General features: G+C 39.2%; 1 protein-coding gene across 3 annotated transcripts; it reads left to right on the top strand.

Annotated features, from left to right (window-relative positions):
- Window positions 1-33,861: 33,861 nt before the first annotated feature.
- Window positions 33,862-133,444, top strand: snap25a (synaptosome associated protein 25a). 3 transcript variants are annotated; one of them, XM_057822311.1, is made up of 9 exons: window positions 33,865-34,061; window positions 35,670-35,748; window positions 86,109-86,252; window positions 95,078-95,119; window positions 104,586-104,634; window positions 114,474-114,591; window positions 124,165-124,284; window positions 125,473-125,617; window positions 131,848-133,444. In XM_057822311.1, the coding sequence occupies exons 3-9, from the start codon at window positions 86,181-86,183 to the stop codon at window positions 131,914-131,916; spliced, it is 615 nt and encodes a 204-aa protein (XP_057678294.1). In that variant the 5' UTR covers window positions 33,865-34,061; window positions 35,670-35,748; window positions 86,109-86,180; the 3' UTR covers window positions 131,917-133,444. The 3 variants fall into 3 exon arrangements, with proteins under 3 accessions (XP_057678295.1, XP_057678294.1, XP_057678293.1); XM_057822312.1 differs by lacking the exons at window positions 35,670-35,748; window positions 114,474-114,591 and adding an exon at window positions 114,091-114,208 and having other exon boundaries at window positions 33,862-34,061; XM_057822310.1 differs by lacking the exon at window positions 35,670-35,748.
- Window positions 133,445-144,179: the final 10,735 nt, after the last annotated feature.

The following is a 144,179-nucleotide window of genomic DNA, read 5'->3' as shown; positions in this document are numbered from 1 at the left end:
ATTTCCACCTTGACCACTCTTCACTCGGGAGCTCAGCAGTATGCAAACACGCGTTCCCTGACGAACTCTCAACATTGTTGTAAGGTCCACGTCAGAGTCACTGTCGTCACTGTAGCGTGCCATAGTGCTTTAATTATTTAGTATGATTTGGGGAAAACTCCCACTAAGAATAGTCAACAAAAAAGAGCAATAGTAATCCAAATCCGCGTTTTTTACTCACTCGAAGATCCAGGAATTAGACCGATACCATGGGAATGTCGCAGCTGCGATGAGGCCGTCGATTCCACAAAATAGACTGATCCGAAAAGCCGCTGTGGGACCGACGAATCATAACAATGGACAGATCCGAAACCAATATTGCAGACGCGGTGGGACCGTCGGATCCAGAAAATAGACGGATCCCTTACTTGACTGAGGATCCAGGAAAAATGTTTGGGCGCTAGTTGTAACACGTGGTGGGTAGGATACGTGCATACAGGGACCAAAAAGGGGGAGAAGCTTCCACTTATGCACATTTATTCACTAAAAATAATAATTCCACCTTGACCACTCACTTCACTCCCCTTGTTTCCATTTGACTGGAAATTGCATCCAAAAGCAGCACATCGTGGCATTTTACTTCGCGAGTTTAGGCAGCAAAAAGCAATTTTTGAACACGAAAGATACCAATGACGTCATCACTGCGAGCCCGCAAACCATGGCGCCAACTAACGGTCAAAATATGGACTAAATATTATAAAATATTGCCAATTGATTTAACATTTTATGTGTTTCTAACAACTTATTTTAGTACAAGAGAACAATTGTGGTTTATTAGAGCCAACATGTATTTAGGTTAGAGGATCACTTTAACAAATACAATATGTTGTTACAGTCTAAATATGGGTCATCTTTATGTGAAGTTGCTTGTTCCAATTAAAATATTTTGTGAAAAAACAATGTTGTATTGTTATGTTGTTGTATGTTGCATTAATATGTTGGCATTAATAAATGGTGGGAAAAAGAAGTGTTGTCATGATTGCTTTTAATAGACAAATATAATTTGCAATATAAACACATTACAGTTTGATACATTGAACAAAATGCTGAAATACTGAATACGGTTTTGATACAAATCTGGCCCCTTATTGGGTAACATGGGTGCCATATCGGGTCTATACATCAATGCCGTATCTACTGCTTTGGACCAGTTCTGGCCCAAAACTGGCTGCTGATCCAATAAGTGACTCTTACTGAGTTTGGGCCATTGTTCAAAAAGACACTGGGGCAGATCCACATTACGAAGTTGGGCCGAAATTTGCAGTACATCTGGCCTATGCCCACTCTGTTATATTTTGCTATCTAGGGAGTGTTGTTTTTTCCTCGCACTTGAATACATCACTCTGTATGCACAGGTAATTTTTTTCCCTTTTTTTTTTTTTTTTTACAGACTGAAGGCCTGTCAAGTTGCCGCTCATGTTGTTGCTTAACGAACCAATCAGTATGTGCGCACTGTGCCTTAATGGCTTCCATCTTTCTTTCTTTTCATCTACAAAGGTGGTTAGCAACAAGAATAATGACACCTTCTTAATCACCTAAAACATTTTTGGGTTTGTTTTTTTTAGACTTTTCACTGGACAATTGAACCCTTTGATGAGTTTATTATGTGTATGAAAACTTTTTTTAAAAAATGACTTGGGGAAATTATTTTAATAGTATTACAATTTACGTTTCCAAGGCACAATAACTGAAGGGGAAATGTTAGTTGTACTCATGCATATTTAAGAACAGCAGATGTTTTCGCACTCTGAATGAAATGACCGACGTAGCGACTTAATATGGGTGTGAGTCCACAAAATACTGTCTAATAATTAAGTATTGACCAAGGAAGTCATGTACACACATAAAAGCAATATAATTTATTCGGAAAAAGGTCAGCCTGGTGATTAATGTTCACGTTTATGCTATGTGTGTGCGTAGAACATCAGTACTGCTGTTTAGTGTTCACGTTGAAAGATGCTCATTAATTCGTGACGCAGTCAGGAGGAGATATTAGCGACAATGTTTGCCTGGAGCAGGGAGCAAGCGTGAGTGTGAGGCTGATAGACGGGAGCCGGAAAACAGACCAAACATGGGCACAGGTGACGCACAGAGGATCCCCAGTTTCCATAGCAACAGGCAGGTGCAAGACTAGGAGCCAGCCTCGCTTTCGATCTGCGGAGGTGAAACATTTATATGCACTGCAACACACACAGAAACACACAATGGCAGGGAGTACAGTGTGACATAAAATCTGATGAAATAAATATCATGGCAAAAGAATGCTTGGTGATGGAGAGTCCTGGAAAAAAGGAGGATGACAATTATTAAAAATGGGGAGCAGGGGAAATACGAGATTAGATAATGGGAGCAGAGAGTAAGGGTAGCTTAAGGACAGGAGTGTTCATCCATAACCTGGGGTGTGATCCATCATGGCGGAGATGAAAGAGACCAGGGTCCGCAAGGAGAGATGTGCAAGGGTTCGGGATAATTCAACAAAAACGACAGGGACAAACATTTGTTTAGGTTTATGAAGCTTGAATGTAAAACAAATGCTCTCAACCATTGGAAACATCTTGGTATTTTTAATTATACAAAACTGAAGTCAAATCAGATTAAACCTTCCCTGTTTCAGGTCAGTCAGTATTACCGAAATTATTTGATTTTGTTAAATGCCACAACAACAAGAAAAATAAATTCTTAGAGAATTTAAGATTATTTTCTTTGAGGTCAAAAATTTACATAGGTGAAAAGTACTATTTCTTTAAAGAACTTAGGGAAGTCCAGATGATGATTTCTTGGCTTTGGAAGCTCCTGATAGGTTAATTGCCGGCACAGCTGGAGACGTACTTAAGGCCATACCCAGGGGTTAATTTGTGCCAGATCCCGCCGAAACAAGATCCGGCACCTTTCGATTTTGGCCTCCCTGTGTTCCGGGACTTATTTGGGCAGATCCGGCACCTCTCGTGTATAGACAATAATAATAAAATTACAATGTTTTTTTTTAAAAAATGTAGAAAATGAAACAATGGTGAGCATAAATTCATTTTAAGAACAAATCCCAAGAATTGCATGTTGTTTATAAAAATTTAACGTCATTTGAAAGAGTCGGAGATTTGTTGATGCACTGAAAAGCTGGACCAACAAATCACTCCCCTGACATTAAAAAAAATAATAATAATCTGGCATCTGGGGATCAAGCAGCCAGGCTCAAATGATATTTCAACATGCCAAAAAGACAGTTGCATTTACTGTCTTTTCTCAAAAAGAAGGAAGACGGTTCCAAACTAGCCAGAAAAGCTACAATTGGCGATGAGGGTAGCTGCAGCGATCATGCTAACGGTCAGGACCTGGTGCAGCAGGAGGCTAGCACGGCAGCAGCTAGCCATGTTCATGGACAGCCAGCCAAGCCGGGGCAGGAGGCTGCTACCGTGGCAGCAGCTGGTCAGGTTCAGCGCCAGCAGTCAGCCAGGCGGACCACCAACAGCCGGAGCAAAAAAATGTTTTACAAGTCCCACCTGTGGTTATGTGGGCAATTGTCCGTGCTGTGCAGAGTATAGACTAAATAATTATACATTGTTGTCATAACATTTATACCATGGATATTATCTGAAATTGAGGCTTATAAGTCCCACAGCATGGCAAGTGGGCATTTGCGTGTTGTTTTCAGCACCATTTTCTGCGTATGTTCCTGGACCTATGCCCGTCTCGTCATCCCTGCTCTTTCATATGTACTTTGCGTTCCAGCACCTTTTGATTTACAAATTAAGCACTGGCCACACCTCAAACACTCTGCTTCCTTGTTTGAAATCAAGAGAAAATATAAAAGAAATGGTCCAGAAAATCTGAGAGAGAATCCTGGAGCCCCACTGGTCTGGGTCATCCTTGGGTGCAATTTCCAGATGCTTGAAAGTGCCAAATTTATCTGTTCAAAAGATTCTTTGCCGCTATTAACATCAAAGAAATGTCCAGCTATCACAGCATTCTGGCACTGTGTCCCAGCGATGAATGTGTTTTTGTCCGAAACATGCGAATCAACCCCAGAACTAAAACTGAAGAAGTTGTGAAGATGCTGGATGACGCTGGTAAGTAGGTGTCATTATCTATAGCAGTGTTGTTTTCATCAACGGTGACGATAACAAAAATATTTCGTCAACAAACACTTTTTTCATGACGTTAACGAGACAATAATGAGCTATAAATGTGTTTTGGGAGACTAAACACATCATGAGACGAATGACAGTTTTCCTCTGACAAGACGAGAGAGAGACGAAAATGCGTTATAGTTTCCGTTTCGTGTTCACAATGTGTGACATTTTATGTGCATCATATCAGTGTCTGGTGGTGTGCTCATGACGTGCTGCTCCCCGCTCTCACTCTCCAGTCACTCCAGCTTACACACACGGTAAGATTTGTTGTCTTATCTTTGTTTTTATAGCCTTTAAAGATCTGTGCTGAGTGATCATCACACATTAAATGGAACTCAAAGCATTAGCAAAGCATTCGCGTTAGCATTAGGCTAATGCTAACAGCAAGCGTCCCCTTAAACTCTTTTTAAATACAGATCATGGCGTGCAGGTAAGTTGTTTTATTCAAAATAACTTATTGTTTTCCTGCTGATTGTGTATTATCATCAAATTGACATCGTCTTTGTAGACACAACAATATGTTTTCGTCTGTCAATGTTAATTCGAAACAGTTGGAAACCTTTATTTACAGTGGGGCAAATAAGTAGTCAACCACTAATTGTGCAAGTTCTCCCACTCGAAAATATTAGAGAGGCCTGTAATTGTCAACATGGGTAAACCTCAACCATGAGAGACAGAATGTGAAAAAAAAAAAAACGGAAAATCACATTGTTTGATTTTTAAAGAATTTATTTGCAAATCATGGTGGAAAATAAGTATTTCGTCAATACCAAAAGTTCATCTCAATACTTTGCTATGTACCCTTTGTTGGCAATAACGGAGGCCTAACATTTTCTGTAACTCTTCACAAGCTTTTCACACACTGTTGCTGGTATTTTGCCCCATTCCTCCATGCAGATCTCCTCTAGAGCACTGATGTTTTGGGGCTGTCGTTGGGAAACACGGACTTTCAACTCCCTCCACAGATTTTCTGGGATGAGATCTGGAGACTGGCTAGGCCACTCCAGGACCTTGAAATGCTTCTTACGAAGCCACTCCTTTGTTGCCCTGGCTGTGTGTTTGGGATCATTGTCATGCTGAAAGACCCAGCCACGTCTCATCTTCAATGCCCTTACTGATGGAAGGAGATTTTCACTCAAAATCTGTCGTTACATGGCCCGATTCATTCTTTCCTTTACACAGATCACTCGTCCAGGTCCCTTTGCAGAAAAAAAGCCCCAAAGCATGATGTTTCCATCCCCATGCTTCACAGTGAATATGGTGCTCTTCGGATGCAATTCAGTTTTCTTTCTCCTCCAAACACGAGAACCTGTGTTTCTACCAAAAATTTGTATTTTGGTTTCATCTGACCATAACACATTCTCCCAGTCCTCTTCTGGATCATCCAAATGCTCTCTAGCGAACCGCAGATGGGCCTGGACGTGTACCGGCTTCAGCAGGGGGACATGTCTGGCAGTGTAGGATTTGAGTCCCTGGGGGCGCATTGCGTTACTGATAGTAGCCTTTGTTACTGTGGTCCCAGCTCTCTGTTGGTCATTCACTAGGTCCCCCCATGCGGCTCTGGGATTTTTGCTCAGGGTTCTTGTTATCATTTTGACGCCACGGGGTGAGATCTTGCATGGAGCCCCAGATCGAGGGTGATTATCAGTGGTCTTGTATGTCTTCCAGTTTCTAATAATTGCTCCCACAGTTGATTTCTTTACACCAAGCGAAGAGTGAAGAGTTACAAAAAATGTTTGGCCTCCGTTACTGCCAACAAAGGGTACATAACAAAGTATTGAGATGAACTTTTGGTACTGACCAAATACTTATTTTCCACTATGATTTGCAAATAAATTCTTTAAAAATCAAACAATGTGATTTTCTATTTTTTTTCTTCCACATTCTGTCTCTCGTGGTTGAGGTTTACCCATGTTGATAAATTACAGGCCTCTCGAATATTTTCAAGTGGGAGAACTTGCACAATTAGTGGTTGACTAAATACTTATTTGCCCCACTGTATTTATTTATGTAGTATTTGCTTTGCTCATTTTACAGAAAAAAACATTTTTCGTAAACGTCGACTAAAACTAGACACAATTAGTCTTGTGTTTTCGTCAACAAAAACGCGACGAAGACAAACACATTTTGAAATGACTAAGGTATGACTAAGTCTAATAAGTATTATTGTCCAAAAGACTAAGACGAAAATTAAAAGGGGTACCGAAAACAACACTGATTTATAGTGAAACGAGTCTTGCACCAACATGGGGTGAGAGCTTGCTTCTATAGAAACACACACACACACACACACACACACACACACACACACACACACACACACACACACACACACACACACACACACAAATCCAGATTACAGTCTTCAAGATGACACCAAGACTTCTGGTGACATGTCCTGTGGTCTAATTAAACTAAAGTAGAGCTGTTTGGCCACAATGACAAATATTACACCTGGAGGAAAAACAAGGAACCTTGTAGACCTGACAACACCATACACACTTTGAAGCATTAAGCATCATCATTTTGTGGGGCTGTTTTGCTCCATCAGAAACTGGAGCGCTTCATAAAATAGATGGCAATTTTTTTCCAAATTGACAATGACCCTAAGCATACTGCCAAAATGGTTTAAAAAATGCCAAAATGGTTAAAAAATATGCTTCAGGATAACAGTCATTGTCTTCGAGTGGTCATCACAAAGCCCTAAACTGAATCCCATGTGTTTGTTAACTTCCAGTTTCAGCTGTACGTGTTTATCAATATAAAAGATAGATTACAAATGCAGTAAAATTATATATACATATCCAGTGAAAAAAATTATTGAAAAATGTGTTAGTTAAAAAAAAAAATCGTGTGTACAGTATTGTTTTCTCCAAGCTCCTCCATAGTGGGTGATGTTGTAGCCTTGCTGCAGTCACATTAACCTCCATTCATTATTAATGCAATGTTAGTGTAGCGAATCGTAAGTCACTCTTGTCCCGCAAAACTCAGGAGCTATCTAGGAATGCATGTATGATGCTCAACCTTATGTTACCGCCATCCATCAATAGAGATTTGAGTACACTAACCAACAGGACAGATATTCTACTTAAAGGCTTTTGAGGTGTGAACTTGCACATACAGTACTAGAAGATTTTGTACCAATCAAATTTATCTCTTATCTCTCAATTTAACTAAGAATATTTTTTGCTTTTGTGAAAGTGCGAACATCTGAACAGTGGTTTCATTCTCCTCTTACTATGGACCTATCGCTAAGCCACGCCCCCTTGGAAAACTCAGACAACCCAAGGCCCTGTCAAATTCTCTCTGTGACAGTGACTGAGTGAACAAACATTTTCAAGTTCAATTATCTGATGTACCGTCCCATTTTCAGAATCTTAGTATCGAATTAGTACCAGAGTATCGGTTTTCGTTACAACCGTAGCTGTAAGTAGTTACTACCCTTAAAGTGCCTGTGACAGCATAAAAATTCTTAAATAACATTATCATGTGAATTAGAATCCTATTTTGAGACGATTCGACTATATGCAACATTTTGGCAAAGCGCAGATGACGAGAAATTAGTCTTTTAATCTGCCGTTTAGCCCCGCCTATCATCATAGCGCTCTAGCGTCCCCATCTGGAGGATGACGTCGGCAGGGTCACGATCTCAGCAGATTTAGGATTCAACCCATTGAGGGGGACGATTCAGAACGAGGAAAATTGTGACACAGAGCAGCAAAATGTCATTGTTTCAATCTCTCTACTCCAATATTTTTACAGGATATTCTTTTTATCTATGTATTTTTCCCCAATTGCTAAATAAATTGTATGATCATGACAAATAACAGTCTTGTGCTCAATGGAATATGAAAAATTAAAATTGTATTCATTCAGTACGACAGGGCAAAATTACTGCATAATGGTCAAAAGTGTCTACTTATTGCACCTCCCGAATGGTATTTTATGCCACCGGAGTTAGTCCGGCTTTTGTCATTTCCCTGCCCCAGCTTCGGAGACGGAGGAAAGAGCGTAAACAAAACTAGCCTGGAACTCCTGGCGACCTTCCCGCAGATCAAATTCCCAGGGCGGAGAAAACCACAGCAAACAGACATCTGAGTGGACCAATCAGCGACGGGCAGATGCGACGTTGGTAAAGCGACAACTCTAGTGCGGCGCAAGCGGAGAAGGGAGAAGTTTATTTAAAACGGCTAGCGCAAGACAGACTTGTGTCAATGTGTTTTTGATCATTCAAAACTGATTTTACCTCGGATTGGAACATATTCTCGGCTCTCCTGTTCACCTTCTTTGTTGTTGTGGAGACGACGCGCAAGAGTGACGCTGCTCATTAAGAACATGTCACGCAAATAATCAAATCTGATTGCATGGATGGTTTCGTTCGGCTTGAGAGGCCATTAAGCAGGTGGGTCCCAGAGTATTCTCACAGTGTTTGAAAAATACAGGGAGAACAGTCTGGCCGTGCCAGGCAAAAACAAAAAGGGAGGCGTGACAGCTAGCCGACATGCTAACCCAAACCGAGCAAAGTTTTTTTCTCGCCCTTCAAAAATGACTAATCACACAAAACTACCTCAACTCTGTTAGACACGGCAGCAGGGTTGATTGTCTTCACTGATTGGCCAGCCTATGGCGGCGGGCATGCAGTGTTCGTCGCCGGGGAGAGAATGGGGAACGCTGAAAATGACAAATCACACAAACTACACTAACTAATGTCACACACGGCGGCAGGGTTAATTGTCTGATCGGCCAGCCCACGGCGGCGGGCAGGCAGTGCTCATCGCCAGGAAGAGAAAGGGAAATGCCGAAAATGTAAACAAAACAGGACTAGCATTATCACCCACAAAATGCAAGCCACCTCCTTATTAAAACGTTTGCCATGATCAGAGTATTTGTCATAATATAAAAGTAAGGCTGTCAAAATTATCGCGTTAACAGGCGGTATTTTTTTTAATTAATCACAGTAAAATATTTGACGCAGTTAATGCACATGCCCCGCTCAAACAGACTAAAATGGCAGTACAGTGTAATGTCCGCTTGTTACTTGTTTTTTGGTGTTTGCCGCCTTCTGCTGGAGTTTGGGTCCAACTGATTTTAAGTGTTAGTACCATGAGTGAGCATGGTGTAATTATTGACATCAACAATGGCGAGCTCCTAGTTTAATTTTTGATTGAAAATTTTACAAATTTTAATAAAACGAAAACATTAAGAGGGGTTTTAATATAACATTTCTATAACTTGTACTAACATTTATCTTTTAAGAACTACAAATCTTTTTATCCATGGATCGCTTTAACAGAATGTTAATAATGTTAATGCCAGCTTGTTGATTTATTGTTATAATAAACAAATACAGTACTTATGTACCGTATGTTGAATGTATATATCCGTCGTGTGTCTTATTTCCATTCCAAAAATAATTTACAGAAAAATATGACATATTTTATAGATGGTTTGAATTGCGATGAATTACGATTAATTAATTTTTAAGCTGTAATTAACGCGATTAAAAATTTTAATCGTTTGACAGCCCTATTTAAAACACAAAGCTTACTCATTTACTTGTCCGTCCAATGGTTCCTCAGTTTGCAGACTTGTTTTTCCCATCAAGAACAAGAATCTTTTGGAAATCCAAAAAGGCTCACACGCCTCTCCCTGGTGCAGCAACAAAAGCCTGCAGCACATTAGGCTGGCGCGATGTAAAAAATAAACAAATTAATCCCCAAAATCAGCTGAATCCATCTGCATGCTATAAAGCAATGGCTGTGTTGTGAGATGCTGACCTGGGTGATGTCACATTCGCATTCTTCCTTAACCCGAGACTGGACTTGGAAGTCACTCATTTTCATGGCGCAGGATTCAAGAAATTGAATAAATAAATCGATCGCTTCCACACACATCCAAGCGGTCCATTTCCTTCAGGGGCATAAAAATACCGCGTGAAATACTGTCTGAAATAAACATGCCTTTAGCTGTGATAGGCACTTTAATAATCTAGTAACCAATAGGATAGTAAGTGGAAAGTTAGGTCAGATTAGGATGTGGCAGGACAGGGCAGGGTGGGTTTACACCAGGATAACAATTAATAATGCATCTGATGCATCTGATACAGTATACACTATCATTACCCTGGATCCGACTGTGTGAATTTAAGGATTCACTGTAGTCCTCCAGGACGAAAATAAACTCCACGCCATTTCGTTTTGTTTAGAAATCATGAGGAGACTTTATTCTAATCATGCGGCAGGCAAATCTCAGCTGTTCCAACATTCAAACAGACACATGTTTATGAACAATTTTATGCACGCGTGTGTGCGCATATGGGAGTTGGAGAGTATGCACATTTTGAGTTCAGTCAGCAGTAATGTGCGTTGGCCAGGAGGGATGTTAGATTCTGGGCCAGTGCTCTGCCACAACTTCTCTACAGATAGGCCTGGCCTTCTCGCCGTTACATGTGTAACTACATTAAGTGTTACCTGCATGTTACCAGAGTTACATTGCTCACAGCTGGTCATCGCTCAATAAGTTCCCCACCATGATAGTTTACGTAAGACAATCTAGCCTCATGTGGTGCTGTTTTTCACTGTACTGAGCTCAGATGTTTACACACTGTCTCTGTCCTTTCTGTCCCATTTATAAAAGCTCTGGTCAAGGTTGCAAGGTTTATGTTCTCCAATTGCTATCGAGTCGCTCATGTGCACTGTGAACCAAAGGGGATGAGAGCAAACCTGTGTGCAAATGAGTAGAGAGAGGGAAAGTAGAAAAGACAAGGACGGATAGGAGAGACAAAAGGGGGAATTTGAGATGTTGCGCTGCAGGTCAATGAGGATCAATGTTCCCCTCTAACAAACCAGCACCATCTTGCCAAAGCTTCATTCGCACACTTATCAATGTCACAACTTGACCTCAATCGATCAACACATTAATTCTTGGATTGAATATCTGTAGTGGGCTGCGTGCTATTTTTCATGCATGTCTTTGCTCAGGTTCGTTGGCTTACATGTCAGTGGGACTGAGAAGACTGAACAAGACAATTGGCCTGCAGGTGAATAGACAGTGATGCACACAATTGTGACAGGAGGATGGAGAGATGCTGTGTTTGTGCTTAATTCCTTACTCAGGCTTTGTCCACACAAACAGGTATATTTCAATATTTTCTTGCTCAAATTCAATTGTTTGTGTATGTGCATGTGAGGAAAATGGCTTTTTTTGGCTTGTTCATTGGAAATGATTCTACATTTGAACTCATCTTGCAAATTATCCTCAAAAGTACATTTATGAGACAGTAAGACATGAAACTACTAATTTGTGCAATGACAGACAAACATTATTTTGAAAATGGAGACATTTTTTCTGTTTTGTTTTAGTAAAAAACGGTACAATACTTACAAAATTAATTGGTTCTGAAAGTAGTCTCGTAAACTGAACACGCCGTAAGTACAGACTAGGGATGTCCCGATCGCATATTTTTGCACCGGAGTCCGAGTCACCTGATTTTGAGAATCTGCCGATACAGAGTCCAGATCCGATACCAGAAAAAAAACAACTTTTTTTTTGTTTGTTTGTTTGTTTGTTTGTTTTTATTTGAACAAAAGCTCCAAATATGTTAGAATACTATACCTTTTACAGTACTTCCTATTCCTATTATGTCAAGGAATGTTGCTGAGTATATAATGTATATATTTTTGTATCTTTTGGCAATGCAATTGTATTTCTGGATTTTGTTACATTTTAGCCCTTAAAAAATAACAAAAAAATATAGATTAGGCCTGAATGGTATTGGAAAAAATTAACATTGCGATATATGTTGCCAAGGCTCCTCACTTACTTTTTGCATTTGTTGCACAGCAACTGTTTTTCTTAAGGTGAACCAGCACAAAATGTAGGCGCACCCACATTTTTCATTGTAGCACCTTTAACACCACACTTTTAATCACTCTCCACTCATATACAGTGGTATGGAAAAGTATTTGAACCTTTTGGAATTTGTCACACTTCTGCATAACATCACCATCAATTGTGATCTGATCTTTGTCAAAATCACACAGCTGAAAAAACAGTGTCTGCTTTAACTAAAACCACCCAGACATTTATAGGTTTTCATTATTTAATGAGGATAGCATGCGAACAATGACAGAAGGAGGGAAATAAGTAAGTGAACCCTCTGCCTAAGGAGACTTAAAGAGCAATTGAAACCGATTTTTACAAAACATTTTAAGTCAGGTGTGTGCTCAATCACTGATGAGTGGTTTAAAGCTGCCCTGTCGACTATAAAACACACACCTGGTAAGAAATGTCTTGATGAGAAGCATTTTCTGATGTACATCATGGCTCGGTCAAAAGAGCTGTCTGAAGACCTGCGATCAAGGATTGTTGATTTGTATAAAGCTGGGAAAGGATTCAAAACCATCTCTAAAAGTCTTGATGTTCATCAATCGACAGTCAGAGAAGTTGTCTACAAATTGAGAGAGCGTATGGCACTGTTGCTTCTCTCCCAAGGAGTGGCCGTCCACCAAAGATGACGCCAAGTGTTCAGCGCAGAATACTCAGAGAGGTAAAAAAGAACCCTAGAGTGTCTGCTAAAGACTTACATAAATCGCTGGCACGGTCCAATATCTCTGTGCACACATCAACTGTATGTAAAAGTATGGCCAAGAATGGTGTTCATGGAAGGACTCCACAGAGGAAGCCACAGCTGTCTAAAAATACATTGTCACTCCTTTATGTTCGCAAAAAGGCACTTGGACAATCCACAGAAGTTTTAAAAAATATTTTGTGGACTGATGAAACCAAAGTTGAATTGTTTGGGAGTAACACACAACGTTATGTGTGGAGGAAAAATGGAACAGCTCACCAACATCAACACCTCATCCCCTCCGTGAAGCATGGTGGAGGGAGCATCATGATTTGGGGCTGTTTTGCTGCCTCAGTGCCTGGACAACATACAATCATCAATCATGTATGAATTAAAAGTTTATCAGGATGTTTTGCAGGAAAACCTGAGGCTGTCTGTCAGACAGTTGAAGCTAAAAATAGGATGGATGCAACAAGACAATGATCCAAAAGACAGAAGTAAATCAACCTCAGAATGGTTTCAGAAGAAAAAAATACACATTCTTGAGTCGCCAAGTCAGAGTCCAGACTTGAACCCCATTGAGATGCTGTGGCATGACCTAAATACAGCGATTCATGGCAGACATCCCAGGAATCTGACTGACCTACAGCAGTTTTGTAGAGAAGAATGGGCCAGGATTAGTCCTGATCGATGTGCCAGACTGATCTGCAGCTACAGGAAGCGTCTGGTTAAAGTTACTGCTGTCAAAAAAAAAAAAAAAAAAGGGGGGGGGGGCACAAAATTTTAAATATGATTGTTCACTTACCTATTTTTCCCCCTTCTGTCATTTTTTGCATACTATCCTCATTAAAATACGAAAACTTATACATTTTGGGAGGTTTTAGTTAACGCAGACAGTTTTTTCCTCAGTGAGATTTTGACAAAGATCAGATTACATTTGTTGGTGATTTTATGCAGAAATGTGAGAAATTCCAAAAGGTTTAGATATTTTTCCATACCACTGTATACTACACATTTCATTTAGTATATTTAAAATCTAGAGGTACATATACAGTATACGGTAACACAACCAGGTTTGGTTTTCGCCTTACCTGTTTCCATTCATCCACTATAGTATTTATTTCCATTATATTTAATTGATAATTTTGTCTTTACTGTGTCTTCACTCTTACATGTGGACGTTACAATACGAACAATAAATGACCAAATGCTGGACAATAAATGTAATTTGTACTCTGATAAATTCCTTGTGAATATACATGGTCGTGACAAGCACTAAAGAGCGATGAAAAAAAAGGGTTAATGGGTTTGGAATGACTGATAATTTAAGAGAGAGAAAGAGGCAGATTTTAGTGCTGAGTCACTGCAAGGCTGTTCCTTGTGCGGCACCCTCCCCCACATGAACTCGTGCAGCTTGGCTCCATCTCTCTATTCTCTTTTCTATTTCCATCCATGTGTTCATCCTTAAGCAAAAATGTGTTGTTGTTTTTATTTATTTTACATTTTATAGGGGGTAGCGGGGTGTTGGTGTTAAGAATTGATTAAATAATTAATTATTCAATACTCTATACCAACATTATGAAACATTAATAAACTGTTGACATTTTTAGCGCGTCGACCATACTATTTGCTGAATTATGAGCCTTTATGACTACTGGTTTGAGTTTTAAACAGTAAAAGCTTGTTTAAAGAATCATGTGCAATTTGTAGTGCGGTTCATCTCTAATTGCTCTGATTTTGAAATGATTGACTTTTTTTTTTCCAATGGGATTTTTTACAGTACATAGATTTTAGAGTTGCACAGTTTCATTACACTTTTACAACCGTAAGTCATGCAGCATAGTTAAAAGAAAGAAGAGGCTGAGTAAAGCCACATCTAAGATACAGTAAATGTCTTTGCTCCTTCTGTTTTGGTGCAGTGGTACCTCTTCTTGTGAAATGAATTGGATCTGGAAGTAGTTTCTTAGCTTGAAAATTCTGTAAGTAGAGTCGCGTTTTCCGTGTAAATGCCATAATGCCAAGGGGGTGTCAAACCAGTTCTACAAAGGGCTGCAGTGGGTCCTGGTCTTTGTTCCAACAGATCCAGCACAGACAGTTAAACCAATGAGGTTTCTACTAAAACGAGCAGCACCTGACATGAATCAATTGTAAGACACCAGATTGGCAAAAGGCTGTTCTCCTGAAGGGTTTGAACAAAAACCCACACCCACTGGCGTACTTTAAGGACCAGTTTGACACATCCTAATCTGTTTCAAGCCCCCCAATATTCAGACACAAATCTTTTATAATGCATAAAAATTCATCAAAACATGTAACAAATGCATGTTACAATTCGATTATTGCACAATTAACAAAAAATCAGAGTTATGCATGATGTACAAAACCAAGGATAGAGTAAAGATTAAAGTTAATACAATCATGTTTTGGAATACGAGGGGCAAATGAAGAGGACGATGGGATACGGACATACGGTAGCGGTCCCTCTTAGCCAATTGGATGCTAGGAATGCTAAGCAATAGCCAATAGCAGAGCAGCCATAAGTATGTTACGTTCATTAAACCCTGGGAGCTGCGAGTACCAGCCATACTGTATTTTTTTGCCTTTTATATGCTGTAATTTCTTTCTTAACAAGAGGCATATTTTCCTGTTGAAGCGTGTTCTAACCTGAAAATTCTGTATGTAGAGACGTTCGTATGTAGAGGTACCACTGTATATTTAAAGTGCCTGTGACACGAAAAAGCATGTTTATTTCATAATACACACGGTTTTTTATGCCCCTGAATGATATGGACCGCTTGGATGTGTGTGGAAGCGATCGCTATATTTATTTAGTTTTTTCAATCCCGCGCCATGAAAATGAGTGACTTCCGGCTTCGGTCTTGCATTGAGGAGGAGGGCGCTGTGACGTGTACGGTAGAAGACGTCCTCTTCACTCTACAGTGTACTGTTGTGTATGAGGACGAAGGATTCAGCTGATTTTGCGGATGAATACGTTTATTTTTTGCATCACGCCAGCCAAACGGCTGCAGAAAAATCATTCTGTGTGCGGGAGAGGCGTATGCGCCTTTTTGGAGTTTCAAAAGGTTCCCATTCACCGTGGATATTTACTGTGGGACCATTGGACTTACGAGGAAGTGAGTAAACATCTTGTTTTGTATTATGTCAAATACGAATACAGTGATCACAAAGTAAACACTACAAAATTCCTTTAAATAAAGGACTACTTACATTTGATCATTGATAGGCATGTAAAAAGCTCTCCTCATGCTCATTAGCAGTTAGCTGTTAGCACGTTAGCTGCACAACAACTCCAGCCACCCTCCTCCCGGGAACGAACTGTAAATTGCTCTCCGCCGGGCGGTTTGCCGTTCCGCAATCACAGTCGACAACCGGGTCGTCATGTCAAATAATCCAGGCTAGTTACGTGTGATTTTCCACTTCGAAGACTTTGAAACATCCCTCGGTTCGGGTTAGCATGTCGGCTAGCTGTCACTCCTTCTGGTTTGTTTACATTCTCCGAAGCCGGGGAAGGGAAATGACATATGTCCGATTTAGGTGTCATAAAATATCGTTCGGGAGGTGCGACAGTAAAGGTGAAGTTGACAGTTTTGACCATTATGGAGTAATTTTGCCATGTCGTCTTGAATAAATGGATTTTTATTATTTCATATTCCATTTAGCACAAGATTGTTATTTGTCATGAGCATGCCATTTATTTAGCAATTGGGGAAAATACTTGGATAAAAAGAATATCCTGTAAAAATATGAAAGTAAAGAGACAGAAACAATGACATTTTGCCGCTCTCTTCGTCCCGTTTTCCTCGTTGTGAATGGTTCCCCCTCGACGGGCTGACTGGTCCTTCTCAAGCCATTTATGTAACTATTGGGGAAAAATACTTGGATAAAAAGAATATCCTGTAAAAATATTGGAGTAGAGAGACTGAAACAATGACATTTTGCGGCTCTCTTCGTCGCGTTTTCCGCGTTCTGAACAATTCCCCCTCAATGGGCTGAATAGTAAAACCGATGAGCCCAGTCTACCGCTGACGTCATCCACCTGTTGGGGACGCTAAAGCCCTGTAATGGTAGGCGTGGCTAACCGGCAGATTAAAAGACTAATTTCTCGTCATCTGCGCTTTGCTAAATTGTTGTATATAGTCGAATCGTCTCAAAATATGATTCTAATTCACATAATAATGCCATTTAAGACTTTTTTTCTGGTGTCATATGCTCTTTAAATGTACGCTCACTGGCTTCTTTATTCGGGCATACTTGATGATAAACCAACAGTAACTCAAATAACCAACAAGGCATTTTTGCCTACAGAACTGCCGCTCACTACATGTTTTCTCTTTTTCCGGACTATTCTCGCTAAACCCTAGAGATGGTTGTGCGTGAGAATCCCAGTAGACCTGCAGTTTCTGAAATAGTCAGACCAGCCCGTCTGGTAGCAACAGCCATGTCACATTTAAAGTCACTTAAATCACCTCTCTTCCTCATTCTGATACTCGCTTTGAACGGCAGCAGACCTTCTCGACCAATGTACATGCCTAAATTCCAGGAATTTTGTTGAATTCAAGGGAAGCGATTGGAAGGGGGGTAGATTTTTATGTCATATGTGTCGATGTGTGAGTTAAGTCTGCAACTGGCTGGCTACTAGTTCAGAGTGTACCCTGCCTCCTGCCCGTTGTTGGGCAGGAGGCAGGGTACACTTTGGGATAGGCTCCAGCACCCCTGCGACCGTTTTACTGGATTTTGACTGATTTTGCAAGGGCCACAGAAAAAATTGTTGTATTGCTATTAGGCTTGCCATCCGTCCCTTGAAATACGGAATCGTTCCGTAATTGGGAATTAAAAGTTGCGTTCCGTATTGAACCAATACCGCTTTGCGCGTTTTCAAAACAAAAATGTCTTGTTCAGCAGCAGAAGCTTGGGACACCCCACCTCATCCTTAAAAGGGGAAACGTCTCCAAAAAATAGTGGAGTGGGAAGAGGGGAACCAGTGGCTTGATCGAGTCACTGATAATGATGATTATAAAGCGAACTGCAAGGCAGGCAGGAAAGTTTTTGCAGTGTCTCACGGAAGTGTAAAACAGCATGCTGCAGGGGACCGGCCTCAACAAGGCCTATGATGACTTATTACAGATGAAGAAAGATCTAGCGGCATCAAATGCTGCCACAACCAAAACGGAAATGAAAATTTACTACAGAGCTGCGAAACCATGAGATGAATGTTCATCAGAATGCAGCAAGGAATGAAAACCGCGCCGAGGATTAAATCAACGTAATGGGGTGGTGGACACGGCCTGCCATCAGTCCTCAGCTATTCCCTATCTTCTGGATCGAATCAACTGAATGAACTAACCTCTGAATTATGAACTTATCTACTGGATTTAATCAACATAACGAGCTCATCGCCGCGATCGACAAGGACTATTGGGAAAATGAACAATCAAGGGGAGGGAAAAAAAAAAAAAAAACTTGTAATCACTACACAATCTGAAATGTCAAATATTGTTACTCGATAATTTCTGCGTCCTATGGTACACTGGGGGCGGGATTCAATAAGCTTCTTCCCGTCTGCCCTTTTCTTTTCGGGTTGAATTAAATGCAACACATATGAATGCTGTATGTTTGTTTGGATTTGTCATGCCTGAAAGAAAATAAAGTAAGAAAGAAAATAAGCCCATATTGTGCTTATTCTTCCCCTACCCTATTGATAGTTTTTGCCCTCAGTATACCTACCAAGAATATGGTAAAGAGGGTTTACATTTATATAGCGATTACTACCTTCAAAGTACTAAAGCGCTTCAACACTATTTCCTCATTCACCTACTGATGGCACAGCATCAGGAGCTATGGGGTTTAGTATCTTGCTCACCAGGGAGGGAGAATCAAACCCATAACCTTCACCACTGAGCCATGCTGTTCCAATATGATAGTGTTATTAAGAAGCCTTGAAAAGTGTTGTGTATCTGACAGCATCTGGCCAGCTGTCGCCCTGCCATCTGTCCTACCCCGCTATAACTGAGGTGCACGAGGCTCCCAGGGGTCCTCCAAGCACGAAAAGTGAGAGGATGTGTAGTCGATCACAGGTGCAAACAGTGACTTAATTTGGTACCCACTTATAAGCAGAAAATGGTCTAAACCATTGAGAAAATATGCATGAACTGCATAAAATGTGGTTTTATTTTGAGCAGGTGATCGTATCAACTCAGGTAAAGATTCGTTGTGTAAAGGGTATTAAAACACTAAGGGGCTGTGAGATATCAATAGAACCGTTATGTGGCAAGATAACAAATATTAATAAAGTTAACAAAAAAATAAATCGCATTCATGAGCAATTATCGAAAATAGATCGAAAATTACGAACATTTCCGAAAGTATTCCGGAAACAGCCGAATGGGGCGCAGACATCATAACAAGGACACAAAAGATCGAGGCAGGTGCCATCGTTGTTTATCGACGAGAGAGTTGCGTTCGTCTTTTATCAAAAAATCGCTAAAATGGTTCAAACCTGTCATGCTATTTGGTTTACAAATAGCCATTTGTCGCAATATAGTACCCATGAGTTCCCGAACATGAGAAAAAGAGCTGGACTACGCAGACAATGAGTAAAGTTCGTCAGTGCTAAGAGGGCTAATTTTGCAGACCCAGCCTCCGGCATGGTTTTGTGTGGTGCGCATTTTGTACCTGAAAGCTATACGAACCTTGGACAAATGAAATCAGGTTTTGCTAAGAAAATTGCTAAGAAATTGCTGCTGAAAGCAGATGCGGTACCCACTTGATATCCCGAGATATCAAGAAAGAGGACGATGACTGGCTCTGATGAGACCACCCCATCACCCCAGGCAAAGCAAAGGAGGGAAATGGCCAGAGTGAGTACTCTTTTATAATTAAAAAAAAACATATCACACATTGGATATAGGACTGGACACATGTATAAATTATCGCTCGTAAAATATATAGAACAAATCCTTTAATCCCATTCATTCATCCCATTCCGTTGGCAGAGCGATAACCGATGATAGCAAAATAAATGACAATTATTCTATACATTACTTTATTTTGCGATCACGGTGTATCAGCTTCGCAAAAAGAAATGCAAAACAAACCATTCGGTGTTTCTGTTGCCGCCGATGTTTCATCAGTGTGATTGTTCCCCTCAATGATCCTTTCATTAGGCTGCATTGGCTTTCGTTTGGGCTCAAATTGATAACCCAAAACACCAAAAAAAAGGTTCATAACTCTCCTCGTCACCATTAGAAGAATGTTCGTTACGTCGGATTCGTCGCTGCAACTAGAAACAAAATTGCCCGCCATCATCGCCGCCATTCAGTACTAAGCACTGAGCCGGTTGTTTCCTTATAGTGACGTCACGCACACAATATGCTAGATTTCCGGCATCTCAGGGGCGGGTCGTTTTAGCTTGACAATCGACCTAATTTCTATCATTTTCTTGGTGTTGCGATGTGTGTAATTACACGAAGTGGCATGATATGAATTCAAAAGGCATGCGTTTATGGATAAATGATGGAATATTAGTATTTCCCCAGGTGTTGTCATACCCTTTAAATTTGAGGTAGAGAGACAAGTAATTTTATACGTTGCACATGCCATAAAAAGTTACAGAACCACTGCATTAGACCATAAAAGAGTGGCCATACTGAAGAACCATTACTTTCTCATAGTTGCTTAGTCACTCGCATTTCCCCTCCATCCTGCTCTCCTGCAGTATCCCACCTTCCCTGTGAAGTCTAATTGAGAATGAAATACAGTAAGTCAGCAAGAGGAGAAAGAGACAAAGAAGTCTGCTGCAAGCTTGATAATCATGCAGCTAAGTCTCTCCTCAGCTTGCTTATGTTTTGCCCTTTGACCATAAATCGAAGTACCGCTAAAGCCGCACTCTTCTTCATCCTCTCGCATTCCCCTTGCATTTGTTTCAAACACACTCGCCTCTTGGTACAAAGGCCTACTTTAAAAGTTTAGACAAAAATGCAGTCATTAGTTGAATGGCTGCAAATTGAAGGTGTATGTGAAGAGGTTATAGTTTAGACAAAAATGCAGCCAGTAGTTTGAATGTCTGCAAATTGAATGTGTATGTGAAGAGGTTATAAACATAACTGAGTTGCTTGAATGAACACATTGCTTCGGCATGTTGGTGCTCACTGGAGACCTGGGCTAAAATATACTGTATTTTCCACACTATAAGGCGCACCTAAAAGCCTTAAATTTTCTCAAAAGTCTCAGCGCCCCTTATAATCCGTTGCGCCTTATACTAGTATATGAATCAATATTGAGCCGCAATAGGTCTCACAGCAACTCGGAGGCATCTCCATCTAATGGATGCATAACATAACCCCAGCCTCTACTGTAGCGTCTATTCTATGCGCATTATAACGCGGTGTATTTCATTGTGTGGAAAATACGGTGTTTGCCTTCCAAAATAGTAAAAATTTAACCGGAACAGACATGGGCCAGATGTACTGCAAATTTCGGTCCAATTTCATAAAACGGAGCCACCCCAATGTCTTTTTGAACAATGGGCCAAACTCATTATGGATTCATCCACCATCAAACAGCAAACAGATATGGGCCAGAACTGGTCCAAAGTAGCAGAAACCACATCAATGTATGGCCCAGATATGGCACATGTTACCAAATCTGGGCCAGATTTGTATCAAATCTGTTTTCAGTATTAAATTTGGGGTCCATTTTGTTCCATGTATTATACTGTAATGTGTTTATATTAGGGCTGTCAAAATTATCGCGTTAACGGGCGTTATTTTTTAAAATTAATCATGTTAAAATATTTGACGCATTTAACGCACATGCCCCGCTCAAACAGATTAAAATGACAGCAAAGTGTCATTTCCACTTGTTACTTTTGTTTTTTGGTGTTTTGCTGCCCTCTGCTGGTGCTTGGGTGCGACTGATTTTATGGGTTTCAGCACCATAATTATTATTAACATCAACAATGGTAAGCTACTAGTTTATTTTTTGATTGAAAATTTTACAAATTTTATTAAAACGAAAACATTAAAAGGGGTTTAAATATAAAATTTCTATAACCTGTACTTACATTTATCTTTTAAGAACTACAAGTCTTTCTATCCATGGATCGCTTTAACAGAATGTTAATAATGTTAATGCCATCTTGTTGATTTATTGTTATAATAAACAAATGCAGTACTTATGTACAGTATGTTGAATGTATATATCCGTCGTGTTTATTATCTTTCCATTCCAACAATAATTTACAGAAAAATATGGCATATTTTATAGATGGTTTGAATTGCGATTAATTACGATTAATTAATTTTTAAGCTGTGATTAACTCGATTAAAAATTTTAATCGTTTGACAGCCCTAGTTTATATTACAAATTAAATTTGACTCATTATATAAGCAATAATGACAACACTTCTTTTCATGCCATTTATTAATGCTAACATATGGGTCATAACATTACAAGATTGTTTTTTCACAAAAGATTTTAATTGAAACAAGCAACCCAACATTAAAGATGACTGATTTTTAGACTGGAAACAACATAATGTATTTAAAGTGCCTGTGACAGCATAAAAAAATCTGAAATAGCATTATTATGTGAATTAGAATCATATTTTGAGACAATTCAACTATATACAGCAATTTGGCAAAGCGCAGAGGACGAGAAATTAGTTTTAGACCCGCCTGTCATAGCGCTCTAGCGTCCCCAGCTGGATGATGATGATTTCATCTGATTTAGAATTCAGCCCATTGAGGGGGAAGATTCAGAATGATGAAAATACGACAGAGAGCAGCAAAATGACATGATTGTTTCTTTGTTGCTTTTTAGCCAAGCATTTTTCCCAATTGCTAAATAAATGGTATAGTCATGACAAATAAAAATAACAGTCTTGTGCTAAATGGAATATGAAATATTAATAATGCATTTGTTCAGTACGACAGGGCAAAATTACTGCATAATGGTCAAAACTGCCGACTTCTTTCTCTCCTGGACGGTATTTTAAGCCACCGGAGATAGTCTTAGGCTTTGTCATTTCCCTGCCCCAGCTTCGGAGACGGAGGAAAGAGCGAAAACAAAACAGGAGGGATGACAGCTACCCGACATGCTAACCCTAACCGAGCAGCTTTTCCAAGTCCTATTCTGGCCTTTAAAAAATGAAAAATCACACAAAACTACCTCGACTCATGTCACACACAGCGGCGGGGTTGATTGTCTTTACCGATCGGCCAGCCCCCGGCAATGAGCAAGTTACAGCTCGCCGTACCTCTGCGCCAATGGCAGGCTGGCAGTGCTTGTCGCCGGGAATGAACGCCGAAAATAGCCCATTTTAGGTGGACAAACCGGCCGACATCGGAGCTGGGGGCTGCTCATGGCCAAGCCGAGGAAAGCGCATTCTGAGCGGGCACGCGAATAGGAGTGAGCGGGCTGGATCGGTGAACAAACCAGCCGATGTCGGAGCGGGGGGCTGCTCGTGGCCAAGCCGAGGATGGTGGTCTACTGGCGGCCACACGAAGAGGACCGAGGAGGTGGAAGTGATTGTGGTGTGCTACAAGCTGCCGGTCGTCGGCCGAGTGGCCTTCTCGGTGGACAAGGAGCAATGTCACCCACAAAATGCGAGCCACTTCCTTATTAAAACGTGTGCCATGATCCCCGTATTTGACATAATATAAAACCCATAGCTTACTCAATTCCTTGTCAGTCCAATTGTCCCACAATTGTCTGACTTGTTTAGGCCATTGTCTGCGGTGAACGGGAAATTTTTGAAACTGAAAAAGGCTCACACGCCTCTCCCTGGTGCAGCTCCAAAAGCCTGCAGCACATTGGGCTGGTGTGATGCAAAAAATAAACGAAAAAGTACGCAAAATCAGATGAATCCGCAGTCGTTCTGCATATTGTGGTTTTGGCTGTATACTGAAGATGATTAGCCCACTGACGTCACTTTCGCATTCTTCGTCAATCCAGGAAGTCACTCATTTTCATGGCGCGGGATTAAAAAAAAAATTGATGAATATATCGATCACTTCCACACACATCCAAGCGGTCCATTTCATTCAGGAGCATAAAATACCGCGTGAAGTATGAAATAAACATGCTTTGTGCTTTCATAAGCACTATAAGGTTCTGGGGTAACGGCCCCGATAGCAGGTGACTTGGCGCGGGCATGAACTCGCCAGATTCACAGAGCAATCACGCCTGCTGAATGTCAGTGCGCCAGATGCTGTCAGGATCTGACAGTCCAGTGCTAATTTAGGCACTTACAGACCGGACGCGCTCAAAATCTGAAATTTAACGGTCAAAGTGTGACATCACAACAGCTGCACCCTGAAGGATGGCATCCACGCTGCGACACCAAGCAGGAAGCAGGAGAAAACGTAGAGTCAGGACACAGCATCTTAGCAGACGGCAAATTTTTATGGTAAGTGCTTTATTCAAAGTCATAATCGTGTTTTGAAGTCACTGCTTGACTGTTAAACAAATTATTCAAACGAGTGATAATAAAATGGCCGATGTATACAAGTGATCTGCCATGTCTGCAAGTTAGGTAATTCGGAATGTGTTGCAGAACAACATATGAAGGTAGAAAGCATTTACTCTGTATTTCTGTAAATGCTTCAGCGTTGGAATACTGTTAGGGCCCCTGCCCCCTGAGCCCCGATCCTTCGCCTTGTGTTTGTGTATGTGTGACACTGTCACAACTCAACTACACGAGTTTGTGACTCCACCTCTCAGCTAACAAAGAATCTTGTAATCTTGATACTGAGCTCATTTTTTTCCACCCTAGATCCTTTATTACTTGTCTGAAAGAACACCTGCTTGTCCGTTCACCTGTTCTATCACCAAACTGCCTACTGGATTCTTTGGACATTATTTGCCACTCCATCCAACCATCAATAAACTCTTGTTACCACTGCCAGTTTGACTCCCGTCTCTGCACTTGAGTCCCCCGTTACCCCAGAAGCATAAGAAATACAGTATTTCGTTTATAGAGTAAAAATGGGCCATTTTCAAGTGAAATTACTTGTTCCGATTAAAATCTTATGTGAAAAACAATGTTATAATGTTATGGTCCATTAATATGTTAGCATTAATAAATGGCATTAAAAAGAAGTGTTGTGTTGCTCAGGGGAATCGCATAATATTGTAATGAATGACAGCACACGTAACACACATGTAGATGGAGCGGTTTTAAGATCAGGCGATTCGCTACATTTACCATAATGCTCCCCAGTATCCCTGAATGACAGTCTGCCCTTGACGAGAGCCATACAGTGTATATATATTACGATTAAAATTTTTAATCGAGTTAATTACAGCTTAAAAATTAATTAATCGTAATTAATCGCAATTAATCGCAATTCAAACCATCTATAAAATATGCCCTATTTTTCTGTGAATTATATATATGTTCTGTAAAATAAATTGTTGGAATGGAAAGATAAGACACAAGATGGATAGATACATTCAACATACAGTACATAAGGACTGTCGTGGGCATTTCACTCTACTGTCATTTAAATCTGTCTATGCTGTCCTCACTCCGAAGCATCTACTTTTTCCAAAGCTAGACAGCTAGTGAACGACGCCTTAATAATCAGACTTCTTCTGATTTATTAATAAAATGGCCTCAAACCATTGTCCTCTTTAGACCGTCCTAAAACTACACAAAAAAAAGTACACAAGCATTGCATTAGCAACAACGTTAGCTTAGCACGCTATACAGGTTAACTAAACATAAACAAAAAGCGTCTCATACAAAAAATATAACATTTCGCTGATTAACATAATATGTAAATTCTTTACAACAACCATACTTACGGACAAATCTTGTCCAAGGATCATATAAGCACAACAGAGACGTCGTGCAGCCATATTGAACTGGCAAGAAAACAAACCATGTCGCAAAGCGACCACAAGAGTTCGCTGTTAGACAGCACAAAAACCCTTCCTGTAAAACTTACCAAAAGGCAGAATACTGTCTGAGCGGGACATGTGCGTTAATTGCGTCAAATATTTTAACGTGATTAATTTAAAAAACTTAATTACCGCGCGTTAACGCGTTAATTTGGACAGCCCTAGTAATATATATATATATATGTATATATATATATATATATATATATATATATATATATATATATATATATGAATTGTGATTCGCTTTGCTTCAGCTTATTGCATAGTTTAAAAGCAACTGCACTGTTAACGTAATACTGTTAGTAAAAAATACTGTAGTTTTTTGGTCTTTTTGTTCCTCCTATTAAGTATAATGTACAATTTGTCAACAATACGGTCCCTACTGTAATAAGGAAAATGAGCAATGGTAAGATCCTGGAGATCCATTCTATGAACACTTACCCAAGCATACCTTAACCAATACGCTCAGACACGCACACACAAAGCCTACCCCTATACTCACATTTTTTTTCTCCTCTGGCTCCCCTCTCAAAATTGATTTTTCATGCTGCGTTATCATAACCATTAATTTAGAAGACAGGCTCACTTCAGAGCAATTGAAGACACATTTGTTATGGTGCCAAGCAACGACAGCCGCTGGAGATGTGCAGAGCAGGACACCACCTCACTGCTGAGTCCACATTCAAAAATCAATATAAGGCTGGTGAACAGAACTAAACACCGTCACTGCAATTCTGAGCGTTTAGAACGACGGTAATTCCAGGACAGTTTTTTTGAACAGGTATGTTTTCTAAAGGTTTTTGTGTTGTCACCTCAACACAAGTCTTTGTGCCTCAGTGGGGTCAACATTTCCTTCCGCACCTGATGTGGTGTGACAAGAGGAAGTTTACTGAGGCAATGTCTGAGTGATACGACAACAAACAACAAAGTAATGTCAAACTGAACTTCTTGGATGTTGTCCTTGTTTCCTTTTTAGATTGAATATCAAACATCCTCAACAAACTAGCAAAGTGAGGTATCAAATAGGACGTCGTACTCACAAGAAAGGGTCAGTGATAAATGAATCTTATTTTAAAGATTATTTAAAATAGATAAATAAAACATGACTGTTTAAAATGGAGGTGAAAGGGCCTAAGTAGACGCGGTTGAGGTCTGGGTCCGGCAAGATTTAGTGCTAGAGCCAATACGCTTCCATTCTATCCTATTGTTCAAAGCATACTGGCCGCGTCAGTGCTCCGGATTGACTGCGGACCATATCCGGGGTGCCAGAGCTTGCTGGATGGTTTAGGCTATTCTCAATTTTTACCGGAGATTCATCCGTCAAAATGGGCGGACCCAGGTCTGGAATCAACAGCCTAGGTGCTTATTCGTGGGTTAAAACACTAGAACTACCAAGGGTGGATCAGTTGATACAAATCGCTTTGGCATCCAGAGAAGGGTCATTTGACCCTAATCAGCATATCTTTTGTGAGCATTGAGGTCCTCATTAGTCATTCCCATTCACACTCGCAAAACCACAGGGTTGGATTGCTCCAATTACATCTTGAGTGTTTGCAGGGCTGCCTTGGCTTTGTCAGACAGTGGACCGCTCAGGCAGGCAATTGGGCGTACAACCTTTTTACATATTCCAAAAGCTGCAGTTTGCCTACATTATAAGGGACGTTGTAATAAAAAACAAAACATTTTTAATGTGGTGACATATGACACTTCGCCCTTTTCCCGGGGTTAGATGTTGGAGTTTGTTGCCTAAGCAATTTTTCTTTCTGCGTCACACGAGAGTGACTCAATTCCTTGCAAAACTCACCAAGAAGTCCACCCGTCTCTCTTGCCTTCTGGTGCATGCCTGACACAACACATATGCATTCAGTGCTGCCATGTCTATCATATTGTAGAACATGGCGACTGGCCATCTCCGAGTTCCTCTGTGTTTGACAAAGCCAAGAGAGCCCTGGATTTGCAAATATCCAAGATGCTAATTGCAGCTATCCAGAGTGAACCTCCATCGCCCCCTTGACACCTAGGCAGCGACTCCACAGAAGTGTGTAGGGGGGTTGTCTGAATTATTGCTTGTTTGAGATGGCTATTGTTTGACAAAACCAAGTAGTCCGTTTGGTATCGGGGTCATTTGACGCCTTTCTGGTCTTTTTTATAGCCAAAAAATACCTGTGACACCAGCGAACATGGACGAAGATTGCTTCATCATGGAGGTGGAAAGTCACAAAGTGATTTATGATGGAGCAGATCATTGTTATAAGGACAACATTAAAAAGGAGTGTGTTTTTCTGGCAAAGATATCAAACACACGATGTGCTGACAACTTTGTTTTTACAAACACACGCCTCTAACAACACTTCCTCCCACAACCTGTGACTCTCGGCAGGATGTGTGTCTCTCTCACTCCCGCGTCATATGAACAAAACAATATCACCGCTGCGTGCACTTCAGGGTGCCTCGGAAAACATTCAATCAGAATATTACACATGGAACGTCATAGCAGAAGCTATGAGGATGGACGGTGAGTTTTTATGTAAGTTACAGTATGTATTTTAAAGCAGTAATTACATAGTAAAGAATGGGTTGTTAGCGTGGTCAGAGTGTCACAAACAAAACACAAACAAAACGTCAGCAGGTGATGGGGTAGGCTCCAGACTAGTGCAGCGTAGCATATTCCACTTGGGAAATTCTCATGCCCGGCGCACACACAATGTTGGTCTATATACAGCGGGTCGCGGAGAAGAGTACAAAAGAGAAAAGAGAGACGGAATGGAGTTGCCGGACCGCAGCTGTGCGCAGACGGTATGTTTTGGCAATTTTTGACGTACTGCAGTGCGCATAGTCAACACGGAGCTGTGTCAGACACGCACTGCAGCCGCGTCGGTATAATTTGGCCTTAAGAAACCAACACTATTAGTATATTGTGTATAAATATAGAGAATAATAACTGGTTATAAAATGCTTTGCATTACCCCATCACCATGTTATGATACACAATATACACAAAACAATAAGAAAACACATAGAATATTTTCTATTCCAGAATGTTTTACACTGCATAATGCTGCAACTCCTTGCTACTTCAGTTGTGATGTATTTTATCTAAGGTTAGGTTGACATGAGTCAACACCGCACGTTCATGTTTTTGTAACCATTATCTGACTCCAAGAACACGAATTTACATATTCTGAAAAAAAGCACTGGCAACGACTTTCCACAAATACCATTTTCATATGAGTCGAGAACAGCAAAAAATGACAAAAAAATGGAAACTGTCAGGCAAACAGAGGGAAAAACTGTAATGACCTTTCACCAAAATGTTTAGTCTTTTTGAATGTTCGAGAGGCGCGGAAACAGATCGGAGGGTGTGGAAGTTCAGAATTCTTGATATTAGGCTTAATCTTCGAGTTAGTGGGGGTTTAATTAGTCGGCGGGGTTGATTTCAACAAATTCCATGGAGTTAGTCAGTTATTTATTAGTTTCATGGCTCTAGAGTGGCTAAGCTAGTGCGAGTCAAATATACCATCTTAGCATGTCAATTAAAAAAAACGATATTAACAGATCCAACATAGTCAAATACATTCAAAATGCTGATCATTGTTTCAAATATTCATTCGGCCAAAACAATGTCACAACAAACTGCCATAAATTATTTCATTCTGCGGGATTTTTTTTTTTTTTTTAGATGCGTAACGCAACCACAATAGAGATGAGTGCGTCGTCCACTCGTGCTCATGCTGCATTGGAGGATGGTAGGAAATCGGACTTTTCCCACTAGGATGGTACCAGTTGCGACCTCAGAGCGTTCCAAGCGAATGTAAACAGCAAGACGGCTGATCGCGACAAGTTGTTTTTATTTTGGCCATCAAAAGACATTTTGACCTCCAGCAAACCTGCCTTCTCGTAAGTGATCAAATAATGGAGGAAAAATGACAGTTAAGGTAAATAGCACACACTACCTTCTTTAGCTTTAATATTGACGGTCTGCTTTTCGACGGGCAGCATTATTTTGTCGAGTGACGTCAGATTGAAGCAACTCGTGAAGTCAGGTACTTTTTTTTTTCTGACTTCGCGACTAGGGCCTCTCAGTTTGAGTGGCGTTCTGATGAGATTTTTCCTGGTCAGAGGTGGGAAAACTCCAACTTCCCACCTTCCTTGAATGCAGCATCAGTCTACTGAGTCTTGACTGAAGGACGGCAACATGGTGAAATTTAGAGGCTGTGGAAACAAACGGAAAAAAATGGGCAAATAAAAGTTTCCACAAATTCCCTATGAAGAACGAGGAACAATATACTGTAAATGTGTGGTTATGTGCTTACTTGCTGCTGGCTATGACATAAACACACTGGTGGAAAAAATATCACTCCGCTCTGCAGCCTGTTGGATGCAGACCTACTGGATTACATAAATGTTGCTGTTCATACTACAATTATTGACATGCAATGGTAAATTTTAATAAATCTATCCTGAAAACATAGCCAACACTATTGATTGGTGATTGTCATGCATCCATATGTTGCTTTTTATCAGCATGCAAAGACTGGACCATTGACTCGTGCTAGTTTAGCCACTCCAGAGCCCTGAAACTAACAAATAACTGACAAACTCCACAGAATTTGTCGAAATGAACTCAAGCGACTAATTAAACTAGAAGATTGAGCCTAATTTCAAAACTTCTGAACTTTCCCTTTCAGTGGTCTGAATCGGCGGACACGCCAGCTTGGAACTATCTGTCTGTCCGTTATCATATGGCGAGGATGCAGGGCCGGCGCTAGCTATTTTGGTGCCCTAGGCATAAATGCTTTTGCTATTGACTTAACATGTAAACCAGGTTTTTCCTGATTATCACATCACTGAAGTGCACGTAAATGCGTCAAATCTCATTATTGTCATTACCTGGTTATTCCCAGTTATCAGATTATTGTAGTCATGTAAACGTAGCTGATAATAAATAAACAATTGTTTAAAAAAAAAAACAACAACATTCTTACCTGCAAGTGATGCGCAGGCATCATCTCGCTCCTTTTTCCTCTTCCTTTTTTCTGCCCCCGTCTCTTGTTGTCTTTTCGATGACATTTCCTTTCAAGAATAAACTTCTGGCAAATTTGCGACTGAAGCATAATGGAGCAAACCACTAGGGAATTGGGGGGTCACCAAAGATAGACTGACGAGAGGACCGTTGCCTGGCACGGCCAGACTGTTCTCCCTGTATTTTTCAAACACTGAGACACGAGTCATTGACAACAGTCTGTCTCGCGCTAGCCATGTTGAATAAACTCCGCTCTCCACGTATGTTTCCTTTAGCGCACATGTCCCTCGTCCTGCCCTCGTCGTTTTACCAACGTCACGTCTGCCCGTCGCTGATTGGTCCACTCCGCTGTCTGTTTGCTGTGGCTTGCTCCGCCCTGGAAATTGTATCCGCTGAATGGTGGCCAGACTCAATAGCTGGAACAGCGGTGAGTCTGGTGTACCAGGCAAAGAGGGCCGCACAGGAGATTCTTTTTGTGTGTAAATAATGAGCCTATGTTACTTATATTTGTATTACTTGCATTTATCAGTTATAAGTTTTATTTTAAATACTATATATTGTTGTTATTATTACAATTACTATTTTTTTAGGATTTACTATTTTTTAGGATTTTTTATGCGTATGCGGAGCGCCGTGTCTGCGAGGATGTGACGTAGATCGTCAACTATGTTCTGTTCTTATCACCTAGTCATTAATTTCCTGCATAAAGGGCCCACACAAACATTCCTTCTCATGCAAACATATTTTAGATGTATTTTATTGTTGGGTAGATTACAGTTTTAATATATTTATTTTATATTGTACTAAAACAATAAAAGCAGGCCTTTCTACGATTATCAATTAGCATGTTAGCATAAATACCATTTCCTTTGGTTTTTAACAAAATGTATTGTTTAATATCACTAGAAAAATGTGACTACACTTGCTCGGTATTAACATTTATTGTTATTTGCACATCAGTTCAGTTCACTTTATTAGATGTCCCTTGCCGAATGATTAGTCTCGCAGTAGGTCACAGACACACCACAGAAGAACAAACATTTGAAAACAAAAATAATGTATAACAGTGTCCTGCATTAGATACGCAAAATACACAAACATATGGTTAAATAAAGTGCATACTATTTTGTAGCAACATAGTATGGCATATATAACATATGTACAGAAGCTGCGAATAAAAAATGAAATTTAAGAGCAGACTACTGGGTCGAAAAAAAGTAAAAAACCTCGGTGCCAGGATTAGCGATGAGACAGCATAGAATAGGATGCAAACATACACTCACAAGGGATTCACACAAATACTGGGTTCTAGACTACATGGCTGATTTGTGTACAACCCACCCCTCCCAATCACTTATCTTTCAAACTCCCCCTCCCCCCTTTTCTTTGTCATCAGGCCCCCCACATGGTGTCAGCCGGGAATACAACTAGCCAACGATAGTAACAACATATTCATAGTTAGAGTAGGCGCTCAATATATTTCTTGTTGTTGTTTATGCTTCTTTGTCTCTCTCTCTCTCTCCTTCTTTTCTTCTGTTCCCCCATAACCCCTTCCTGTTGGTTGCTTTCTCCTAATAAGAAGGTGGTGGTGGTGGGGGGGGGGGGGCAAATAGGAAGAATAATGGAATAAATTAATCTATTTTTCTGTTTCCAATCAAAATCAGCTTGGTTTTGTTCAAATAATAAGACACTTAATGGTAATGGATACATTACATATTTAATTTATGTAAACATTTCCATACTTTTAAGTTTATCTGATTGTGAGAGGTGGGATATACAGTGGACTGATTATTGCTAAAACACTAAATTTAATAATAGAGAATGCTGTGAACTGCTGCATCTGCCTGTCAGCTGCTCCTCTAAGCAGTTGTGAAAATGATTTTTTCATATTTCTCCAAATAAAGGATGAATCAAAAAACGCACGTGATACAGATTGTGATACAGATTCCCCATCCCCGTTGCTCCTAAACGTCAGGTAAACTACCAGGCATCCGCTTTCGACTACTACTCAGGTTATAATATACTATACTGTTATACTTTCACTTAGAATGTGCTGTTCATTTTATCTATTCAAATACAGTGTATCATAAAAGTGAGTACACCCCTCGCATTTCTGCAGATATTTAAGTCAATCTTTTCATGGGACAACACTGACAAAATGACACTTTGACACAATAAAAAGTTGTCTGTGTGCAGCTTGTATAATAGAGTTAATTTATTTTTCCCTCAAAATAACTCAAAATATAGCCATTAATATCTAAACCCCTTGGCTGTCACCCCAGGAGGAAGCCTCTTCTGAAGATGGTCCACAAGAAAGCCCGCCCATCTCATCAGACCATAGGACATGGTTCCAGTAATCCATGTGCTTTGTTGAAATGTCTTCAGCAAACTGTTTGAAGGCTTTCTTGTGTACCATCTTCAGAAGAACCTTCCTCTTGGGGTGACAGCCATGCACACCAATTTGATGTAGAGTGTGGGAAAATGACAAGCAGTACTCAATTTGGACATTTAGAGATGTACGTAGTTTCTAAGCGGTGTACTCACTCTTGTTGCCAGGGGTTTAGATATTAATGACTATATTTGAGTTATTTTGAGGGGAAAATAAATCAACTCTATTATATAAGCTGCACACAGACTGCTTTTCATTGTGTGAAAGTGTCATTTTTCAGTGTTGTCCCATGAAAAGATATACTTAAATATCTTCAGAAATGTGAGGGGTGTACTCACTTTTGTGAAACACTGTAGCTATGAGGTGGTATGGTGTCCAAACTTTTCTTCAGTTATAATATGCATTTTTGTTGATAAATCTGGTTTAATGAGTTAAACAATGTTATTTTTTTGTTGTTTACCCGCTAGTTAATCACATTCTTTTCCAGAGACAAAGAAAAACAAGATCATGTGAACATTTCTTAATAACGAACTGAATATGTAATGGGGTGTCCAAATTTTTTCATATGAATGTAAGTATCGATAGACTGGGAAAGTTGATAAATGACGAAAAACCTGTTATGTTTCTCAAAAACATTTAAAATAATTAGTTCAAGATGATACGTGCACTGACTCATGATAAACAGAAAAAAATATACGTTTAAAAAAAAAAAAAAAAAAACACCGCCTCATTTTTTCCCCCGATCATACGCCTCTGACGTCAGACACTCCGCCATCTTTGACTAGAGCTGCACTGCTTCCCCTCATTGAAGAAGTGAGGAAGACTCAGCGCAGTGCCTTTGCAGCATCGCCGTCACAGCGAGCGCACACACACATACACACACTCACAGACAGGGGGTGGGGGGCTGCTGGTCAAAAAAAAAAAAAGGAAAAAATAGTGAACGCATTTCCTCCAGTGCTGACTGCAGGCCGACGACAACAAGCTCGGGTAAGTCTGCTCCCTTTTTTCACGTTTACGCGCAATTTGCGCATTGAATATTAGATGATTATTATTTGCTTGCGAATGAACGGCGCCGATTGACAGTGGTTCTAAGATGTGCGTGTGGACCATTCGGCTTATTTTTGGCGAAGGTGCGCGTGAGGAATGAACAGTGCGTGACCTCCCGAGCGCAAACGCGCAGTGAGTTGGATGGATGTCGGTGCGCAATAATGCGTCAATGCAATGTGGGCGTTTTCGCTCTTTCAGAACCTCGGATAGCGACGCATCACGACTGACTGTCAAAAGAAGATTGACGAATGTGAGATAATACAGTATATTAGATGTCAGTATGTTGTCAGTGAGGGGCTGTTGTTTGTGAATCCACAGCAGGTAGACCGATGCCGGTGTCGCATCAAGATGGTGAATTGACGTCGTCTAAGAAAAATACGCAAAATAGATAAATAATGCGTGCAAGGTGATTGCGGCGAATGTTCAATAGTAAAGTGCGCCATGCATGCGTGGGGAAGTTGACGGGTGGAGGGTAGCCCTTCTAAACAGAAAAGGGAGGGTGGGGGTCGGGTGGGTGGAGGAGCTCGGAATATATGCGCGCCGTGACACCCCTGACGCTTGTCGCCATCAATGAAGACGACACGCGGGTTCGGTCAATTGCGAGTGGGGGCGATTGTCAATTAACGCGCTGCGGATGAGGCACGAATGAAATAGAATCGCTGCAGTGCACGTCACATTTTTAAAGTTATGGGTCACCGGTGGGCCACTGTTGCATTGGGTGCGCCCCCGCAGAATGGCCATAGATCTAGAGATAGATAGATAGATAGATAGATAGATAGATAGATAGATAGATAGATAGATAGATAGATAGATAGATAGATAGATAGATAGATAGATAGATAGATAGATAGATAGATAGATAGATAGATAGATAGATAGATAGATAGATAGATAGATAGATAGATAGATAGATAGATAGATAGATAGATAGATAGATAGTATATTTTTTTCTATCTATCTATGTCGTGACTCAAGCTCTGATTGAATGATTTACACTGCAGTGAATTATGAGACTTGTGTTTTTATAGCCCTGCATTCACACCAATGGCGAATCAGAAGCTGGATAAAAGGCTGTAACCAAGGGGTGTTAGGATGCTGTGGTTGTCATGACTGCTATGCCAACCATATCATGTTATGCAGCTTGCAGCGTTTGAACGATAGACAGAGGAGGGTGGGAGGTGTGATGGGAGGAGTGTGGGCCTATTGAGAAGGGGCCGCTGCCCGGATGAATGGTGACTCACAGTAGGTTCGTTTCTCAGAAATGCCGTGGTACTGTTACACGCTTTGTATACTGCTGCTGAAATTAAGCCCGTACCTATAAACAATATGACGCATGCTTGTCAATATATGAGATAATGGCGTAGCTCCGTTAACTTTTTGGTGCAGGATGGTGAATATTTCATGACGTGCAATACAATGATGTTTGCTATTCAGAGTGGATGACTCTGATACCAATATGCAACAGTTTTATTTTTATGAAAATGAACACATCAATAACATGCTGACAAATTAAAATGTCCCACTAATGGTGAGCTATTTCTATCACAGGTTCGTGCAGGTGACCCTTTCAGAGCCATAAAGGCATACTGTACGTGCCAACCACTCGTGTACTGTGCTCCCCAAAAAGGTGTGTGTGTGTGTGGGGGGAGCACAAGTTGCTTTTAAACCTTGGCAGAGCCCTGCATTTCACAGGCTGTCATGCAAGTCTATCGCTGTGAAAGCAATTTTCATATTGCATTAGATATGCAATGTAGCTAAATTATTAATATAAATGTTACTTGTCATCGATTCTTTTGCATTCCACTGGCAGGACCCGTATAGGTATTGTTTTTCCTTTTACATAATGGATGGAGTAGCATGAGCATCTTTTTCACTCTTGCTGCGTTGAAAGCAGCATATGGGTGTCTGACGGTACTGATGCTAGAGGTGAAAAGCAAAAAGGGCATTTTAAAGTGCCCTCATGCAAAGAACTCTCCCACTTCTGTTAAGTGTTGCGGTTCAACTCAAAACTGCAGCAATTCAGGTTTTGGATGCGTAACAAACGTGCATGAATTTAATTTGTACAGTTACTTTCATATTATCGACTTCATTTGTTGGAGTGATGCCTGTTTTAGTCTCAAACAACCATTCACCCTCTCATTCATGCCTAAAAATAATTTAGTCTTCAATGTATCTTAGTTCATTGTTTTGAAAAGGCATGGACGGAAACACCGCAAAGCCAAGATTTGGGGGCCATTTACATGGCGACGCTCCGAGAATACGACACAGTTCATGTTTGCATTTACATGGTTCCGTCTCCACGATGTCGAAATTCCGCATGAAAATGATGCTGTATTCATGCCAAGCCCTAGAGGGCAGTGAAGTTTTAAAAGGCGACAGCCAATGACGCACTTCCTTGACAACAACCTCCTCAGCTTGGAAGAAAACATGTTTTCTGTTTTCAATGTTTAGTAGCAGCGACTGCATATACCCAAAGTGACGGGTTATAGTGTGTTCTATTCATATGGTTGTGGAGCAAGCCCCGCAATCGAATCTTTCGGCTTTGAACGCCGTAATCAAAAGTTTGGGGCCGTTTGCATGGTGACTCTCCGAAAATATGAAAAATTAAAAATTTGCATTTGTATGGTTCCGTCTCTATTTGAACAATGTCGCAATTCTGTGTGAAAACGATGTAGTATTCATGTCAGGCCCTAGGGGCAGTGCAGATTTACAAGGCGAAATCCAATGATGCACTTTGACCCCATCAACCTCCTCAACCCAGAAGACAACATATTCGCCCATTCCAAGCAGTGGCATTTTTGTTTTGCTCCAAATGGCACAAAAATTGAAGTGTTTCACCATATTTGCTGTTTTTAATGTTTAGTAGCACCGCTGCACATGCCCAATGTGACGTGTGCAAGTACTGATGTTATCGGTGGGGGAGATTTCCATTGATATGGATGTGGAGCAAGCCCCCTCAAGCGAATCCTTCCACTTTGGAGCCTGGATTCAATGGTTTGCGTCTTCACCTTCCGCTTTTGCCGACACCATAAAAGGTGAGGCCATTCCGCAACACAGTCATTGCATCTTGGTGTCGCAGAGTCGCCATGTAAACTGCCTCTTAGCCTAGATTCATACCGAAGGTCTTAATGCACAAATCCAATTTTCTAGTTTTTTTCCGACTCAAGTGAGGCATTAACTTGATGGTCTGAACGTGGCAAGTCGCATAGAAGTAGACCATTTAAAATCCGATCTGGGTCACTTTCGTATGTGGTTTAAATCAGATCTGGGCCATTTTTCCACAATGTAGCGGCGGTCTGAACTATCAAGTCTCCCAAATCGGAATTAATGCAGCAATTAAGTCAGAAAAGAGCGAGAGAGACAGTGCGCTACGGTAGCGGTGCAGTTGTGCATTATGAGCATTAGCTTCCAGTTTGAACGCGGTTTTTAGGGAAGGAGTGGGCTTGACAACAGCCATAAAAAATAAAATGGGTTGAGGATAAGCCTACTCTCTACTCTAAATGAGCAATATTTCAAGATTGCTTACACGGCAGGATGTCAGGGCAAACTGTCCGCATGTTTGTGTGTGCGTCATGTTCATTTGTTTGCTGCTCCTGCGCATGCGGGTCAGTTGCTCAGCGCGTCTTGGACTGCGAATTAGTGTGCATGCGTGATACTTGAACGGGCTCAATGGACAAAGGCAGTCTGAACGGGCACGGCAAAAAAACTGATATGACAAAAAATCGGAATTGTGCATCAAGACCTGCGGTCTAGCCTTAGTGTCTTTGCATTCCGTTTTCGCTGTCACCGTGTAAAGGCGAGGCGAAGTGTTGTGTCTTGGTGTCGCAGCGTCACCATGTAAACGGTTCCCTTAACTCAGAAGAATACCACTTTCTTTTCTTAGTTTAAAAATAACAGATAACACTTATTATGACCTTCATGTGCAAGACAGTTGTTCAAGTATTTAAGTAAAATGGAGAATCTCTTGAACCTATAATAATGGAGAATAATGTTGTTTAAACAAGAAAATGACACCACTTATGGGAACAGCCATTTTGTGATTTCAGTTATACTAACGCACATGCACACTGATAGACTTGAACAAAGGTGCATATTACAAAGAATATTACGGTAATGACGTCACGAGTAGGCGGCAGGCAATCACATTTGATTGGCTGAAATTGTACCAGCATTGATAAAATGCCTGCCTTTTTGTAAGGTGGTCAGTTAACATTTTTTCACTCATCATTTTATCATTACACATCAGAAAAATAAAACTGTTTCAAAGGTGTCATCTGTCCATTTAATGTCGGCGTGTATCGCCATGCGTGCACTACACTGCCCCTCACTGCCAAGGCACACACAGCGGGTCCATCCAACCATTGTCTCCAGTTTATCCGGGGCAGCAGCTTCAGCAGGGAAGCCCAGACTTCCCTTTCCCCAGCCACTTCATCCAACTCTTCCAGGGAGATCCCAAGCTGTTTCCAGGCAAGCAGGGAGACATACTCTCCTCCCAGTGGGATTTGCCCAGAACACTTCATCAGGGAGGCATCCTAATCAGCCACCTTATCTGGCTCCTCTCAATGCGGAGCCAAATGTTCATGACAGCATTTACTTAGCTTAAATTTTGTGTAAAGTGACAGATGATGGTCACGTAAAAGTGAAATCATGTTAGAAGTGTTGCTTCCCCCTGGCAAATACCCTCCGCAAGCATGTCGGCTTTCCTTCCTCCTCTAAGGCTACGTCTACACTGGGACTGATCATTTTCTCCAGGGTATTTTGACGACTATTTTTATACCTGTCCACGTTTCAGGTGCCTTTAAGCCCCCCCCCCCCGCTTCTGCAACGTACGCCTGCATTTGCGCAAACTACGCATGAATAGAAAGGAGCAGCCTCATATGTAACGTCATCGCCCAGGCTTTACCTTTGAACTGTAAACTCATTACTCGCCGTTGACAATTTTTTTGAATTACTTCACCTTCCAGACTGTCGTTATTTTGTGATTACTGTTTTTTTTTCGTAAACGCAATTAAACGCATCACGCAGGAGAGCACGCCCAGCTTTTACGAGCAGTCGCTGAGTTGTGATTGAAATAAGCCTGACATTGTTTCCTGGGATGTTACAATCGATGCTCAGTTGCGCTCTCACCACTTGGAAAATAACAAATAGAAGCATATGGTGTGGCGCTGCGTATATTGCCTGGAAGCCGCAACCAGGAGTGAGTGCTTGTGCATAACGGTGACGATCCTGAAAGTGGCAACAGTTTTTACAGGCAGAAATGTCCTGGAAAAAACTGATCACATGCCTCTTTGACTGGGGGTACCACGCAGGTCACTTTTTGGGGTTTAATTTTCCTCTAGGCATTTTTATATACTCATGTTCGGTCGGCATTGAGTTGGGAGGGGCCAGCCCCGCAGCTGGCTGATCGGAGACAACGCGAGAGACGAGCTCTGTAAAAAAAAAAAAAACGCTCATCTCCACGTCATCAGCGATGGGAAGACCACAAATGGGCACTGAATTGAAGCATATTATTGAAAGGTAGGTTGATGGTTCAAGAAAAATGTGTGGAAAAGAAAAGAGAAGCAGGAATGCCATGTCGTGTTCGTCCGCCTCCATTGTTTACAATGCCGTCATGCAGCACTAAAAATGGCGACAGCATAACGTCACTTCCTTGTTTCCGATTGTTATACGGAAACAGCAGTCCATCTAAAGCAGTGGGTAATATTACTCGCCTACATTATCCGTCTAACAACTAATCCAGATAATAGGCATACTAGTGTAGCCAACATGGCGTATAGGCTAACTAATTACACGTTTAAGGCCATTATCCGTCCTAGTGTAGACGTAGCCTAAGTCGCGGACGTCAGTTTCTTTTCGGTAGCCAAAGTACTCCCATACTAGTGACCTTGTCTTTTTTGAGGGGGGCTGGGGAGCTCAGGTGTAGTGTCACCGACAGACACGGGACAGAGCAACAACCAGAGGGAGAGGGGTGACCGCTGCCGCTCCAAACCACGGATTTCTCGCTGCATTTTGGGACATAAAAAAATAGCCTATACAGTACTGCGGTATGACGTAAAATTTTAGTGGTTTTGAAACCGTGACGTTTTCAGACTACAGCAAACCTTGAAACCGGTAACTGGCACATGCCTAGTTATATACTGTATATACTTATTAGTATTTTACATGTTTGAAATGTATATAGATGGCACAGTAGAGGAAGAGGGGTTAGCATGTCGGCTTCACAGTTCTGAGATTAAGGGTTCAATCCCAGGCTCTTGCCTTCCTGTGTGGAGTTTGCATGTTCTCTCCCCGTGCTAGTTTCCTTCTACATCCCCAAAACATGCATGGTAGGTTGATTGAACACTCCATATTGTCAGTGTGTGCGTGAATGGTTGTTTTTCCCCTTGTGACATGCAATTGACTGGCTACGAATTCAGTGTGTACCCTGCCTAGAGCCCATAGTTACAGTGGGGCAAATAAGTATTTAGTCAACCACCAATTGTGCAAGTTCTCCTACTTGAAAAAATTAGAGAGGCCTGTAATTGTCAACATGGGTAAACCTCAACCATGAGAGACAGAATGTGGAAAAAAAAAAGAAAATCACATTGTTTGATTTTTAAAGGATTTATTTCCAAATTAGATTGGAAATCAAGTATTTGGTCACCTACAAACAAGCAAGATTTCTGGCTGTCAAAAAGGTCTAACTTCTTCTAACGAGGTCTAACAAGGCTCCACTCATTACCTGTATTAATGGCAACTGTTTTAACTCAATATCGGTATAAAAGACACCTGTCCACAACTTCAGTCAGTCACACTCCAAACTCCACTATGGCCAAGACCAAAGAGCTGTCGAAGGACACCAGAGACAAAATTGTAGACCTGCACTAGGCTGGGAAGACTGAATCTGCAATAGGTAAAATGCTTAGTGTAAAGAAATCAACTGTGGGAGCAATTATTAGAAAAAGGAGACATAAAAGACCACTGATAATCTCCCTCGATCTGGGGCTCCATGCAAGATCTCACCTTGTGGTGTCAAAATGATAACAAGAACGGTGAGCAAAAATCCCAGGACCTCACAGGGGGACCTAGTGAATGACCTACAGAGAGCTGGGACCACAGTAACAAAGGCTACTATCAGTAACACAATGCGCCGCCAGGGACTCAAATCCTGCACTGCCGGACGTGTCCCCCTGCTGAAGAAAGTACACGTCCAGGCCCATCTGCGGTTCGCTAGAGAGCATTTGGATGATCCAGAAGAGGACTGGGAGAATGTGTTATGGTCAGATGAAACCAAAATAAAACTTTTTGGTAGAAACACAGGTTCTCGTGTTTGGAGGAGAAAGAATACTGAATTGCATCCGAAGAACACCATGCCCACTGTGAAGCATGGGGGGTGGAAACATGCTTTGGGGCTGTTTTTCTGCAAAGGGACCAGGACGACTGATCTGTGTAAAGGAAAGAATGAATGGGGCCATGTATCGAGAGATTTTGAGTGAAAATCTCCTTCCATCAGCGAGGGAATTGAAGATGACACATGGCTGGGTCTTTCAGCATGACAATGATCCCAAACACACAGCCAGGGCAACAAAGGAGTGGCTTCGTAAGAAACATTTCAAGGTCCTGGAGTGGCCTAGCCAGTCTCCAGATCTCAACCCCAAAGAAAATCTGTGGAGGGAGTTGAAAGTCCGTGTTGCCCAACGACAGCCCCAAAACATCACCGCTCTAGAGGAGATCTGCATGGAGGAATGGGCCAAAATACCAGCAACAGTGTGAAAAGCTTGTGAAGAGTTACTTAAAACATTTGGCCTCCGTTATTCCCAACAAAGGGTACATAACAAAGTATTGAGATGAACTTTTGGTATTGACCAAATACTTCTTTTCCACCATGATTTGCAAATAATTCTTTAAAAATCAAACAATGGGATTTTCTGTTTTTTTTCCCCACATTTTGTCTCTCATGGTTGAGGTTTACCCATGTTGACAATAACAGGCCTCTCTCATATTTTCAAGTGGGAGAACTTGCACAATTAGTGGTTGATTAAATACTTATTTGCCCCACTGACTGGGATAGGCTCCAGCACCCTCGTGAGGATAAGCGGCTGAAAAGATGAATGAAATACGTATATTCACAGTTTTGTCTATTAACTTTCCTTTTTTTTTTTTTTTTTTAATTAACAATTTTAATAGATGAATAAATACCATTTTTAAAAATCAATAGATAATCTTTATTCATCTTGATTTTAATATCAATCAGATATAATCATAATTTTGATTTCAATGATTATATAATAATAATAAAAATAATATAATAATATAATAATTTGAATAATCGCCCAGCCCTGCTCCCGACCACCACTGCAAACTACTCTTTCGTTGAAAGTCATTTAGGTGGAATGCACCCACCCGCCAACGTTTGATGCATGGGTCTTTAATTCTTTCTGATGTGCGACAGTTCATTTAAAGTGAGTTAAGTGTCGAGTTAATGCCTAGCTTGTTAAAAAAAAAGAAAAAGAAACTCTTTAGCAGCAAATCAGTCGTACATAATGTATACCTATTCAGATGGCGATTACAGATCTATCAAATTCTTGAGAAAATAGTGTTTTTTGTTGTTGTTGCAAAGTGCAAACGCTTGAGAGGTTGCAAAAATGTCAAGTGAAGCTGAAGGGCAGTTTGAGATCCTTTTTTTTGGTGTGCAGTCAGCCCTCTGAGGACTGCCTCTCGCTGGCTATCAAACGCGCTCGGCATCTAAACAAAAACACAGAAACAAAATGGCTGTTCCCGAGGCACCTATACTGCAGACAGGCAGCGCATCGGCGTTTTCCTAGCCACGCCAATCAGACAGTAGTCTACTTGTGTAAAATACTTAGAAAGAAGCCAAAAAACGACAATAATGTGATTAAAATGGAGTTTGTTTTCAGTATTCCCACAAAGTTTTAAAACAGGAACAATGCAGGCTACGCATACTGCATTCATGTGGCAGTTACCTGTGAACGTGGGGGCTTACCAGTGGAAGAGACAAGATATTGTCTGGGGCCTCGAGATTACCCAACTGCGTCATAAGAAGTGATTAATAAAGAATTCTTCAATTCAAGTCAAATCCTAAAAGGACATTCAAAATTCTAAGATACATGTGCAAACCTGATTCAAAAAGAAAAACCTGTTGGTGATTTTTCAATTTTTTTCAAAGCGTGATAGCGAAACCACATCACTGACAGCAGCAAGAGCCAGGCGCTCTTGCCAAAAGCTGTAGCACTTCTGCGACTGTCAGCTGCAGTCCTGATGAATATAGAGTGACAATAGTGACACTATATCAAGAAGATGTGAGCGTTTAAATGACTGCACTGATAAACCATATCAAATGTTAATTTTCTTTTCAAAAGCGTTGATAGGAAATATGAGAATCGCCATCAAAACAAAACGGGTAGTCAACAGTTGTCAGTCGTTGCAGTGGTATGAAAAAGTATCTGAAACTTTTGGAATTTCTCCCATTTCTGCATAAAATCACCAGCAAATGTAATCTGATCCTTGTCAAAATCACACAGATGAAAAAACAGTGTCTACTTTAACTAAAAGCACCCACACATTTATAGGTTTTCATATTTTAATGAGGATAGTATGAAAAAAATGACAGAAGGGGGAAAATAAGTAAGTGAACCATCACATTGGCTGCAATAACTTCAAACAGACACTTCTTGTAGCTGCAGATCAGTCTGGCACATCAATCAGGACTCATCTTGGCTTATTCTTCTCTACAAAACTGCTGTAGTTCAGTCAGATTCCTGGGATGTCTGGCATGAAACACTGTCTTTAGTAGAGGTGTGCATCGGTACTGCCCTCACGATTCGATTCGATTACGATTCGGAGGGCCACGATTCGATTCGATTCGATTCAGAGGGTCACGATTCGATTCGGTTCGATTCGGCAATCCATCGCGATGCCTTAAAGCCTGGGATGCATTAAAATTCTAAAGCAAAGCATATTTTTCGTGAATCAAGAGGCAACACAAGCGGTCAGACATTAAACAACTTTTTATTGGCTCTTGTGCCACTCCTGGTTGAAGTCAAATGAAAATACTTTTAGATATATACTTTAAAAAAAAAAAAAAAAACAGATCACAGCATTTAATTGGTGCTTTGAATGAGACCAGGGCTTTCTCTTTTTTTACACACAGTAGCAGCCTTTCACACAGTGCAACATCTGAACTCCTGTGCAAAATCAGTAATAACAGTCACTGTATTTTAGTCACAACAACTCATCGATAAAAATATTTAAGTAAATATTAAAGAAAGCGACAAAGAAAATATTGTAGTGTAGCAGCATCTTTATCGCAATATCAATCCAGGGATCTGTTCAGTTGCAAACAAAACATCCAACTAAATTGCAGTGTAGAACAAAAGTAAAATGTAGGCCTAGCCCACTATATATGTGCAATCAACTTAGAAATGCAATCAGTAACTACCACATAACAATAAAAAATAATGAATTAAAATGAAGTGCAGCAGCATTTTAGCAGCCATAACAATCTATTTCAACATGAGGAAATATCAGTTTTTTGCAATTGAGAGAGCAGAGAGATAGTAGAGGTTAGATGGGGCCTAAAAAATCCAGCCCGACCCGACACGGCCCGCTGGTATTGAAGCCCGACCCGGCTTGGAGTGACGCGGAAAAAAAAAACGCAGCAGCAGCAATTTATTTTCATTTCTTCGAGATGGCAGAAAAAAACGCATGTTTCTTAATGTTTAAATAGTCGACATATTTTTGTGATCATTATAGAAGCATTTACACAACGAAATAACGCTGGGAAAGTTTAATATTAAAAAAAAAACATGCGATTTTGTAGACACACAGAGGAAAAGATTCAAAAGGATCACATTTGTGTTGCCTTTGTGTGCATAAAAAAGTGTCTTTCGTAACGAATTCTCAGTTGGCAGAAAAAAAACGCAAGTTTTCTTAATGTTTAAATAGTCTACATATTTTTGTGATCATTATAAAATCATTTACACAACGAAATAACGCTGGGAAAGTTTAATTAAAAAAAAAAAAAAGAAAAAGAAATCCGAGTTTGCAGACACACAGAGGAGAAGATTCAAAAGGATCACATTTGTGTTGCCTTTGTGTGTATAAATAAAGGTGTCTTTCGTAACGAATCGCAAGCGCCACAGCAGAGGAGAAGAAGAAAAAGCGGGCGGCGCCACTGCTTCATGTGAGTGCACAAGCAAATGCACAATACAGAGAGCCTGCTCTCGGTTTTATCCCATTTTTTTTTTTATAATTTATTAGACCGGCGCGGGGCGACCCGACCCGACCCGAATGTGAATGCTTAACATTTTGGGCCCGACCCGTTCGGGTTCGGGCACAAGATCTAACCTCTAAGAGATAGGACATAACATAACAATGGCTGAAGCGGAGAAAGAGGGAGCAAGAAAGATTCTTGATGCACCTAAGACATTGAAAGCTGACATCTGGAGACATTTTGGCTTCTATGAGGTTGGTGGGAAACTTGACCAGAGTTATGCAGTGTGTAAAAATATGAAACATGGCAATAATAATACAAATGGGGAAACCAAATCCATTTCATCACCGGAATTGCGCAGGGAAGATTTTTGAACGTACTTATATATATTAAATTGCGCTGAATCGATTCGGCTTGTTGCCCGCATCGAATCGAATCGTCCATGCCCCGTATCGGGATGCATCGCCGCATCGATTATTGTTGACACCACTAGTCTTTAGGTCATGCCGCAGCATCTCAATGGGGTTCAAGTCTGGACTTTGACCTCGCCACTCCAGAACATGTATTTTGTTCTTCTGAAACCATTCTGAAGTTGATTTACTTCTGTGTTTTGGATCATTGTCGTGTTGCAGCATCCATCCTCTTCTTAGCTTCAACTGTCTGACAGACGACCGCAGGTTTTCCTGTAAAACATCCTGATAAATGTTTGAATTCATTCTTCTATTAATGATTGCAACTTGTCCATGCCCTGAGGCAGAAAAACAGCCCCAAATCATGATGCTCCCTCCACCATGGGTCACGTTGAGGATGAGGTGTTGATGTTGGTGAGCTGTTCCATTTTTCCTCCATACATGACGTTGTGTGTTATTCCAAACAATTCAACTCAACTTTGGTTTCATCAGTGCACAAAATATTTTGCCAAAACTTCTGTGGAGTGTCCAAGTGCCCTTTTGCAAACATTAAACGAGCAAAAATTGTTTTTTTTTTAGACAGCAGTGGCTTCCTCCGTGGAGTCCTCCCATGAACACCATTCTTGACCATAGTTCTACATATAGTTCATGTGTGCACAGAGATATTCGACTATGCCAATGATTTCTGTAAGTCTTTAGCAGATACTCTTCTTCAGATACTGTTCTTTTTTACCTCTCTGAGTAATCTGCGCTGAACTCTTGGCGTCACCTTTGGTGGACGGCCACTCCTTGGGAGAGGAGCAACAGTGCCAAACTCTCTCCATTTGTAGACAACTTCTCTGAGTGTCGATTGATGAACATCCAGACTTTTAGAGATTTAGAGTTTTGTATCCTTTCCCAGCTTTATACAAATCAACAATGTATGATCGCAGGTCTTCAGACAGCTCTTTTGACAGTGCCATGATGCACATTAGACAATGCTTCTCATCAAGACAATGCTTCTCATCAAGACAATTCTTACCAGGTGTATGTTTTATCGTGGGCAGGGCAGCTTTAAACCACTCATCAGTGATTGGGCACACACCTCACTCAAATTGTTTGGTAAAAATTGGTTTCAATTTTCTTTGCTCTTTAAGTCTCCTTAGCCAGAGGGTTCACTTATTTATTTTTTCCCCCTTCTGTCATTTTTTTCATGCTATCTTCAATTGAATATGACAACCTATATATGTTTGTGGTTGTATATGTGATTTTAGTTTAGTTTTTTTCATCTGTGTGATTTTGACAAAGATCAGATCATATTTGATTGTGATTTTATGCAGAAATGTGAGAAATTCCAAAAGGTTCCGATTAGTTTTCATCCCAATATACTACTATACACTATACCACTATTCATACTGCCGCAGCGAAATTCCATTATAACCTTTTACCGGAAGTAAATTTTTAAAAAGCATGGTAAACTCACAATTGAAAATTTGAATTTAGCAACCTGTACCCTTGAGTTTATAATAGACAGCAACTGATAATCCACAAAAATAAGTTGAATGATTATTTGTCCAACTTTAGTGAAGCTTAATTTAGACTGGGGACACAAATGGCACCCTGTAAAAAATGGCACTGATATTTCTTGCTAAGAGCACCCTTATATTTTGAATTCATATTACGGTAGTATGTGTTTTAAGTTTTTTGTTTGTTTGTTTGCCATGGTACCGATTTTTGCTATGATATTTTTTTGTTTCGTTTTTTTGTATTGTATGAAGGTTTTGTACTGAAGTCAGAATTTTGGTGTCACGGCAACGCTAGTTTGTTGTTTCTTCCTCATGCCACAAATGAGTCAAGACTAAATCAACAGCGTGCTCAGTTGCACCAAGTAGAATCCACATAATTGTCGAAGTTTTTAAATTTTTGGGCAATGAAACACAAGACTATTCTGTTAATAGAATTTAAATTATCATAACTTAAAGCAGCCAAGGTGTAATTTGATCATTTCGAGTGTGTGTGTTGAGCAAGCCTAATTGTGTTTTGAATGTCTAGGTTTCTGACTTATATGTGAATATGATTAAAATTTTTAATCGAGTTAATTACAGCTTAAAAATTAATTCATTGTAATTAATCACAATTAATCGCAATTCAAACCATCTATAAAATATGCCATATTTTTCTGTGAATTATTGTTGGAATAGAAAGAAAAGACACAATATGGATATATACATTCAACATACGGTACATAAGGACTGTATTTGTTTATTATAACAATAAATCAACAAGATGGCATTAACATTATCGACATTCTGTTAAAGTGATCCATGGATAGAAAGACTTGTAGTTTTTAAAAGATAAATGTTAGTGCAAGTTATAGAAATGTTATATTAAAACCCCTCTTAATGTGTTCGTTTTAATAAAATTTGTAGAAATTTCAATCAAAAAATAAACTAGTAGCCCGCCATTGTTGATGTCAATAATTACTTACACAATGCTCATAGGTGCTGAAGCCTATAAAATCATTCGCACCCAAGCGCCAGCAGAGGGCAGCAAAACTCCATAAAACACAATTAACATTTGGGCATTTCACTTTACTGTCATTTAAATATGTCTGAGCGGGCCATGTGCGTTAATTGCGTCAAATATTTTAACGTAATTAATTAAAAAAATTAATTACCGCCCGTTAGCGCGATAATTTTGACAGCCCTAAATATATATATATTTATTTATATGGCGGAAAACACAGACAAGACTGAAAAAGCAGTTTCTGCTCTTGCACTCCTCTTTAAAAGAAACTGCTGTATTTTAAGCCAAAACAACAGTTGTGTTTGATAGAAACATATGTCTACATGCTGCCATAGCAGATTCATGTCGCATTAAGTCCCCAAACTATTTTCAATTTGTCCGTTTTCCCCTGAAAACCCCCCTTACAGACGTCACGCAACCGCTTTTGTTTCAACCCAGCCATAAAACGAAGGTAATTAATTATATTTAATATTCAAAATGTCTGTCGTTTTTAGCTTAGAATCATTAATTGATGTCTCATATTTCAGGTTAAAAAATTAAAAAAAACACTTAAAAAAAATCATTCACTAACATATTTTAATTAAATGGCATCTGTAAAAAAGTCACAGATATCTACCTCATAACTATAGCTTAATTGTATTTATTTTTTTGTTACTGTCGCATTTTCTCTGATATATTAGATGATAAATGATCGATCCAAACAAAGAAAAATTGAAAAAAAAAACGTTTAAAGGGTAAATATTTGAAAAAGAACATCTCTACCACTCCTTAATGTCTGCGATTTCTGCATCGCGACCCTTGTTATATTACCATGTTTAACCCATAAAATCCCCAAAAAATCCAGCTGTGGCCATTCACAGCTGTGTCTCGACACTCAAAGATACTTGCTACATGGAGTTTTTGGATCGAAACAAGGTAAGTACGTGATAATATCTCGTTGAAGTCATGACGTCTGTAATTCTGCTCTCGCGTGCTCTCACCTCCAGATAGGGTTTTGCTGTTTAAAAAACTTTTTTTTTTAAAATGCCCTCCAGAAAATTGAGATTTTAAGCTTTCCAATTATGTATCACACATGCATATCGTACAATTTTGAAAGATGGCCAAATTGGGGGTCTCAGAGAGGAACTTCAAATCACCTGAGTGTTTTCCGCCATATACTACATTTAACAGGCTTTGAAGTGGCCAGACGTCTTGAAGGTTGGGAATTAAGTAAAAATAAAAAGAATGAGTTGTGATAGAAATCGGCCGACTGACTGAGGATTATTTATTTATTTTGCTCATCATTTATCTTCTCCTCCAGCTGTTCCAGAAGGGTAATGGAAGGCATCAATATTGATTAAGCCATTATGGATTGATTTTTGCTGAAGCTCTGCTAAAACATTAAGAATTTTGCAGAGGCAGTGCTCGAAACTTTGTTCATCTTTTAGATTAATCAAAAGACATATTATGGTGCACGATGTCTTTTTACATATCTCTGACTTTTATGATATCGTAAAAAAATAAGCCTGAACAGTCTGAAGACACAAATTTTGCTCTGTTGATTATTGGTTATATGCTACTCTCAGTCACATTTTTAATAATAGAACAAAAGGCACATGCTAACCTAGTACCAATGCTTACCTCTTTGGGTATTATTATGTTACAGATACCGCTCTCCTCTCAAGAGAAGGGAGCTGGATAAGTGCGAGGCATCTAACTGCCATAATGAGACAGACATCGTCAGAAACACCCTTGAATTCACCTTCCATCTGCCTTTTACTGGCATCCAACAATGACTTTCCCTGTTGTTTCAGCATTTTGAGCTTCCGTAGCATTCTCCTCCCACTGGTTCCACCAACCACAATAACATGGGTACAGGTAGAACGAGAAAAGTTTTGTTGCAAAATAAGAAATTTTATCATCACTGGTTCGGTTTTCGATTACGAACATTTAATGCGTTGCCAAATAAATTGTAGGGGATGTAAAACAAGAAAACACGTTTTTCTGCTTACAAGGTCCTTTATTCGGAATTGCCAAGATGGAACACCCCCCCCCCCAAAAAAAAAAATCCTGAGTGTTTTTTCAAACAGTGCACAATTGCACTTTCATTTCACAAGAGCAATAAATGCATTTAAAACTAATTAAAATACCTTATATTTGCCTCAAACGGTATAAAAATAAATAAATGAGGATCTAAATACAACGAAAGAACAATTGGCTAACTAAGTCTGCTGGCTTAAATGCTACAAAATACAATTTTTTTTTGTAATGTGCTTAACAAATCGTTCAAACACATAGCTGTACATAAAACTGCTATACAGTGCCTTGCAAAAGTATTCGGCCCCCTTGAACCTTGCAACCTTTTGCCACATTTCAGGCTTCAAACATAAAGATATAAAATTTTAATTTTTTGTCAAGAATCAACAACAAGTGGGACACAATCGTGAAGTGGAACAAAATTTATTGGATAATTTAAACTTTTTTAACAAATAAAAAACTGAAAAGTGGGGCGTGCAATATTATTCGGCCCCCTTGCGTTAATACTTTGTAGCGCCACCTTTTGCTCCAATTACAGCTGCAAGTCGCTTGGGGTATGTTTCTATCAGTTTTGCACATCGAGAGACTGACATTCTTGCCCATTCTTCCTTGCAAAACAGCTCGAGCTCAGTGAGATTGGATGGAGAGTGTTTGTGAACAGCAGTCTTCAGCTCTTTCCACAGATTCTCGATTGGATTCAGGTCTGGACTTTGACTTGGCCATTCTAACACCTGGATACGTTTATTTTTGAACCATTCCATTGTAGATTTGGCTTTATGTTTTGGATCATTGTCCTGTTGGAAGATAAATCTCCGTCCCAGTCTCAGGTCTTGTGCAGATACCAACAGGTTTTCTTCCAGAATGTTCCTGTATTTGGCTGCATCCATCTTCCCATCAATTTTAACCATCTTCCCTGTCCCTGCTGAAGAAAAGCAGGCCCAAACCATGATGCTGCTATCACCATGTTTGACAGTGGGGATGGTGTGTTCAGGGTGATGAGCTGTGTTGCTTTTACGCCAAACATATCGTTTTGCATTGTGGCCAAAAAGTTCAATTTTGGTTTCATCTGACCAGAGCACCTTCTTCCACATGTTTGGTGTGTCTCCCAGGTGGCTTGTGGCAAACTTTAAACGAGACTTTTTATGGATATCTTTGAGAAATGGCTTTCTTCTTGCCACTCTTCCATAAAGGCCAGATTTGTGCAGTGTACGACTGATTGTTGTCCTATGGACAGACTCTCCTACCTCAGCTGTAGATCTCTGCAGTTCATCCAGAGTGATCATGGGCCTCTTGGCTGCATCTCTGATCAGTTTTCTCCTTGTTTGAGAAGAAAGTTTGGAAGGACGGCCGGGTCTTGGTAGATTTGCAGTGGTCTGATGCTCCTTCCATTTCAATATGATGGCTTGCACAGTGCTCCTTGAAATGTTTAAAGCTTGGGAAATCTTTTTGTATCCAAATCCGGCTTTAAACTTCTCCACACCAGTATCTCGGACCTGCCTGGTGTGTTCCTTGGTTTTCATAATGCTCTCTGCACTTTAAACAGAACCCTGAGACTATCACAGAGCAGGTGCATTTATACGGAGACTTGATTACACACATTTGGATTCTATTTATCATCATCGGTCATTTAGGACAACATTGGATCATTCAGAGATCCTCACTGAACTTCTGGAGTGAGTTTGCTGCACTGAAAGTAAAGGGGCCGAATAATTTTGCACGCCCCACTTTTCAGTTTTTTATTTGTTAAAAAAGTTTAAATTATCCAATAAATGTTGTTCCACTTCACGATTGTGTCCCACTTGTTGTTGATTCTTGACAAAAAAATTAAATTTCATATCTTTATGTTTGAAGCCTGAAATGTGGCAAAAGGTTGCAAGATTCAAGGGGGCCGAATACTTTTGCAAGGCACTGTATATACATCTAAACTAAATTACAGATTGAAGGAATTCGGCCTCCCAGCCAAGCATACGGAACAGCGACAGCTGAACCAGATGGTGCGCCGCCTGCGCCGCCCCAGCAAGTCGGCCGGCGAGGCCAAACTCCACGCGTCCACTCCGGTGTTAACCCTTTGTACTGACTCCACTTTGCACGGTCTAAAGAAGGCTCACCGAAAACAGGTTAACAATTTATTTGTTGACAATGGTCAAAAAACAAGCCAAAACAGACGACAGAGAGGCAATGCTGTATCCAGGGTTAGCAAAACAACGGATATATCGAAATGTCCCTGAGAAGCGACAGTTGTTCGCTAAATGTTCAGTCTTTTGAAAACTGCGGTGGAGTGGGCCTGGTGGAAAGCGTGCCTGGGTGTTGTCAAGGGATCATCCTTCTGTGGCAGGTTTGGGTGGTCAAGTTCATGTTTCATCTTTTGTGGTTGGGACGTGGTTGCCACGGCAACTGAGGGATGTCTTGACGTCGAAGCCGCCTCGCTATCAATTTGTTGCCTCTGTAGGGCGAGAGTGTCCTGACCCATCGAAGAGCTGTTGACGTCCTTTCCTTCGCTTATCAGGCGAGGGCTGGTAAAGTGATCCACTTTACTGTGTCAAAAGGCTTGGAGTGACGTCCCTCAAACTATGGTTAAATGCTTAACTATAATGAATGTGTTAGACTAATGCAAACAATTATATGATGTCTGCGAGAAAGGTAACTATTCCCTTCAGCATGCATAAACAAACATTTTAGCTCAAACAAAAAGTTACCTTTTGTTGGTCTTAACAGGGAGCAGCTGTTAGATAAAATAGGTCATATCACTGTTGCCACTAAAGGGCAGTGTATCCACTCAAATCAATAAAACTAAATGCAAACACTTTCAAAACAAACCATTATGCCACTGTAATTAATCGAATCCTAGAAGCATTTTTTCTAATCGATTTACTTGAATTAATCAATTTAATCGTTGTAGCTCTATTATCAATGTAATTGACGGAGTTGACTATCTGTTCGTTTACTGAGCTACATTAATGTTTCCAGAATTGTTTTAATCGAGGGCGAAATGATGGTTAGTGTACCGATATTAAAAAAAAAAAAAAAACTCAATTTATTTTCAGTTATCCCGGACTTTTGTACTTGTTTCCTCTTAAAAGTAGGGAGAAGGGGTAAACAAACTGTGAAAAAAATATCATAATTCGATTTTAGATTTTGTTTTCTGGCAATATCGCATAGCCTTACATCAACTCTACAACATTCCCTTTAAGAGGCAATCAATTTGTTGATGAAGCTTTTATCTTGATGGGGCTACATTGCTACCCCGTACAATGTTTCTATCAGTGTGATTTTGTCTTGTGGCATTAAAATGCACATTGTGAAATGCGCTCTTGAAGTATATGATAAATACTTGATTGTGATGCCATACCATAATACACCATCTCAACTCCAATCAATCAATCTAGCCTAGCGGTATATAAAATAATAAATCTGGTTTTCTTGTAAAGAAAAATCTTTTATCTTTCAGGACAAATTCCACAAGCCCACTCAATGCATATATCTCAAAGACATAAAGATCCACCTTAGTACTTCTTATGTAAACTGTCCTTATACTTTTGGTTCACCTGGGAAAGTGAACCACATAAAAAGGATGACAGTGGAATGGATTTATTACTTTTCTGTTTCACAGACTAGGAACTGATTGACGACCAAATATTAGAGTTTAGAGTAAAAGGTTACGAGTCATGTACGGAGTTGTTTAATGCCAAGGGTGATGAAGGTTTTCAAATTACGCGAACCAGGGCCATCATATTGAACACCGCAGCTGTACTGACACAAATCCCACTAGAACGCCGTATCGAGAAAGAGTCCTTTTTGCCTGTCCGTCCTTCCCTGTAAATTTTGCGGAGATGTTTCTGGACTGTCTCATTTGGTGCCATTGACGGTAAGGGTGTCAGTTTGCATAGGGACGGTAGGGACATAACAGTACCAACTTTTCAGGATGCTAAAAGTGTCCCCACCAAATTTTAAGCAAACTTACAGTGCCTTGCAAACGTATTCGGCCCCCTTGAACCTTGCAACCTTTCGCCACATTTCAGGCTTCAAACATAAAGATATAAAATTTTAATTTTTTGTCAAGAATCAACAACAAGTGGGACACAATCGTGAAGTGGAACAAAATTTATTGGAAAATTTCAACTTTTTTAACCAATAAAAAACTGAAAAGTGGGGCGTGCAATATTATTCGGCCCCCTTGCGTTAATACTTTGTAGCGCCACGTTTTTCTCCAATTACAGCTGCAAGTCGCTTGGGGTATGTTTCTATCAGTTTTGCACATCGAGAGACTGACATTCTTGCCCATTCTTCCTTGCAAAACAGCTCGAGCTCAGTGAGGTTGGATGGAGAGTGTTTGTGAACAGCAGTCTTCAGCTCTTTCCACAGATTCTCGATTGGATTCAGGTCTGGACTTTGACTTGGCCATTCTAACACCTGTATACGTTTATTTTTGAACCATTCCATTGTAGATTTGGCTTTATGTTTTGGATCATTGTCCTGTTGGAAGATAAATCTCCGTCCCAGTCTCAGGTCTTGTGCAGATACCAACAGGTTTTCTTCCAGAATGTTCCTGTATTTGGCTGCATCCATCTTCCCGTCAATTTTAACCATCTTCCCTGTCCCTGCTGAAGAAAAGCAGGCCCAAACCATGATGCTGCCACCACCATGTTTGACAGTGGGGATGGTGTGTTCAGGGTGATGAGCGTTGTTGCTTTTACGCCAAACATATGGTTTTGCATTGTGGCCAAAAAGTTCAATTTTGGTTTCATCTGACCAGAGCACCTTCTTCCACATGTTTGGTGTGTCTCCCAGGTGGCTTGTGGCAAACTTTAAACGAGACTTTTTATGGATATCTTTGAGAAATGGCTTTCTTCTTGCCACTCTTCCATAAAAGCCAGATTTGTGCAGTGTACGACTGATTGTTGTCCTATGGACAGACTCTCCCACCTCAGCTGTAGATCTCTGGAGTTCATCCAGAGTGATCGTGGGCCTCTTGGCTGCATCTCTGATCAGTTTTCTCCTTGTTTGAGAAGAAAGTTTGGAAGGACGGCCGGGTCTTGGTAGATTTGCAGTGGTCTGATGCTCCTTCCATTTCAATATGATGGCTTGCACAGTGGGTCCTTGAGATGTTTAAAGCTTGGGAAATCTTTTTGTATCCAAATCCGGCTTTAAACTTCTCCACAACAGTATCTCGGACCTGCCTGGTGTGTTCCTTGATTTTCATAATGCTCTCTGCACTTTAAACAGAACCCTGAGACTATCACAGAGCAGGTGCATTTATACGGAGACTTGATTACACACATTTGGATTCTATTTATCATCATCGGTCATTTAGGACAACATTGGATCATTCAGAGATCCTCACTGAACTTCTGGAGTAAGTTTGCTGCACTGAAAGTAAAGGGGCCGAATAATATGGCACGCCCCACTTTTCAGTTTTTTATTTGTTAAAAAAGTTTAAATTATCCAATAAATGTTGTTCCACTTCACGATTGTGTCCCACTTGTTGTTGATTCTTGACAAAAAAATTAAATTTCATATCTTTATGTTTGAAGCCTGAAATGTGGCGAAAGGTTGCAAGATTCAAGGGGGCCGAATACTTTTGCAAGGCACTGTATTTGCATTATATAATGAATTCAGTTATGGAGGTAATTTAGATTGTCTTCCCATATGTTGTAAGGATAGAATTGATCCTCACATTATTAAGTGCATTGCAGTACTTTCATTATATTCAGACTTACATTGACCCCGTTTTTTACTTGCTGAATGCGCCAGTCCATTTTTGTCCCTCAAATGCACGTTTGATGGGCTGATGACCTGACAACCTCCTCCGCCCCCTTTTGAGACGACGGATATTAGTTTTTTTTTTTTTCACCAGAAGCAGCAGCCACTTTAAGTATTGTAAAAAGACGTCAATGTTGTGGAGGTGGGTAACACCACTAATTTTCCTACTGAAAGTCCGACCTGCATCAGAGTTAACATAAAATTAATCTGATGAATTTCTCGAACGGAGGAAGCGGCTTGAGAGAAATATCCTCCTGTATGTTTTCTACTGTTAACGTTAATTAATCTGTAAGAAATGTAGTGAACCAAGGTTTACCCCATGCTCCCCAGTTTTTATTTTGTTTATGTGGTCTTAAAAGTGCGAGTGACCCCGAAAAGTATGTTTATTTCATATTTCACGCGGTGTTTTATGCTCCTGAATGAAACAGACCGCTTGGATGTGTGTAGAAGCGATCGTTTTATATAATCAAAATTTGAATTCTGCGCCATAAAAATGAGTGACTTCCGGTTTCAGTCTCGGGTTCAGGACGAATGCGAATGTGAACCACTCAGGTCAGCATCTCACAATACAGCCTTGCTTTATAGCATGCAGATGGACTTCAGATTCAGCTGATTTTGCAGATTAATTTGTTTATTTTTTGCATCACACCAGCCAAACGGCTGCAGAAAATTGGTGCTGCACCAGGGAGAGGCGTGTGAGTCTTTTTGGGTTTCAAAAGGTTCCCAATCACAATGGATATTGGTCAAAACAAGCCCTACTACTGTGGGATCATTGGACTTACGAGGAAGTGAGTAAACATCGTATTTTGTATGTCAAATACTGGGATCATGGCACACGTTTTAACACGGAGGTGGCTTGTGTTTTGTGGCTGATTGTCCACCGAGAATATCACTCGGCCGACGACCGGCGGCTTGTTTGCACACACCCCTCTACACTCGGCTTATTGCCCTCTTCGTGTGCCCGGTGGTCTGTGAAATTTTCAACCCCATCAGAAATTGCTACTTTGTGTTAAAAATGGCCGCAAATACAGTGATTACAAAGTAAACAATACAGACTTTCTTTAAATAAAGGACTCTTTACTTATGTTTTATCATGGACCGACATGTAGAAAAGTTCTCCTCAGACACATCCTGCCATGTTAGCTGCACAACAACTGCACGCCGCTCTCTGTTTACGTCTTCACCGTGTAGTAAAGCATTATTTTACACTATATTCGTGTTGACCATGTAGCAGCTATGCACTCCTCTGACGTCGGCCGGTTTGTCTGTCTCTGCAGCTGCTTCCCCGTCAAGCTCTCCTGTCAGTAGCAGGGGAACGAGCTGTAACTTCCCCGCCGCCAGGTGGGTTGCAGATTGGCGAAGACAATCGACAACCCCGCCACCGTGTGATATGATCCGGGGTAGTTATGTGTGATTTTTCGCTTCAAAAAGTGAAAATAAGACTTTGAGACATCACTCGGTTTGGGTTAGCATGTCGGATAGCTGTCACGCCTCTTGGTATATTTGATTGTCCGAAGCCGGGGCAGGGAAATGACAAAAGCCTGACTAACTATGTAGCATAAAATATCATTCGGGAGGTGAGACTGTAAAGGTGAACTCGACAGTTTTGACCATTAAGGAGTAATTTTGCCATGTCGTACTGAACAAATACATTTTTATTATTTTACATTTTATATTTTTATTATTTCATATTCCATGAAATAGGTCAGGGCTAATGTAGCTATATAAGCAGCTACGTACTTTACGTAGTGTGTTGCCACTTCCCTTAAAATCAACAGTATTAAAAGCATCTTTTGTTTTAGAATCGGTTTTACAAATAAGGAAATCCTTATTATTTTGCCTCATCTATGTCAAATTCTAATCAATAGAAGAATTTATACTAATGCCTCGTCATAGCTCCCAGCTAAGGTACATGTATGTAAAGTGCATAGCGGCTCACAGCTACATTCCCGCTACATAATATTTGCAATTTTTGTCGCTTTCTCATATTTATGCATTCAAGCTTCATCTACACCCAGTGAACGTGTGTTCTCCACTGCAGGAGAAACCATCTGTCCAGAACGCTCACGCTTACTGCCTGAGAAGGCAGATATGATCATTTTCCTCAACAAAAGCTGTTTCTGATTTTATACTGTACCCGCTGCTAATCTGGACTGGGTGTTACAAGTTGTTTTTTTGTTTGATATTCTGCACCTGGTTAGCCGATTAGTGCGAGCTCAATAACATGTAAAAATTCCTGCAGCATAAGACACTCTAAAACATAGGCAAAATAATATGTGTAAATGTTTTCTGCATGAGCCTTTGAAAAACAAACATCATTCTGAAAGGTCACTCCTGTGGAAAGAAACTTCATCATATTCAAGTTCAAAGACTGATATTTCTATACATGTAAAAATAGCCATGTGAGAAATTCATAGTGAATTGAAAGTTCATATACCATATTGGCCCGAATATAAGACGGGGTTTTTTGCATTGAATTGACTGGAAAAAGTTGGGGGTCGTTATATTTGCGGTATAGACATTATACCCATTTAGGACGCTAGATGGCGCCAGATATCATTGAAGTGATTTTCTGTCATGACAGATCTCAGCTACTCTGAAGTTTAGCCAGTTTGCATTATTTCATTGCAATATTTTTCCTTATTCAGATTTGTTTCAAGAGTACAGTTACAGTTAGACTTCACTTTGCTGGTTAATGCAGTTATTGCTATTTTGTTGTTTTATCACAATAGATTGGTTTATTTACATTTCAAAAACCAGAAGCCATTCATTTACGAATGTGATTGCACTTTAGTTTACATATTTAAATGTTCAGATATTAAGATTTGAATGAGGCAAAATAACATGCTTTTTCTCTAAAATATAATGTTATAATCATTTGTTTCCGATGTACTGTAATCATTTTCTGTATAAAAATTAATTTGGTGTTCAAAAAGTCTTTTTTCAAACTTGAGTCTTGAAAAAGAGGGGGTCGTCTTATAATCAGGGCCATTTTATATTTGGGCCAATACGGTAATTTTAAAAATAATCGAGAATTAAGAAATGAATATAAACTATGCAATTTTTTTTACCCTGCCTAATAAAAGAATTGGAATCGAGAATCGTTTGGAACCGGAATCGGTATTCAAACGATGTCCAACCCTACTCGTGGTTAGCCATACATTGTTCTTCTGCAATGGCACCAAACATGGGTTGGATACTTCATCAGTGATAAAATACCCATAGTACCCAAGGAACTCTGCTACCAGCATGCTAGCATAGCAGGTTCGTCGTGGCAAACTGGTTAGTCTTAAATCGGTTTTCTGTTGAGCTCATCAAGAATTTTATCCAAGCAACGTAGCTAAATGTGCTTTGACAATGTAACCAGAGCACACACTTCTACACTTGGAAACTCAGAGTATTTTTGAATAATTGAACACTCTCGGTAGTAGTTAGAGACTTTGACAAGTGGTAATGTAACCGTGACTCTCGGCCGTGAAGCAAAATAATTGAAGGAAATATTTGCCTTTTGACAAGTATGCTAATTAGCTAGTAGAAATCCATAAATACTTTAAGCCAATTCATTACTAAAGCATCAGGCTTTAAGACAGAGAAAAAAATACTTGCAGTCCAAAATACAGTGATACCTCGACATACGATAGCTTCGAAACACGATCTTTTTGATATCCGACGTAAAATTTGACTCGCCATTTGTTTTTACATCCGACGACATGCTCGAAATACGACAACATGACAGCACTGCGGACAAACACATGGCGGATTTTCTAGTGAGAGAAATCAACACAGGTTTCAAAAAGGTTGGTATACTGTAGGTGGTGAAACAAGGAAAAAGATGAAGCTTACCACTGAAATGATGATGCAAATTATAGAAAAATTAGAGCGTGGGGTGCGCATCCATGAACTGGCTCAACAATACATTTCCACGGTCCTCCTCCGACCACCGTTCATCAGTCTTTATAAGTTAAGCTGACAATTATATTATTGTGGTAACATCGCCAAATAAATCATCAGCTTCGTCAAGTTTCAAATCATTCATTCCATCAACTTGTGCAATGCCTACTGTCCCCCGCAGTCGACGGTGTTCTCAAGAAAACATTGAAAGTGAAAGTAAGCAGGTAAAGCAAAAAACGTCCGCCACATTAGAACCCGATTCTTTACATTATGACAAGAATTATTATTATTATTAGGGATGTTCCGATCATGTTTTTTTGCTCCCGATCCGATCCCGATCGTTTTAGTTTGAGTAGCTGCCGATCCCGATATTTCCCAATCCGAGTGCTTTTTTTTTTTGCTCCGGATTCAATTCCAATCATTCCCGATAATTTTTCCCATACATTTTGGCAATGCATTAAGAAACAAATGAATAAAACTCGGACGAATATATACATTCAACATACAGTAAATAAGTACTATATTTGTTTATTATGACAATAACTCCTCAAGATGGCATTTACATTATTAACATTCTTTCTGTGAGAGGGATCCACGGATAGAAAGACTTGTAATTCTTAAAGGATAAATGTGACTTTGTATATTGTGACTAAATATTGCCATCTAGTGTATTTTTGTTGTTGTTGAGCTTTCAGTAAATGATACTGTAGCCATTTAACTTCTGCCCAAATGCATGATGGGAAATGCAACCATGACTGTGCGTCGTGGTACCAATTGATATATCTTCTCTGAGTTGGGAAATAACATAGGGTATTAAGAAAAAGATCAACTACTACCTTTATTCCCCACATTGCTACCCACGATTATTCTAATCGTTGGGAGAGGGATGGTAAGGCTTTAGCCATATAAAAAAAGGCTCCAAAGGCTGCCAAAATTCCCTCTACTCATTTTACGCTGCCTTTTAGCTCTATATGCTGTATGGGTAAAACGGCGCCATTATAGATTGAACGCGACAATGCGTGAGTGGGTCGTGCAGCGCATGCGTTAATTGCGTTAAATATTGTAACGCGATAAATTTGATAACCCTACCTTAGGCTTAAACTAAAGACTCTGGAAGAGTGTAACACATTATGTCTGTAACGTTAAAGACAATTAGAAAATGATTTAAATAAAATATATACATATATATATATATATATTAAAAAAAGGCATGTCCGATATTTTTTTGCCGATTCCGATACTTTGAAAATGACGTGATCGGACCCGATCGATCGGGATGCCGATCGATTGGGACATCTCAAATTATTATTATTATGTTATTATTCCGATTTGTATTAATAATTTATTTGTTTTGCTATGCATAACTGCCATTTGTAATGGTACCAACAGTATTTATTAAAATTTTAGTGGAGGTTTTTGGGCTATGGAACAAATTAATGGAATTTAATGTATTCTTATGGGCAAATCCTGCTCGACATACAACCATTTCGACTTACAAACAAGGTCCTGGAACGAAATAAATTCGTATGTAGAGGTACCACTGTATATGGTATTAAGGTATGAATAACTAGTAAAAAGAAATTTCTTGGCAGACAAAGAGCAGCTATATTTTACCTATATTTTAAATAGATATTTGGTTAGAAAAACAACAAAAAGAAACGGGTTCAAATGTCGAAAAATTTATTTCCCTAATCTTGATTTTAACGTCATAAATGACAAAAATGCTGTCTACTTCATATTCATGTGTTATCCTTCATATTTTCGCCATCACCTGTGTGTACACGCGTGGGGGGTGGGTGAGAGATGAATAAGGGATGGGGTTAGAGGGTTCTTGGGTCAATAATGCATGGCAGTCTCTGTCGAGCGGCCCGCTGGGATGTCGCTCAAGCACTTAATTCCAGCCCCTCTCTGGAGAGAGAGTTCCAGTCAGTGACACTGAGGGTGTATTGTGTCATGTTACATCACTATTATTATTCAGCTTTGCAAGTATTGCATTGTATTAATACTATATATTGTTACATTTTGCAGCAAATACATTTACCACAATAAAACACACGTAAGTGAAGGATATTACTCATTATATGCGCAGTATAAGCCAGCAAATACCCATTTGGTGAGAATTTCATTTAAATTCAATGAGCCTGCTATGTACTCCCATAGTTGGAGGTATCGGAAGAAAAAAAAATACTAGTACATTGTATCGGAACTGTGATGGAAAAAGAGGCAGGCAGAATGTAATTGGACAGGCACTGGGTGGAAGTAAGGGCATAGTCGCCGATGAAGTTGTTGCTATGGTGACCCGCATGTTGCTCCGGATGTCGTAAATAGCATGATGGATGAATGGATAAAGACTCACGGATGCTGTTTTGTCATAGTATTTTTATTGGTCGTAGGTAGGATTGCTGAAGTCATTATTTAAAATCCAATGAAAGGATGGCCGATGTACAGCTTTAATCCAATAATTGCCTTAAAGCATCAGATCTCCGCCACACATGCCATTTATCACTTTTACTGGCCCTTTTCGAGTGCCATAAATGAAATCCCCACACTAATCAGCTAACCACACCCCAACATGTGAGTTGAAGCAATGATGTGGACAGAGGCGCGTACATACAAGCACACACACAAGCCTCAAAAGCTTTGGTTTTAGAGTTGTGTATTTGAATAATGTTCATGGTTACCTTGCTGTCACATCTCCATGGAAAGTGTGCGATTTGAATGGGCATACATGCACTTAAAATCAGAGGTGGGTAGTAACGCGTTCCATTGACTTTGTTACATTTACTTGAGTACCTATTTGAGAAAAATGTACTTCTTAGAGTTTTAATAAGCCATAGTGTTTACTTTTACTTGAGTAGATTTGTGAAGAAAAACACTACTCTTACTCTGCTATTTTGGGCTACTTTATTCATTCCTTTTTTTCTTTATGTGCTCTTTGGACGAATGATGCTTCATTTCTTCGTTTTTTTTCTCTCGGTGGAATTCAATATATTTATATTATATTTATATGTATTTTTTTTTTATTTGTTTGGCTTTATGTGGATATGTAGTAGGTCATAGTCTTTTTCTTCTTCAAAGTGTAATAATAGAAGTTCATACACACAACTTTGTGCTGACAAAAAAAAGTACCTTTGTTTGAAAAAAAAAAAAAAAGTCAAACATAATAACCAGTTACTCACAGTGTTACTCGTTACTTGAATATTCTTTTCACCAAATACTTTTTTACTAGTACTCAAGTACATTTTTTGGAAAACTAATTTTAATTTTATTTGAGTAAGATTATTTTAAGGTAACACTACTCTTACTTGAGTAAAATTTCTCTGTTTAAAATGCAGGTTGGTTGGCTGGCATCTCCCATCGTTTGCGACAAACATGGTGCAAAATTTTGGACTTTCCAGTAGGATTAACTCATGTCTGTAATGTTGTAATCCATATTTGTCATATTATTCATAAACTAAAACGTTGTAACCCAAGGTATAATATAGACCTCATTCACGTGACATCACAACATCGCCCCCTGACTTGTCCCGCCATATTGTCCGTCAGCTGATCGTGTTTACACGTTTCACTACATACATTCCCCCTATTACTGCGTGTTTTTCTGCTTGTCTAAGGAATCACTGCCTAGTAAACGAACCCAAAAACCTTCCTGACAATGGTTAACATTGTTTAATCAAAATGGTGAAGGCCTGTGTGGCAGTTGGTTGCAGTAACAGAGAAGATAAACGGAGAGACTTGAAGTTCTATCCTATACCGAGAGACCCGATGAGGAGAGCGAGATGGACTGCTACAATTAAACGACAAAAATGGGCACCAAACGATAACCACAGACTATGTAGTAGTCATTTTATATCTGGTAAGATGCATTTAATATATATTTAGAGGTTTTTGGGCTGACAAATAACTACAATTAGGTTCATTGCGAGACTAATCACAGACAACATACAACATACAAAAGAAGCGGTCATTTTAGTAGTTACTGTGTGCCCATTGTTAAAAAGGCAAATCTCTAAAGCAGCACGGTTTGTTTATCTCGGTCCATGATGCGTTCGTGCCGACAGCCGTCACACAGCGGGGAAAACATCAATAGTCGTGATGCCAACACAATTGCAGACATCATCAGAGAATACGAAGCTTGTCGCCACGGTCGCGCAGCAAGAAGGTGAGCGCAACAACAGGTGTTGTGCCGAAAAATAGCCGCCCCGCGTGAAATGTCCCCCCTGACGGGAGCGCCCACACGGAAACGACTTTCTTGTACCATGAATATGTATTATTTTACTCTGCTTGAACTAATAAATTTGGTACTGTGAATATGTATTATTATACTCTGCTTGAACAAATAAATTTTGTACCGTGAATATGTATTATTTTACTCTGCTTGAACTAATAAATGTCATACCTGTGTGATTGTCACTGGGATATGGTCTAATAGACTAATACATTTCTGTTCAAAGATGGTTATGTGGCCCAGTCCACGATTTGTTACTAGAATACAGTACTACTATTTTGTGTCATTTATTTATTTAAAACTGATTTTACAATCGTAAATCCATTAGTGTAATGCATCCATGAAAACATTTGATGTTTTCACCTCAATATAGCGTTATAAATAAGCGCTCCCGGCAGGGGGGACATTTCACGCGGGGCGGCTATTTTTCGGCACACACCAGCCCGTACGGTGGCCGAAAGGTGTCAGACGAAATGCAAAGTCCAAACACTTTGCAAATAGAAAAAGCACGAACCCCAATTGCAAACGCTTTGCAAAAGAAAAAAACAACAAATGCAAACTGCCACAACACGATCCCCAATTCCTAAAGTGCGATCGCAAATTGGCAAAAGCACGAACCCCAATTGCCACAACACGACACAGCACGACCGCAAAAGGCTCGCAAGACAATTGCAAAGACGATGACCCAGAAGTTAAAAAAATAAATAAATAAATAGTAAATAAGACGACACTTTGCTATATGTGCTTTGTGACCATCTCTACGGGCCTCCGTAAAGCCCCCCCCCCTTAAAGTCCTTAATTTCGAGTGAGGACGTCACGCATAGCTTTTTCTTAGCTTAGCTCCCCGCAGCTAATGGAGCGTACCAACTCTCTCAATAACAGAGGGGCGTCCTAACAACTAGCACGAACAGAGCACAAAAAAATTCGGGTCCATTTTGCGGTAAATTGGGGGGCTTGAGATATTAATTTCGAGTGGTCACGTCCCTCTAAGCCCCTCATTTACTGCAAAATGTTTCCGAATCGGTGCCATTCGTTTGTGCTACTTGTTAGGACACCCCTCTGTTATTGAGAGAGTTGGTATGCTTCATTAAAATAACAGCGGGAGAGAGTTGGTATGCTCCATTAACATAACATAACAGAGGGGTGTCCTAACAAGTAGCACAAACAAGTGGCACAAATTCGGAACCATTTTGCAGTAAATGAGGGGCTTAGAGGGACGTCATCACTCGAAATTAATATCTCAACCCCCCCAATTTACCGCAAAATGGACCCGAATTTTTTTGTGCTCTCGTCATGTTAGTTGTTAGGACACCCCTCTGTTATTGAGAGAGTTGGTACGCTCCATTAGCTGTGGGAGCTAAGCTAAGAAAAAGCTACGAGTTACGGTAAAACTTCAAGTCTCTCCTTCCATCTTCTCTGTTAGTGCAACCAACAGCCACACACGCCTTCACCATTTTGATTATTAATGTTAAGGAGCAGAAAAACATGCCGTAAATAGGAGAAATGTACGTAGCCGTAACAGGTTAACACTATGTTTTGACGGACAAGTAGGCGGTACCATTCAGGAGAGCGGAGCTGTGACGTCACGTGGGTAGGGTCTATACAGTGATCCCTCGCTACTTCGTGCTTCAAACTTTGCGTCCTCAGTCCATCGCAGGTTTTTGTTTTCAATTAAAACATAAATAAATAGATACAGATGAGCTGTCCCGAGCCGATCGCGTAGTCTCATTCTCCCTCCCTCTCCCTGCTCATTGTTGGTCAGGCAGTGCACTGGAGTTGCTTCTTAAAGTTAACGATGATTGACAGACATTTGGGTTTGATTTTGCCAGAGACGCGAACCTCAAAGCGCCGCATGCATAACTCATCGTTTAATTTGTTAAACAGTTGCTATGGCAACTCATTGTGTGTAAGGGAGCAGCTTGAGCAGATTTGAGTGGACTCACTCAATGCTAAATCTGAATAAATACATTGAACACACAAAAATGTATTTTCTTTTTTGTGGGGGGGTTGGAGGGGTGGCAGGGGTGCTACTTCCCAATTTTTCACTTATCATGGCGGGTTCGCCAAAGTACTGTAAAATGTGGAAATATAATCATTGTACACCATTTATAATAAAGAGATCCGTGCAGGTACATACATAATTACAATATATATTTATTTTCTTTCACTACATTTAGACATTCAGATTTGTCTTGGTTGCCCTATGTTTGTATTGTGTCTATTGGCCTATTTGTGGCCCCTGAATAGTTCAAACCTTGCATGTAGCATCGCCCATTCTTTAAGTACTTTATGTGCATGTTTGTGACTTTTGATTGAGTCTCCATACCGACGACGCACAGAAAGCCTGTTACTACGCCATTAATGACTATGGATTTTTTTGTAGTAGACGTTAATGTAATGAAAGTCTAGTTGTACTTGTTTAATCGATCGTGTTGATGTTTTTTCAGTACAGAACAACAGTCCTCACTCTTAAGAAACAAATAATTAAAAAAACAGCTCACTGTCTATCATGTATTCATAGAATAGCATGTTGTAAGACGGGCCCTCATAAACTGTCCGAAAAAAAATCGAGAATTTAGCTGCAACACTGATCACAATGACATATTGGGCAGCTTAGGAAGAGAGTGTACTGATGACTGATGTTAATTTGTGGATATGGAAATTAAAATAAAGACATATAGTATCTGTGGCATTGGAAGTGCGGTGCTGAGGGTGCTGCAGCAACCCCTGATGTTGGGGGGGAAGTGTTTTGGTAGATTTTTTTCCATCCATCTATCCATCCTACAGATGCTTTAGCAGGGAAGTCCAGACTTCCCTCTCCCCAGCCACTTTTGGAACGGAAAAGTAAACTGTTGACAGAGGTGGCGTTAACATGACACACACAAAAAAAAAAAAAAAAAAAAAAAAAAAAAAAAGATTTTTTTCTGTACTAAAGAAGCAACATTTTCTAAAATTCAAGTCGAGGTCAAACATGAAGATGATTGTCCTTTGTTGTCTTCATATAAGTAAGACATGTTTGTTTTTTGTTGTTGCTGTTTAGCTGCTGCCGTGCAGAACACTGTTGGATATTCGTATGCAATTTAATGTAATGTTGTGAAAAGGAGGTGTTAAACTGAGGCTTATTGGCTCTTTTCGTTTCCAAATGTGTTTGTGTGTCATTGCGCCCTTTAATTGCAAGGATTTGCCTTATAATACACTGGGGCTTTTATTTTCAATACAAAAACTCCAACACATACTGTAGTTGAAATAGAACGCTAGTAGTAGAAGTGGTAGTAGCATAGTAGTAGTACATAAACTATCCTGCATGCGTGTGCACTGCCTTTGTGCACGCCTTGTATGGAGAAAACGCATGAGCAAGACAAATTTGGACCGAAATGGCTGTTTTTGGATGGGAGAAAAACTAAAAAGGATTCTCAGCACCCCCTGCTGTGAGTGACTTCCAGAGCCCCTGTATAGTACAGTATGGATTATAAAGTGGATCAAAATTAAAGAATAGTAAAAAAAAAACAAAAAAACGTTGCGCTAATAAAAAACTATCATTGCATCTAATTTTTATTATAGTGCAGTGGTAGAGTAGTTTTCCCCCAACCCAAAAAGTTGTGTGTTCGATTTGCATGTCCTGGTGACCATGTGGAAGTGTCCTTGAGCAAGTTAATGTTGCTCTTGGTGCTGCGTCATCCGTAGGTGAATGATGAAATAGTGTCAAAACACCTTTGAGTACCTTCAACGTACTTATAGAAAAAGTGTTATACTGTAGAAGTGTAGGCCATTTACCATCTTTGTGCGTTTACAGGATGCTATCTGCACATAATTGGATATTATATTCTGAAGAAAGGCGGAGCTTCACCTGTCTCCTTGTCTGTGGCTCCTCTGTGCTCAGCCACCCTGTGACTTGTTCTTGCGGGACATATGCTTCTGGTGTGTTGTGTGGTTTGAGATTTGTTTGTTGAAAAGAAACATTTGTTAAAGGCAAGGCAAGGCAAGGCAAGGCAAATTTATTTATATAGCACAATTCAACACAAGGCAATTCAAAGTGCTTTACATCACATGAAGATCATAAAAATCACATTTAAATCAATACAACGTAAAAACCAAGACAAAGGATCGCATTTCATCATAAATAGAATAAAAATAAATAAATAAAAATAAAACAAAAATATAACCAAAACTACTACTAATAATAATAATTGAAATCAGCAATGGAGATAAGTACAAGAGGAATCGAAAGCAGGTAGATTGAAATATATAGCCAGTTATGGATATGCAGTGCTAAACAAAAGCGTTTTTAGCCCTGATTTAAAAGAGCTAACAGTTTGAGCATACTTCAGACGTTCAGGTAACTTGTTCCAGAGGTGAGGAGCATAATAACTAAATGCTGCCTCACCCTGCTTGGTTCTTGTTCTCGGAATATGCAGAAGACCCGTTCCAGACGACCTTAGGGGTCTAGATGTCTCATAGGAATCTAACAAGTCAAGCATGTATTTTGGTCCAAGGCCATTAAGTGTTTTGTAGACGAGCAGTAGTATTTTATAGTCTATCCTTTGACTCCAAACCATACACTGTTTACTTCTTTGCTTTCCCCTCTGTCGACTTTCGCTGCTAAGCAAGTACGTTGCTGTGCTAGCTCGTTGTTAACAGAATACAGTGGGGAGAACAAGTATTTGATACACAGTCAATGGGAAAACCCATTGGCAGTGTATCAAATACTTGTTCTCCCCACTGTATATCTTGGAGGCTTGCAAAACACTAGTTCCTTGAGTAATTAGTACAGAGTAGTAAAAAATTACAAGTGCTGGTGTGCTAATTTGCTGCGTGTTTTAACATGACTATTGTCAACATCATATGCAAAGAATTTTGGTTAAATTATCCATAACTGTCGCAAGCTGATAAAGCATAGAGGTAAATATACTGATTTCGTGACAGTACATTGGAAATGTGGTTCAAGCAACAATATATATTTTTAACTCACTATATAGGAAAAATCATAAAAAATGTGAATAAACAACAACTTTATTCAATAATAAAACTAAATAAGCAGTAAATTTAAAGGCCAAATATTCACCGATAAACTCTATAGCACAATACTTGAACAGCTGAAAAAGTAATTGTGTAACTTAGCCAACAAATTAAACTAGTCAAAGTGTAAACCGGATAGAATGACATGCAGTTCTTAAAAGATAAATGTTAGTACAACTTATAATAATTTGATATTAAAAAAACCCTCTTAATGTTTTTGTTTTAATAAGAATATTAAAATTTTAAATCAGCAACAACATCAAAATAATCTAGTAGCTTCCCATTGTTGTTGACGTCGCAGGGCGGTGATGTAACATGGCCACGCAGCCGTACTTCACAGTGTCACTCTTTAACTATTTAAGGTATTGATGTAAATACACCACAAGGTGTCAATTGTGAGTTTTAAAATGATAAGAGATCAAGCCAATGAGTGCATTTTTCCCTCGACTGACACCGTAGTTTCCTGTTTAGAGCGGGTCCATTGTGACTTACGTTCATTTGAGTGTTGTCTTCACAACAAACAAGAATAATAATAATGGCTCCCAGCATCATAGTTTGTATATTGTGACTAAATATTGCTATCCAGACTACCATAATTTCCCGAATATAAGGCGCACCCGTGTATAACGCGCACCCCAAATTTACTTGTAAAATCTAGGGAAAATTATTGTACCCGTATGTAACGCGCACCCTAATTTTAGCACCACTAAGTAGAATAATACAAGAAAACAGAGCTCGTGTACAGATACAGATACGTCATTTTACTGACTGGTGAAACACAGCACAAGCATAGCACATTGGTAGTTCAAAACATTACCGTAAACTGACCATATCTACGGCAATAATATGATCTGATAACTTCTTGAATTTACCAGAATCCAGGAGAAAACAAAACAGATGTGACTTTTCTTTTAAAGGCTGCTGTATAACTTGCTCGTTTCATCATGATGAATAAATGTTTCCTCCATGGATTGATACGGTAAAATGAAAGTGAGAACGTCAGTTCGAAATCCGAGAGAGCTCATCGCTCTCAACACGACAGTAACAATAGGAACTATTGTTATTTGGGTTTGAGTTTCCCGAGGGACAGATATAGTTGACGGATACAGGAAGTCTGTGTTGTTACGTTTGTTATGGTCCGAGTTGAGGAGCTGCAATAAACGTTGACTCAAATGAGTTCAAGAAACTAAATTCTGTGCTTTATGAAGAGTGAAAAAAACAGAATTTAACACAGACGAAATCATTCGGCCGATCAGAGTGAAGTATTACCGAAACAAAATGGTGACGTCACGTACCGTAATGGTCAGCAACGGATCGCCACATACGTTTCTTCAACACAACATAGCCGTGTCAATTAAAAAAAAAAAAATCAGTTTTTATGTATATATACATTATATATATATATATATATATATATTTATACATATATATTTCTTTCTCCATCCATGTACCCGTTTTTAATGTGCACCATGATTTTACAAGTTGATTTGGGGGGAAAAAGGTGCGCGTTATATTCGGGAAATGACGGTATTTGCTGAGCTAAACCAGTTGCTAAAATGTTTAATAGTAGTTTGACCAATGTCTGAGTAAGTTTGATGTGTATTTTGCATATCTATTTTGATTGTGAATTTGTGAATGCCAGTTCTCTTTGCATTGTTGTTTAACAGAATAGGGCTTCATTAATACAGATTGAATCATTTTTCTTTTTGTGAACATTTTTTTTTTTCTATTTATTTTCACTATATGATACTGTACTCATGTTTTTTGTGAAGGAGTTGCCGAAGCTTATGCCAATAAATGGCGCGGTCCAAGCTACGAATCTGAACGCCTGTGTCCACTCACCTTTCTCTGCCTCTTAGATCTCAATGTGCAAAATGATACGAATAGCCAGCAACCAAACTAAGTTTTATACATTTATTTGTTTTCCGTGTCACTTATTCACCGGGAAGCAACCGGTAGGTTGGTCAACAACCTGGACATCTGCTTTTACGTGACAAAAATAAGGTAAGACGTCATTAGACGCCATTATGATTCTCGTTACATGCAAACTTTTCCGTGTGTTGTGATGCACGGCCCCGGACTACCAGCAAAAATAATCAAACTGCTGTGTTTCACTGTACACCCTAATCATATTACACGATAGCTCTGGATGCTAACTATCTCCATAATAAAATTGGAATAAGTTGGATCACACAATAGTTTACCGTGAAGATCTGCAAACAGTTTTTGACATCAAACACTCTCCTGCTCTCGTCACTAGAGCAGAAGAGTGCTGTCACTAGCGAACTTGAAACATTAACGCTACTCGTTTCATCCCGTTTTTCCTGATCATTTTGCTTTTGCTGTCCTTCTCATTAATGTTCCACTCGGGTTCAAATTGGAAGGGCAGAACCGATGACATGTTAATGTAGTTAAAGAGACAGTGTGGGATTAATTTAAAACTCGCCATTGACACAGTGTGGTGTCATGGCGAGTTGAAGCAATGGCGACCTAATTTTAAAAATAGTTTTACAAATTTTATTCAAACGAAAACATAAAGAGGGGTTTCAATATCAAATTATAACTTGGAACAACATTTATCTTTTAAGAACTACATTTCTTTCTATCCGCCGTACATTTTTAAAGAACACCCAACCTTTAGAATGAATGAATATAAGATGAACATCTAAAAATAATATATATGACGGAAAACACTCAGGTGACTTGAAGTTCCGCTCTGAGACCCCCAATTTGGCCAACTTTCAGAGTTGTCCGACATGCATGTGTGATACATCATTGGAAAGCCTAAAATCCAATTTTTCTGGGGGAAGAAAATTTTTGAACAGGAGGGCATTTTTTTTAAACAGCAAAACCCTATCTGGAGGTGAGAGAATGCAAGAGCAGAATTACAGACGCCATGACTTTAACGAGATAATATCGCGTACTTACCTTGTTTCGATCCAAAAACTCCATGTACCATTTATCACTGAGTGTAAAGGCACAGCTGTGAATGGCCACAGCCAGATTTTGGAGGGATTTTATGGGTGAAACATGGTAATATAACAAGGGTCGCGATGCAGAAATCGCAGACATCAAGGAGTGGTCAAGATTTTCTTTTTCACCTTCTAAACATTTTTTTTAAAATTTTTTTATTTTTCTTTGTTCGGATCGATTATTTGTCATCTAACATATCAGAGAAAATGCGACAGTAACAAAAAAAATACAATTAAGAGTCATGAGGTAAATACAGTATCTGTGACTTTTTTACAGACGCAATTTTTTCATTGTGACATAATTTGTTTAAAAGTTTATAATATGTGAGTGAATAATTTTTTGAAGTGTTTTTTTTTTTTTAAACGAAATATGAGACATCGATTAATGCTTCTAGGCTAAAAACGACAGACATTTTGATAACAAATATAATTAATTAACTTCGTTTTATGGCTGGGTTGAAACAAAAGCGGTTGCACGACGTCTGTAAACCAGGGTTTTCAGGGTAAAACGGACAAATTAACAATAGTTCGGGGGCTTAATGCGCCATAAATCTGCTATGGCAGCATATAGACATATTGTTCTATTAAACACAACAGTTGTTTTGGCTTAAAATACAGCAGTTTCTTTTAAAAAGGGGTGCAAGAGCAAAAACTGCTTTTTCAATCTTATCTGTGTTTTCCACCATATATTGCGTTAATTGTGTTGCTCTTCCGAATCTGGGGATACAAATGATAATCCTAACAATTCATTAAACCCGTTATGCTTTTCTGTATACATGCAATAATTTTGACACCTAAACAAATTCATAAATATCACAGAAATAACTCATTGTATTGCGAAAATGCAAAATGGCTCCCCTATCCAGGCAGCTCACAGATCCCTCTGTTGTGTTGCAACAACTTGATTAGGCTCATTCCTTTTGGCACTAATGATAAAAAGAGCTTGAGTGAAAAAGAAAGATTAGACACTAAGATTCATTTGCATTGCTTTTCATGGAAAAGGCATGTTGAGCAATTGGAGAACCATCCAACCATTGATATTAAAAAACGTAATCAGAATTTTCACAAAACAGAATCATAAAAAAACTCATTTAAAACAAATAAACAATTAGGGAATGTTGGCTTTGAGAGTTTTGAGAAAAAATATTACTTTAAAAACTCCTACAAACCATTATGACCTTCTGAATGACGATACGCCAATCATTCAAATACACAGTAGTAAATCAATAGATATAGCAAGCGAAATGCAATTTAGTCCAATATGTCTTTATGCCATTATTGTTCAAATGAAAAGAAAATGACCTATATGACAAAAACATGAATGTGACTCGTTTATTTTATGTGTAATCCGAATCAACAACAAAAAAGGGTATCGTTGGATGGATTTTGCACATGTACATTACATAATAATCTGGCCTGAATGCATAAATTTACTCATAAAAGCAAGGCAATGCACAGTAAACAGTCGTAACAAGGGAGCATAAGCCAAATTGACTGATAATCTCATTACTCTTGGATGTAAACTAATTGTTCATTTAAATACATTACAGGAAGACGCATCAATTCATCATCAGATTAAGTATAAAGGCTCCGTACACTTTAAGTATTTTTCTTCATGTCCACAGTCCTTTTGTTATTGACTGTGAAATATTGGTGCCTGTCAGACAAATAATTCAGCATCTTATCAGAGGGAATTTCTGGAAATGTTGTCCTTTGCAAGTGGGTGTTATATAAATAAAAGGCTAGCATTTAACTCAAAGGTCATCAGTTTGATCCATGTAGATCAATAATTAATGTCGCGCTGTAGTTTGCTGGCATCTTGCATGAACAAACACATTGTTGCGTGATAAACAGTACCCCTGTGACAGCATGATTCCTTTCATTGATGATGAAAGTGATGGATCAAGGGGAGCCATGTGGATTTTTCCTTCATTTGGATTGTCAGAGCTGATTATATCTGTCATACACAATGGTAACATTCAAATAGTTTTATCAACAATGTGGACGGATCAGCTTTTAAAATCAGTATGTATAAAGACGTACCTGTGTCTAAATCCTTAACTCCTCAATTCACTTCCACAGATCCTTGGAATCAGGCTGAGATAGGATGGCATGAATTTGTCTCTGAAAAACTATTTCTGTGTGCGGCTGCAGAAACTTGGTGTGATATAACGTGACATCTTAGTTTCTTTTGAATGGCGAAATAGGGTCAAACATTTCTCGCAGTAATATAGGAATCATGAGAAAGTGACATGACAGCAGCCGGCAAACAAGTCTCTCAGAGGAAACAAAACAAGTAGATTATCTAAGCAATAATTGTATGAATTTGAAAACGAAATGTCACTGAGTGAAATAGGTAAAGAGTAATGTTGCACCGATACGGCACTAAAATGGTGGTATCGATATCGGCGAGTACCAACAAATACCTGGCGCCGATACCATTTACTGGTATCACTTGAATGCAGTCTTCTTTCTCCTGACACTCACAACACTCTGTGTTGCATGATGACACGTGATCACTTTGCATGCCAAGCACCTATCACTATTGGCCTGCTCCAGACCAATAAGAGCAGGCCAATAGCCGCTCTTAACCAATGCCGGAGCAGCTTTTTCCTATGGAAGAAAAACAAACCAGGAGAAGAAATGTCGGCGGTCCGTGAATATTTCAGCATAGAAACTCTGTCGATTACAATGGCTGCATGCAAGATTTGTGGCCTGAAAGTTTCGAGAGGTGGAGTTAAATCGGCCGTCGTAACCCGGGGACTACCTGTATAGTGTTTTTATTCTTCCTTCAATTAATATAAACATCTTTGATGTGAAAGATGTCATAGAATGTACAATGAAATAACGTACATAACATGAAAAGTAACGTCAGTAACTAATTACTCTTACAATGAGGTAACTGAGTTACTAACTCAATTACTTTTTGGGAGAAGTCATTTGTAACTTTAACTAATTACATTTTAAAAGTAAGATTAACATCACTTTTTGGAACTATCCCAACAATGCTCATTAACAAAAGAAAAACAAGTCTATCTTGAAGCTTGGCTGCGGCAGCATCATGCATTGGGGTGGTTTTCCTTTATCTGCAACTTGCAGAAATTAGGAACAGTTCCTAATACCAGCTGGTAGTAGCAAAGAAACCTTAGGGCTTCCTCTGGATAGCAAAATAACTTTATATGTCAGGAAAAAAAGATTTGTTTTAATAAGGGGCACTTTAAAGGGTTGCCGGTGTGTGCAGACTACCATTCAACATGAGTGTGCAGATGATTGGTTAATTCAGAATACATATTAACATTAACCGAAGGCATTGGCTACATTTAGGTGCCTGCTGAATTTCTCAGCCATGTTCCTTATGTCAATGACTAAGCAACGCGCCTTAAAGGCATATATACAATATTGGATTTGTTGTGACTTTTGGCTTGTCACAATAAAAAGCAACTTACTAATATCACTTTATACTAAACTCGATGTTATTTATACACCACAAAGAACAACCATACCTGCTAAACAGATACAATTCTAACATAAGGCAATGTAATATAATTTACAAGCAAAACAAAGCTACACAGTATAATAAATAAATGGGTAAATAAATTGATTATTGAACAAATAAATAAACAACCCCTTCAGCCTCTTACATGTTCCAATTAATAGTCTAGCAGTGTGTTTGAAACTGTCGGCCTCACAGTTGTCATGAGACCCAAGTCAGTAGGGAACATAAAAGGGCCCCGAGACCAAACACCATTTTATTTTTATTGAAGTTAAGAAATTCAAGGCTATCCTAGCTATAATGTCTTCAAGACATAATAAAAGAGGTTGCAAGGGAAAGGCATATTTCTTCCTAAGTGGCACATAAATCTGACTGTCATCAGCACAACAATGGAAGGAAATGCTGTGCCTTCACACATTGGACCCTAGGGGCAACCAATACAAAGAGAAAAGCAGCAGCCCCCCCAAAAAAAAAAAAAAATTAAATCCTTATAGAGCCCCAAAAGACAGTGAAGCAGGATTCATAATTATAAAACCTCAAGCATACGGTCCTGTCTGCCACATAGAAACCAAACTGATCCAAAGCATTAAAAACATTGTGCGAGTATTCTCAATTGAACCACAGCTCAGGTTTTTGTAGTTTTGAATTGCACCAGAGACTACTATGGATTGTCAGGAAGAGAAAACAAGGGCTAATCTCCTATTGTTCGCAAAGGTTAAGGCAGAGAGGACACAGAGCTTGTCAAAGTTTTCACAGAACTGACGTAAAGTGAGAGGGTTAAAAGTTCTTCGAGTATAGGGACGGCAGTTTCAACTGGGGGGTAGTGGCGCGTCACCTCATCCCATCCTTGAAGACCAGTTGATGGGAGCGCGGATGGCCTGGGGGACCACCCTGGATCCCGGGGGGATGATGGCGGCCCCCTTGCTGGGGTGCTGGAGTAGGGATGCGCTGCGCGGGCTTGCCACCCCCTCCAATTGGCTGGGGAAGGGCCGCAGCCCTGGGGCGGCTCCCGCCAGTGTTTCCACCTGTCTGCAGGACTATCACATGTCTGATGGGATTCACGCATGACTAGGTGCAATTAGACACACTCAAGTAGTAGAAATTGGTGTCAGGATTAGCGATCAGGTAGCATGGAATAGGATGCCAGCGTAGTCACACTCACAAGGGATTCACACAAATACTGGGTTCTACACCTCACATGGCTGATTTGTGTACACTCTACCCCTTCCAATCACTTATCTTTCTGACTACCCGCCCCTCTTCTTTTTTCCTTGGTCACATGGTGTCAACTGGAAATACAACTGGCTAACAATAGCACCAACATCTTCATAGTTGTTGTAGGCGTTCAAAGTATTTCTTGTTGTTGTTTGGACTTCTTCTGTCTCTCCTTCTTTTCTTCTTTTGCCCCATAACTCCTTCCTGTTCACTGCTTTTTACTAATAAACGAGGCATGTTGAATGATCACAATGGGAGTATGTCATTCTCTACATCTACATGGATTACGTCAGCTTGCATCGTAGCGCTGTTTGGGTCTTGTCACTCATGTGAGAGGTGCTGCGCCTCTCCCTCTTTCTACTCCCCAGAGTTTAGGATGTGTCTCAAGCTAGACTTCATTCCACTTTTCTTGTTTGGAAACACAATAAGATCTGTTATCTTGGCAAGAGAGAATATGCAGTGTTGCTTTAGCCTTCTGTGCTGAGTGATCATCACACACTAAATGTAACTCATGGCATTAGCGTAGCACTCACTTTCGCATTAGCAATAGCTTCAGAATGGTGAGCGTCCTCTTAAAACACTGGACAGTCTAAAGCAGAGCCACTTGACTTTTCTGATCAGTAAGTTTAGAGGATGTTAAACGCTGGGACAATTTTTTTTTAAATAGATTTTGTGGTTTTTAGGTAGGGTTGACTGAAAGTAATGTACTGATTTTCCTGCTGAGTGTGTATTGTCATCACAAAGTTGGCGTCCTTGTAGACGCTACAACATGTGCTCATCTGTATATGTTCATTCAAAATTGTTTTGCAAGGGAACGCGTTGCTCTGTTCTATTTCTGGACTAAAACTTTTGAATTTTACAGACGAAAACATTATGAGTAACTGTCGACTAAAAGAAGACGAAATTTGTATGAGATTCCATCGACTAAAACTAGACGGGTATGAAAACATTTTGAAATGATTAAAATATGACTAAGACTTTATAAAAGGTATTGTCGTCCAAAAGACTAAGACAAAAAATAAAAGGTCTGCCAAAAACAAACCTGCTTTGACACAAGAAGACCATCACAAAGGACAATGTCTTACATATGTCCAAGTTCATGTGTTGGACAAGTTTACCAGTTGAAAGGAATTGATAAGGCTAGAAAGTCCTTCACCAATGGCCTCTCAGGACAGCACAAACGGATGTTAAAATCCCCTACAAGAATGACACAAGATTAAAGCCTGAGTTATGCTTCTGTGTTGGGGTGACGGCGTAGCGACGATGTAGACCCTACGGCGTCAATGAGCATTTGATAGTTCTGCCACAAGGGAACGCATTGCTCTGTAATTCACCGCCAAGCCACTAGAGGGGTGTGGCATTGTGTTTGTACGGTTTTGTCTTGTGGACTTCCTCTTGTTTTCTTCCGGTTACACAACAATGCCAACGGAGATGGAACGCTCGCATGTGGGTCTTCAGCTCATCAACATTGAACAACAAATGTTGATCGTACAAATGTTGAGGAGGTGGTCTGTCCGACTGTTGATACCGCACAGAGACTGGCAGTCACATTACGAATTCTAATGTCGGGTGGAGGCCAGCAAGCAAGGTTCTTCCATTTTTTTTTATGCATTCGCTGACCTCCAGGACCGTATTTTCAGCAACCTCCTTCCACGGCAGCCTTTATAATGTCTTGACGAGACATTGTAGAGGTTGTCGTACTTGCGGACCTCTTCGATGATACTCTCGTCGGCTTGGTCCATTTTTTGCATGTAGCACAATAATGTTTGGAAATTGCGGTGATTTTACGCTGAACCGGAAACAACAGTCTGAGCGGACCAATCACAGTCTATTTTCATCACGTCAACGCGTGGTGATGTGATGCCCAGTCAGGATTTTGTGGAGGTACACGTTAGGCTACGGCGGAAGGTCGTAAATCGGGTCTGCCTTGACGGCATAGGTCTGCCGCAGAAGCATAACTCAGCCTTAAGTCGACATAATTTTTGCGAGAAGCTCACAAAAGTCATTCAAAAAGTCAACATATGACTGCACAGAGATCTGGATCAGCGTGATAAACCTCAAATAAACCACACACACAGTGCACTGTTTACATTTAGCATCCTCTGTTATTATGTTTTTATACAATGCAGAGCTTTAAGGCTTGAATTGATTACATAGATATACTATACAAGTAAATGAATTGTGTTAAGAGCGTCACAGTACAAATAAAATTTGACAATCAAGAAAGCCACAAACAAAAACAGATCATTTAAATGAAAAGATCAATATTGATCTTTTCATTTAAAACAACTGCAATATTTGCATTATCTTTTTAAAAAACAAAAACAGATAAACAGAAGTTCCAGAGCCAGAAAAGAAAATGCTGAGGAAGGCAAGAGTGCAAAATGTGACGTTTGTAATTGCGCCATAAAGTAAAAGGTCAGTGTGGCCTGTTAAAATTAATTGCTCGAATTTGGTTACATAAAGCAGGAGGGAGGTGATAATCCGTCTCCCCTCGGCAAGAAGCCCCGAAGTCTGCTGTAAATCGCCCTTGATTTAGATGCCAAGCACTGCGATTCTCTGTCCACTTTTGAGGTTTATGTAAGCCAACATGGCTGCTGTTGGCGAGCGATGCAGCAGTGCGAAGGAAAGGCGGGAGGGAGAGAAAGAAATTAGGGCAGGAGAGAGCTGAAATAACATTCTAAATAGTTTTACATTAAATGTATACACAATCCACAGGTTTTTTTAATTCATCCGTGATTTAGAGCAGAGTTGGATAAATCCCCATGAAATGTGACTCAAACGCAATGCTGATGGATGGATTCTGTGCTGTGGGAGGTTTTAATGAGTCACACCCTGGTATGTTGTGATATTGCTCTGGCTGTGAATGCGAATTTAAATGTGGCTGTGAGATGGAAACATTTCTGGATTCACGATGGAGTAGTAGTGCTAAAATAACATTGGACGGTTTCAAACCTTGCATGTACTGCATGACTTCTCTTAAGAACAAGTTCAAAATGAACTACAACCACCCAGCTCCCTCTACTGGCTAACTCGCAACCATCCATCCAGCTATCTATCATCTGCTGCTTAATTCGGGGTCCGGTTGCGGGGGCAGCAGCTAAAGCAGGGAAGCCCAGACTCCCCTTTCCACAGCCACTTCAACCAGCTCTTCCAGCGGGATCCCAAGGCGTTCCCAGGCAAGCCGAGAGACATGGTCTCTCCAGCATGTCCTGGGTCATCACCGGGGCCTCCAGCCGGTGGGAAATGCCTGGAATACCTCTCTAGGGAGGCGTCCAGGAGGGATTCGAACCAGATGCCCGAGCCACCTCAACTGGCTCCTTTCAACGCGGAGGAGTAGCGGCTCAACACCGAGTCCTTCCCGGATGACCTACCTTCTCATCCTATCTCTAAGAGAGAGCCCGGACACCCTGCGGAGGAAACTCATTTTGGAGGGACGGCTTCAAGGAAATTCTGGTCCACCATCTGGCGTCTGAGGAGAGGAAAGCAGTGCACCATTAACACTGTGCATAGTGAAGATGGGGTACTGCTGACCTTGACTCGGAATGTCGTGAGTCGGTGGGGAGAATACTTCTAAGACCTCCTTAATTCCGCCGACACGCCTTCCTTTGAGGAAGCAGAGTCTGGGGACTCCAAGCTGGGCTCTCCTATCTCTGGGGTCGAAGTCAATGAGGTGGTTGGAAAGCTCCACAGTGACAAGGCCCCGTGGGTCGATAAGATCCGCCCGGAGTTCCTAAAGGCTTCGGATGTTGTGGGGTTGTTGTGGTTGACACGCCTCTACAACATCGCGTGGACATCGGGGACAGTGCCTCTGGATTGGCAGACCAGGGTGGTGGTCCCCCTTTTTAAGAAGTGGGACCGGAGGGTGCGTACCAATTATAGAAGGATCACAGTCCTCAGCCTCCCCGGTAAAGTCTATTTAGGGGTGCTGGAGATGAGGGTCCGTCGGGAAGTCGAATGTCGGATTCAGGAGCAGTGTGGTTTTTGTCCTGGTCGTGGAACTGTAGACCAGCTCTACACCCTCGGCAGGATCCTCGAGGGTGCATGAGAGTTCGCTCAACCAGTCTACATCTCTTTTGTGGATTTGGAGAAGGCGTTCAATCGTGTGCCTCGGGGAGTCGTGTGGGGGCTGCTCCAGGAGTATGGGGTACTGAGCCCCTTGGTAAGGTCTGTTCGGTGTCTGTACGACCAATGTAAGAGTTTGGTCCGCATTGGCAGCAGTAATTCGATTTTGTTCCCAGTGACTGTTGGAGCCAAGGCTGCCCTTTGTCACCGATTTTGTTCATAATTTTTATGGACAGAATTTATAGGCGCAGCTGAAGTGTTGAGGGTGTCCGGCTTGGTGGCCTCAGCATTGCATCTCTGCTTTTTGCAGATGATGTGGTGCTGTTGGCTTCATTAAGCCGTGACCTCCAACTTTCACTGGAGCGATTCGCAGCCAAGTGTGAAGCGGTTGGGATGAAGAGCAACACCTCATAATCCGAGAACATGGTCCTCAGCCAGAAAAGGTGGCGTACACTCTCCGGGTTGGGGATGAGATCCTACCCCAAGTGGAGGAGTTCAAGTATTCATGTTCACGAGTGAGGGTAGGAGGGAGCGGAAGATCTTCAGGCGGATTGGGGCAGCGTCTTCAGTGATGCGGACTCTGCACCGGTCCGTAGTGTTGAAGAAGGATTTACCAGTCGATCTACTTTCCTACCCTCACCTTTGGTCACGAACTGTGGGTCGTGACCAAAAGAACAAAATCCCAGATACAACCGGCAGAAATGAGTTTCCTCCGCAGGGTGTCTGGGCTCTCCCTTAGAGATAGGATGAGAAGGTAGGTGAAAGGAGCCAGTTGAGGTAGCTCGGGCATCTGGTTCGGATGCCTCCTGGACACCTCCCTGGAGAGATGTACTGGGCATGTCCCACTGGCGGGAGGCCCCGGGGACGACCCAGGACACGCTGGAGAGACCATGTCTCTCGGCTGGCCTGGGAACGCCTTGGGATGCCGCCGGAGGAGCTGGTTGAAGTGGCTGAGGAGAGGGAAGTCTGGGCTACCCTGCTAAAGCTACTGCCCCCATGACCCGACCCCGGATTAAGCGGCAGATTATGGATGGATGGATGGATGGATGGATGGATGGATGGATGGATGGATGGATGGATGGATGGATGGATGGATGGATGGATGGATGGGAGCCAGAGATTGTTCTTGCTTGTCGATGACCAAATACTTATTTCCTGCCATAATTTCTTAATTTAAAAAAAAAAAAAAAAAAAGTTTACTTTTTACTTTGATTTCCATTAATGTATATCATGTTCAGTCCTGGTAAGGGTGTCTCTGAATGTATTGTATCTTATTCAGCAAAGCCAGCAATGACTGCAGTTCATGCTCAGCGTGGAAATTAATAAATCGCAGAGAAAATGATGGATGTAACCTGCAACACAGTATCGCAGTGGAATGGTGATTTTATTCTGATGTAATCTCGGGACGCATTGCTGCACAACATGACCAATTGCGAATCTGTAGAGTAGGTAGAGTGGATTTTCTTCTGTAAAATCTCTTTAAAGATAACATAAATCACAGCCTAAGGTCATTATATTTAAGAGCGGTTGTATTTATGGTTTAAGTGAAATTCTGCCTGTCCTTACTGCTTATATTTTGGAGGAAACTTGTCTTTGGGGGAAAAAAAAAAAGGAAACTGAAGAAAATTTCCTTCCAACTATGTTCTATATCAATTGTCCTTGTTAGAATCATTTGTGACCTGAAGTCTACCTGATTGCCAGTCAGTCACAGGGTGCATGTAGATAAACACATTTGACAAATTATACTCTTACAGGAATGTTTATATGTAAGATTTAGATTCTAGTGTCACATTGAGCAAATGCTTTCAAGTGGAGGTGCAGCCTAGTTAAGGGCTGTGTGGCTATTTTGCAAAGATGACATGTTACAATCAACAGTATCTCTACTGGTTGCCACAGAGTGACGCACTCCTTGTATCTTAAAGGCTTGAGGACACAATCGCGTCATTGGAGATTTAGCTGCTCAGTCTTTTCCGGTTTCGGTTTCCTCCCACTGGTGCTGCTCGTATTCCCGAGTTTCCAGCCCAATTTGAGCCATCATAAAGATCAATAATTTTGGTCCAAATGCCAGACATGCAAATGCATGAATATTGAGGTTCCACTGTGCAAAAAAAATAAATAAATTTAAAAAAACTCTCCATTGACTATAGTGTTAAAATAAATTAATAAAATAACATTAAATAAATAGCTGAAATATTTTAAATAAAATTGAAATAAATAGAATTTGCTAACCAACCCACAGCCACAGCTCAAGTTGCTCAACATTAGAACAAGAACTAAAAAAATATATAATAATAATAATATAATAATATATGAACAAATTGTAGGCATGCCGCACATACCACTACTATTAATTTTAATTAATTGAATAGTAATGGAGAGTAAGAGCAAAAGACAGCGCGCGTGTGTATGACTCGTATCATTATTTACACATCACACACACACCCTCTCTCAACACAGAAAGTCGCCAGAGGGAAAAAAACACCACAGGCTGTAATATGAAAATGTTATTTTGAACAGATGTTTACAATAGTGGAAGAGTTGAATAAAGTAGGCTAATGGTAGAGAAGGAACTAGTTAGCCATCTTGGGATAATACGTAACTATCCACGTTATCTGATTCCTTAACAAGCTTACGTTATAGTATTTGTTTTACCATCTCTAAACACACTATACCAGATGGAGTGAACTCTCGTAGCTGGTGGGAAACGTTCATGGAAGCGTTTTTACTTACCTTAAATTTTGTGTAAAGTGATGGTCACGTAAATGTGAAAATATGTTGGAGGTCCTGCTGTCCTTCCTCCTCTAAGCCACGGCCATCTGTTTCTTTTCGGTAGCCAAAGTACTCCCATACTAGCGACTTTTTTGAAGGGGGGAAAAAGCTCAGGTGTAGTTTCAACACCTTCAAACATTGTGTCTATTCTACAGCACAGCAACAGACACAGGACATAGCAACAACCGGTGGGGGAGGGGTGAGCACTGCCTCTCCAAGCACCTATTTGTCGCTGCATTTTTGGGACATAAAAAATAGCTATTACTGTACTACAGTATGACGGAAAATTTTTGTGGTTTTGAAACTGTGACGTTTTCATACCACAGTAAACCTTGAAATCGATAACCAGCACATACCTAGTGCACATCGTCAAATGATTTTATACATCTACGGATTTCCCAGCTTAGTTAAACTGGATGATGATTGACTGTATATGCTCTGTGACGTACCCCAGAGTGAATAGTTACATAACATTAAGAGTAAAAATAGACTTGAAGAAATATTTTTTAAGTACAGTGATCCCTCATTTTTCGCTGTTAATGGGGACAAGAACAGGCCGTGATAAGTAATAAAACTAAAAGTAGTGCAACCCCCCACCACCACCACCCCCCCAATATATATATTTTTTGTGTGTTTTTGTGTAGCATTGGAAACATACATATAAGATTTGTTTTTTCCTTTCTTCCCAAAGCATAATTTAAAAAAATACTGTATGATTATAATTTTTTTAAATAAACGGTTTTTAAGCACTTCAATGTAATAATTCTGATAAGTATTAAACATATTACTGTCCCACCGAATTATTTTTAAACAAAAATAAAGTACTGTAGTAGAAAAGTGCTTGGCTTTATTAAATGTTTCATTTGAGTCCACTCAAACTGCTCCCTTACACACAATGAGTTGCCACAGCAAATGTTTAACAAGTTAAACGATGATTGACGCATGCGGTGCTTTGAAGTCTGCGGCTCTGGCAAGATCAAACCCAAATATTTGTCAGCATTGTTAACTTTAAAAAGCAACTCCAGTGCACAGGATGATGAACAAAGAGGAGACAGAAGGAGGGAGTGAGAGTGAGACTACGCGATGGGCTCGGGACAGCTCATCTGTATTTTTTTTTTTTTTTAATTGAAAAAAATTCTGCGATGGACTGAGGGCACAAAGTTTGAAGCACTGTATTATATTTGTATTGAAAACATTCACCAGATTTGAGAAAAAAAGAAATAAAAAATAAAATAACTAGATAAAATAAGGTTCATACTACTTCACAATCATGTGAAAATGCTCTGCATTTTATAGACATGACATTGATATCCTGTTCATTTACCATGTACTTTAAAACAAATGTCAAATAACCGAAATTTTAATAATATGTTGTAAATACTGAAATCACTGGAAAATGTTCTTAGTAACATTACTACAATACCATACACATATTTTCTCACCAAGCGGAATAATTTATGAGCAATGTTTAGAACAATAAAGTATACTTTAATACCCAAGTATGCACGATGACGCATACAGTACATCTTTAAAAACCTCTTGTTCTGTGTGGTGCATGAGGTTTTACAGAGACAGTCTAATGTACATCTTTGATGGTTAGTTTGGTCAAGTCCGGTAAACACAGCTATAGGCATTATTTGACTGGAACAGTGTGTGAGTTAATGTGCAGAGTTAATTACCAAATAAGTGATCAAGTGAAACCCAAATTGTCAAGATGTTCTGTTGTCATATACTTCGATAATTTTCATGTCTTTGAAGCATAAAATCATCATTAATTTGACATTTAGAAAAGACCCTTACTTTTATTCCACTTTTCTTGATTACAACACAGATTAGATCAATGTCACTGTAGCATGGGTAGGATCACAAATTTGATGTTATGACTGTCATTCTTCCATACAACACTTTGGGGCTGAATAACAAGTGCAGCATTTGATTTTTCTCAGTGCTGTGTGGGAGGATGTGATTATGGTTAATTGTCTTAAATATTTAACCTTGTCTAATTCGGTTGCTTGCTTTCTTCCCAATGAGTCACTCTACTAAAGACGTTCATAGTTAAAGAGCGTTGTGCATGTAAAAGAGAAACAAATCAAAGACAAATTAGCGTAATGCATATCATTAACCAATTAGCAATGGTAAGTACATGTCTGTGGTGTGAATGCTCTCTGTGGTTAGTTCTTTTCTTTCTGGTTAACCTCCGTACTTCTGAGCCTGACATTGTAGTAACCAACCTTATAGACTGCATTCTCTTGATATGATTCTACTGCAACATTCCCTTCACTGTCGAATGCAGAGTTTAGCCTAGCATAACTGCAACCAAAGCCTGTTTCGGTCTGTTTTAGTTTGAGGTGCAACTTTTTTTTTGCTTGACAAACACAATTTCTCAGTCATTGGACGCAACCGCTCACAACACAACTTATTTGTCTTTCTTCCAGCTCTTCCCGGATTCCCTCTAAGATCAATTCTTCCCTGTTGGAGACCCTCTCCACCCCCCACACCCAACAGCCATGGCAGATGATGCGGACATGCGCAATGAGCTGTCAGATATGCAGCAGCGTGCTGACCAGCTTGCCGATGAGGTGAGATTGATTATGGGCATTCTTTAATACATAGTGCTCCCCTGACTCCTGTTCCAACCATAAACTGTAAAAAAAAATAACATGACATTGCGATGATGATGCAACCCAAAGTTAAATTTTCCATTTGCAGTTCGCTTTTTATTGGACAGAGTACCACCTTGAGAGTAGGGTTGCCACCTGTCCCTTGAAATAAGGAACGATCTGAAATTAGGAATTAAATGTTGCGTTCCATATTGAACTAATATGGAATAGATATGAATAGATACATTTCTATGCATTTTAGGAGTTTTGGGGATGCCCCTTTTTTTCTCTGCTTGTACAGCTTTGGGTACGAGGGGGGCATCCCATATTTCTGAAAGGTGGCAACCCTACTTGAGAGCCACCATGTTTTCTTCCCGGCATTCATGTAGCCCATTGGGGTGTTTGGGTGGTACGCGTTCTCCACCTCACTTATTGGAGGCAACCGGACGCGCAAACTGCGTAAACTTTACACTGTAAAGGTACTGAGAAATCTCGGAAATACTAAGGTTCTCTTTGGGTGTGATCAGGATGGCTCTTGAATGAGCAAATCGGAGGCATGTAAGAGGATTTGGAGATAAGTCGGAGAGGCAAGACTGAGATGGTTTGGGGCAATATACTGGTCCTTCTCAAAAAATGAGCATATTGTGATGAAGTTCGTTATTTTCTGTAATGTATTACATTACACACAACTGAAGTAGTTCGAGCCTTTTATTGTTTTAATGTTGATGATTTTGGCAAAAAAAGTCAAGAAAAACCAAAAATCCCTATCTCAAAAAATTAGCATATCATGAAACGGTACTCTAAAGAAGCTACTAACCTAATCATCTGAATCAACGAATTAACCCAAAACCCCTGCAGAAGATTCCTGAGGCTTTTAAAAATTCCCAGCCTGGTTCATTACTCAAAACCGCAATCATGGGCAAGACTGCCGACCTGACTGCTGTCCAGAAGGTCATCATTGACACCCTCAAGTGAGAGGCTAAGACACAGAAAGAAATTTCTGAGCGAATAGCCTGTTCCCAGAGTGCTGTATCAAGGCACCTCAGTGGGAAGTCTGTGGGAAGGAAAAAGTGTGGCAGGAAACACTGCACAACCAGAAGAGGTGACCGCACCCTGAAAAAGATTGTGCAGAAGGGCCTATTCCAGACCTTGGGGGACCTGCAGAAACAGTGGACTGAGTCAGGAATAGAAACATCCAGAGCCACCGTGCACAGGCGTATGCTGGAAATGGGCTACAGGTGCCACATTCCCCAGGTCAAGCCACTTTTGAACCTGAAACAACGGCAGAAGCGCCTGACCTGGGCTACAAGAGAAGCAGCCCTGGACTGTTGCTCAGTGGTCCAAAGTACTCGGAAATCAAGGTGCCAGAGTTTGGAGGAAGACTGGGGAGAAGGAAATGCCAAAATGGCTGAAGTCCAGTGTCAAGTACACACAGTCAGTGATGGTCTGGGGTGCCATGTCAGCTGCTGGTGTTGGTCTACAGTATTTTATCAAGGGCAGGGTCAATGCAGATAGGTATCAGGAGATTTTGGAGCACTTCATGCTTCCATCTGCTGAAAAGCTTTATGGAGATGCAGATTTCATTTTTCAGCATGACCTGGCACCTGCTCACAGTGCCAAAACCACTGGTAAATGGTTTACTGACCATGGCATTACTGTGCTCAATTGGCCTGCCAACTCTCCTGACCTGAACCCCATAGAGAATCTGTGGGATATTGTGAAGAGGAAGATGAGGGAAACCAGACCCAACACTGTGAAAGAGCTTAAGGCCGCTATCGAAGCATCCTGGGCCTCCATAACACCTCAGCAGTGCCACAGGCTGATTGCCTCCATGCCACGCCGCATTGAAGCAGTCATTTCTGCAAAAGGATTCCCGACCAAGTATTGAGTGCATAGCTGATATAATTAATTGAAGGTTGACTTTTTTTGTATTAAAAAAACACTTTTTTGTATTGGTCAGATGAAATGTGCTAATTTTTTGAGGTGGGGATTTTTTGTTTTTCTTGACTTTTTTGCCAAAATCATCAATATTAAAACAATAAAAGGCTTGAGCTAGTTCAGTTGTGTGTAATGAAGCTAAAATATATGAAAGTTTAATGTTTATCAGTACATTACAGAAAATGTAAAAACATTAGGACATACCATTAAATATTCAGTTCCTTATTAAAAAATGTTCACATATCAATGTCTGATCTTGTTTTTCTTTATCACTGGAAAAGAAAGTGATTTGATTGCAGGTAAACAACAAAAATATCATTGTTTTACTCATTAAACCAAATATATCAACAAAAATGCATATTCTAACTGAGAAAAAAGAAAAAAACACCTAATAGCTATTGTTACCCACTTCAGCTGAGATACCTTCAGTGAGACACTTATTGTACCCATCTACCAGTCTTTGACATTGGTCTGAAGAAAGTTTGCCCTACTCCTCAATGCAGAATACTTTCAACAGTAAGGTGTTTGAAGGGTTTCTTGCATGTCCAGCCGTTTCAAACCGCCGCACAGCATCTCAATGGGATTAAGATGTGGGCTTTGACTCAGCCATTCCAGGACTCTCCATTTCTTTTCAGTGAGTCCTTGGTGTATTTACTGCTATGTTTTGGGTCTTTGTCATGTTGCAGGGTCCAGTTTCGCCTCAGCTTTAATTTTTTTCACAGAGGATCTCACATGTTCCTTAAGTACCCTCTGATACATGATAGAATTCATGGTTGATTCTATGATGGTGAGCTGGCCAGGTCCTGCTGCATCAAAGCATCCCCAAACCATGACACTTCCACCTCCATGCTTCACAGTTTGTTTGAAGTTCTTTTCTTTTTTTCAAACATGTCCTCTGTTCTGGTGTCCAAATAATTCAGTTTTAGATTAATCTGTCCAAAAGTCATTATTCCAGAAGTCCTGGTCTTTGTCTACATTCACTCTGGCAAACTTCAGTCTGGCCTTCATGTTCTTCTTGGAGAGCGAAGGTTTCCTCCTTGCACACCTCCCAGGAATGTCAAATTTGTGTAGTCTCTTTCTGATTGTAGAGACATGCACTTTCACATCAACCTTAGCAAGAGCCTGCTTTAGGTCCCGTGATGACATTTTAGTTTTTTGGGAGACTTCTTGTGGGTACCTGGGTATGTTGCCAGTTGTTTTGAATGTCCTCCACTTGCAGACCATTTTCCGGATTTTATTTATTTATTTTTTTTTGGACATCTTTTGAAATCCCTTACCAGACTCATAAGCGTCTACAATCTTCTTTCTGAAGACCTCAGGCAGCTCCTTTGATCTCACCATGCTGTTTTCTCTCACTTCAACAGTCAGTCACTGTTAAAAGTGTTCTGCATTGAGGAATGGGGCAAACTTTCTTCAGGCCGATGTCAAAGACTGGTAGATGGCTACAAAAAGCGTCTCATCGAAGTTCTTTCAGCCAAAGGGGGTAACACTAGCTATAAGGTGGTAGGGTGTCCTAACTTTTTCCTCAGTTAGAATGTGCTTTTTTTGTTAATATATTTGGCTTAATGAGTAAAACAATGTTAATGTTTGTTACTTACCTGCAATTAAATCACTTTCTTTTCCAGAGATAAAGAAAAACAAGATCAGACATTGATATGTGAACATTTCTTAATAAAGAACTGAATATTTACTGGAATGTCCTAATTTTTTCACATGACTGTATAGTATGTAAATATTTACAGTGGTGCCTCGGCATATGATCGCTTCAACACAAGATGTTTTCGGCATCCGATGTAAAATTTGACTCGCCGTTTGTTTCTACATCCGACAACATGCTCTGAATACGACGTTTTATGACAGTGCCGCAGTTTCTTTGTTTTTCCACTAGACGGGCGCAATCAGATTTTCTTGTGAGAGAAATCAACATGGGTTCCAAGAATGTTAGTGGAAAATCATATAATGGAAAATCCTGCTCGACATACGACCATTTCGACTTACAAACAAGGTCCTAACTTCGTATGTAGAGGTACCAATGCATGTATATTGGCAAAAGTATGCTGAATTTCCATATGCCAGGCAGGAGATATAGAAGACGACCCAAGAGGAGGTTTATGGATGTAGTTAAAGAGGACATGAAGGTAGTTGGTGTGAGAGCAGAGGACGCAGAGGACAGGGTTAATTGGAGCCAACTGATTTTCTGTAGCGACCCCTAAAGGGAAAAGCAGAAAGGAAAAGACGAAGAGAAGATTACCACTTAACAATTGTTGGTACAGAAAAGTAATCCCCTTGTACAGTTATCATGAAGAATTTGTTACTATACCATCCTAATTCAAAGTTTGAACTAAGCTTTAAACAGGCTTACTCTGATGGATAAATCAAACAGTTGAGAATGTAGTGTCAATGTTAACTGCTTACTCCTGAAACAATCTGACCAATCTCTGCGACTGTAGGCTTTTTCAAACTCTTCCGGGAATTGGTTTTGAAAGACAGGCCGTTGGGACTTGGTTCCAACTCGCGGGTTTTCTGCATCAAGTTGAAGATGTAACTTTGACAACACTTTACATAAGGTTTGAACAAAGTGTAACTTATTATTTAGAATTGTTAAAATGGGGCTTTTTCTCAATGAAAAACCAATGTTTTGCCAGTAATGTTGATGAACCACAACACAAGTAAGGTTTCGTCATAAAACTCAAAAGTAGGTCATCCAGCGTTGCCGTGGCAATGTCAAGTCATATTGTCCTCTCCACACCATCAAAATGGAACACAAACATCACATTACTGTCTCACCTTGTGAATTTTTGTTTCACCTATTATTTATTTTTATCTAAAACTGAGATGAGATCTTATTTTACCATTCACGGGTCAGATATTAATGTACAAGCTCGACCTTGTGAGTGTCTGAATGTGGGTGTTTGTTTCACCAGAGCAAAAAAAAGCCTCAGTAAAGGCCTGGAGCAGGCCACCACTCCCCCATTTTCACTTATGAGTCACACTGATAAACATGGGCAGAATATTGAATAATCTCAAGAATAGCACCAAAATGGTGGCATCGTAATGATGAACACTGTAAGCTTCAGTTGCTTTCGCACCAACAGAGGAAACGTTCATTTCACACTTAGAAAAAAATAAATACACTATGCAATTCCCCTTATTTCTCGATGTTCTCACTGCAATCATCAACAGGGGGAACAAACAGTGAGCCCAGCAGGATGAAGCTATGACATTGTAAGACGGAGATGTCGCTGAGTGTCCCAGCTGGGCGGCTGTGCACACACTTCTTAGGAACTCAAGCGTGTCGTATATCAATGGCAGTATTTGAAATTAAACCACTAGGCAAGGCAAATGTATTTGCATTGCATAATTACCTACAAAGTCATTCATAGTGCTTTATATCAGCAAGACACAAATGAGAAAAAAAAAAAACGATTAAAACAGGAAACAGAAATGACAATACAGATAAAATGGAAGTCATATAATTGGGTATTCGAGCAATAGGGACAGTTACTGTACGACAGTTATGACCAGAGATGTCCAGAAAGCAAAATCCTTGGCTGAAACCGAAAACCGTATATTGAAAACACTTGGCTGAAAACCGAAAGGCCGAAAAATACACAAGCATATAATTCATTTTATAAAAAATATTATTTTATTTCATTATTTTCTTATTAGTGTTGTTTTTGGCAGCCATTTTAATTTTCGTCTTAGTCTTCGTCTTTTGGACGATAATACTTATATGTTTTAGTCATATTTTAGTCATTTCAAAATGTGTTTGCCTTGGTCTAGTTTTTGTTGACGAAAACGCAGACTAATTTCATCTAGTTTTAGTCGAGGTTACCTCAATATTTTCGTCTGTAAAATTAAAAAATTTCACTCCAAAAATAAGTAAGAAAAGGTTTCCAATGAACATTGACAGACGAGCACATATTGTAGCATCTACAAATCTAGCACGTGATAATACACACACAGCAGTAAAACAGTAGGCTATATTATTTTCAATTAGTTATACCCGCCCAGACGCCGCGAACTGTATGTAAAAAAGTTGTTTAGTTTTGAAGGACGCTCGCTGTTAGCAATAGCCTAAAGCTAACGTGAACGTGAATGCTATGCTAACGCTACGAGTTACATTTAGCACTCAGCACGGACATTGCTAGGCTAAAACAACATTGCATATTCTCTGTTGCCGAGATAAGAAGACAAATTTTACGGTGTGTGTCTCAAAACAAGCAATGGGGGGACTGATGAAGACACAGGGGTCGCAGCACGTCACATGAGTGACACAACCAGGCAGGCTAATGACACATAAAATGTCATACAGTACATTGTGAACATGCGACGAAAACTATGGCACATTTTCGTCTCGTTCTCGTCCCGTCAGACGAAAACTGGCATTATTGTCTCTAAGTTTTAGTCTGCCAAGATACGTTTTTAGCTCATTATCGTCTCGTCATCGTCATGAAAAAAAATTGTTCGTCGACTAAATATTTTCGTCATAGTCATCGTTGACGAAAACAACACTTTCTTATTAATGCTCTTTGCCTTGGCATTGGTTCTCCAACCCCAGAGGCTCGAGAAACTTTGAAAGGTGCCGATTCTGAAACCCCATGGAAGGGTGCGTTCCCGGCAATAGTGAGCACTGGCATCATCATAGCATTCTATAGGGTAGACGTAGATACACATGTCACGGCCGATGAAACCTTGATAAATACGCTTCTTGGAAGTTTGGGACACTCCAAAAATGGGTCGCGTGCCTCAAATTGCTAAGCTAAATCAGATCCGGATACACGCTTGCGTAGAACTGTAGATTACGACAAAAACGAAAATACTATTCCGTTCTCGCCGAAACTAGTAAAGCTCTTTACTAGGCTATTACAACCTCTCCTACTGTACTCCTTAAAATAACTCATTTTCTTGTGCAACAAGTGGAATCGATCGAGAGCCAGGCGAGTGGGCTGAGTTCTATTGGCGAAAAAGCCGAGCGAAGTCGCTTCCAGCCGGATTAAACAGCAACTGGCAGAGTGGGGTGGAAGTCGCGGGAAAAAATGTGACCAAAAGATTAAGTGGTCGTGCCATTAATGTATTGTACTAAACCACAGCAAATGCCCATATATGCATTTATATACTATTTGTATACTGTTTGCTTGATTAAACTCCAAACTACTCACGCACGGGTTCAAATGCACTGTACTCGATGTGACACGGACATCAATGGAAAGCAAGTTCAGAACAAGAGTGTAGCAGAGATGAAGCAATTTTATTGGATTTTCCTTCATTCAATAATTTATATGTTTCTTTGATACCTCAAAATACTTCCAGACTGCGGACATGTTGGCTTTTACCCAGTAGTGTTGTTTCTCACCGTGTTTTGATTATGTTATCACAAGACGACTACAGTTCTTCATACTATTCGGTGGCAACCGAAAGTTTTCAGCACCAAATTTTCAGGCACCTCTGTAGTTATGACAACACTGTAGTAAACGATCGCATTTTTAGTCCTGATTTAAAGAAGCTAACTGTTTAAGCAAACCACAGATCTCCAGGTGCCGTATTTTCCGCACTATAGGGCGCACCTAGAAGCCTTCCATTTTCTCAAAAGCTGATACTGCGTCTTATAATCGGATGCGTATATATGGATCAATATTAGTTCGTCAAGGCATGACATTCCCTTTAACACAACTTCATATAGTGGATGCATAATGCAACCCCAACAATGACTATTACTGCTCCTTATAATGCAGTGCACCCTATGCCTGTATATGAAAACCGTTTTAAATTAAGCCATTCATTGAGGGTGCGCCTTATATTCCGATGCACTTTAGTGAGAAAAATACGATAATTTGTTCCAGAGATGAGGCGCATAATAACTGAATGCCACCTCATTCTGCGTGGTACTGGTTCTTGGAACACATAACAAACCGGTTCCAGATGACCCAAGGGGTCTAGTCTCTTGGTAGGTGTCAAGCAAATCAAGCATATATTTTGGTCCAGGACTGTCAAGTGTTTTGTAGACTAGCAGGTTTTATTGTCATTCCTTTGACTCAGAGACATCTGGCCCTTATTTTTAAAATCAATTCCATAAATATTTTTCATACTTATTGTGATTCTGCCCAGAAAAGCAGGTTCACACACAACTTAAAGCTGCAAATTACCAAGTAACGCATTTTTCGCACTATAAAGCACACCAAAAAGCCTTCATTTTTTCAAAAGCTGACAGTGAGCCAAATAATCCCATGCACCTTATATATGGATCAATATTGGTTAATCATGACATGACATTCCCTTGAGCACAGTCCCATCGCGTGGATGAATAGCGCAATCCCAACCACTACTAACAATACTACTACTACTGCGCCTTATAATGCGGTGCGCCCTATATATGAAAACAGTTTTAAACTAGCCATTCACTGAAGGTCCGCCTTATACTTTTATGCACCTCACAGTGCGGAAAATATGGTAATAGTTTTTCAGGTGAGAGTTTATGCATATATCATGGTGGAAATATCCCCCAACAAATTCAATAAAATATATACATATCGCTCCCAGAGGGACCCCCATATTCATTTCGAGACAGTGGGAGAGGGGCATCATTTCGGTAGAACGGCTCTCAAACTCTTGATTACATTATACTATTTGTGCACAGTTATCCTAAGAAAATAATTTCTGAAACTGTCAAGACTGTAAACATTTGTCATAATTGTGATCATGATGTGTGTATTCCATTTAAACGAAAAGACCTTTGCTTAATAGTGATAAATTTTTTTTGTGGAACATACATTATTGTCTGGTTTTATTTGTTGAGTCTTATGACATATTGATATTTTTATGACATGTCTAAAAATGTGACACTGGTTTTTCCTTCTGTCCCACAGTCCCTGGAAAGCACCCGTCGTATGCTGCAGCTGGTGGAAGAGGTAAAACTTTTTTCAATTATGGTTTCAAAGTCACATGGTAGGCTTTTTATGTTCCCATAGCAAAGTGTCCATGCTTGAACTAACATTCTACAGCTTGGGGCTGCAAATTCTTAAATTGTCTTTTAATTGTCTGCTCATTAAGAAAAATAAGCATTTATGCAAACAATTATTTGCTCATGCAAAATTCAAGGCTAGTAAATGACACAGCAGTAAATTAGGAAAAGACAGTGAATTACCTAGGGCAGATGTAGATGAATAAAGTGGGGAGGTTGATGGGGAAAATGAGGAGGGAGAGACATAGGCATGTAGGAAAGGATCTCAAGGTGGTATTGATCATTTGTTTATATTTTACCATCTTATGAACTAAACCCTGAATGTCAACATAGCAAATTATGTGTGCTATTAATGCTGCAGCATTATTGCAGGTCAGAATTTGAGGTGTATGTGATATTTTATACCACTTGTATATTGTAATTTACCCCCCCCCCCCAAAAAAACCTCACTTTTTTTGCATAAAGCAACACTAGGTAACTTTTACACTAGGGTTGTTCCGATCATGTTTTTTTTTTGCTCCCGATCCAATCCCGATCGTTTTAGTTTGAGTATCTGCCGATCCCGATATTTCCCGATCCGATTGCTTTTTTTTTTTTTTTTTTGCTCCCAATTCAATTCCAATCATTCCCGATAATTTTTCTCGATCATATAAATTTTGGCAATGCATTTGGAAAAAAATGAATAAAACTCGGACGAATATATACATTCAACATACAGTACATAAGTACTGTATTTGTTTATTATGACAATAAATCCTCAAGATGGCATTTACATTTTTAACATTCTTTCTGTAAAAGGGATCCACGGATAGAAAGACTTGTAATTTTTAAAGGATGAATGTGACTTTGTATATTGTGACTAAATATTGCCATCTAGTGTATTTCTTGAGCTTTCAGTAAATGATACTGTAGCCATTTAACTTCTGCCCAAATGCATGATGGGAAGTGCAACCATGACTGTGCGTCATGGTACCAATTGATAGATCTTCTCTGCGTTGGGAATTAACATAGAGTGTTAAGATAAAGATCAACTACTACCTTGCTTCCCACTATTATTCTAATCGTTGGGAGAGGGATTGTAAGGCTTTAGCCATTTAAAAAAAAAGGCTCCAAAGGCTGCCAAAATTCACTCTACTCATTTTATGCTGCCTTTTAGCTCTATATACTATATGGGTAAAACGGCGCCATTATAGATTGAACGCAACAATGCGTGAGTGGGTCGTGCAGCGCATGCGTTAATTGCGTTAAATATTGTAACGTGATAAATGTAAAAATTATTCATTCTCGGCGGTAGCGCGATAAATTTGATAACCCTACCTTAAGCTTAAACTAAAGACTCTGGAAGAGTGTAACACATTATGTCTGTAACGTTAAATACAATTAGAAAACGATTTGATTAAAATATATATATATTAGGGCTGTCAAAATTATTGCGTTAACGCACGGTAATTACATTTTTTAAATTAATCACGTTAAAATATTTGACGCAATTAACGCACATGTCCCACTCAGAAAGTATTCTGCCTTTTGGTAAGTTTTACAGCAAGGCTTTTTGTGCTGTCCAACAGCGAACTCTTGTGGTCGCTTTGCGACATGGTTTATTGTTTTCAGTCCAGTTCAATATGGCTGCATGACGTCTCGGGCTGATAATGTTGTGCTTATATGATCCTTGGACAAGATTTGTCCGTAAGTATGGTTGTTGTAAAGAATGTACATATTATGTTAGTAAGCGAAATGTTATATTTTTTGTATGAGAGGCTTTTTGTTTATGTTTAGTGAACCTGTATAGCGTGCTAAGCTAACGTTGTTGCTAATGCAATGCTTGTGTACTTTTTTTTGTAGTTTTACGACGATCTAAAGAGGACAATGGTTTGAGGCCATTTTATTAATAAATCAGATGAAAAAGGAAGAAGTCTAATTATTAAGGCGTCGTTCACTAGCTGTCTAGCTTTGGAAAAAGTAGATGCTTCGGAGTGAGGACAGCATAGACAGATTTAAATGACAGTAGAGTGAAATGCCCACTACAGTCCTTATGTACCGTATGTTGAATGTATATATCCATCTTGTGTCTTATCTTTCCATTCCAACAATTTATTTTACAGAATATATATATAATTTACAGAAAAATATGGCATATTTTATAGACGGTTTGAATTGCGATTAATTGCTCGATTAAAAATTTTAATCGTTTGACAGCCCTAATATATATATATTAAAAAAAGGCATGTCCCATATTTTTTTGCCGATTCCGATACTTTGAAAATGACGTGATCGGACCCGATCGATCGGGACATCTCTACTTTCAACCTTTATAAAATATTTTCATAACATTTGTGATGATATGTCAACTGACAACTAGTCGAATGATACCTCTTTTATATCTTGAGGGGGTCTCTATCGGTACCGGCACTAATTAACTTTAAGAAGGGTGGCAGGAACCCTGCCGCACAAAAAGAAAATGCGCTGACTGCTTTAAGGCATACATCACTTCCCCTTTCCCCCATTCATTATATTCATTAATGCGAAATCTGCAAAGATGGCAGAGCAGCAGAGACAAAAAGTTTTGTCTGAGGAGGAAATAGGAAGAGCAGCAACCAGGATATACAGAATAAACATTGCTGACGAGTTCCGGTGGGGTCGGGGGTTTAGCCACACTAAGCCACACGGTTGCTAACCGTCATATGCTATCGTTTAGCCACAACTGGATTCATTACCTTATTACTTTTTATCCTTCACACAGCCGCTGGAAACAGAAATGTTGTTTAATCCATCTGCAGGCAACCATCATGATTTTAGGTGATCAGGTGTGCGCTGGTCCTCATGCCCAACGCAGTCTTCCTTAAGGCAAAACACTACCGCTTTTGTCCACTGGCGTCGGTAAAATTGACTAAAATTGAAAGTAACAAAGCGTTGCTTTAAGTAAAAGTACAGATACGGTGGCAAAAAAATACTTAAGTAAAAGTACAAGGATGTAAGAAAGATTTAATTCAAGTAAAATAATAATAGAAAAATCCATGCTCTAGTTTAGTGCATACCCCCACTTACTGTACAAGAGTGTTCAGCGCTCACCCACTGAAGGCGCGCTGCTCGCTGTTGGTCAATATCTTGTTCACTTGCCTAATCTTACTTGTACTCATGTTGCTGCCTCTAGTGCTCAATTACGGTATAGTTGCACGGGGCTTCTACATTGTGCCAGAAGCATGAAAACGAAGCTATCAATTCACAGTGAGAAAAAAAATATAAGTAACGTGTAATACAGGCGACAATTTAACAAGTAGTGGAGTAAAAGTAGAGATACACGCTGTAAAATGTAGTGAAGTTAAATTAAAAAGTACTTCATTTTTGTACTCAAGTAAAGTACAGACAGTGGCACTGGAATTCACACACAGCAGGGGGTACTGAGGATCTTATTTTGTTTTTCCCATCCAAAAACAGCCGTTTCTGTGGAAATGTGTCATGCTCGCGTTTTTCTCCACACAAGGCATGCACAATGGCAGTACACAGGCATGCTGGATAGCTTAGTTACTATTACTAAGCTACTACAAAGGTGGCGTTCTATTTTACCTACAGTGTGTGTTGGAGTTTTTGTCTTGGAAATGAAAGCGCTCGTGCATCATAATGCAAATCCCCGCTGCTAGACGGCGCAACGACACACAAACACTTATGAAAACTAAAATGTCCAATTAGCATCGGTTTAACACCCACTTTTCAATACACTAAAATAAATTGCACACAAATATCCAACAGCGCTCTGCACGGTGGCAGCTAAACAGTAATAATAAACAATAATATGGCTACAATGCAAGCGTGTCTTACCTATTTGATGTTCTCCACGGTCTAAATCTGAAGCTAACTTTTCCTCGCTGGGCACAACTATAAACTTCATCATCTTCATTTTCTAATGAAGTTTTTGAAAATTTTGCTGTTTTTGTAAAGAAAAAATACGTTAATTTGTTTTTTTGCGCCATGTTAAAGCCTCCATTGTCAACTTTTCCATTCCAATAGTGCCTTATTCAACTTGACCTGGTAGCAAGCAAGGTATCAGGTGGGGACTATATTATTACCAACAATAACAACAAAAACTTTTCCAACATATATATTTAAATACGCCATTGTTTCAATATGTTTTGTTTTTTGGTTTATTCCTAACCAAAACAACAACAACAAAAATAATCTACCGAAACACTTTTTCCCCCTTCCCAACACCAGGGGGTGCTGCATTCTGAGCACCCCACTTCCCGGGCTACTGAGTACGGATACACAAAACATTTACTTAAGTACAGTAACAAATTACTTTTACTTTGTTACATTTCACCACTGGCAAAACTAGGCTACACATTCTTGCCATTAGGTGAGCTTAAATCAATTTAGCGAATTGCTGCAAACAAGTATGGCTAAGGATCTTAAGTGATGATTAACTGAAATCCTTTGATAACAGTCTATTTGACCCTTTGTTAACGCGACAACTTTATTTACAAGCCAAAACCAAGAATATTAAAATACACATACAGATTTTCTATTACTAAAAACAACGCGCTAATCCTAATGCTTTGCTAGAAAGTGCATATGTACATCAACACAACTGTGACCAGCAAACACACTTTATTTAGAAACCATAAATTCATTTGTCAACCAACACTTCCATGCAAAAGGTATGCTTTTGAAAAATGTCGTGTTTCTGTAAGGGTGTAAACTACAGTGGTATGAAAAAGTCACATTTCTGCATAAAATGACCATCAAATGTGATCTGATCTTTGTCAAAATATTTAACACAGATGAAAAAAACAATGTCTGGTTTAACTAACACCACCCATTTATAGGTTTTCCTTTTTTCATGAGGACAGTATGCAATGACACTAACAGAAGAAGGAAAATAAGGAAGTGAACCATCACATTTAATACTTTGTGCCCCCCCCCCCCCCCCCCCCCCTTTGTTAGCATTAACTTCAACCAGATACTCCCTGTAAATGCTGCAGATCAGTGTGGCACATCAGTCAGGACTAATCTTGGCCCATTCTTCTCTACAAAACTGTACTTCAGTCAGATTCCTGGGATGTCGGGCATGAATCGCTTTCTCTAGGTCATGCCACAGTATCTCAATGGGGTTCAAGTCTGGACGTTGATTTGGCCACTTCAGAACGGGTATTTTGTTCTTCTGAAACCATTCTGAATTTGATTTACTCCTGTGTTTTGGATCATTGTCTTGTCGAAGCATCCATCCTCTTTTTAGCTTCAGCTGTCTGACAGACGGCCTCAGGTTTTCCTGCAAAACATCCTGATAAACTTTTGAATTCATTTTTCCATTAATGATATTGAGTTGTCCAGGGCCTGAGGTAACAGCCCCAAATCATGATGCTCCCTTCACCATGCTTTACGGTGGTGTTGAGGTGTTGATGTAGGTGAGCTGTTCCAATTTTCCTCCACAAATAACGTTGTTACTCCCAAACAATCCAACTTTGGTTTCATCAGTCCAAAAAATATTTTGACAAATCTTATGTGGAGTGTCCAAGTGCCTTTTTTCGAACATTAAACGAGCAACAATGTTGTTGTTTTGTTTTTTTTTAGACAGTAGTGGGTTCCTCCGTGGAGGCCTCCCATGAACACCATTCTTGGCCATTGTTTTACATATAGTTGATGTGTGCACATACGTAGATATTGGACAGCGCCAGTGAATTCTGTAAGTCTTTAGCAGACACCCTAGGGTTCTTTTTTTAACTCTTGGCGTCATTTTTGGTGGAAGGACACTCCTTGGGAGAGAAGCAACAGTGTCAAACTCTCTCCATTTGTAGACAACTTCTCTGTCTGTCGATTGATTAACACCCAGACTTTTAGAGATGGTTTTGTAACCTCTCCCAGCTTTATACTAATCAACAATCCTTATTCGCGGGTCTTCAGACAGATCTTTTGACCGAGCCATGATGCACATCAGACAATGCTTCACATCAACACAATTCTTACCAGGTGTGTGTTTTATAGTGGGCAGGGCAGCTTTAAACCACTCACCAGTGATTGGGCACACACCTGACTTAAATTGTTTGGTAAAAATTGGTTTCAATTCCTCTCTAAGTGTCCTTAGGCAGAGGGTTCACCTACTTATTTTTCCCCCCACGCGACTTTGTTTGAATGCTATCCTCATTAAAAAATGAAAATCTATAAATGTTTGGGTGGTTTTAGTTAAAGCAGGCACTGTTTTTACATCTGTGTGATTTTGACAAAGATCAAATCATATTTGATGGTGATTGTATGCAGAAATGTGAGAAATTCCAAAAGGTTCAGATACTTTTTCATACAACTGTACATAAACAATAATTATGGATGCCAGCATGTAGCATGTAGTGACATTTCGAGGGGTTCAATGAATTGCAGCACAGTGACTTTCTAACTTTGCCTAAATAAAGTATTAAATTGCGTAAATCTATCTCATCTTAGACCTTAAAATGAGCAAAATCAGTTGAGCTATTTCTCTGCCTACTTGTGATTATGATTACTCCTTGCTTAGGAGTCCCCCAAGAGGCATATTTCTTCTACTTTGGGATTTCTCCCACATGTAGACGTGCTGAATTACAGAATAATTTATACTCCAGTGTTCCCTTATTGCTCCCTTCTCGCCTCTCGAACATCAATATGGCTTTCGTCCCAAATTGCTGAGACAGCAGATGGGGGGGTTGGAGGGGCATTCATGCATGCTAGATTACTTTAGTGTGTATACACCGAGACCGTATAATCGTATTTATGCCTATCAGGCCGAGCCAGGTGCTACATACTCGTGTGTTGCTCAGCATTTCGAAGTAGTAAGCAGGATTGCGGACAATCAGGTTTCAGTACACTCTCTTGCAGAAAAACTATTTTAAAAACATGAAGCCAGCCCATCCGATCAGTCACTAATAGCTGTGTTGATCGATGTGGTGCTGTCATGGAGATGTCCAAATGAAAAAGAAATGGAGGAAACTTTTCGATCACCATTTGAAGTGGTATTTTTGGGTTAATACTGCAAGGAAACTTCCCATTTCTGTGGTTAAGACAAAAAGAGCTTAACTTTTCAGATACACATAATTATCTGTGTGATTTTTTTTGCATGCAAATCAGTTGCTGGGAATTTCATAGCAGTTCCTCAGACTGACAGTGTTGTTATCCTCCAGGGAACGGTTTATTTTTTTGCTTGTTTCCTGCCTAAATGACCTTCCTTCTTGCAATCAATACTAATCATCAATTATGTTGAGAAAGCAAATATTCTAATTAGTTTCTTGCTAACATGCTAACCTCAGCACGGGTGTAAGGTAATTACAATGATGGTGATCACGATTATAAGCCTACGACTTTTTAACATGACTGATATAAATTTTGTAATGTTCCCCTCACTAATTGTATTTTAGCTCACCTGAGCGTAAATGAGTAAACAAGTTTGGTGGGGCTTGCGTGCAGCAGGATGTGATTGAGCGCGCTCGGGTGGGGGATCCCGGCCCCAGGGTTTGGCGATTGGGCAGCGTAGGGTCGGTTGCCAATGGACTTACACTCACAAGGGATTCACAAGATTACTGATTGCGATTACTAGATCACAGAGCTGATTTGTGTACTCTCCACCCCTCCCAATCACTTAGCTTATAGACTCCCTCACCCTCCTCCCCTTCTTTCCCTGGTCAACAGGCCCTCCACATGGTGTCAACCGGAAATACATCTAGCTGACGATAGCACCGACATATTCATAGTTAGTGTAGGCGTTCAATGTATTTCTTGTTGTTGTTTCTTTTCTTTCTTTTCTTGTGTTTCTTTTAGGGCTGTCAAAATTATCGCGTTAACGCACGGTAATGAATTTTTTAAATTAATCACGTTAAAATATTTGACGCAATTAACGCACATGTCCCGCTCAGACAGTATTCTGCCTTTTGGTAAGTTTTACAGCAAGGCTTTTTGTGCTGTCTAACAGCGAACTCTTGTGGTCGCTTTGCGACATGGTTTATTGTTTTCTTGCCAGTTCAATATGGCTGCACGGCGTCTCGGGCTGACGCCTACGTTGTAATGTTGTGCTTATATGATCCTTGGACAAGATTTGTCCGTAAGTATGGTTGTTGTAAAGAATGTACATATTATGTTAGTAAGCGAAATGTTATATTTTTTGTATGAGACGCTTTTTTTTTTTTATGTTTAGTGAACCTGTATAGCGTGCTAAGCTAACGTTGTTGCTAATGCAATGCTTGTGTAATTTTTTTTTTTTTTTTTGTAGTTTTACGACAGTCTAAAGAGGACAATGGTTTGAGGCCATTTTATTTATAAATCAGATGAAAAAGGAAGAAGTCTGATTATTAAGGCGTCGTTCACTAGCTGTCTAGCTTTGGAAAAAGTAGACGCTTCGGAGTGAGGACAGTATAGACAGATTTGAATGACAGTAGAGTGAAATACCCACTACAGTCCTTATGTACCGTATGTTGAATGTATATATCCATCTTGTGTCTTATCTTTCCATTCCAACAATTTATTTAACAGAATATATATATATATATATATATAATTTATAGAAAAATATGGCATATTTTATAGATGGTTTGAATTGCGATTAATTGCGATTAATTACGATTAATTAATTTTTAAGCTGTAATTAACTCGATTAAAAATTTTAATCGTTTGACAGCCCTAGTTTCTTTTCTTTTCTTCTGTTCCCCCATGACCCCCCATAACAGTTATAATTCCATTCTCCATGTCAAACAGCTGAACAGGACAGCTTTAAAAAAAAAAAAAAAAACACACAAAAAAAAACGAACCAAGACGACCTCATCTAAGCGCTATGGGTTCGGTCGTTATGTCACGCATCCGCTGTGTTCACATATGCCCAAACAAACCATTCTTTTGGGGGAAATTCTCCCTGTGTCGGAACAAACGATCCAAACGAGACAGGTATGAAAGTGCCCTTGATGAGGACAGCAGCTTAGAAAATTAATAGTTGGGTAGTAGTAAATTATAACACGGATGGGGTTTATTTTCAGCAGTTGGCTAAGAATAGATACGCTTAATATGTTGTTTGACGGTTAATTGCATGCAGACACTTGAGTCTGGTTGCTAAGGTAGGTCTTACAAGACGTCAATCACCATTCCTTGGCTGGAGTAAAACATGTCACGATTGTTCATTTTAAGGCTTAATAAGATTGTTGAGTATTTTCAGTGCTCTGAAAGAGTATCCTAGAGCGAAATAGCTGCCGAACAAAATTGGCAATTTCCTATCCTTCACTAAAAAGTAGCAAAGAAAAATGGTCGGAGGCACTGAGGGGAAAATGGAATGTAGGAATGGCTTATACCAGCAAATATCTTTCAGTTTCCACTAACTCTCGAAGGCGACATTGCCTCATTACTGACCTCTACTTCATTTATTTTTTTGTCCCTACCTCACGCTACCTTGCTACCTGCCTGTCCTTGGGGAGTAGAGCAAAGATGCCGGCATTAGGACTTTGGTCATGTTGGATGAACAAGGAGGTAAGTGTGCAAGCAGCCAGATGGCGGTGCAATGTTAAGCCATAATTTAGATAAAAATTGTACAATTCTGTATAAACTAAACTATATTCACATTCTAGTAGCACATTTACTTATATTTTATTCATATGCGGGAATGTATTGTTTACTTGTGCCAAAAATTGACTGCTTATGTAAAGTTGCTTGATTCTTTTAATTATATTTGAACTAATTCAGTTTCTCCACAATTTGCATTATTTTTGCCAGTGGTTTTGGTTACGATCGTTTCTTTGCTGAAAGCAATTCTAATTTCCAGCTTCTTTTAATCTTTCTTTCTTTTTTAGCAATTGTCTTTGAAGGTTTTCTTTGCTCTTTGCTGAAGCTTTGTTTCTTTTTTTAATTTCCATTTACCAAAACGGACAGCAGCTGGACATCTTGAAAGTGCCAAAACACTGATATATAAGCCGACCACCACAGTGACAACAACCTGTGTCTTAACATCAGAATGTATCGTCCTTATTTTTTGTAAAATGAACATAAGAGCACACTACAAAGTACAATATTCGAAGTGGTTTTCAAAGAAGTCTGAGATAAGCTCAAAGGCCCCGATATTCCAGATTCAAGAAGAATGGTTGAAGAAAAACGATCGATTTAGCTGGTAATGACAAAATACTTTTCAGTCAACCCATTTCCTGCTTTGTAAAATCCCTGGTTATAAGTAGCTTGTCTCCGTGTGTATTGAATAACTCTACTGAAAGCATGAAAAGCATCTCTTAGCTCTGGTATGGACACAGGGCTTGAGCTTCCCTGAAATGCTGGTAAAAAAAAAAATTATGTGTGCCGTGAAAGACCATTAATTGCACCAACAGGGACATAAATGTTCCTATTGGTCCTCTGACCGTCGGTTTGTGTCAGCCATCACCCACGGGACTCCGGAACCTTTACAGCAGCTGACTTTACAGCTTTCGTGCAACACTCTTTAATAAGCGTAACATGCTCTCGACTGTTGCATGTCAAAACATTGAATCACTTAAAAGTCAGCTGCGCTCAGCTACAACGCTCCTGTGACCCTGACGAGGACAAGCGCTACACAAAACGGATGCACTGCATATGTTTGCGTAAGAACCAGGAATTTTACAACTCGGAATACAACTAATTGATGAATACGCTCCATAATTCACATGCTGTCACGTGTGGCGCTTGGAAGTCTTTGCTATGAACAGTCACCAAAATACCATCCACCACATCAGCATGGGCAAGGGCCATTATGAAAGTGCCTTGACAACACAGCAACATGAAGATTTTTTTGTGAGGGAGGACCGTTCAATTCTTCCATTGCAATAAGAAAATTAAGTAATAATCATATTCAGAGGTGGGTAGAGTAGCCAAAAATTTACTCAAATAAGAGCAGCGTTATATAAAAATAATATTACCCAAGTAAGAGTAAAGGTAGTCATCCAAAAAATGCTTTTTTTTTTTTTTAAATGTCCTTTTTTTTTCCAAAGTATTTATTCAGATTTAAAAGTATTAGAAAGAGATACATATAAGCTGTTTTCCTCCTTTTTTCCCAAAGTATAATTACAGAAAAAAATAAACCTTATATGTTTATAATTAGGGTTGTTCCGATCATGTTTTTTTGCTCCCGATCCGATCCCGATCGTTTTAGTTTGAGTATCTGCCGATCCCGATATTTCCCGATCCGATTGCTTATTTTTTGCTCCCGATTCAATTCCAATCATTTTTCCCGATTATATATATTTTGGCAATGCATTAAGAAAAAAATGAATAAAACTCAGACAAATATATACATTCAACATCCAGCACATAAGTACCGTATTTGTTTATTATGACAATAAATCCTCAAGATGGCATTTACATTATTAACATTATTTCTGTGAGAGGGATCCACGGATAGAAAGACTTGTAATTCTTAAAGGAAAATGTGATTTTCTATATTGTGACTAAATATTGCCATCTAGTGTATTTGTTGAGCTTTCAGTAAATGATACTGTAGCCATTTAACTGTTCTGCCCAAATGCATGATGGGAAGTGCAACCATGAATGTGCGTAGTGGTACCAATTGATATATCTTCTCTGCGTTGGGAAATAACATAGGGTGTTAAGAAAAAGATCAATAACTACCTTTCTTCCCCACATTGCTTCCCAAAATATTTCTAATCGTAGGGAGAGGGATTGTAAGGCTTTAGCCAATTAAAAAAAGGCTCCAAAGGTTGCCAAAATTCACTCTATTCATTTCACGCTGCCTTTTAGCTCTATATATAGGTAAAACGGCGCCATTACAGATTGAACACGACAATGCGTGAGTGGGTCGTGCAGCGCATGCGTTAATTGCGTTAAATATTTTAACGTGATAAATTTTTTAAAAAATTAATTACCGCCGTTAACGGGATAAATTTGATTACCCTACCTTAAGCCTAAGCTAAAGACTCTGGATGAGTGTAACATATTATGTCTGTAACGTTAAATACAATTAGAAAACAATTTAATTAAAAAATATATATATATATTAAAAAAAGGCATGTCCGATATTTTTTTGCCGATTCCGATACTTTGAAAATGACGTGATCGGACCCGATCGATGCCGATCGATCGGGATGCCATCATCATCTATTTAGGATCATCTCTATTTATAATATTTTGATAAATGTTTTTAAGCACTGCAATTGTAATACTTATGATATAAATGACATCCATATAAAAGGGAAAAAATTTTTTTTACATGTACAGGTGCATATATATATCTTAACATCTGCGATAGACTGAGGACGCAAATTTTGAAGTGCGATATTGCGTTGTACTCACTGTACTCAGGTATAAGTAAAAAAAGTATTCGGTGAAAAGAATACTCAAGTAATGTCTGATTTTTTTTTTTTTTTTTAATAACTACAATAAATTGGGGTGTGACAAAATATCGAAATGGTGATATATAGTATCGTGATACTTTGGATCCCAAAAGGTTATCGATATGCTCCTGTCAAGAATCGAGATATCGTTTTAAAAAGGTGACACTTAAAAAAAAAAAAAAAATTCTAAATTCATTCAAAACCAGAGCATTCTCAGTCATTTAGTCCAATTTTCAGGGCATTTACAGGTCACTTGCTTTTCATTTTAGGGCATTTACTGTTGAGTTTGAGTCACTGCCTATTCAATTTGGGTGATTCCCAGGTCACTTCCTGTTTTTCTAACGCAAAATAAACAACAAGTGACCCATAAAATACCCCAAAATCAACAGGAAATAACGGAAAATCAACAGGTAAATGACCTTAAATGGTCCAAAATTACTCATTGCCTGGCATTGGCTGCCACTGACGACCATAGACGTTCAGTCCGTTTGAAGTGGGAGGGATGGCAGCGAATGAACATTCGTTCTTTCGCTGCCACCCTCCCACTTCAAATGGATTGAACGTCTACAAGTCATAAACTCATTCTAATTCACAACAGAAGCTTGTTTTTCTGTTCATTAGTTTTTTTGTAGAATATTCTAGAATGATTTCTTGACCAATGCATTGAAAATCATTGTATCGCTATACCGTCAGATCATCGTTATCGTGAGCTTTGCATCGCAAATCGTATCGTATCGTGAGGTACCAAGAGGTTCCCACTCCTAATGATAAATATTTGTTCTCAGCATGTTGTCTACACGGTGATTGTAAAGCAACTCACTATTTCAAAAGTACTTATTGACAAGTTTCCTGAGCGAAACATGGGCGGCGCCGTCCTTGACAATTTCTGCTCCAAACTTCCGGTTTAGACAAAACAATGGAAGTGCGGTTGAAGTAAGCAGAGTGTTGACAAAGTTAAAACAGCAAAATCAAACCAGAGGAACCCACGGAATCTGGATTCAAAATGGATTCAACACGACGTAGATGAGATTACAAGACTTTCTGACTGTGCGTGAACTCCCGGAAATGCCTATACGGTGGGGAGAACAAGTATTTGATACACTGCCAATGGGAAAACCCATTGGCAGTGTATCAAATACTTGTTCTCCCCACTATATGTGGTTGGAAGTGGAATGTTTTGATCAGCGACCAGCTAGTAGCTACAATGCGCCACTGTGGATCTACCTTGCCGTACACCTTAAATCGAAACCAGGAGTAGACAATAAGTTAAGTGCTTTAAACTAGGGCTGTCAAAATTATCGCGTTAACGGGCGTTAATTAATTATTTTAATTAATCACGTTAAAATATTTGACGCAATTAACGCAGATGTCCCGCTCAGACAGATTTAAATGACGGTACAGTGAAACGCTCACTTGTTAGTTGTGTTTTATGGAGTTTTGCTGCCCTCTGCTGGCGCTTGGGTGCGACCGATTTTATAGGCGTCAGCACCCATGAGCATTGTGTAAGTAATTATTGACATCAACAATGGTGGGCTACTAGTTTATTTTTTGATTGAAAAGTTTACAAATTTTATTAAAACGAAAACATTAAGAGGGGTTTTAATATAAAATTTCTATAACTTGTACTACCATTTTTCTTTTAAGAACTACAAGTCTTTCTATCCATGGATCGCTTTAACAGAATGTTAATAATGTTAATGCCATCTTGTTGATTTATTGTTATAATAAACAAATACAGTCCTTATGTACCGTATGTTGAATGTATATATCCATCTTGTGTCTTATCTTTCCATTCCAACAATAATTTACAGAAAAATATGGCATATTTTATAGATGGTTTGAATTGCGATTAATTGCGATTAATTACGATTAATTAATTTTTAAGCTGTAATTAACTCGATTAAAATTTTTAATCGTTTGACAGCCCTACTTTAAACCTAAGGATCCACCTGAAAGATTGTATGTTTTTTCTTATCACTTCGTTGATCATTCGTGGACAAAATTCTAACAACCTGTGCAGCCTGTGTTAACATGAGGTGTAGATTGATACACCGGCCACTTGAGTGACCAAAACGAGGCGAAATTACAATTAATATTACAGTTGCTGAATGCAGAAGGGCTGACAAGGATTTTGTTGTCACATTGTTGGAAAACATTATTCCATTTCTTGTTTTATTTAAAACAATTGGTGTATGTGCAAAACAGGTCAATAAATCACAATTTAAAAATTTAACTAAGGTGGAGCATAAGTCGAGCCTTCCATCATCAAAGTAGAGCGCACGTAGTCTCGATTTCTGTCCATCAACGTTCTGTAAGTGTTGTTGTGAGCCACATCAAAATGTCTTCCCTTGCCTAACAGCGTTTTCCACCTGAAAACAAACAACCAAAAACCTACACTTGCATTTATGCGTTTACAAAATTGTGCCATCTTACACGTACTGATTAGCAACAAGCTTGCAGCAGATAGCATGTGTTGAAGCCACACCAGTACAGTAGTTGTATTAGATAATAATAAACATCGTTAGAATTACAATCATCGTAATAACAATATCAAAGACAACAAGTCGTTTCAGCTGCAAGATTTTAGCTTCAGTATTTTTTGAGCGCCGGACAAATGACAATTGAAAATGCAGGGATAGTAAGAACTCAAGTAGGAGTAAAAGTAGTCATCCAAGCAATGTTCTCAAGTACAAGTAAAAAGTTCTCAAGTACAAGTAAAAAGTATTCAGCGATAAGAATACTAATACTAATACTAATAGTAATGTCTGATTTTTTAAAAACTGTAATATTTTTTTTCTGAGCATGTCATCAACAGGGTGATTGAAAAGCAACTCCCCATTTCAAAAATACATATAATTTATTCTAGTGTTGTAACATTGTTCTGAATTTTTGTGTGCATGTCCCTTAATGTATGGCAATTAAATCTATTGTCTAATTTTTTTTCCAGATCTGTTCATTTATTTGAGATTTTAAAGCCCTACAAGAATTACTTTCTCGGGTTACGGGTAAACATTTCTTGAACAACTTGCGCTACCTTCAAGTCCCGGGAAGTTGAAGGGTTGTTGAAGGACGCTTCTTCGGGTATCAATCACAGATTGATACACATTGTGAGGTTATGGCTTCAACGTAAACATGTCTTCTTATATTGGTTCTCTACCATTTTTGCACTTGAACAGCGGATCTCCAAACTACATCCATCCATTTCTGTAGGGCTATGAAATCACGAACAAATTAACAGATCTGGACAGAAAATGAAAACACGGATTTAATTGCCATCTATCAGATAACATACACAAAGAAATTGAGTAAATAATACAACATGTGAATAAATTATAAGTATTATGAAATAGGGAGTTACTTTTCAATCACCCTGTATATGAACGTTTATTTTATTATCATACTGTACTGTAACCTATTACATAACCATATTAGGCCAAAAACATACACAAAAATCGCTAAATTCCGACTAGAAAAATCCACATAAATGAAACATCACCCATTCAAAGAGCATGAATGCCCTCTGGTGGAGAAAACATATTTCCTACCATGAAATTAAAACGATCATATCTCTACTTCAGTGATCTATCGGTACCAAATAAAAAAAAACTGGGAGAAAGGTTGAAATCTACGTTTTTGAATAATGTTGACGGCAGCACTCGTTGTGAAATAGTTTGTTTTACGGTGGTTTGAAGACCCTACGGATTGAACGGGCTGGCGTGATAAAATGAGTTAAGACTGCAAGCTTGTGTGTGGTCATGTGACTGTATTGCTAAGTCTTATTGGTATAAAAGACTTATGTTATTATTGATTATCTCATTGGGGAAACTGGTATAGCCACTGTGCTGGCAAAAATAAGGTCAAATCTAACATGTAAAATAAAGAGGAAAAATGTAACGACTGTAGTGTAGCCCAAAGTAACAAAGTAAGATTAGTTTCTTCTTCACAAATCTAAGTAAAAGAAAAAGAATGGCATGGTATAACTACTCACAGCAGTACATTTTTCTCAAAAACTTACTCAAGTAAATGTAACTTGTTACTACCCACCTCTGATCATATTAGGCACAAAATATGAACTTATGTATTAGTTTAGCTGACCTTCAGAGTAAAACTTCAACAAATTGGACTATTTTCTTATCACATTTTTTAAAACAGTCAAAAGTAGTACGATAAATATCTTTTCATGCCTCAAATTTGACTTAGAAGAAATGTCGCCCAAGGAAAAGCAACCTAACATAGACATAGGACGTGAATTACAAGGAGTAGGTAAGTGTTTTTTGAAAATGCTGATTGTTGAATCTACGTTTTTTTTCAGTGCAATGTAAATTTACAGTGGGCATCAAATTAAAATTAAGAGTTTTGAAAAACAAATAGTTAAAACCAAGACCAATTAACAAGTTTTTACTGAATGATTACTTATAGTGTATCTGCAAAACTGACATTTTTTACTCCATCAAAAGCAGTAAAGTCAGTGAATTTAATTCAATTAAAGAACCTGTGCTTTAATGTGTTAAAAAGTTTACGTGAAAAGTACCAATTGATTTCTACAAAACAGGACGCACAGGACAAGAAAAGAAACCTGAATACAGGGAGTTCCCGAGCTAAGAATGATTCCTAAGCTGGCGATGTAACCGAATTTCAAGTCGGATTCACTGTTAAAATCGGAATTTACGTTAAAATACTTGGTACAAAAAAAAGAAAATACATTAAATTATAAAATAAGAGGGTGTACTTACCAATATTGCTGAAAAGTGGATGGAGAGGTACTGTTTTCAATGGTTTATTTGCAACCCGACAGCAAAACCAACTCACCAACTCCTCCACCCTCTCTCTCTCATTCCCATCCGATATGCGGTGCGATTAGCGACAGTCAAGAAAACACACCACTCGACACATCAACGTTGTAACCTTGAAACATACACGCAACCCGATTCGTCATTCGATCTGGCAATTATTAGTCTAATGCTAACGTGAATGCTAATGCTAACACTATGTAGTATGTGATGATCACTCAGCACAGACCTTCAAAGGCTAAAGCAACATATATTCTCTCTGGCCATGATAAGAAAAAAATCTTACCGTTTGTGCAGTGTTGTTTTTGGCAGCCATTTTAGTTTTCATCTTAGTCTTAGTCTTTTGGACGAAAATACTTATTAGTCTTACTCATATTTTAGTCATTTCAAAATGCGTTCGTCTTCGTCTAGTTTTAGTCTGCAATTGTCAAAATGTTTCCGTCTATAAACTTCCACAGTTTTAGGCCATAAATAAATAAATAAATGGTGTCCAATAATTTCGAATGAACATGACAGATGAGCACATCCCTGTAGAGTCTACATTGTAGACTCTATTAGGACATCACCATTTTCATGATGATAATTCACACTCAGTAGGAAAACAGTACATTATTTGAAATTACCTAAACTCACCTGGACGCCACGAACTGTATGTAAAATGTTTTCCAAGAGTTTAAGAAGACACTGAGTCACCGCGCTAAATGCTAATGCTAACGCGGACGCTATGCTAATGCTGCAAGTTAGTTTAGTGTGTGATGATCACTCAACACAGACCTTTAAAGGCTAAAGCAACATGGCATATCTAGCCAGGATAATAAACCAAACTTACCAAGCAGCACCTGACAGATATGTTTCACAAAATGAGCCTGGAATGGGCACAGACTAACCGGCCGGTGACTAAGTGTGTGTGTTGGCGAGGCGCAGCACTGAAATTAAGCGTTCTAACTACACATACAATAGGAAAATATCACACATTGTGAATTTATGACGGAAACCATGGTGAATTTTCATCTCGTTCTCCTGTTGTTAGATGACAACTGGCATCCTTCTTGTTATGTTTTAGTCTCCTAAGACACGTTTTCAGCGCGTCACCGTGAAGTCAATGTTATAAAAAAATTGTTCGTTGACGAAATATTTCGTTATCGTCATCGTTGATGAAAACAACACTGCATGTGCGCAAGCCTGCGTGGAGACTGGAGAGGATACTTCATGGTGAGTCGGGATGCAGCACATCACATGAGTGACACAACCAGACACTGCTACAATGCAGGCTAACTACACAAAAATGTCACACATTGTGAAAAACAAATTGTTCTTTGACTAAATATTTTCATTATAGTCATCATTGACAAACCAACTCTTTTCCCAGCGCTCAAACACAGACAAGCACTATGCACTACAAACTATGGTTCAGGGCACTTGATGGCAGATGAGACATGGGCGTCATGAAGTGGAAACATTGTTGGTTAAGGACATCGTAATCAGAGGACTCCCTGTATTTCACGGGGAACCAGATAGAGTGCGTTATTATTGTTTAAAGTGACTATGTATACTTCTGCATCCACGAATTGCCTTATCTTTAGCAAAGCTATTTTCAAAAATGAATGGGTCGTCTAACTCAAGAAAACAAATCTATCGACCCCAAAATGCAGTCCACCAATTGATTTTTCCTGAGCCAATCATTATAAACCCGGATTCCCGTCTCCCTTAAGACGGATATAGACACATTAACCCAGCTGACTCAGTTGCTGCTCATCATAAGTCATATTTGTGTCAATCAGCCAATGACATTCATTCCACTACTGTCATCCCTTTGTCCTGACCAGAGCAACTCGATCGTGTTGAAGATGGCATGAACCATATCAACCAAGACATGAAGGAAGCCGAGAAAAATTTAAAAGATTTAGGGAAATGCTGTGGGCTTTTCATATGTCCATGTAACAAGTAGGTACTGACAATGTGCCTCAGAGGTTGTCACATATGTGGTGGCGTCCAGTTTTTCCTCTTTTTTTTTTTTTTTTTTTTGGTTCTATTTTTGTTTTTTCCTTTTTTTTTTTTTTTTTTGGTCTTACTTGCTTTCGTCACAGTGAGTGTCTGAAGTTATTGTCTTCTCTCCTTTGTCCTCTATCTTTCTCTTCCTTTTTCTCTCTCTCACTCTCTTTTCTCGTGCTTCGTTCTGTCGGGGGATAAATGACTTGCGTTTAATCAGAACAACTGGAGCGCATCGAGGAGGGAATGGACCAAATCAATAAGGACATGAAGGATGCAGAAAAGAATTTGAACGATCTAGGGAAATTCTGTGGTCTTTGCTCCTGTCCATGTAACAAGTAGGTGCTGCTTGCCTGCCTGCCTGCCTGCCATTACAAAAAATATGAATTTCTCTCTAAGCAACAATAAAACTGCTGGCATGTTTGCAGCTGTCAGCTAAAAGCCTGCTATGCTCCAGCTGCAAAAAAAAAAAATGGCATCTGTGCCTTCCACATCCATACACACAGGAGGCCACAATGCAGTTCCAAAAGTATTGTCAGAAACACAATAGGGCAATAAAATACCTTCAAGGGCCAATACTGTATTTTGGTGCATCTGAACTATAAAATGCAATCTTGTAAAACATAATTGGGGTTGTAGATGATGCAAATGCAGTGGTGTTTTTTTTTTTTTTTTTTTTTTTTTTTTTAATCATACTCAGAGCTATTTCAAATATAACATTTCGTCCTTTATGTCGGTGACAAATGTGTTTTAGTGAGTCACTGTACTCAGATTTTAATTTTGATACTATACATGCACAAACTACCTCTATAGCAATACTGTAACCGTCAACAAAAAAATCAGTAAGTGCAGTAAATTAAACAGACAAAACTTCAAATTCTAATTTCATTTAGGGCTCCATCTATCAATTATTTTAGTAGTCGATTAATCTATCAACTAGTTAGTTTGAATATTCGAGTAATCTGATTAGGAACATTTAATGTGGTGCAGAATTAATTTTAGGAGATTAAAACAAAAGCTTGCTGAAATTGCACTTTCAAAAGAGCATTAAATGCGAATACATACAAAAAAATTTCTCAAGTGTTTTTTCAAACTATGCAGAAATTCATTTTCATTTAAAAATAAATACTAAAGCTTAGCCTCAAACGTTACAAAATAATAAACAAGGATCTAAGTACAACAAAAGAACAATTGGCTAACTTGCATAGCAAAAGTCCGCTAGCTTAGTACAACAAAAGAACAATTGGCTAACTTGCATAGCAAAAGTCCGCTAGCTTAAATGCTACAAAATGCTAACTTTATTTTATAATGCTCTTAACCTATTGTTCAAAACCAATATTCCCACGCAAACCAGCTAAATATACCTATAAACTAAATTATGAATGCATAAAAAAACATATTAGCTCAAACAAAAACTTACCTTACGTTGGTCTTAACAGTGAGCAGCTGGATTCCGTCATGTTAAATGACTAATCTAATATTCTCTGTTGCCACTAGAGGACAGTGTCTCCACCAAATCACTAAAATTAAATGCAAACACTTTCAAAACAAGCCATTACAACACCACTCTAATTAAACGAATACCCAAAGCAGCAAAAATTGATTTGAAGCTTTTTTCTCATCGAATTACCCGAGTTAATCAATTAATCATTGCAGCACTAGTTTCATTACTTCAAAATATCAGAAAATTCCTAATATAAAATTTTAGATTTCATAAATCTTGTGGTTTCTAAACTATAATATTTCCAAAAGACAACTTGTATTTTTAGAGCGAGAGAGACAATTATTATCAAAGTACAGTATTATTTGAAAATAAGTCTTAATAGAAAAGTAAATATACACAATGTGTTTTAAGCATTAGAGTGACATCTCCTGTAATGCAATATTGAGCAGATTATGATTAATTTCATATCCAAGTACTGTATAGACATAGTTGGGTTTTATCCTTTTTTTTTTCTCTCTCTAAGAACTCAAGAAAACTTGAAAAACGCAGAGTCCTGCTACTTGTGACCTTGTGCAACAATTGTTTGAACAACAAAAAGCACAATTATAAAATGTGGTTAATTCAATTCCATAACACTAACAATAAATTTTAATGTTCCTCTCTGTAAATCTAGAATTTATATATAGAACACTTACAATGGATTGTGCAGATGCACCTAATAAAGTCCAAATTGGCCTTATGAGCATTCCATTAATCTGCTGAAAATAGGAGGGAGTATATATTAGAGATGTGACCCAAAATTCAACAACTTTACTATCTAACAATAACTCAAGTGCTAATATGCTTCTCCAAAACACAATACGAACGGACACTTAAGACACTAATTAGCAAAATCGCTAACTAGCGGAACGTAACGTCTCATCAAGAAAGAATACAAACAATACAATTAGCTTCATCTACTCACCTCTGATGGAGGCACGCTGGAACTAACAACACAAAAAACAATCTTAACTCTCGACACTTAGTAATATTATTGATTCAGCAATCCAACAGCAGCAGCAGTAGTTGCAGCAGCAGTTGCAGCAGTGAACTCTCACTCTCTCTCTTGCTCTAATCACAGGCGCGCATGCGCGCAGCCTCAGTGTTATCAAATTGGTTGGCAACTAATTTATTAATCGATTACTTGTTGCAGCCTCAATATACTAGTATAGTATGTAAACATATGAATAAAAGCACCATTTACATTTATGGGCCAAAAGATAGTCATTATGCATAAACTTGTGAGGAGTAATTTTCGCACTATAAGGCACACCTGACTATAAGCCCCGCCCACCAAATTTGACACGAAAACGGCATTTGTTCATACATAAGCCACAGCTGTCCTCACTGTATTCTGGGATATCTACACCAAAAGATATTAACCGGTAACACTTTATTTGACAGCGGCATCATGCAACTATCATAAAACCAAATGAACCACCGTGAAACTTTGAACCAATTGGCTGCGAAGCTTCATTGCTTCAAGAAGCTTCATTTGGCCATCACTGCTCCCTTTGGGGAGACAGTCAACCTCTGCTGCCACCTGCTGTCAACACTGTTGTTGTCCAACATGCCTCCTAGTATGCATTGCAGTGCTACAGATGTAAATAACAATCAAAATTCATGTTTTGTGCTAATTATTTCTTCACTGACTGTTCCACTTGTTTCATTAATTGCTAGTTATGGTATTTGGTAACACTTTATTTGACAGTGGTGCCATAAGACTGTCATTAGACAATCATCATTATGACATGACACTGTCATGAGCATTAATGACTGCTTATAACAGATGTCATTTAGTGTTATCCGGCAAATTATCTATGTTTTGAATGGATGTAAAAGATCCAAGCTGGACATAAATGGATTTAGTGACATAATTTGCCAGATCACACACATTCATTAATGCCCATGGTAGTGTCATGTCATAATTATGTCGGTCATATGACAGTCTTATGACGCCGCTGTCAAATAAAGTGTTACCTTTTAACCTAGATAAATCAACAAATAAGCCGCACTGGACTATAAACCGCAGGATTCATAATGAAGGGAGAAAGTAGTGGCTTATAGTTGGAAAATTACGGTAATTGGATTTGGACATAAACATATAGAAATCCTGAATGCTTCACTTGGATGCTTCTTTGAGAATCTTGAAAAAGTTAACAAGATATATTCTTGACTGTATTTTACACTGATGGATCAGTAATATACTACGGTATATGTTAAAATAGCACAAGTCCAGTTCTACACATGAGGGCCACAGTCAGCCAAAGTGTACCATCCAGTGCCTCTGTTAAAACATCCTTGCGCTTAGTACCAAATTCTCTCAGCGTCAAGACATTCTTAACTGTTGTACTCATTTCTTTCAAGAATAGTTTTTACAGCAGATATGCAGAGTGATATAAGCAAGTGACTTCTTCAGTAAACAACAATAGTTGAACCAGAAGAGCAGGACTAAAGTAACTTAGTACTCAGATAAGTTTAATGTGTTGAACTTAGTACCAAAATGATCAGGACAGCAAATGACTGTTTGAAGCTTCGCCTCATCTGCATGATATTAACCACTGCCACACCACTCTAACACGTAATTAATAGATGCTCACCTTTTCGAAGGCAACAAAACCTCTTTTTTTGTGCTTCCCCTTAAAAACTCTTTGCCACCCACTACTACGAGTACAATGACATGGAATGACTTAAGAGCATGACCCTTGGAATGCTCATGCATGCATGGCAATGGAACGCATACTAGCATTGCTGCACGTGATGATGCTAAGAGAATGATACTGATGATGTATATGATGATGTACATTAAGTCTGTTATATACAGTGCAGAATAAAAAATGACGCAGAACTTAGCCATTGTACGAACTGCTTCTACTCTTCTGGAAGATTTTATAGGATTTCGGAGCTTGTCTGGAGCAAATGATTGTTCACTCAACCAAAATAATGCATGTGAGGTTACACATTTTGGTCAAGAGCGCATAGCACACTTTTCAGTTTGACTCTAAGGTGGTGTATGCTGTGGTGGGAGTCGAGGTTCAAGAGTTCATCCGTGCCAAACTCATTCAAGCATGCCTTTGTGGAGCTCTCTTTGTACACTGGAGCACAGTCATGCTGGAACTAAAATATAGATGGAAAAAAAAATATTTCCCAAATTGACACCGGTATTGCCTGTAATGTTTAAGTGAGCTTGTGAATCGAGATTCTGACAGGAACTTTTAGAACTAGTTCAACTCTTGGTGGCTCAATTGTTGAGTGTGTGTTTTGGTTCTTTTAACTAACACCTTAAATGAGAAGGCGAGACAGATGGGAAACAACAAGTACAAAGAGAAAGTACATGTCAGCAGGGACTGGCAGCCAAGTGAAGCCTTGCCTCCAGTTCTATTAATAAAAGTCAAATAGAAAGGCTGAACATTCGCCATCCTGCTTTCTAAAGCAATACTTCATATCACTCCCCAATACCCCAGGCACTGAGGTTGCAAGATGCAGAAAGAAACATATTTTGTTCAAGTTTAGATTTTTTAGCTATTATTGGGAGTCTTGAGTAGTATGTTCTTTATGGGGCACAGTTGTTGTTGAATTCCAATTTCATCTTGTTTAAATAAAAATATACTGAAAGTTTATAGATATTTTATCTAATAATTACTTTTACAGCATTTTTTCAACATAAAGTATATATAGTCATGCTTGATGCACAAACAGTAAGAGTACAAATATAGGCTAGGTTTACACTGGGAGGAATAACTTTCTCCCGGTTATTTTGCAGACTAGTTTTTATACCTGTCAGTAGAACGTTTAAGGTGCGTTTAAGCCCCTCCCCTCTGCAAGGTACGCCTGCATTTGCGCAGTCTGCATGCGTCGAAAGGAGAAGCCTCATATGTTACGTCATTGTCTGCGTGGTTTACCTCTGAACCAGAAATTCATTTCTCGTCGGCTGGAAATTTCAAAATGGCTACACCTTCTACACCAGGGCTTGGGAGCTCTGTTTTGTGAGCACTGGTTTTTTTTTCGTTTAAGACATTTTTTAGTACGTTCTTCCTGTACAGTGGTATGAAAAAGTATGTGAACCTTTTGGAAATTCTCACATTTCTGCATAAAATCATCATCAAATGTTATCTGGTCGTTGTCAAAATCACACAGATGTAAAAACATTGTCTGCTTTAACTAAAACCACCCAAATATTTATAGGTGTTCATACCAATTGAAACCAATTTTTACCAAACAATTTAGGTCAGGTGTATGCCCAATCACTGATGAGTGGTTTAAAGCTGTGCTGCCCTCTATAAAACACACACCTGCTAAGAATTATCTTGATGAGAAGCATTGTCTGATTTGCATCATGGCTCAGTCAAAAAGCTGTCTGAAGACTTGCGTTCAAGGATTGTTGATTTGTATAAAGCTGGGAAAGGATACAAAACCTCTCTAAAAGTCTGGATGTTCATTAATTGACAGTTAGAGAGGTTGTCTACAAATGGAGAAAGTTTGGCACTGTTGCCTCTCTCCCAAGGAGTGGCCATCCACCAAAGATGACGACAAGAGTTCAGTGCAGAATACTCAGAGAGATAAAAAAGAAACCTAGAGTGTCTGCTAAAGACTTAAAGAAATCACTGGCACAGTCCAATATCTGTGCACACATCAACTATATGTAAAACTATAGCCAAGAATGGTGTTCATAGGAGGACTCCACAGAGGAAGCCACTGCTGTCTAAAAAAAAAAAAAAAAAAAACATTGTTTAATGTTCACAAAAAGGCACTTGGACACTCCACAGAGGTTTTGTCAAAATATTTTGAGGACTGATGAAGTTGTTTGGGAATAACACACAACGTCATGTGTCGAGGAAAAATGAACAGCTCACCAACATCACCACCTCATCCCCACAGTGAAGCATGGTGGATGGAGCATCATGATTTGAGGCTGTTTTGCTGCCTCAGGGCCTGGACAACTGCAATCATGAATGGAAGAATGAATTCAAATGTTTATCAAGATGTTTTGCAGGAAAACCTGAGGCCGTCTGTCAGACAGTTAAGTTAAAAAGAGGATGGATGCTGCAACAAGACAATGATCCAAAACATAGAAGTAAATCAACTTTAGAATGGTTTCAGAAGAACAAAATACACGTTCTGGAGTGGCCAAGACTAAGTCCAGACTTGAACCCCATTGAGATTCTGTGGCATGACCTAAAGACAGCGATTCATGCCAGACATCCCAGGAATCTGACTGAACTACAGCAGTTTTGTAGAGAAGAAGTGTTGTCCAATGTGCTAGACTGATCTGCAGCTACAGGAAGTGTCTGGTTGAAGTTATTGCTGCCAAAGGGGTGTGACACAAAATATTAAATGTGATGGTTCACCTACTTATTATAAATATTTGGGTGATTTTAGTTGAAGCAGACACTGTTTTTTCATCTGTGTGATTTTGACAAAGATTTGATGGTGAGTTTACGCAGAAATGTGAGAAATTCCAAAAGGTTCACATACTTTTTCATATTACTGTATGCATTTAAACAAAACCAGCTGAAAGCGCACGGTATTACTATGGGTGTCAAATTCGCCATTGGTAGATGTTTCGCCAGTGTAGGATATTTTCGCAGAACAACGGTATTAACGGTGTGCATTTGAAACAATTAAAATTCTTAAAAACAGGATTTTTTTTGTGTGTAAAAGCAATGTCCGCATTGAACTGCTCAAAGGAAGAGAACGCTTTATAAGAGGAACAACATAACAAAGTTGAGCTGCAGTTATTTTGTTATCGAGAAGCGATGAGGGTTCTCGAAAATCAATGTGGACGTACTGGCTGCTCGCCTCATTCTCTCAGCGTAACGTTCTACGGCTGCTTCGCCTCTGCTGCTCACGTCCAGGTCACACCGGCAAAGAGTGCAGAAACCGTAGAACAAGTCTTGACTGCTTTTGGCGAGGAAATTGTGCTCTTTCGTCCATTCAATGTCAGCCGTTTTGGCATATTTGCTAGTACTGTTGTAAAATATGGGCGAGGAAATGTTGTTGTCAGATAGCCACATGTGAAGCTTTGTTTACATTTTATTGAACCAAAGATATAGAACATTTTAACCTGAAGCCACTCTTAGCTAATCACAGACCAGTTTTGACAACCATGGGGCTGAGTTGCGTCACATGAACTAAACCGTGGCCCTTTTTTTTTTTTTTAAAAGCTGGACTAATAGAGTCCGGCTAATGGGTTGTGCAGGATGCCTGATACATCACTCAAAAGGCTGTGTTCGTCCTAAAACCGGACAGGTGGTCACCCTAATGCTTAAAGTTAGCATTAGCCTTCATCAGACATTAATGCAATTACAAATGTTTTCAATATGAATGTGTTCATTTTTTGGGATTTGCATTGGAAAAACACAAAAAAGCTAAGGAGAAAAGCACACAATTTTACACAGAATGCAAAAAATGGGCAGGACAAAATTGTTGGCACCCTCAACTCCATATTTGGTACCACATCCTTTAGAAGAAATAATAGAAAGCAATTGCTTCCTATAACCATCAAGACGTTTTTTGCACCCAGTGTCAGAGGCAGAAAAACTACCCCAAAACATCATTGGACCTCCACCATTTTTGACTATATGCACTGTGTTATTTTCTTTATAGGCCTCATTATTTTTTCTGGCACTGGGTGCCTTGCCAGTGTTCAAGGAGTCATGAAATATGGAGTTTATCAAAATGTTTTGGGCCGGAATGCATAGTGTAGTGTCAGAAAACTGGGTCTGGGCCAGAGGTCATGGTTGTTCCAACAGGACATTGACCAAAAACATACCTCAAATAGCACCAAGAAATGGTTGGAGACCAGTGCTCAGTGCCAGAAAAAAGAAATGCCTACAAAGAAAAGAACACAGTGCCTATTGTTAAACATGGTGGAGGTCCAATGATGTTTTGGGGTTGTTTTGCTACCTCTGGCACTGGGTTCCTTGACAGTGTGCAAGGAGTCATGAAATATGTAGACTTTCAAAATGTTTTGGGCCGCAATGTAGGGTGTAGTGTCATAAAACTAGGTCTGCATCAGAGGTTATGGTTGTTCCAACAGGACAATGACCCAAAAACATACCTCAAATAGCACCAAGAAATGGTTGGAAACAAACCGCTGGAGAATCCTGAGGTGGCCATCGATGAGTCCGGATCAAAATCCTATTGAACATTAAGGAGAGATCTCAAAATTGCTGTTGCAAGTAGGCACCCTTCATATCTGAGAAACCTTAACAGTTCGCAAAAGAAGAGCGGTCCAAAATTCCATCTGAGAGGTGCACAAAACTTGTTGATGGTTTTACGAAGCGATTGCTTTCTGTTATTTTTTTCCAACTGATGTGCAACCAAATATTGAGGTGTGGATGCCAAAATTTTTGTCCATCCAAGTTTTGTCTAAAATTGTGTCGATTTTGACTTTTTTCCTCAGCTGTTTTGTGTTTTTCCAATGCACATCCAAGAAATAAACACATTCATACCGAAAACATTTGTAATTGCATTAATATCTGTGAGAAAAGCTGTTTTTTCTTGAGAAAAATCCAGGAGTGCCAATGATTTCATCCATGACTGTAAAACACGCCAAATATGGTTGTTCTGTATGCTAAAAATGACAAAACCAAGTGCCAGATACAATTGTTTAAGGTAAAATAGTGTATGACAAGAAACAGTGATGCAACACGGACAAAGGCACTCTGACTGCACATCTTGTTAGCACAGCTCTGTTTGTCAGTCCACTCTTCCTGTTGAGACAGAGACAGGGTAACCATAGATATCATTATCACATGCCCTACTGCAAATTAGGGACAGCAAGCTTTTCCAATGTTGATCAGCACAGTGGTGGCTGATGCGAAACAGGGAGGTCCAAGGTACGACACGTGTTATTCTGTCGACTTTTTCTTCAGTTTCTTTGTTTTATTTTATTTTTGTTGTTTTTCAAGTTTGTGCTCCACAATAATTGTCGTCCCCCTGCCCATCCACCCCCGATAGTGTGACAGTCTTGTACATTATATGTTCTTTGTGTCTCGGGAGCTCGTCCCTATTTGTTATCTGTAACGTTGGGACAATCCACCGTGAGATTGGGGAGGGATTGTTTTCATTGCAACAACATAGAGGTGCCAATGGGACAGTTTTAACAGGTTGTTGCACTTAAAATGCATGCTTTACCATACACAAATGCAGATGGCACTTAAAAGTCTTAATAGCATGTTACTCACCTATCACTCACATGCCTGCTATGCTTTGCTTGACTTAGTCTAGTCCCCACTATTACTCATATATGTATGTGCTGGTTGCATGAAAACAAGTAATTTGATATTGACTGATATATAAAGCCACCCTCATAGCCACGGCTCTCTGTGTTTAACTAATGGAAGCCGGTCTGGTTGGGGGAAATGATGATGCACTCCATTTGACTATCGAGTAACCGTTGTTCCTTGTCGCCTTCGCCGGCCAGGATGAAGAGCGGAGCCAGCAAGGCCTGGGGGAACAACCAGGATGGGGTGGTGGCCAGCCAACCAGCCCGTGTGGTGGATGAGCGTGAACAGATGGCCATTAGCGGAGGCTTCATTCGCAGGTAAGAGGGAGAGTCAAATTAAGAAAAATCCTTTCAGAGCACAGTTTATTCTAAAGCTAGGTTACTGTATGAATACTGCAGCAAACATTTTGACATACGAAGAACCGACTTTAAATGAAGAATGACGCCTGAGAGAAATACCAGGAAATGATCAAAAAGTATAATAGACCATAGACTTCACTATCAGTTGACGGGACATGACAAACTGTAGGGGGCCGAGCTTAAAAACATAAATTCAAATATTTTCAAAACCAAAGCTGCTAGCAACCTCAAACCAAAACAGGCACCTCACTTAAACATGAGTAGCGACATCAAAAAAATTAAAAGTCTTTCCCAAATAAAATCCTGATTTTTTTTTTTTTATACAAGTATAACAAAATTCAAAATGGCTGTAAAATTCTCAAATTTTACGCTAGATGCACAAAAATCTCCAAATTCTGAGATAATTACCTATATATTCAGGATCAATACCAATATTTTAGATATCATGGAAGTTTTTGCCCAAAATAGCAACTCACTCAATTTTCACATCAGAAACTTAATACTCAAGGAAAGCATGCAGAATCATCTTAATTTTACTCAACAAAAGCAAAACTATTATTTTCTATATACAATCACAACTTTTTTAGGTTGAATTCCGCTATTGTTATTAACATATTAACACATATTAACACAAAATCCAACATGGCAGCCGTCACAAAACAAAGAGCTTTTTAGGTTGAAAATTCTTCTAAATAAATGCTTAAATTGCGGAAGTTCTATAGATATAAATGTGAAACAATCTAGATTCTTGGTTAAAAGCAAAATATGGGCAGTTATCATTCATTTTACGTAAATATTTCAAGCCAAAGTTACACTAATTTTATCCATTGATTTTTTTCACGTTTCAAAGTGCATGCATGGTGCTATTTAATATGATAATTGAATCCTCGTCCAAATCACTCTTGAGACACTTCTACCTGCTTGTATGCAGTAAAACCTTCATCCTGTTTCCACCTAAATCCGGCGTTAAAACGCAGCGTGTGCATGAGTTTATAACAGTGAAAGCCAACTCAACGTTCTACCTGGGTCGGCCGCCTACGGGAAGGCGTGGCGCAATGTCTGTGGGAGCTGTCTTGTCAACTGATGGTGGAGTCTACGGAGGGACGTCAACAATATCAACAATTTGTATTTGTTCTTTGTCCTCAGGGTAACAGACGACGCTCGAGAAAATGAGATGGACGAGAATCTGGAGCAGGTGGGCGGTATCATTGGAAACCTGCGTCACATGGCCGTGGACATGGGTAACGAGATCGATACCCAGAACCGCCAGATCGACAGGATCATGGAGAAGGTGAAAAAAACACAATGGACTAAAACAATTTTTACGTACTGCTTGAACTGCGTTCTTGATATTATAATGTTAATACATACTGTAGATGATGAGCAGCTGGGGCGCGGGGCCGCTCCGTAGGGGGCCTATCTTCAAAAACTTAAAATTCAGATATTTTCAAAACCAAATCCGCTATCGGCCTAAAACTAAAACAGGCACCTCTCTTAGGCGTATATGAGTCTCCATGAGCAGCGGATTCAAATAATTAAAAGTCCTTCCCGAATAAAATCCCGATTATTTTTTTATTTAAGTATAAGAAAACTTAAAATGGCTATAAGATTCTCAGATTTAACGATAGATGCACAAAAATCCCCAGATGCAGTGATAATCACCTGTATTTTCAGGATCAATAGATCAAAGTTTTTGAAATAGCGACTTCATTTTTTTTAATTCAGTACAGTTTTGACATAAGTAAACAACAGCTAATAAATCACTCAATTTTGACATCAAAAACTTAATACTTGAGGATTGCATGCAGAATCCTCTTAATTGCACTAAACAAAAGCAAATTTTGCATTTTTCTATATACAATCACAACTTATTTATGTTGAATTCCGATATCAATATTGTACGGAGCCCCTAAGGTGACATGGAAGAAGAAAAAAACAGGGGAGAAAAAAAAAGTTGACGTTTAAAGAAAAAACACTGCCCCTAAAGGGACACTGAAGATTTGTTTTCTGTCAAAGTAAAAAAATAAAAAATAAAAAAATAAAAACATGGAAGTAAAAAAAAACAAAAAAATTCTTCATATCAAGAATTGATCTTATGTCATCATATTTTAGGCCTATATCGAACTATAACTATAACTAACTAAACTATATACACACTCTATTGTTGCCATTGTTTACCTGGAAATTGAGTCGCACAATGAACGTTTAAAATAGCGGAATTATGTGGGGTTTTTTTTTATTATTATTTTTTTTTTCAATTTTTTTTTCCCTCTCCGTCTTTTTTTCTTCTTCTTCCATGTCCCTTTAGGGGCTCCGTACTACTGCCTCATCACGTCTTGCCGGTTATCTCGCCCTTGTCGTTTTTAAGACATTACATAAAATATAACATGTAAAAGTGTTTTTGTATGGATGCAGAAATGTTTAAATGACTAGTTTTTTGCCCCCCAAAAAACGGGCAGTTGGCCAAAAATTACCTGATTATTTGAATATAAAGTTCCGCCATTGTGTATGGATACAAAATCCAACATGGCGGCCATCACAAAACATAAAGCTTTTAAGTTCAAAATTTGTCTAAATAAATGCATAAAGCCAAGAATTTCTATAGACTTGACCGTAAAACAGTTTAGATTCTTGGTTCAAAGCAAAAAACCCTGCTACTTTTTTCCATTCATTTTTTTCACGTTTCAAAGTGCATGCATGTCGCTATTTTATATATTTACCTTGAATCCTTGACCAAATCCCTCTTGAGACACTCCTGCCTGCTTTTATGCACTTAAATTTTTTTGTCCTGTTTCCACCTAAATCTGGCGTTAGAACTAGGGTTGTTCCGATCATGTTTTTTTGCTCCCGATCCGATCGTTTTAGTTTGAGTATCTGCCGATCCCGATATTTCCAGATCCGATTGCTTTTTTTTTTGCTCCTGATTCAATTCCAATCATTCCCGATAATTTTTCCCGATCATATACATTTTGGCAATGCATTAAGAAAAAAATGTATAAAACTCGGACGAATATACATATATATTCAACATACAGTACATTGTATTGTATTGTACTGTACATAAGTATTGTATTTGTTTATTATGACAATAAATCCTCAAGATGGCATTTTTACATTATTAACATTCTTTCTGTGAGAGGGATCCACAGATAGACAGACTTGTAATTCTTAAAGGATAAATGTTACTTTGTATTTTGTGACTAAATATTGATATCTAGTCTATTTGTTGAGCTTTCAGTAAATGATACTGTAGCCATTTAACTGTTCTGCCCAAATGCATGGTGGGAAGTGCAACCATGACTGTGCGTAGTGGTACCAATTGATATATCTTCTCTGCGTTGGGAAATAACATAGGGTGTTAAGAAAAAGATTGACTACTACCTTTCTTCCCCACATTGCGTCCCACGATGTTTCTAATCGTTGGGAGAGGGATTGTAAAGCTTTAGCCAATTAAAAAAAGTCTCCAAAAGCTGCCAAATTCACTCTACTCATTTTACACTGCCTTTTAGCTCTATATATAGGTATAACGGCGCCATTAAAGATTGAACGCGACAATGCGTGAGTGGGTCGTGCAGCGCATGCGTTAATTGCGTTAAATATTTTAACGTGATAAGTTTTTTAGAAATTAATTACCGCCGTTAACGTGTTAAATTTGAATTTTCTACTTTAAGCCTAAACTAAAGACTTTGGATGAGTGTAACACATTATGTCTGTAAGGGTAAATACAATTAGAAAACGATTCAATTAGAAAATATACTGTATATATATTTAAAAAAGGCATGTCCAATATTTTTTTGCCGATTCCGATACTTTGAAAATGACGTGATCGGACCCGATGCCGATCGATCGGGACATCTCTAGATAGAACGCAGCGTATGTTTGAGTTTATCGCAGTGAAAGCTGCCATGACACTCTGTCTGGCTCAGCCCCCTATGGGAAGCCGTGGCCCAATATCTGTAGAAGCTGTCTCGTGAACTGATAGTGAAGTCTATGGTTAATGTTGAGTTGTCTTTTCACTTTTCTCAATACAATATATTCAAAAACACTCTTGATACTGTAACAGCAACTGGCACACTTATAGTCAAATTTGTAAAGTAACCTTAATTGTAAAAACAAAATATTTTGTACTAAGTGAGAGCCGCCTTAGTGTTGGCGAGCGGTCTTAAAAAGCCTTAAATTTAGTCATTTGTTATAAATTGTATTAATTTTGTGATTTTTATCTGATAAGTCTTAAATTCCCTAAATTTTGAAATGTGTTATTTTATGTGAGAAATGTTCAAGCGGCAAAGAAAAACAAATTTTCACCCATCCCAACCCGATGATTTCAGCCACCATTTAGAGTGTAGGAATTATAGGGATCGATTTTATCGACGCGCATGAGACTGCCACCAATAAATTTCCCCTGAAGTGGTCTTAAAAAGGTTTTAAAGTCTTAAATTTCCCTTGATGAAAACAAAAGAGCCCATCGGTGTACTCATTCAATTTTTTAATTTCCTGAGTTTTGCGTTTGGCATTTTAATTCATCACTCTATCAGGTCAAGAGGAGAAACTCTTACAGAAGGTTGTGTTAAAAGTTAAAGTGCAGAAATAAGATTAAGATTTGAGAAGTCAAAGAAACTCTTCTGAATGGTCAAAATGGTGCTGTGAAACCCAGTGTCTGCCTTGACTCTACAAACCTCCTTCACCTGCCTATGTTTGTAAGCAATATAATTAGATTCGCAGCTGTTGTTTTATACCAGGGGTCGGGAACCTATGTCTTGTGAGCCATATCTGGCTCTTCTGAAGAGTGCATCTAGCTCTCGGCCAACCAGTAATCTTAAATGTGGAACCGGTCGGCTCGCTTGACATGAATAAGTTGTTCGTCAAAACTTTTCATCCACACATTGATCTTGAACACGTCATGGTTTGAGGATGCTTTGCTTGCAGCAGAACCTGGCCAGCTCACCATCATAGAATCCACCATGAATTCTATCGTGTGTCAGAGGGTGCTTGAGGAACATGTGAGATCATCTGTGAAAAAACTAAAGCTGAAGTAAACTGGACCTAGCAAAATGACAATGACCCAAAACATACCAATAAATCCACCAAGGACTGGCTGAAAAGAAAGAAAGTCCTTGAATGGCTGAGTCAAAGCCCACATCTTAATCCCATTGAGATGCTGTGGGGTGACTTGAAACCGGTTGAACATGCAAGAAATCTCAAACATCTCACAGCTGAAAGTATTCTGCATTGAGGAGTGGGGCAAACTTTCTTCAGACTGATGTCAAAGACAGGTAGATGGCTACAAAAAGTGTCTCATTTACCATAATTTCCCGAATATAAGGCGCACCCGTGTATAATGCACACCCCAAATTTAGTTGTAAAATCTAGGGAAAATTATTGTACCCGTTTATAACGCGCACTCTAATTTTAGCACCAATAAATAGAAGAATACAAGAAAACAGAGCTCGTGTACAGATACAGAAATGTCATTTTACTGACTGGTGAGACACAGCACAAGCATAGCACATTGGTAGTTCAAAACATTACCATAAACTGACAATATTTACGGTAACAATATAATTTGACTTCTCCAACTTACCTGAATCTAGGAGAAAACAAAACAGATGTGACTTTTCTTTTAAAGGCTGCTGTATAACTTGCTCGTTTCATCATGATGAATAAATGTTTCTTCCATGGATTGATACGGTAAAATGAAAGTGAGAACGTAAGTCGGAAATCCGTGAGAGCTCATCACCGTGAACACGAAAGTAACAATAGGAACTATTGTTATTTGGGTTTGAGTTTCCCGAGGGACAGATATAGTTTTTGGACACGTACAGAAAGTCTGTTGTAACGTTTGTTATGGTCCGAGTTGCGGAGCTGCAATAAACGTTGACTCAAATGAGTTCAAGAAACTAAATTCTGTGCTTTATGAAAAGTGAAAAAAGCAGAATTTAACACAGATTGGGCCGATTAGAGTGAAGTATCACCGAAACAAAATGGTGACGTCACGTACCGTAATGGTCGGCAACGCGTCGCCGCATACGTTTCTTCAACACAACGTGGCCGCGTCAATAAAAAAAAAAATTGGTCTATATATATATATATATATATGTAATACATATATATTTCTGTCTACATCCATGTACCCGTTTATAATGCACACCATGATTTTACAAGATGATTTTGGGGGGAAAAAAGGGCGCGTTATATTTGGGAAATTACAGAAAGTTATTTCAGCCAAAGAGGGTAACACTAGCTATTAGGTGGTAGGGTGTAATAACGTTTTCCTCAGTTAGAATATGCATTTGTGTTCATATATTTGGTTTAATGAGTATAACAATGTTATTTTTGTTGTTTACCAGCAATTAAATCACTTTCTTTCCCAGTGAAGGAGATAGTACGTTTTCTTGTAGGCACCCTCTAACTGTTTGAATTATTCTAATGTACTAAATATTAAAAAACAACAACAACACATTTAACCATAGTTTATTATCATAAAAAAGAATAATAATATAACGTATAATACATAGACGAATTCTTCACAAAGTAGGAGGCCAGCGCTGAGTCATCAGTACATTCCATATCAGCCCTTGCCTGATAAGCAAAGGAAAAGACACAGTCGTCATGTCTTCAGTGGGGCCAAGACCTACAAAAGCAACACCTGAGAACAAGAAGAACTAAGTCTGTTAGTTCGGCACCTCTCAGACATCAAACCCGCCCCGTGAGAGCCTTCAAAAGACAATGTTTAACTAATCGTTATTTTTCTCGGGAACCTTTTGTTGATGTGTGATAGGGTGACCTTGCTTGCTGAATATATTTTCTGTTTCGCCTTGCCGTTTGATCACTGTCGACCTGAATAAATTGTTAACTTGTGCTCCGAAGCCTTTTTCCAGCTTTTAAAATGGAGTTAGTACAAGGGGTTGAGATTAAGGTGAACGCGCAGAGTTTGGCCTTTTGGCTGGGTTGAGGGATTTTCGCTGGCCCGGGTCGTTGGATCTGCGCCAGAGCGGGTCCGGCGGCCGTGATTCCAGCAATCTGGCTAGAAGGTCAGATTCCTTCACCAGAGATAAAGAAAAACAAGATCAGACACTGATATGTGAACATTTCTTAGTAAAAAACTGTATATTTAATGGGGTGTCCTACTTTTTTCACATGACTCTAAGTTAAGAAAATGTCACACATTGTGAACTTGTGACGGAAACTATTCGACAGACAAAAACTGGCATCCTTTTCATTATGTTTTAGTCTGCCAAGACACGTTTTTAGCTCGTCGTCATCATGTCATCATGAAAAAAATTATTCGTTGATGAAATATTTTCAAAAACAGCACTGCTTAACAGCAACACAATTATTCCAACATTCTTTTAAGCAGTCTCTTTTTTAACAGGGACACTTTTGTAGTGGAAAATTTCAATTCTTTTATGTAACTGTGACACCTTTTAAAACCATATCGAGATATAATCACACACCTATTTGTCACGCACTGGAAGTGCTAACCCAACACGAACCCTCTCTTTGTTCTTTTCACGCACCCAGGCTGATTCCAACAAGACCAGGATTGACGAGGCCAACCAGAGGGCCACAAAGATGTTGGGCAGTGGCTAAACGCCCCCGCCCCCTGGCGAGCACAACCCGTCCCGGTGTACGGCGCCGCACGTCACGCCGACATGCTTTCATCATGATATTGACCTTCTAGGTTTGCACACATGCACATATCACCCCCTCCTCCCCATTGTAAATGTCGTTCTGTGTGTTGTTTGTCGAGCTTTTTCAAGATGATTGTCCTCGTAAAATGATGATTTCTTATACTCCGTACATCATTCTTTCCAAAGGTTGTATATAGTGCTGAGTTAATGGCGCTCTGGCTCACCTGTGAAGTTTTTATTCTCTTGATCTGAATATATATATATGTATATCATATATTATTCTATATCACATATAATATATATACACATATATATATTGAAGTATACTGCTATGGATGGCAAGTATATAACAGGAATGCGATACAAGCTATTTGTTTGAATTCTTCCTTTTTGAGTATCTCAGTATTGTCGTAGTAACGGTTTCACGTAGGCTACTGTCACGCTCTTTATTTTATGTGTTTCGTCACAGCAAATGGGAGAAAACCGATGGCAAGTCAGGATTCGCTGAGTTGAATACGATTGCAAACAGTACTTACAATCATAAAAGGCAGTCGCTGGGTCATTTCCCTCCATTGCAATCATACTGAGTTTACTGTTTAGACAATGTGCAACTAGATTCTCTGTAGCTGTATTAGGCATTTGCATTCCAAGTGATGTGAATTGTGCGTCCTCTGCATGACAAATGGTAGATTTTAGTCTTCTAAATAAAACCTGTCTGAAAAAAATATCTATAAAAAAGGATAACACGGCAGTAGCGACTTGACAAAACGCATGCTCAGTATTAGGACACTGTTGATCGTTCCATTCTTCCCTGCAAGTTTGCAATAGTGCCACTCTTTCTGTCTTGATATATTTACCGACTGTGACCATCTTGTTGTAAAATAATGCAAAGGGATCAAAAAAGTGAAATGAAGATGACGACATATGAAGATTTGTGGTTGTATTGCAAAAAAAAAAAGAAAAAAAAAAGACCTGTTTTCTAAACGATTATGCAGTTCTGTAATGAGGATGTTGATTAAGTGCTGAAAGAGGAGGACTGGTTGTGTACTGTAACATAGGTTTTGGATGCTCTGAAAATAAAATAAACGTTTGCAATGTAAAGCAAAGACGCATATTTCTGAGAGACCTTACTTTTATAAGAAGACTGTACCTGTAAGTTTATTCTCCCCGTGTGGTTTGTTATTGGTATATAAAAAAATAAAAAATGACAATGTTGACGACAACTATACACAGAAACAAAAAAAAAAGAAAACACAAAGGGTTTTTGTTGCTTCTGTACTTTAGAGCTATGCATACCAAATCTCCAAAATGTCCCCTTAGTTAGAGTAAGTTGATGAATCCCCCAAACCTGAATGACAATAGATTCAACTGTGAGATTGATGTCCTCAACGCATGTTATATTAAAAGATTCCCTCTCTGTATCTTGTCAGTGTGTAAAGTGGTGGACATTTTGTAGCTAGCTGAATTGATTAAAAGTAATCAACCCTGTATGCGTTTGTCTTTATTGCTCTCATGTATGTCATGAATAGACAAACAACAATATCGTTATAAAAGGTTTAAAGGGACTCTGCAATCAAAATCAAAACTAATACATTATTTGATTGGGGCCTCCAAAAAATATGGTTGTTAACAAGGCTGTTAAAAATAAGGCTGGTTTTAGCAGGGGTGTACAGTCCCTGACAAAAGTCTTGTCGCTTATCCATTCTGTAGAAACAATTGCTGATAACCTGACTTTTAATTATTCAATTGGTTTCAGAAATGGCTCATATGAAAGCTAAGACCCTCCCAAATGATGTTGAATGTACAAAAATATATTTGTTTCACTGAAAAAAAGATTTATCATTTAATGAAGACATAAAGGTCAAATTTTGGCAAGACAAAAGTTTTGTCGCCTACAGAAAGTAGTGTGAAAATTTAACAAAAAATGTACTTCAAAAACAAAAATATGTTACATAACATAAGCGAATTAAGTATTGGTACTGTGAGATCTAAATTTAATGTTTTGTATGATTTCCATGGGCTTGAAGGACTGCATCCATGCAGATCAGCAAGGATTCATACAATTTATTGATGAAGTCATCAGGAACATCAAAGAAAGCAGAGTCTTGCATGCCTCCCAGAGTTCAGGGTTTCGTCGCCCATGCTTCCTCTTTCATCCTACCCCAGACATGCTAATTGATGTTCATGTCTAGTGACTGTGCTGGCCAGTCCTGGAGGATCTTGATCTTCTTTGCCTTGAGGAACTTTGAGGTATAGATTGAAGTATGCGATGGAGCACCATCCTGCTGCAGAATTTGTCCCTTTTAATGGTTAGGAATGTAAGAGACAGCTAAGATTTGTTGATTTTTCAGACTATTTATATCTCAGGGTACAGACAATTAAAAAAGCGTGTGGCATTTGCCAGGGCCCACAGCCTGTCAAAAGGATGGATGCTGGAAAAGTGGCAAAAGGTGGATTTTTCCATTGAATTACACCACAGTCACCGCAAATATTGCAGGAGACCTACTGGAGCCCGCATGGATCTGAGATTCACTCAGAAAACAGTGAAGTTTGGTGGTGGCAAAATCATGGTCTGGGGTTACATCCAGTATGGGGGTGTGCGAGAGATCTGCAGGGTGGAAGGCAACATAAATAGTCTGAAATATCAACAAATCTTAGCTGCCTTACATTCCTAACCATAAAAAGGGACACATTCTGCAGCAGGATGGTGCTCCATCGCATACTGTAATCTCTACCTCAAAGTTCCTCAGGGCAAAGAAGATCAAGATCCTCCAGGACTGGCCAGTCCAGTCACCAGACATGAACATCATTGAGCATGAGCATGGAAGACGAAAGAATGTTGATGAACTCTGGGAGGCATGCAAGACTGCTTTCTTTGATGTTCCTGATGACTTCATCAATAAATTGTATGAATCCTTGCCGAACGGCATGGATGCAGTCCTTGAGCCCATGGAAGTCATAAAAAATATTAAATTTGGATGTCACAGCACCACTACTTAATTCGCTTATGGTATCTAACATATTTTTGTATTTGAAGTACATTTTTTGTTCAATTTTTACTAGTGTTGCACCGATACCATTTTTTGGCCCCGATACCGATACCTGGCTGTGCAGTATCGGCCGATACCATACCGATACCACCCCGATTATATATATATATACATATATATATATATTTTTTTTTTTTTTCCCAAAGAGCTACATAATTGGATGTGAAATCATTGCTATCAAGGCTTTGTCAGGCTGTTGCTTACCTTTGCAAAATAGGAAAAAGTACACTAAACCCTAGTAGACATTCATTCATTCATTCATTTTCCATGCCGCTTTTCCTCACGAGGGTCGCGGAGGTGCTGGAGCCTAACCCAGCTAACTCGGGGCAGTAGGCAGGGGACACCCTGAACTGGTTGCCAGCCAATTGCAGGGCACAAGGAGACATACAACCATTCACGCACACACTCATACCTACGGGCAATTTAGAGTGTTCAATCAGCCTACCATGCATGTTTTTGGGATGTGGGAGGAAACCGGAGTTCCCGGAGGAAACCCACGCAGGCACGGGGAGAACATGCAAACTCCACACAGGAAGGCCGAAGCCCGGGATTGAACCCTTGATCTCAGAACTGTGAGGCAGACGTGCTAACCACTCAGCCACCGTGCCGCCCCCTAGTAGACAATAGTTGTATAAACCTTCCGCTCTCAAAGGCCAAAATAGTGCTAAATTTGTGAAATTAATAAAACATGTATAATACTAGCCCAACAGTAAGAAAGTAAAAATAAATTCATAATAATAAACTCTGAATGAACTGAATAAACTTTTTTAAACCTCTCAAAGTCCAAACAGTGCAACTTTCATGAAATTATTGTCACATTCTGCTGCTGGTTAGATTGTGTTTTGTTGCTGGGCGTGGGGGCGTGGCACTTGAATCCAATGCAGGCTCGTCAACGCAGCATTTAAGCACGGGTGATCTCAAAGAAGGCTGCCGAGATATTTGCCTTGCTGATCGCTATTTGACATCTGGCACAATAATCTCGCTACATTTGCTTGTTATGCCCCTGCATTGGGTTTTTCTGTTAGTGTGCTGCTCTCGTTTGTAACCGCTGCCTATCGTCTTAGTTTGTCCGTCGACCTGCTATCACGGACTCCTTTTGTTATTTCTACTGTCCCGCGATCGCGTGTTATTTTTTGTTTGCAATCATTAAACCCTTTTATGTATCACCCGCTTGTTGTCTGCTTCGAGGTTCAACCTTGTTTCCGCATTTGCGGACGCTAACAATTATAAGTAATAATAATTGACCACAGCATCCCGTCTCTCCTTTTTTTCGGGAGGTGGGAGTCCCTTATTTCTATTTCTGAAAGGTGGCGACAATACTTTGGAAACACTTCCCAAATTACTGCGGCATTTCTTTCAGTAAAAGACAATAAAAGTAAAGTAGACGAAGTGAACTGACCAGAGATGGTTGCTCCGGTCCAGCGGCCTTCTTCCTCTGGATAGCAGTCCTGCTCTTGCAGGCTCAAGCTCGTTGTGTTCGTTCACGTTTCGTCTTCAAATGTTTTATCAAGTTCGAGGTATTGAAACTGGCCGATTTAACTCCACATCTCCAAATTTTCAGGCCGCAAATCTTGCATGCAGCCATTGATTTTAATCGACGGGATTTCTATTTGGAAATATTTCCCGACCGCCGCGGCGCCGCCATATTTCCTGGTTTGTTTTTCGTCCATATGAAAAAGCCCCCTTTTGATTGGTCAGGAGTGGCTATTGGCCCGCTCTCATTGGTCTGGAGCAGCCCAATAGCGATAGCTGCTTGGTGTTCACGTGTCATCACACAACACAGAGACAGAGTGTAGTGAGCGCCAGGAGGAGAAAAAGGCTGTGGTCAAATGTTATAATAATGGACCGGTAAATGGTATCGGCGCCGTCTTTGTTGGTACTCGCCGATACCGATACCACCATTTCGGGCCAGATCGGCGCCCCTTGCCGATACTAGTATCGGTATCGGTGCATCTTTAATTTTTACACTGCTTTCTGTAGGCGACAAAACTTTTGTCTTGCAAAAATTTGACCTTTATGTCTTCATTAAATGTTAAATCTTTTTTCAGTGAAACAAATATATTTTTGTACATTCAACATAATTTGGGAGGGTCTCAGCTTTCATATAAGCCATTTCTGAAACCAATTGAATAATTAAAAGTCAGGTTATTAGCAATTGTTTCTACAAAATGGATAAGCAGCAAGACTTTTGTCAGGGACTGTAGGTTTGGACAGGGGCGCCGTATAGCGGTGAAAAGTGAGATTGATTCTGATGGGGCCCACAAAGAACATTAGAAAATTAGGTAATCGTTTGCAAATTGAAATATTATTCATTATACTAGTAATTTTAATAGGAAAAAAACGAAAGGTTTCTTTTTCTTGTTTTGTTTTTGGCAAAAAGTACACCCAGAGAGCATATGTATTGTCACCCCCCCAACTCCCGTATTTTCATTAAATGGTTTGGTCCACCCTTCCTTCGATCAGACCGGGAGCAGCGGTGCGCATTTACAGCAGTCAATGAGTCAGAGTGCGCGCTACTGCAGAAATGTTTTCAAAACAAAAATCGGGTTATTAAAAGAGGGAAAAAAGAAAACAAAACAGGACAGGGGTAGAAAAGGCCAACAGGATGTGACAAAGTACTTCACAAAAGAAGGTTGGTGTCTTGTGTCAGTGTAGTGCTGAAAATTAACCTGTTATCTTAGCCCACTCCAGCACCATCTGGAACCTCGCGATGTCTATTACAAAGCTCTGAAGCGAGGTCCCAGCTCACTCCGTAAGAAATACGGGTTTTTCCCGGACTCAATTCACATTCACCTATGCAAAAACATAAATTCCAAATAATGACGGCATTTTTTGGTATCCAACAGATGTTGAAAGTTGGTGTGGAAATTTTCTTTTTTTAAATCGGCTTGAATCCAGTTTGTCAAGAATTTATTGAATTTAGTTTGTCATCAATTGAATTTAGTTTGTTAACAAGGGACCTCGCTTCGGAGCTGTAGCCTATAGTGGAGATTGCGAGTTTACAGATGGGGCTAAGCCTACTCTATAATGAAATACTGTAATTGTTTGCTAGCTAGTGTTTGCTCCACTTTTAGCTTACATTTAATCAGTACAGCAGGCAAACCCTGAGCAAGCTTTTCATACTAAAACAGTTGTATACTGTATGCTGTAATGTATTCTGTAGTATAGTTAAGTTAAAACAAAACATTTATTCATTATGGTATTGGCTTTGGGAATATTTCTAATAAAAATATATTTAGGATTGTAAAAGATGGCCTTCAGTACATTTCTTACAGATAATAACAGTCTATTCATTATTGCTCTATACGCTGTATGTTTACGTAAATATATTTTCATTATTTTCAAAATTTTTAATCGAGTTAATCACAGCTTAAAAATTAATTAATCGTAATTCATCGCAATTCAAACCATCTATAAAATATGCCATATTTTTCTCTAAATTATTGTTGCAATGGAAAAATAAGACACAAGACGGATATATACATTCAACATACTGTACATAAGTACTGTATTTGTTTATTATAACAATAAATCAACAAGATGGCATTAACATTAACATTCTGTTAAAGCGATCCATGGATAGAAAGACTTGTAGTTCTGAAAAGATAAATGTTAGAACAAGTTATAGAAATTTTATATTAAAACCCCTCTTAATGTTTTCGGTTTAATAAAATTTGCAAAAGTTTTCAATCAAAAAATAAACTACTAGCTCGCCATTGTTGATATCAATAATTACACAATGCTCATGGTGCTGAAACCCATAAAATCAGTCCTACCCAAGCGCCAGCAGAGGGCGACAAAACACCAAAAAACACAAGTAACATGTGGACATGACACTGTGCTGTCATTTTACTGTTTGAGCGGGGCATGTGCGTTAATTGCGTCAAATATTTTAACGTGACTAATTTTAAAAATTAATTACTGCCCGTTAACGCGATCATTTTGACAGCCCTAATTTTCACATTAAATGCAGAAAATGCACAAATTAGTGTGTAAAGATTCACCAGAATGCAGGAAATTACGTAGTCGAGACGCTAAATGTGTGTGTGTCCCCCCCGGCACTGGTGGTGCTCCCCAAAGTGATACTTTTCGTGGGGACCAAAATCCCTGCCAACGCCCCTGGGTTTGGTCTCAATATTGGTAGGGAGGATATAACCTACATGTACACCTTTTGCTGGGGACGGGACATTAATAAAACCAAACAGATTGGGTGAACGGGGGTCTGATTAGTAAATTTAAATTGCAATATTTGAACACAAATTATTTTACGTACACAAAACTTGTTAATCATCTCAACTATCCTGGAATGCAAAAAAAAAAAAATACAAACATTGTCTTAATACCAATTAAAATTGTCTAAATACATTAAATATGACCAAAAAAAACTTATTGGTCAGGGAATAATAAAGATAAAAAGAAATGGAGCCTTCCTTCAGGTAAAAACATTTTGTTTTTGTCCACAAGCGTAGCCAAACTCAACAAAAAATGAAAGCTCCCTTGGGCTGCTTTAAGATCACATAAATAAAATAAAAATAAAAACTGGGGAGAAGGGGATAAACCTTGGTTCACTACATTTCTTACAGTTTGATTAACGTTAACAGAAGAAAACATCCAGGAGGATATTTCTCTCAAAGCAGCTTCCTCCTCGAGTTCGAGAAATTCACACAGATTAATGTTATGCTAACTGATGCAGGTCGGATTTTCTGTAGAACAATTAGTGGCGCGTTCCCCACATCCACAAGATTGACGTCTTTTTACATTATTTACAGTGGCTGCTGCTGGCCGGAAAGAAAATATAATATCCCTCCTCTTCGAAGGGGACGGAGGAGGCAGCACGTTGTCGACGACATGTTGTCTGTGTCAGGGCTGTGTGCGTGTGTATGGGTCAAGTCATCAGCCAATCAAACGTGCGTTTAAGGGGTAAAAAATGGACCGGCACATTGAACATGTGAAAAAGGGTAAATGCATGTCTGAACACAATGAAAATAATTCACTTAATAATGGAAGGGTCGATTCTATTCCTACAACATATGGGAAGACAATCTAAGATACCTATATAAGTGAAGTCATTTTTTTATCATGCAAATACAGTCCCTGACAAAAGTCTTGTCGCTTATCCATTTTGTAGAAACAATTGCTAATAACCTGACTTTTAATTATTTAATTGGTTTCAGAAATGTCTCATATGAAAGCTAAGACCCTCCCAAATGATGTTGAATGTACAAAAATATATTTGTTTCACTGAAAAAAGATTCGTCATTTAATGAAGACATAAAGGTCAAATTTTGGCAAGACAAAAGTTTTGTCGCCTACAGAAAGTAGTGTAAAAATTGAACAAAAAATTTCAACAAAAACTTCAAATACAAAAATGTGTTACATAACAGAAGCGAATTAAGTAGTGGTGCTGTGAGATCCAAATTTAATATTTTGTATGACTTCCATGGGCTTCGGCAAGGATTCATAATATTTATTCATGAAGTCATCAGGAACATTAAAGAAAGCAGTCTTGCATGCCTCCCAGAGTTCATCAACATTCTTGGGTTTTGTCTTCCATGCTTCCTCTTTCAACCTACCCCAGACATGCTCAATGATGTTCAAGTCTGGTGACTGAGCTGGCCAGTCCTGGAGGATCTTGACCTTCTTTGCCATGAGGAACTTTGAGGTAGAGATTGAAGTATGCGATGGATCACCATCCTGCCGCAGAATTCATCCCTTTTGGATGGATGCGCTTTCACATTTACAAAACAAAGCTGAGAAAAAGAACTCTTTTCAATTTAAAAAGGACCAAACAATACTTGTGTGAAAGCGGCCGATGTAAATGAAGAAGTTGCAATTGTGACAGATAGCCGCTGACGCCGCTTTTTCCTTAAATAGCAGGAGGGGTGTGGCAGAAAGCCAGGTTCTTGCTGTCAACATTGGATACCCTGTTTAGGCCTGCCAAAAACTATCCTGTTGCTGAGGAGTTGAAAAATACTTTAATGCGCTAACGCAGCAAGTAAATAGTTCTCAAACTGTGCACTTACCTTGACTTTGTGTTTTTAGAAACAAATCCTTAAAATGACTGCACAGTCCGTTTAAAACAATAATACAGAACAAGAACTGGAAGTTTGTGTCACAACAAGTATTACCGTATCGTATATAGATTCACAACATACATACAGTAAAATATAAATTTTTGGGAAAGGGGTAGTAAATTTAATAACTATAACCACAATACGGGTGAGTTGCTAACAAAATACATACCACAATTTTCGCACTATAAGGCGCACCTGACTATAAGCCACCACCCACTAAAATGCAATTTTTCATAGATAAGCCGCACTGGACTATAAGCCGCAGCTGTCCTCAGTGTATTATGGGATATTTACACCATAGATATTAACCGGTAACACTATTTGACAGCGGCATCATATGACTGTCGTAAGACCAAATGAACCACCATTAACCCTTTAAGGTCTGGGCCTATTTTGTCTGATTTTGCATGCCTTTGAAGTTGCCTTTATATTTCAAAGAAAGGATTGTTTACAATGGCCTGGTTTGGCCCCTTTTTTTGTGACACCTTGAACTTCATGTCCAAATGGTTGTTTCCTTCACTGACCAATTATAAATCATCATTTTGGGCCCAAAAAGACCAAAAATTCCAAAATCGTTTTGTCAAAATTTTTAATATTGATGTCCAATTGACAACCAAACATGCGTAACGAACCGTTTTGAAACTTTGTAATATTTATTCAACATGTTAGGATGAACATTCAACCAAAAAAATTTAGAATAAATAGTCTTTTATTTGCCAATTCAACATAAACAACAGGTATAGCCATAGGCGGTTTTTGCCTTTATACATGCTCTAGTCAAAACAGGTTATATACAGCAGACCAAACAGTGAAGAACAGTGAAAAAATATATACCACCTAACACAAAAAGTATTTAGAGGCCATCTCTTTATGAGTTTAGGTATTGCGGCCCATCACCTGATGAAAACTATGTACACACAATCAAGCTTCTTGAACACACATTTATATACACAAATTGAGAAGACTGATTGTGGGGAAAAAATATATATATAACATTGGAAAAAAAAGTATTTTCAAAAATATTTACAATAAACAAGTTTAATTTTTTTTAGGCATGCCACTCCGAAAAGCAGTTTCGTCCTGGACTTAGACACAGGGCTACATCACACAGACCACACTTCCATGGGGTGTCGGTCCTCTTTCCACCCTTCCATTTTCATTTCACTTTACTTTCATTGTCACTATAAATGTACATGAAAAAAAAGTTAGTATTTATGAAAATAATAAAGTATAAAATAAAAATATATACAGCAAGAAATAATAATGGAAATCTATATGTATGACAATAGAAAGAATACCATAGCTGAATATGTGCTACAAAAAAAGGGCTAGACTGGTGAGAAATAAAAAACGTTCAATAAATTCTGCCAACCTGTTAACCATAGTATGTCATTCCCAAAGCTCACCAGTGAATCCAGTCTGGCATCTCCAATTGGCTCTGCTAAATATTAGATCTTTAGCTGGCAAATCTTTCTTAATTAATGATTTTATCTGCAAACATAACCTTGACATGTTGTTCCTAACAGAAACTTGGTTAGATCAAGATAAGAGTTCGACAGTTCTGATCGAGGCAACCCCCGCAAACTTCAATTTCTTTAGTGCGCCAAGAACCCATAAGAAAGGAGGTGGGGTTGCCAGTCTGATCAGGGACAGTTTTCAATGCACGAATATTTCATGTGGTCAGTTTGATTCCTTTGAGTATATTGTCATTCAGCTAAAAAGCCCTTGCAGAGCTGCCTTGGTAACAATTTACAGACCACCGAAGTATAACACAATGTTCTTTGATGAGTTTACCAAAATACTGTCTTCCGTGTGCATGGACTTTGATTGTGTTGTTTTAGTGGGTGACTTTAACATTCATGTTGATAATCCTGAAGAAGGATGTGCTAGAGAGCTTTTAAATATTTTGGATACATTTGGTTTATCTCAGCATGTCACAGTTCCAACACATAACAGAGGGCACATACTGGACTTAATAATATCCAAAGGTCTTAACATCTCTGAGGTCACAGTGAATGATGTTGCTCTGTCTGATCACTACTGCATTATGTTTAAAATGACCACCCCTGTCCATCCTCTGAAAAGGGAAACAGAGTTTATTAGGAAGCGTTACATAAGTGATAACACATGTGCGTTATTCACACAGGCCTATGCCTCATTATTAACCCCTACAATAGCTCCAGTGGAAGAACTTGTAAATAGTTTCAGTTCCGGTGTGATGACTGTAATGGACACTATTGCCCCGATTAAGACAAAAACCTTGTCAAGAAAGAAGAGGTCACCCTGGAGAAATGCCATACTAGCTATAAAACAAAAGCAAGTTTGTAGACGAGCAGAACGCAGATGGCGAAAAAACAAACTCCTAGTTTTTTATGATATCTACAAAGAGAGTCTTCGCAAATACAACCAGGAACTGAAAAATGCTAGACAATCATATTTTTCAGAGATCATTAGTAGAAACACCAACAATACTCGCACACTATTTTCTGTTGTTGACAAACTGACAAACCCACAAGCATCAATACCTCAGGAATTGGCATCTGAGGTGTCCTGTAATAATTTCGCAGCATTTTTTACACACAAAGTACTAATGATTAGACAGACTGTGTGCAACTCCGGATTAACAAATGTTACACTAAATGCCTCCCAACATGTCCCCCACGTCAATCTTAGACAGTTTAGCCTCTTGGACTATGCCACTTTAACAGAAATTGTGTCGAAACTAAAGCCCACAACATGCTGCCTTGACATCCTTCCTTCAAACTTTTTCAAAACTGTTTTTCATTGCATAGCCCCAGACATACTTCAGATTATAAATACTTCCCTCCAAACAGGAGAGTTTCCTCAGACTTTAAAAACTGCAGTAATAAAACCTCTCCTAAAAAAACCTAATCTGGATGCCTCAACCATTAGTAATTACAGGCCAATATCAAATCTGACATTCCTGGGGAAAATTATCGAAAGGGTTGTGTTTGAACAGATCCAGACTTTTATGATCCAAAACAATCTTTTTGACTCATTTCAGTCTGGATTTCGGCCACAACACAGCACCGAGACCGTGCTTATCAAAGTCCTAAATGATATTCGTCGGAATACCG

This window comes from Corythoichthys intestinalis, chromosome 19 (assembly GCF_030265065.1).
Source record: "Corythoichthys intestinalis isolate RoL2023-P3 chromosome 19, ASM3026506v1, whole genome shotgun sequence".
Classification (NCBI taxonomy): domain Eukaryota; kingdom Metazoa; phylum Chordata; class Actinopteri; order Syngnathiformes; family Syngnathidae; genus Corythoichthys; species Corythoichthys intestinalis.
The sequence above is the reverse complement of the archived record's forward strand: the minus strand, read 5'-3'. Positions and strand labels throughout refer to the sequence as shown.

Coding starts and splice junctions, on each gene's coding strand:
- snap25a (XM_057822312.1), top strand. CDS start 86,181: ATGGCAGATGATGCGGACATGCGCAATGAGCTGTCAGATATGCAGCAG. Junction 86,253..95,077: donor CTGACCAGCTTGCCGATGAG/GTGAGATTGATT, acceptor TCTGTCCCACAG/TCCCTGGAAAGCACCCGTCG. Junction 125,618..131,847: donor TCGACAGGATCATGGAGAAG/GTGAAAAAAACA, acceptor TCACGCACCCAG/GCTGATTCCAACAAGACCAG.